General features: G+C 46.1%; 3 protein-coding genes and 1 non-coding gene across 5 annotated transcripts in view; 2 read left to right on the forward strand and 2 right to left on the reverse strand.

The window, feature by feature from the left end:
• The first annotated feature begins 28,970 nt into the window (after positions 1 to 28,970).
• LOC129869486 (mitochondrial import receptor subunit TOM70-like) lies at positions 28,971 to 88,556 on the forward strand. Of its 2 annotated transcripts, XM_055943944.1 has the most exons (13): positions 28,971 to 29,289; positions 35,545 to 35,718; positions 39,626 to 39,752; positions 40,100 to 40,209; positions 46,225 to 46,373; positions 46,900 to 46,915; positions 47,126 to 47,317; positions 53,462 to 53,596; positions 58,830 to 58,937; positions 72,647 to 72,763; positions 80,728 to 80,825; positions 83,730 to 83,852; positions 84,538 to 88,556. In XM_055943944.1, exons 1-13 carry the CDS (start codon positions 29,044 to 29,046, stop codon positions 84,689 to 84,691), a joined length of 1,749 nt encoding a protein of 582 aa, XP_055799919.1. In that variant the 5' UTR covers positions 28,971 to 29,043; the 3' UTR covers positions 84,692 to 88,556. The 2 variants fall into 2 exon arrangements, with proteins under 2 accessions (XP_055799919.1, XP_055799918.1); XM_055943943.1 differs by lacking the exon at positions 46,900 to 46,915 and having other exon boundaries at positions 47,110 to 47,317.
• trnai-gau (transfer RNA isoleucine (anticodon GAU)) lies at positions 29,888 to 29,961 on the reverse strand. The gene has a single exon. It is a non-coding gene; the product is annotated as a tRNA-Ile (tRNA).
• A 6,704-nt stretch (positions 88,557 to 95,260) lies between the features above and the next one.
• Positions 95,261 to 129,784, forward strand: gtpbp6 (GTP binding protein 6 (putative)). Its single transcript, XM_055943945.1, has 10 exons — positions 95,261 to 96,026; positions 96,595 to 96,732; positions 96,918 to 96,988; positions 97,105 to 97,235; positions 111,389 to 111,459; positions 118,054 to 118,212; positions 121,892 to 122,100; positions 122,943 to 123,091; positions 125,288 to 125,440; positions 129,453 to 129,784. Exons 1-10 carry the CDS (start codon positions 95,546 to 95,548, stop codon positions 129,577 to 129,579), a joined length of 1,689 nt encoding a protein of 562 aa, XP_055799920.1. The 5' UTR covers positions 95,261 to 95,545; the 3' UTR covers positions 129,580 to 129,784.
• Positions 129,785 to 131,010: 1,226 nt separating this feature from the next.
• si:dkey-66a8.7 (PI-PLC X domain-containing protein 1) overlaps positions 131,011 to 144,179 on the reverse strand; it is a 24,018-nt gene continuing 10,849 nt past the window's right edge. The window contains exon 6 of the mRNA XM_055943946.1: positions 131,011 to 134,235. Coding sequence (XP_055799921.1) covers positions 133,946 to 134,235 — 290 coding nt within the window. The 3' untranslated portion in view covers positions 131,011 to 133,945. The remainder of the gene's footprint in view (positions 134,236 to 144,179) is intronic.

Raw genomic sequence — 144,179 nt, forward strand, 5'->3', positions numbered from 1 at the left:
TATAGTAGATATAGTCAGGGTTATAGTAGATGTGGTCAGGGTTATAGTAGATGTGGTCAGGGTTATAGTAGATGTAGTCAGGGTTATAGTAGATGTGGTCAGGGTTATAGTAGATGTGGTCTATAGTAGATGTGGTCTATAGTAGATGTAGTCAGGGTTATAGTAGATGTAGTCAGGGTTATAGTAGATGTGGTCTATAGTAGATGTGGTCAGGGTTATAGTAGATGTGGTCAGGGTTATAGTAGATGTGGTCTATAGTAGATGTGGTCAGGGTTATAGTAGATGTGGTCAGGGTTATAGTAGATGTGGTCTATAGTAGATGTGGTCAGGGTTATAGTAGATGTGGTCAGGGTTATAGTAGATGTGGTCTATAGTAGATGTGGTCAGGGTTATAGTAGATGTAGTCAGGGTTATAGTAGATGTGGTCTATAGTAGATGTGGTCAGGGTTATAGTAGATGTAGTCAGGGTTATATTAGATGTGGTCAGGGTTATAGTAGATGTGGTCAGGGTTATAGTAGATGTAGTCAGGGTTATAGTAGATGTGGTCTATAGTAGATGTAGTCAGGGTTATAGTAGATGTGGTCAGGGTTATAGTAGATGTGGTCAGGGTTATAGTAGATGTAGTCAGGGTTATAGTAGATGTGGTCAGGGTTATAGTAGATGTGGTCTATAGTAGATGTGGTCTATAGTAGATGTAGTCAGGGTTATAGTAGATGTAGTCAGGGTTATAGTAGATGTGGTCTATAGTAGATGTGGTCAGGGTTATAGTAGATGTGGTCAGGGTTATAGTAGATGTGGTCTATAGTAGATGTAGTCAGGGTTATAGTAGATGTGGTCAGGGTTATAGTAGATGTAGTCAGGGTTATAGTAGATGTGGTCTATAGTAGATGTAGTCAGGGTTATAGTAGATGTGGTCAGGGTTATAGTAGATGTGGTCAGGGTTATAGTAGATGTAGTCAGGGTTATAGTAGATGTGGTCAGGGTTATAGTAGATGTGGTCTATAGTAGATGTGGTCTATAGTAGATGTAGTCAGGGTTATAGTAGATGTAGTCAGGGTTATAGTAGATGTGGTCTATAGTAGATGTGGTCAGGGTTATAGTAGATGTGGTCAGGGTTTTGGTAGATGTGGTCTATAGTAGATGTGGTCAGGGTTATAGTAGATGTGGTCAGGGTTATAGTAGATGTGGTCTATAGTAGATGTGGTCAGGGTTATAGTAGATGTGGTCAGGGTTATAGTAGATGTGGTCTATAGTAGATGTAGTCAGGGTTATAGTAGATGTGGTCAGGGTTATAGTAGATGTGGTCTATAGTAGATGTGGTCAGGGTTATAGTAGATATAGTCAGGGTTATAGTAGATGTAGTCTATAGTATATGTGGTCAGGGTTATAGTAGATGTGGTCAGGGTTATAGTAGATGTGGTCAGGGTTATAGTATATGTGGTCAGGGTTATAGTAGATGTGGTCAGGGTTATAGTAGATGTGGTAATGGTTATAGTAGATGTAGTCAGAGTTATAGTAGATGTGGTCTATAGTAGATGTGGTCTATAGTAGATGTAGTCAGGGTTATAGTAGATGTGGTCAGGGTTATAGTAGAAGTGGTCAGGGTTATAGTAGATGTGGCAGGGTTATAGTAGATGTGGTCTATAGTAGATGTGGTCAGGGTTATAGTAGATGTGGTCAGGGTTATAGTAGATGTGGTCAGGGTTATAGTAGATGTGGTCTATAGTAGATGTGGTCAGGGTTATAGTAGATGTGGTCAGGGTTATAGTAGATGTGGTCAGGGTTATAGTAGATGTAGTCAGGGTTATAGTAGATGTGGTCAGGGTTATAGTAGATGTGGTCTATAGTAGATGTGGTCAGGGTTATAGTAGATGTGGTCAGGGTTATAGTAGATGTGGTCTATAGTAGATGGGGTCAGGGTTATAGTAGATGTGGTCAGGGTTATAGTAGATGTTGTCAGGGTTATAGTAGATGTGGTCTATAGTAGATGGGGTCAGGGTTATAGTAGATGTGGTCAGGGTTATAGTAGATGTAGTCAGGGTTAGTAGATGTGGTCTATAGTAGATGTGGTCAGGGTTATAGTAGATGTAGTCAGGGTTATAGTAGATGTGGTCTATAGTAGATGTGGTCAGGGTTATAGTAGATGTGGTCAGGGTTATAGTAGATGTGGTCTATAGTAGATGTGGTCTATAGTAGATGTGGTCAGGGTTATAGTAGATGTGGTCAGGGTTATAGTACATGTAGTCAGGGTTATAGTAGATGTGGTCAGGGTTATTGTAGATGTAGTCAGGGCTATAGTAGATGTGGTCTATAGTTGATGTGGTCAGGGTTATAGTAGATGTAGTCAGGGTTATAGTAGATGTGGTCTATAGTAGATGTAGTCAGGGTTATAGTAGATGTGGTCAGGGTTATAGTAGATGTAGTCAGGGTTATAGTAGATGTGGTCTATAGTAGATGTAGTCAGGGTTATAGTAGATGTGGTCAGGGTTATAGTAGATGTGGTCAGGGTTATAGTAGATGTAGTCAGGGTTATAGTAGATGTGGTCAGGGTTATAGTAGATGTGGTCTATAGTAGATGTGGTCTATAGTAGATGTAGTCAGGGTTATAGTAGATGTAGTCAGGGTTATAGTAGATGTGGTCTATAGTAGATGTGGTCAGGGTTATAGTAGATGTGGTCAGGGTTATAGTAGATGTGGTCTATAGTAGATGTAGTCAGGGTTATAGTAGATGTGGTCAGGGTTATAGTAGATGTAGTCAGGGTTATAGTAGATGTGGTCTATAGTAGATGTGGTCTATAGTAGATGTAGTCAGGGTTATAGTAGATGTAGTCAGGGTTATAGTAGATGTGGTCTATAGTAGATGTAGTCAGGGTTATAGTAGATGTGGTCAGGGTTATAGTAGATGTGGTCAGGGTTATAGTAGATGTAGTCAGGGTTATAGTAGATGTGGTCAGGGTTATAGTAGATGTGGTCTATAGTAGATGTGGTCTATAGTAGATGTAGTCAGGGTTATAGTAGATGTAGTCAGGGTTATAGTAGATGTGGTCTATAGTAGATGTGGTCAGGGTTATAGTAGATGTGGTCAGGGTTTTGGTAGATGTGGTCTATAGTAGATGTGGTCAGGGTTATAGTAGATGTGGTCAGGGTTATAGTAGATGTGGTCTATAGTAGATGTGGTCAGGGTTATAGTAGATGTGGTCAGGGTTATAGTAGATGTGGTCTATAGTAGATGTGGTCAGGGTTATAGTAGATGTAGTCAGGGTTATAGTAGATGTGGTCTATAGTAGATGTGGTCAGGGTTATAGTAGATGTAGTCAGGGTTATAGTAGATGTGGTCAGGGTTATATTAGATGTGGTCAGGGTTATAGTAGATGTGGTCAGGGTTATAGTAGATGTGATCAGGGTTATAGTAGATGTGGTCAGGGTTATAGTAGATGTGGTCAGGGTTATAGTAGATGTGGTCTATAGTAGATGTAGTCAGGGTTATAGTAGATGTGGTCAGGGTTATAGTAGATGTGGTCTATAGTAGATGTGGTCAGGGTTATAGTAGATATAGTCAGGGTTATAGTAGATGTAGTCTATAGTATATGTGGTCAGGGTTATAGTAGATGTGGTCAGGGTTATAGTAGATGTTGTCTATAGTAGATGTGGTCTATAGTAGATGTAGTCAGGGTTATAGTAGATGTAGTCAGGGTTATAGTAGATGTGGTCTATAGTAGATGTGGTCAGGGTTATAGTAGATGTGGTCAGGGTTATAGTAGATGTGGTCTATAGTAGATGTAGTCAGGGTTATAGTAGATGTGGTCAGGGTTATAGTAGATGTAGTCAGGGTTATAGTAGATGTGGTCTATAGTAGATGTAGTCAGGGTTATAGTAGATGTGGTCAGGGTTATAGTAGATGTGGTCAGGGTTATAGTAGATGTAGTCAGGGTTATAGTAGATGTGGTCAGGGTTATAGTAGATGTGGTCTATAGTAGATGTGGTCTATAGTAGATGTAGTCAGGGTTATAGTAGATGTAGTCAGGGTTATAGTAGATGTGGTCTATAGTAGATGTGGTCAGGGTTATAGTAGATGTGGTCAGGGTTATAGTAGATGTGGTCTATAGTAGATGTGGTCAGGGTTATAGTAGATGTGGTCAGGGTTATAGTAGATGTGGTCTATAGTAGATGTGGTCAGGGTTATAGTAGATGTGGTCAGGGTTATAGTAGATGTGGTCTATAGTAGATGTGGTCAGGGTTATAGTAGATGTAGTCAGGGTTATAGTAGATGTGGTCTATAGTAGATGTGGTCAGGGTTATAGTAGATGTGGTCAGGGTTATATTAGATGTGGTCAGGGTTATATTAGATGTGGTCAGGGTTATAGTAGATGTGGTCAGGGTTATAGTAGATGTGATCAGGGTTATAGTAGATGTGGTCAGGGTTATAGTAGATGTGGTCAGGGTTATAGTAGATGTGGTCTATAGTAGATGTGGTCAGGGTTATAGTAGATGTGGTCAGGGTTATAGTAGATGTGGTCAGGGTTATAGTAGATGTGGTCTATAGTAGATGTGGTCAGGGTTATAGTAGATGTGGTCAGGGTTATAGTAGATGTGGTCAGGGTTATAGTAGATGTGGTCTATAGTAGATGTGGTCAGGGTTATAGTAGATGTGGTCAGGGTTATAGTAGATGTGGTCAGGGTTATAGTAGATGTGGTCTATAGTAGATGTGGTCAGGGTTATAGTAGATGTGGTCAGGGTTATAGTAGATGTGGTCAGGGTTATAGTAGATGTGGTCTATAGTAGATGTGGTCAGGGTTATAGTAGATGTGGTCAGGGTTATAGTAGATGTGGTCAGGGTTATAGTATATGTGGTCAGGGTTATAGTAGATGTGGTCAGGGTTATAGTAGATGTGGTCAGGGTTATAGTAGATGTAGTCAGGGTTATAGTAGATGTGGTCTATAGTAGATGTGGTCTATAGTAGATGTAGTCAGGGTTATAGTAGATGTGGTCAGGGTTATAGTAGAAGTGGTCAGTGTTATAGTAGATGTGGCAGGGTTATAGTAGATGTGGTCTATAGTAGATGTGGTCAGGGTTATAGTAGATGTAGTCAGGGTTATAGTAGATGTGGTCAGGGTTATAGTAGATGTGGTCTATAGTAGATGTGGTCAGGGTTATAGTAGATATAGTCAGGGTTATAGTAGATGTAGTCTATAGTATATGTGGTCAGGGTTATAGTAGATGTGGTCAGGGTTATAGTAGATGTGGTCAGGGTTATAGTAGATGTGGTCAGGGTTATAGTAGATGTGGTCAGGGTTATAGTAGATGTGGTCAGGGTTATAGTAGATGTAGTCAGGGTTATAGTAGATGTGGTCTATAGTAGATGTGGTCTATAGTAGATGTAGTCAGGGTTATAGTAGATGTGGTCAGGGTTATAGTAGAAGTGGTCAGGGTTATAGTAGATGTGGCAGGGTTATAGTAGATGTGGTCTATAGTAGATGTGGTCAGGGTTATAGTAGATGTGGTCAGGGTTATAGTAGATGTGGTCAGGGTTATAGTAGATGTGGTCTATAGTAGATGTGGTCAGGGTTATAGTAGATGTGGTCAGGGTTATAGTAGATGTGGTCAGGGTTATAGTAGATGTGGTCAGGGTTATAGTAGATGTGGTCTATAGTAGATGTGGTCAGGGTTATAGTAGATGTGGTCAGGGTTATAGTAGATGTGGTCTATAGTAGATGTAGTCAGGGTTATAGTAGATGTGGTCTGTAGTAGATGGGGTCAGGGTTATAGTAGATGTGGTGAGGGTTATAGTAGATGTGGTCAGGGTTATAGTAGATGTGGTCTATAGTAGATGGGGTCAGGGTTATAGTAGATGTGGTCAGGGTTATAGTAGATGTGGTCAGGGTTATAGTAGATGTGGTCTATAGTAGATATGGTCAGGGTTATAGTAGATGTGGTCAGGGTTATAGTAGATGTAGTCAGGGTTATAGTAGATGTGGTCAGGGTTATAGTAGATGTGGTCTATAGTAGATGTAGTCAGGGTTATAGTAGATGTGGTCAGGGTTATAGTAGATGTGGTCTATAGTAGATGTGGTCAGGGTTATAGTAGATATAGTCAGGGTTATAGTAGATGTAGTCTATAGTATATGTGGTCAGGGTTATAGTAGATGTGGTCAGGGTTATAGTAGATGTGGTCAGGGTTATAGTATATGTGGTCAGGGTTATAGTAGATGTGGTCAGGGTTATAGTAGATGTGGTCAGGGTTATAGTAGATGTAGTCAGGGTTATAGTAGATGTGGTCTATAGTAGATGTGGTCTATAGTAGATGTAGTCAGGGTTATAGTAGATGTGGTCAGGGTTATAGTAGAAGTGGTCAGGGTTATAGTAGATGTGGCAGGGTTATAGTAGATGTGGTCTATAGTAGATGTGGTCAGGGTTATAGTAGATGTGGTCAGGGTTATAGTAGATGTGGTCAGGGTTATAGTAGATGTGGTCTATAGTAGATGTGGTCAGGGTTATAGTAGATGTGGTCAGGGTTATAGTAGATGTGGTCAGGGTTATAGTAGATGTAGTCAGGGTTATAGTAGATGTGGTCAGGGTTATAGTAGATGTGGTCTATAGTAGATGTGGTCAGGGTTATAGTAGATGTGGTCAGGGTTATAGTAGATGTGGTCTATAGTAGATGGGGTCAGGGTTATAGTAGATGTGGTCAGGGTTATAGTAGATGTTGTCAGGGTTATAGTAGATGTGGTCTATAGTAGATGGGGTCAGGGTTATAGTAGATGTGGTCAGGGTTATAGTAGATGTAGTCAGGGTTAGTAGATGTGGTCTATAGTAGATGTGGTCAGGGTTATAGTAGATGTAGTCAGGGTTATAGTAGATGTGGTCTATAGTAGATGTGGTCTATAGTAGATGTGGTCAGGGTTATAGTAGATGTGGTCAGGGTTATAGTAGATGTAGTCAGGGTTATAGTAGATGTGGTCAGGGTTATTGTAGATGTAGTCAGGGCTATAGTAGATGTGGTCTATAGTTGATGTGGTCAGGGTTATAGTAGATGTAGTCAGGGTTATAGTAGATGTGGTCTATAGTAGATGTAGTCAGGGTTATAGTAGATGTGGTCAGGGTTATAGTAGATGTAGTCAGGGTTATAGTAGATGTGGTCTATAGTAGATGTAGTCAGGGTTATAGTAGATGTGGTCAGGGTTATAGTAGATGTGGTCAGGGTTATAGTAGATGTAGTCAGGGTTATAGTAGATGTGGTCAGGGTTATAGTAGATGTGGTCTATAGTAGATGTGGTCTAGAGTAGATGTAGTCAGGGTTATAGTAGATGTAGTCAGGGTTATAGTAGATGTGGTCTATAGTAGATGTGGTCAGGGTTATAGTAGATGTGGTCAGGGTTATAGTAGATGTGGTCTATAGTAGATGTAGTCAGGGTTATAGTAGATGTGGTCAGGGTTATAGTAGATGTAGTCAGGGTTATAGTAGATGTGGTCTATAGTAGATGTAGTCAGGGTTATAGTAGATGTGGTCAGGGTTATAGTAGATGTGGTCAGGGTTATAGTAGATGTAGTCAGGGTTATAGTAGATGTGGTCAGGGTTATAGTAGATGTGGTCTATAGTAGATGTGGTCTATAGTAGATGTAGTCAGGGTTATAGTAGATGTGGTCTATAGTAGATGTGGTCAGGGTTATAGTAGATATAGTCAGGGTTATAGTAGATGTAGTCTATAGTATATGTGGTCAGGGTTATAGTAGATGTGGTCAGGGTTATAGTAGATGTGGTCAGGGTTATAGTAGATGTGGTCAGGGTTATAGTAGATGTGGTCAGGGTTATAGTAGATGTGGTCTATAGTAGATGTGGTCAGGGTTATAGTAGATATAGTCAGGGTTATAGTAGATGTAGTCTATAGTATATGTGGTCAGGGTTATAGTAGATGTGGTCAGGGTTATAGTAGATGTGGTCAGGGTTATAGTAGATGTGGTCAGGGTTATAGTAGATGTGGTCAGGGTTATAGTAGATGTGGTCAGGGTTATAGTAGATGTAGTCAGGGTTATAGTAGATGTGGTCTATAGTAGATGTGGTCTATAGTAGATGTAGTCAGGGTTATAGTAGATGTGGTCAGGGTTATAGTAGAAGTGGTCAGGGTTATAGTAGATGTGGCAGGGTTATAGTAGATGTGGTCTATAGTAGATGTGGTCAGGGTTATAGTAGATGTGGTCAGGGTTATAGTAGATGTGGTCAGGGTTATAGTAGATGTGGTCTATAGTAGATGTGGTCAGGGTTATAGTAGATGTGGTCAGGGTTATAGTAGATGTGGTCAGGGTTATAGTAGATGTGGTCAGGGTTATAGTAGATGTGGTCTATAGTAGATGTGGTCAGGGTTATAGTAGATGTGGTCAGGGTTATAGTAGATGTGGTCTATAGTAGATGTAGTCAGGGTTATAGTAGATGTGGTCTGTAGTAGATGGGGTCAGGGTTATAGTAGATGTGGTGAGGGTTATAGTAGATGTGGTCAGGGTTATAGTAGATGTGGTCTATAGTAGATGGGGTCAGGGTTATAGTAGATGTGGTCAGGGTTATAGTAGATGTGGTCAGGGTTATAGTAGATGTGGTCTATAGTAGATATGGTCAGGGTTATAGTAGATGTGGTCAGGGTTATAGTAGATGTAGTCAGGGTTATAGTAGATGTGGTCAGGGTTATAGTAGATGTGGTCTATAGTAGATGTAGTCAGGGTTATAGTAGATGTGGTCAGGGTTATAGTAGATGTGGTCTATAGTAGATGTGGTCAGGGTTATAGTAGATATAGTCAGGGTTATAGTAGATGTAGTCTATAGTATATGTGGTCAGGGTTATAGTAGATGTGGTCAGGGTTATAGTAGATGTGGTCAGGGTTATAGTATATGTGGTCAGGGTTATAGTAGATGTGGTCAGGGTTATAGTAGATGTGGTCAGGGTTATAGTAGATGTAGTCAGGGTTATAGTAGATGTGGTCTATAGTAGATGTGGTCTATAGTAGATGTAGTCAGGGTTATAGTAGATGTGGTCAGGGTTATAGTAGAAGTGGTCAGGGTTATAGTAGATGTGGCAGGGTTATAGTAGATGTGGTCTATAGTAGATGTGGTCAGGGTTATAGTAGATGTGGTCAGGGTTATAGTAGATGTGGTCAGGGTTATAGTAGATGTGGTCTATAGTAGATGTGGTCAGGGTTATAGTAGATGTGGTCAGGGTTATAGTAGATGTGGTCAGGGTTATAGTAGATGTAGTCAGGGTTATAGTAGATGTGGTCAGGGTTATAGTAGATGTGGTCTATAGTAGATGTGGTCAGGGTTATAGTAGATGTGGTCAGGGTTATAGTAGATGTGGTCTATAGTAGATGGGGTCAGGGTTATAGTAGATGTGGTCAGGGTTATAGTAGATGTTGTCAGGGTTATAGTAGATGTGGTCTATAGTAGATGGGGTCAGGGTTATAGTAGATGTGGTCAGGGTTATAGTAGATGTAGTCAGGGTTAGTAGATGTGGTCTATAGTAGATGTGGTCAGGGTTATAGTAGATGTAGTCAGGGTTATAGTAGATGTGGTCTATAGTAGATGTGGTCTATAGTAGATGTGGTCAGGGTTATAGTAGATGTGGTCAGGGTTATAGTAGATGTAGTCAGGGTTATAGTAGATGTGGTCAGGGTTATTGTAGATGTAGTCAGGGCTATAGTAGATGTGGTCTATAGTTGATGTGGTCAGGGTTATAGTAGATGTAGTCAGGGTTATAGTAGATGTGGTCTATAGTAGATGTAGTCAGGGTTATAGTAGATGTGGTCAGGGTTATAGTAGATGTAGTCAGGGTTATAGTAGATGTGGTCTATAGTAGATGTAGTCAGGGTTATAGTAGATGTGGTCAGGGTTATAGTAGATGTGGTCAGGGTTATAGTAGATGTAGTCAGGGTTATAGTAGATGTGGTCAGGGTTATAGTAGATGTGGTCTATAGTAGATGTGGTCTAGAGTAGATGTAGTCAGGGTTATAGTAGATGTAGTCAGGGTTATAGTAGATGTGGTCTATAGTAGATGTGGTCAGGGTTATAGTAGATGTGGTCAGGGTTATAGTAGATGTGGTCTATAGTAGATGTAGTCAGGGTTATAGTAGATGTGGTCAGGGTTATAGTAGATGTAGTCAGGGTTATAGTAGATGTGGTCTATAGTAGATGTAGTCAGGGTTATAGTAGATGTGGTCAGGGTTATAGTAGATGTGGTCAGGGTTATAGTAGATGTAGTCAGGGTTATAGTAGATGTGGTCAGGGTTATAGTAGATGTGGTCTATAGTAGATGTGGTCTATAGTAGATGTAGTCAGGGTTATAGTAGATGTAGTCAGGGTTATAGTAGATGTGGTCTATAGTAGATGTGGTCAGGGTTATAGTAGATGTGGTCAGGGTTTTGGTAGATGTGGTCTATAGTAGATGTGGTCAGGGTTATAGTAGATGTGGTCAGGGTTTTGGTAGATGTGGTCTATAGTAGATGTGGTCAGGGTTATAGTAGATGTGGTCAGGGTTATAGTAGATGTGGTCTATAGTAGATGTGGTCAGGGTTATAGTAGATGTGGTCAGGGTTATAGTAGATGTGGTCTATAGTAGATGTGGTCAGGGTTATAGTAGATGTAGTCAGGGTTATAGTAGATGTGGTCTATAGTAGATGTGGTCAGGGTTATAGTAGATGTAGTCAGGGTTATAGTAGATGTGGTCAGGGTTATATTAGATGTGGTCAGGGTTATAGTAGATGTGGTCAGGGTTATAGTAGATGTGATCAGGGTTATAGTAGATGTGGTCAGGGTTATAGTAGATGTGGTCAGGGTTATAGTAGATGTGGTCTATAGTAGATGTAGTCAGGGTTATAGTAGATGTAGTCTATAATAGATGTAGTCAGGGTTATAGTAGATGTGGTCAGGGTTATAGTAGATGTGGTCTATAGTAGATGTGGTCAGGGTCATAGTAGATGTGGTCAGGGTTATAGTAGATGTGGTCAGGGTTATAGTAGATGTGGTCTATAGTAGATGTGGTCAGGGTTATAGTAGATGTGGTCAGGGTTATAGTAGATGTGGTCTATAGTAGATGTGGTCAGGGTTATAGTAGATGTGGTCAGGGTTATAGTAGATGTGGTCAGGGTTATAGTAGATGTGGTCAGGGTTATAGTAGATGTGGTCAGGGTTATAGTAGATGTGGTCTATAGTAGATGTGGTCAGGGTTATAGTAGATGTGGTCAGGGTTATAGTAGATGTGGTCAGGGTTATAGTAGATGTGGTCAGGGTTATAGTAGATGTGGTCTATAGTAGATGTGGTCAGGGTTATAGTAGATGTGGTCAGGGTTATAGTAGATGTGGTCTATAGTAGATGTAGTCAGGGTTATAGTAGATGTGGTCTATAGTAGATGTAGTCAGGGTTATAGTAGATGTGGTCAGGGTTATAGTAGAAGTGGTCAGGGTTATAGTAGATGTGGCAGGGTTATAGTAGATGTGGTCTATAGTAGATGTGGTCAGGGTTATAGTAGATGTGGTCAGGGTTATAGTAGATGTGGTCAGGGTTATAGTAGATGTGGTCTATAGTAGATGTGGTCAGGGTTATAGTAGATGTGGTCAGGGTTATAGTAGATGTGGTCAGGGTTATAGTAGATGTAGTCAGGGTTATAGTAGATGTGGTCAGGGTTATAGTAGATGTGGTCTATAGTAGATGTGGTCAGGGTTATAGTAGATGTGGTCAGGGTTATAGTAGATGTGGTCTATAGTAGATGGGGTCAGGGTTATAGTAGATGTGGTCAGGGTTATAGTAGATGTGGTCAGGGTTATAGTAGATGTGGTCTATAGTAGATGGGGTCAGGGTTATAGTAGATGTGGTCAGGGTTATAGTAGATGTAGTCAGGGTTATAGTAGATGTGGTCTATAGTAGATGTGGTCAGGGTTATAGTAGATGTAGTCAGGGTTATAGTAGATGTGGTCTATAGTAGATGTGGTCAGGGTTATAGTAGATGTGGTCAGGGTTATAGTAGATGTGGTCTATAGTAGATGTGGTCTATAGTAGATGTGGTCAGGGTTATAGTAGATGTGGTCAGGGTTATAGTAGATGTAGTCAGGGTTATAGTAGATGTGGTCAGGGTTATAGTAGATGTAGTCAGGGCTATAGTAGATGTGGTCTATAGTAGATGTGGTCAGGGTTATAGTAGATGTAGTCAGGGTTATAGTAGATGTGGTCTATAGTAGATGTAGTCAGGGTTATAGTAGATGTGGTCAGGGTTATAGTAGATGTAGTCAGGGTTATAGTAGATGTGGTCTATAGTAGATGTAGTCAGGGTTATAGTAGATGTGGTCAGGGTTATAGTAGATGTGGTCAGGGTTATAGTAGATGTAGTCAGGGTTATAGTAGATGTGGTCAGGGTTATAGTAGATGTGGTCTATAGTAGATGTAGTCAGGGTTATAGTAGATGTGGTCAGGGTTATAGTAGATGTAGTCAGGGTTATAGTAGATGTGGTCTATAGTAGATGTAGTCACGGTTATAGTAGATGTGGTCAGGGTTATAGTAGATGTGGTCAGGGTTATAGTAGATGTAGTCAGGGTTATAGTAGATGTGGTCAGGGTTATAGTAGATGTGGTCTATAGTAGATGTGGTCTATAGTAGATGTAGTCAGGGTTATAGTAGATGTAGTCAGGGTTATAGTAGATGTGGTCTATAGTAGATGTGGTCAGGGTTATAGTAGATGTGGTCAGGGTTATAGTAGATGTGGTCTATAGTAGATGTGGTCAGGGTTATAGTAGATGTGGTCAGGGTTATAGTAGATGTGGTCTATAGTAGATGTGGTCAGGGTTATAGTAGATGTGGTCAGGGTTATAGTAGATGTGGTCTATAGTAGATGTGGTCAGGGTTATAGTAGATGTAGTCAGGGTTATAGTAGATGTGGTCTATAGTAGATGTGGTCAGGGTTATAGTAGATGTAGTCAGGGTTATAGTAGATGTGGTCAGGGTTATATTAGATGTGGTCAGGGTTATAGTAGATGTGGTCAGGGTTATAGTAGATGTGGTCTATAGTAGATGTGGTCAGGGTTATAGTAGATGTGGTCAGGGTTATAGTAGAAGTGGTCTATAGTAGATGTAGTCAGGGTTATAGTAGATGTAGTCTATAATAGATGTAGTCAGGGTTATAGTAGATGTGGTCAGGGTTATAGTAGATGTGGTCTATAGTAGATGTGGTCAGGGTTATAGTAGATGTGGTCAGGGTTATAGTAGATGTGGTCAGGGTTATAGTAGATGTGGTCTATAGTAGATGTGGTCAGGGTTATAGTAGATGTGGTCAGGGTTATAGTAGATGTGGTCTATAGTAGATGTGGTCAGGGTTATAGTAGATGTGGTCAGGGTTATAGTAGATGTGGTCAGGGTTATAGTAGATGTGGTCAGGGTTATAGTAGATGTGGTCAGGGTTATAGTAGATGTGGTCTATAGTAGATGTGGTCAGGGTTATAGTAGATGTGGTCAGGGTTATAGTAGATGTGGTCAGGGTTATAGTAGATGTGGTCAGGGTTATAGTAGATGTGGTCTATAGTAGATGTGGTCAGGGTTATAGTAGATGTGGTCAGGGTTATAGTAGATGTGGTCTATAGTAGATGTAGTCAGGGTTATAGTAGATGTGGTCTATAGTAGATGGGGTCAGGGTTATAGTAGATGTGGTCAGGGTTATAGTAGATGTGGTCAGGGTTATAGTAGATGTGGTCTATAGTAGATGGGGTCAGGGTTATAGTAGATGTGGTCAGGGTTATAGTAGATGTGGTCAGGGTTATAGTAGATGTGGTCTATAGTAGATGTGGTCAGGGTTATAGTAGATGTGGTCAGGGTTATAGTAGATGTAGTCAGGGTTATAGTAGATGTGGTCAGGGTTATAGTAGATGTGGTCTATAGTAGATGTAGTCAGGGTTATAGTAGATGTGGTCAGGGTTATAGTAGATGTGGTCTATAGTAGATGTGGTCAGGGTTATAGTAGATATAGTCAGGGTTATAGTAGATGTAGTCTATAGTATATGTGGTCAGGGTTATAGTAGATGTGGTCAGGGTTATAGTAGATGTGGTCAGGGTTATAGTATATGTGGTCAGGGTTATAGTAGATGTGGTCAGGGTTATAGTAGATGTGGTCAGGGTTATAGTAGATGTAGTCAGGGTTATAGTAGATGTGGTCTATAGTAGATGTGGTCTATAGTAGATGTAGTCAGGGTTATAGTAGATGTGGTCAGGGTTATAGTAGATGTGATCAGGGTTATAGTAGATGTGGCAGGGTTATAGTAGATGTGGTCTATAGTAGATGTGGTCAGGGTTATAGTAGATGTGGTCTATAGTAGATGTGGTCAGGGTTATAGTAGATGTGGTCAGGGTTATAGTAGATGTGGTCTATAGTAGATGGGATCAGGGTTATAGTAGATGTGGTCAGGGTTATAGTAGATGTGGTCAGGGTTATAGTAGATGTGGTCTATAGTAGATGGGGTCAGGGTTATAGTAGATGTGGTCAGGGTTATAGTAGATGTGGTCAGGGTTATAGTAGATGTGGTCTATAGTAGATGTGGTCAGGGTTATAGTAGATGTGGTCAGGGTTATAGTAGATGTAGTCAGGGTTATAGTAGATGTGGTCAGGGTTATAGTAGATGTGGTCTATAGTAGATGTAGTCAGGGTTATAGTAGATGTGGTCAGGGTTATAGTAGATGTGGTCTATAGTAGATGTGGTCAGGGTTATAGTAGATATAGTCAGGGTTATAGTAGATGTAGTCTATAGTATATGTGGTCAGGGTTATAGTAGATGTGGTCAGGGTTATAGTAGATGTGGTCAGGGTTATAGTATATGTGGTCAGGGTTATAGTAGATGTGGTCAGGGTTATAGTAGATGTGGTCAGGGTTATAGTAGATGTGGTCAGGGTTATAGTAGATGTGGTCAGGGTTATAGTAGATGTGGTCAGGGTTATAGTAGATGTAGTCAGGGTTATAGTAGATGTGGTCTATAGTAGATGTGGTCTATAGTAGATGTAGTCAGGGTTATAGTAGATGTGGTCAGGGTTATAGTAGATGTGGTCAGGGTTATAGTAGATGTAGTCAGGGTTATAGTAGATGTGGTCAGGGTTATAGTAGATGTGGTCTATAGTAGATGTGGTCTACAGTAGATGTAGTCAGGGTTATAGTAGATGTAGTCAGGGTTATAGTAGATGTGGTCTATAGTAGATGTGGTCAGGGTTATAGTAGATGTGGTCAGGGTTATAGTAGATGTGGTCTATAGTAGATGTGGCCAGGGTTATAGTAGATCTGGTCAGGGTTATAGTAGATGTGGTCTATAGTAGATGTGGTCAGGGTTATAGTAGATGTGGTCAGGGTTATAGTAGATGTAGTCTATAGTAGATTTCTTCAGGGTTATAGTAGATGTGGTCTATAGTAGATGTGGTCAGGGTTATAGTAGATGTGGTCAGGGTTATAGTAGATGTAGTCAGGGTTATAGTAGATGTGGTCAGGGTTATAGTAGATGTAGTCAGGGCTATAGTAGATGTGGTCTATAGTAGATGTGGTCAGGGTTATAGTAGATGTAGTCAGGGTTATAGTAGATGTGGTCTATAGTAGATGTAGTCAGGGTTATAGTAGATGTGGTCAGGGTTATAGTAGATGTAGTCAGGGTTATAGTAGATGTGGTCTATAGTAGATGTAGTCAGGGTTATAGTAGATGTGGTCAGGGTTATAGTAGATGTGGTCAGGGTTATAGTAGATGTAGTCAGGGTTATAGTAGATGTGGTCAGGGTTATAGTAGATGTGGTCTATAGTAGATGTGGTCTATAGTAGATGTAGTCAGGGTTATAGTAGATGTAGTCAGGGTTATAGTAGATGTGGTCTATAGTAGATGTGGTCAGGGTTATAGTAGATGTGGTCAGGGTTATAGTAGATGTGGTCTATAGTAGATGTAGTCAGGGTTATAGTAGATGTGGTCAGGGTTATAGTAGATGTAGTCAGGGTTATAGTAGATGTGGTCTATAGTAGATGTAGTCACGGTTATAGTAGATGTGGTCAGGGTTATAGTAGATGTGGTCAGGGTTATAGTAGATGTAGTCAGGGTTATAGTAGATGTGGTCAGGGTTATAGTAGATGTGGTCTATAGTAGATGTGGTCTATAGTAGATGTAGTCAGGGTTATAGTAGATGTAGTCAGGGTTATAGTAGATGTGGTCTATAGTAGATGTGGTCAGGGTTATAGTAGATGTGGTCAGGGTTATAGTAGATGTGGTCTATAGTAGATGTGGTCAGGGTTATAGTAGATGTGGTCAGGGTTATAGTAGATGTGGTCTATAGTAGATGTGGTCAGGGTTATAGTAGATGTGGTCAGGGTTATAGTAGATGTGGTCTATAGTAGATGTGGTCAGGGTTATAGTAGATGTAGTCAGGGTTATAGTAGATGTGGTCTATAGTAGATGTGGTCAGGGTTATAGTAGATGTAGTCAGGGTTATAGTAGATGTGGTCAGGGTTATATTAGATGTGGTCAGGGTTATAGTAGATGTGGTCAGGGTTATAGTAGATGTGGTCTATAGTAGATGTGGTCAGGGTTATAGTAGATGTGGTCAGGGTTATAGTAGAAGTGGTCTATAGTAGATGTAGTCAGGGTTATAGTAGATGTAGTCTATAATAGATGTAGTCAGGGTTATAGTAGATGTGGTCAGGGTTATAGTAGATGTGGTCTATAGTAGATGTGGTCAGGGTTATAGTAGATGTGGTCAGGGTTATAGTAGATGTGGTCAGGGTTATAGTAGATGTGGTCTATAGTAGATGTGGTCAGGGTTATAGTAGATGTGGTCAGGGTTATAGTAGATGTGGTCTATAGTAGATGTGGTCAGGGTTATAGTAGATGTGGTCAGGGTTATAGTAGATGTGGTCAGGGTTATAGTAGATGTGGTCAGGGTTATAGTAGATGTGGTCAGGGTTATAGTAGATGTGGTCTATAGTAGATGTGGTCAGGGTTATAGTAGATGTGGTCAGGGTTATAGTAGATGTGGTCAGGGTTATAGTAGATGTGGTCAGGGTTATAGTAGATGTGGTCTATAGTAGATGTGGTCAGGGTTATAGTAGATGTGGTCAGGGTTATAGTAGATGTGGTCTATAGTAGATGTAGTCAGGGTTATAGTAGATGTGGTCTATAGTAGATGGGGTCAGGGTTATAGTAGATGTGGTCAGGGTTATAGTAGATGTGGTCAGGGTTATAGTAGATGTGGTCTATAGTAGATGGGGTCAGGGTTATAGTAGATGTGGTCAGGGTTATAGTAGATGTGGTCAGGGTTATAGTAGATGTGGTCTATAGTAGATGTGGTCAGGGTTATAGTAGATGTGGTCAGGGTTATAGTAGATGTAGTCAGGGTTATAGTAGATGTGGTCAGGGTTATAGTAGATGTGGTCTATAGTAGATGTAGTCAGGGTTATAGTAGATGTGGTCAGGGTTATAGTAGATGTGGTCTATAGTAGATGTGGTCAGGGTTATAGTAGATATAGTCAGGGTTATAGTAGATGTAGTCTATAGTATATGTGGTCAGGGTTATAGTAGATGTGGTCAGGGTTATAGTAGATGTGGTCAGGGTTATAGTATATGTGGTCAGGGTTATAGTAGATGTGGTCAGGGTTATAGTAGATGTGGTCAGGGTTATAGTAGATGTAGTCAGGGTTATAGTAGATGTGGTCTATAGTAGATGTGGTCTATAGTAGATGTAGTCAGGGTTATAGTAGATGTGGTCAGGGTTATAGTAGATGTGATCAGGGTTATAGTAGATGTGGCAGGGTTATAGTAGATGTGGTCTATAGTAGATGTGGTCAGGGTTATAGTAGATGTGGTCTATAGTAGATGTGGTCAGGGTTATAGTAGATGTGGTCAGGGTTATAGTAGATGTGGTCTATAGTAGATGGGATCAGGGTTATAGTAGATGTGGTCAGGGTTATAGTAGATGTGGTCAGGGTTATAGTAGATGTGGTCTATAGTAGATGGGGTCAGGGTTATAGTAGATGTGGTCAGGGTTATAGTAGATGTGGTCAGGGTTATAGTAGATGTGGTCTATAGTAGATGTGGTCAGGGTTATAGTAGATGTGGTCAGGGTTATAGTAGATGTAGTCAGGGTTATAGTAGATGTGGTCAGGGTTATAGTAGATGTGGTCTATAGTAGATGTAGTCAGGGTTATAGTAGATGTGGTCAGGGTTATAGTAGATGTGGTCTATAGTAGATGTGGTCAGGGTTATAGTAGATATAGTCAGGGTTATAGTAGATGTAGTCTATAGTATATGTGGTCAGGGTTATAGTAGATGTGGTCAGGGTTATAGTAGATGTGGTCAGGGTTATAGTATATGTGGTCAGGGTTATAGTAGATGTGGTCAGGGTTATAGTAGATGTGGTCAGGGTTATAGTAGATGTGGTCAGGGTTATAGTAGATGTGGTCAGGGTTATAGTAGATGTGGTCAGGGTTATAGTAGATGTAGTCAGGGTTATAGTAGATGTGGTCTATAGTAGATGTGGTCTATAGTAGATGTAGTCAGGGTTATAGTAGATGTGGTCAGGGTTATAGTAGATGTGGTCAGGGTTATAGTAGATGTAGTCAGGGTTATAGTAGATGTGGTCAGGGTTATAGTAGATGTGGTCTATAGTAGATGTGGTCTACAGTAGATGTAGTCAGGGTTATAGTAGATGTAGTCAGGGTTATAGTAGATGTGGTCTATAGTAGATGTGGTCAGGGTTATAGTAGATGTGGTCAGGGTTATAGTAGATGTGGTCTATAGTAGATGTGGCCAGGGTTATAGTAGATCTGGTCAGGGTTATAGTAGATGTGGTCTATAGTAGATGTGGTCAGGGTTATAGTAGATGTGGTCAGGGTTATAGTAGATGTAGTCTATAGTAGATTTCTTCAGGGTTATAGTAGATGTGGTCAGGGTTATAGTAGATGTGGTCAGGGTTATAGTAGATGTGGTCTATAGTAGATGTGGTCTATAGTAGATGTGGTCAGGGTTATAGTAGATGTGGTCTATAGTAGATGTGGTCAGGGTTATAGTAGATATAGTCAGGGTTATAGTAGATGTAGTCTATAGTATATGTGGTCAGGGTTATAGTAGATGTAGTCAGGGTTATAGTAGATGTGGTCTATAGTAGATGTGGTCTATAGTAGATGTAGTCAGGGTTATAGTAGATGTGGTCAGGGTTATAGTAGATGTGGTCAGGGTTATAGTAGATGTGGCAGGGTTATAGTAGATGTAGTCAGGGTTATAGTAGATGTGGTCTATAGTAGATGTGGTCAGGGTTATAGTAGATGTAGTCAGGGTTATAGTAGATGTGGTCTATAGTAGATGTGGTCAGGGTTATAGTAGATGTAGTCAGGGTTATAGTAGATGTGGTCTATAGTAGATGTGGTCAGGGTTATAGTAGATGTGGTCAGGGTTATAGTAGATGTGGTCTATAGTAGATGTGGTCTATAGTAGATGTGGTCAGGGTTATAGTAGATGTGGTCAGGGTTATAGTAGATGTGGTCAGGGTTATAGTAGATGTAGTCAGGGCTATAGTAGATGTGGTCTATAGTAGATGTGGTCAGGGTTATAGTAGATGTAGTCAGGGTTATAGTAGATGTGGTCTATAGTAGATGTAGTCAGGGTTATAGTAGATGTGGTCAGGGTTATAGTAGATGTAGTCAGGGTTATAGTAGATGTGGTCTATAGTAGATGTAGTCAGGGTTATAGTAGATGTGGTCAGGGTTATAGTAGATGTGGTCTATAGTATATGTGGTCAGGGTTATAGTAGATGTGGTCAGGGTTATAGTAGATGTGGTCTATAGTAGATGGGGTCAGGGTTATAGTAGATGTGGTCAGGGTTATAGTAGATGTAGTCAGGGTTATAGTAGATGTGGTCTATAGTAGATGTAGTCAGGGTTATAGTAGATGTGGTCAGGGTTATAGTAGATGTGGTCTATAGTAGATGTGGTCAGGGTTATAGTAGATGTGGTCAGGGTTATAGTAGATGTGGTCTATAGTAGATGGGGCCAGGGTTATAGTAGATGTGGTCAGGGTTATAGTAGATGTGGTCAGGGTTATAGTAGATGTGGTCTATAGTAGATGGGGTCAGGGTTATAGTAGATGTGGTCAGGGTTATAGTAGATGTAGTCAGGGTTATAGTAGATGTGGTCTATAGTAGATGTGGTCAGGGTTATAGTAGATGTAGTCAGGGTTATAGTAGATGTGGTCTATAGTAGATGTGGTCAGGGTTATAGTAGATGTGGTCAGGGTTATAGTAGATGTGGTCTATAGTAGATGTGGTCTATAGTAGATGTGGTCAGGGTTATAGTAGATGTGGTCAGGGTTATAGTAGATGTAGTCAGGGTTATAGTAGATGTGGTCAGGGTTATAGTAGATGTAGTCAGGGCTATAGTAGATGTGGTCTATAGTAGATGTGGTCAGGGTTATAGTAGATGTAGTCAGGGTTATAGTAGATGTGGTCTATAGTAGATGTAGTCAGGGTTATAGTAGATATGGTCAGGGTTATAGTAGATGTAGTCAGGGTTATAGTAGATGTGGTCTATAGTAGATGTAGTCAGGGTTATAGTAGATGTGGTCAGGGTTATAGTAGATGTGGTCAGGGTTATAGTAGATGTAGTCAGGGTTATAGTAGATGTGGTCAGGGTTATAGTAGATGTGGTCTATAGTAGATGTGGTCTATAGTAGATGTAGTCAGGGTTATAGTAGATGTAGTCAGGGTTATAGTAGATGTGGTCTATAGTAGATGTGGTCAGGGTTATAGTAGATGTGGTCAGGGTTATAGTAGATGTGGTCTATAGTAGATGTAGTCAGGGTTATAGTAGATGTGGTCAGGGTTATAGTAGATGTAGTCAGGGTTATAGTAGATGTGGTCTATAGTAGATGTAGTCAGGGTTATAGTAGATGTGGTCAGGGTTATAGTAGATGTGGTCAGGGTTATAGTAGATGTAGTCAGGGTTATAGTAGATGTGGTCAGGGTTATAGTAGATGTGGTCTATAGTAGATGTGGTCTATAGTAGATGTAGTCAGGGTTATAGTAGATGTAGTCAGGGTTATAGTAGATGTGGTCTATAGTAGATGTGGTCAGGGTTATAGTAGATGTGGTCAGGGTTATAGTAGATGTGGTCTATAGTAGATGTGGTCAGGGTTATAGTAGATGTGGTCAGGGTTATAGTAGATGTGGTCTATAGTAGATGTGGTCAGGGTTATAGTAGATGTGGTCAGGGTTATAGTAGATGTGGTCTATAGTAGATGTGGTCAGGGTTATAGTAGATGTAGTCAGGGTTATAGTAGATGTGGTCTATAGTAGATGTGGTCAGGGTTATAGTAGATGTAGTCAGGGTTATAGTAGATGTGGTCAGGGTTATATTAGATGTGGTCAGGGTTATAGTAGATGTGGTCAGGGTTATAGTAGATGTGGTCTATAGTAGATGTGGTCAGGGTTATAGTAGATGTGGTCAGGGTTATAGTAGAAGTGGTCTATAGTAGATGTAGTCAGGGTTATAGTAGATGTAGTCTATAATAGATGTAGTCAGGGTTATAGTAGATGTGGTCAGGGTTATAGTAGATGTGGTCTATAGTAGATGTGGTCAGGGTTATAGTAGATGTGGTCAGGGTTATAGTAGATGTGGTCAGGGTTATAGTAGATGTGGTCTATAGTAGATGTGGTCAGGGTTATAGTAGATGTGGTCAGGGTTATAGTAGATGTGGTCTATAGTAGATGTGGTCAGGGTTATAGTAGATGTGGTCAGGGTTATAGTAGATGTGGTCAGGGTTATAGTAGATGTGGTCAGGGTTATAGTAGATGTGGTCAGGGTTATAGTAGATGTGGTCTATAGTAGATGTGGTCAGGGTTATAGTAGATGTGGTCAGGGTTATAGTAAATGTGGTCAGGGTTATAGTAGATGTGGTCAGGGTTATAGTAGATGTGGTCTATAGTAGATGTGGTCAGGGTTATAGTAGATGTGGTCAGGGTTATAGTAGATGTGGTCTATAGTAGATGTAGTCAGGGTTATAGTAGATGTGGTCTATAGTAGATGGGGTCAGGGTTATAGTAGATGTGGTCAGGGTTATAGTAGATGTGGTCAGGGTTATAGTAGATGTGGTCTATAGTAGATGGGGTCAGGGTTATAGTAGATGTGGTCAGGGTTATAGTAGATGTGGTCAGGGTTATAGTAGATGTGGTCTATAGTAGATGTGGTCAGGGTTATAGTAGATGTGGTCAGGGTTATAGTAGATGTAGTCAGGGTTATAGTAGATGTGGTCAGGGTTATAGTAGATGTGGTCTATAGTAGATGTAGTCAGGGTTATAGTAGATGTGGTCAGGGTTATAGTAGATGTGGTCTATAGTAGATGTGGTCAGGGTTATAGTAGATATAGTCAGGGTTATAGTAGATGTAGTCTATAGTATATGTGGTCAGGGTTATAGTAGATGTGGTCAGGGTTATAGTAGATGTGGTCAGGGTTATAGTATATGTGGTCAGGGTTATAGTAGATGTGGTCAGGGTTATAGTAGATGTGGTCAGGGTTATAGTAGATGTAGTCAGGGTTATAGTAGATGTGGTCTATAGTAGATGTGGTCTATAGTAGATGTAGTCAGGGTTATAGTAGATGTGGTCAGGGTTATAGTAGAAGTGGTCAGGGTTATAGTAGATGTGGCAGGGTTATAGTAGATGTGGTCTATAGTAGATGTGGTCAGGGTTATAGTAGATGTGGTCAGGGTTATAGTAGATGTGGTCTATAGTAGATGTAGTCAGGGTTATAGTAGATGTGGTCAGGGTTATAGTAGATGTAGTCAGGGTTATAGTAGATGTGGTCTATAGTAGATGTGGTCAGGGTTATAGTAGATGTGGTCAGGGTTATAGTAGATGTGGTCTATAGTAGATGTGGTCAGGGTTATAGTAGATGTGGTCAGGGTTATAGTAGATGTGGTCAGGGTTATAGTAGATGTGGTCAGGGTTATAGTAGATGTGGTCAGGGTTATAGTAGATGTGGTCTATAGTAGATGTGGTCAGGGTTATAGTAGATGTGGTCAGGGTTATAGTAAATGTGGTCAGGGTTATAGTAGATGTGGTCAGGGTTATAGTAGATGTGGTCTATAGTAGATGTGGTCAGGGTTATAGTAGATGTGGTCAGGGTTATAGTAGATGTGGTCAGGGTTATAGTAGATGTGGTCAGGGTTATAGTAGATGTGGTCTATAGTAGATGTGGTCAGGGTTATAGTAGATGTGGTCAGGGTTATAGTAGATGTAGTCAGGGTTATAGTAGATGTGGTCTATAGTAGATGTGGTCAGGGTTATAGTAGATGTGGTCAGGGTTATAGTAGATGTGGTCAGGGTTATAGTAGATGTGGTCTATAGTAGATGTAGTCAGGGTTATAGTAGATGTGGTCAGGGTTATAGTAGATGTGGTCAGGGTTATAGTAGATGTAGTCAGGGTTATAGTAGATGTGGTCTATAGTAGATGTGGTCTATAGTAGATGTCGTCAGGGTTATAGTAGATGTGGTCAGGGTTATAGTAGATGTAGTCAGGGTTATAGTAGATGTAGTCTATAGTAGATGTGGTCTATAGTAGATGTGGTCAGGGTTATAGTAGATGTGGTCAGGGTTAAAGTAGATGTGGTCTATAGTAGATGTAGTCAGGGTTATAGTAGATGTGGTCAGGGTTATAGTAGATGTGGTCAGGGTTATAGTAGATGTGGTCAGGGTTAAAGTAGATGTGGTCTATAGTAGATGTGGTCAGGGTTATAGTAGATGCACTTAACCAACAATGTAGTTCAAGAAATAGAGTTATGAAAATATTTACTAAATAAACTAAAGTAAAAAATAAAAAGTAACACAATCAAATTACATAACAATAACAAGGTTATTTACGGGGGTACGGTACCGACTCAATGTGCGGGAGTACAGCCTAGCTGACACAGTGGATCTGGGCCGATTCCGGCTGAGTGTCGGGGCACTCTCCCAAGTCTGGGCCACCTTAGGCAGTATTACTGTAAGGTTCTGTATTTATTTTCTTAGTCAACCATGTGTTCTGTTTCGTTGTGTTCTGGAACGTATCCCTGTTTCGTTGTGTTCTGGAACGTAGCCCTGTTTCGTTGTGTTCTTGAACGTAGTCCTGTTTCGTTGTGTTCTTGAACGTAGTCCTGTTTCGTTGTGTTCTGGAACGTAGCCCTGTTTCGTTGTGTTCTTTAACGTAGCCCTGTTTCGTTGTGTTCTGGAACGTAGCCCTGTTTCGTTGTGTTCTGGAACGTAGCCCTGTTTCGTTGTGTTCTGGAACGTAGCCCTGTTTCGTTGTGTTCTGGAACGTAGTCCTGTTTCGTTGTGTTTTGGAACGTAGCCCTGTTTCGTTGTGTTCTGGAACGTAGCCCTGTTTCTTTGTGTTCTGGAACGTAGCCCTGTTTCGTTGTGTTCTGGAACGTAGCCCTGTTTCGTTGTGTTCTGGAACGTAGCCCTGTTTCGTTGTGTTCTGGAACGTAGCCCTGTTTCGTTGTGTTCTGGAACGTAGTCCTGTTTCGTTGTGTTTTGGAACGTAGCCCTGTTTCGTTGTGTTCTGGAACGTATCCCTGTTTCTTTGTGTTCTGGAACGTAGCCCTGTTTCGTTGTGTTCTGGAACGTAGCCCTGTTTCGTTGTGTTCTGGAACGTAGCCCTGTTTCGTTGTGTTCTGGAACGTAGCCCTGTTTCGTTGTGTTCTGGAACGTAGCCCTGTTTCGTTGTGTTCTGGAACGTAGCCCTGTTTCATTGTGTTCTGGAACGTAGCCCTGTTTCGTTGTGTTCTGGAACGTAGCCCTGTTTCGTTGTGTTCTTGAACGTAGTCCTGTTTCGTTGTGTTCTGGAACGTAGCCCTGTTTCTTTGTGTTCTGGAACGTAGCCCTGTTTCGTTGTGTTCTGGAACGTAGCCCTGTTTCTTTGTGTTCTGGAACGTAGCCCTGTTTCTTTGTGTTCTTGAACGTAGTCCTGTTTCGTTGTGTTCTGGAACGTAGCCCTGTTTCGTTGTGTTCTGGAACGTAGCCCTGTTTCTTTGTGTTCTTGAACGTAGCCCTGTTTCGTTGTGTTCTTGAACGTAGCCCTGTTTCGTTGTGTTCTTGAACGTAGCCCTGATTCGTTGTGTTCTGGAATGTAGCCCTGTTTCTTGGTGTTCTGGAACGTAGCCCTGTTTCGTTGTGTTCTGGAACGTAGCCCTGTTTCGTTGTGTTCTGGAACGTAGCCCTGTTTTTTGTGTTCTGGAACGTAGCCCTGTTTCTTTGTGTTCTGGAACGTAGCCCTGTTTCTTTGTGTTCTGGAACGTAGCCCTGTTTCGTTGTGTTCTGGAACGTAGCCCTGTTTCTTTGTGTTCTGGAACGTAGCCCTGTTTCGTTGTGTTCTGGAACGTAGCCCTGTTTCTTTGTGTTCTGGAACGTAGCCCTGTTTCTTTGTGTTCTGGAACGTAGCCCTGTTTCTTTGTGTTCTGGAACGTAGCCCTGTTTCTTTGTGTTCTGGAACGTAGCCCTGTTTCGTTGTGTTCTGGAACGTAGCCCTGTTTCTTTGTGTTCTGGAACGTAGCCCTGTTTCGTTGTGTTCTGGAACGTAGCCCTGTTTCTTTGTGTTCTGGAACGTAGCCCTGTTTCGTTGTGTTCTGGAACGTAGTCCTGTTTCTTTGTGTTCTGGAACGTAGTCCTGTCTTTCATTTTTGTTCATTGATTTCACCTGTGTTAGTTACTCACCTGGTCTCATCAGCTCCTTATTTAGTTCAGTTCATTCTGTTTGTGCCTTTGTGAGGTGTTGTTCGTTTTGACTCTACTAAGCCTGTTCCCAGCTTGTTTGTGAGAACCAGTTATAGCCTTCAGTCCTAGTTTTGATTCACCTGCCTGTTTGCCTACCTGTGTATAACCATTGCCTGCCTGAGACCACGATTCCTGCCTTCTGCGAAGGCAAAATAAACACCTGCCGCGCTCTGCGTGTGAATCTACACATTATTCTCCATGAGTATTCATTACAGTTACTTATGGCTAGGATGCGGGGAATGAGCTCGGGCCAATTCCAGTGTTGAGTTATCTGGCCCAAATGTATTGCTTGGGGCTCGGGCAGATTGGGGCTACTCTCTGGCAGACGATTACACGGACCGCTTTATATAACATTTCATGATTTATTTATTTTTCCATATTTTCTCATTGTTTCTGTGATGAAAAAATACAATTAACATTTAAATTAAATCCTTTAAGAGTCCTGTTTAAGTAGTATTTTAGTATTTTGAAACTTTGTGCAAGGCAACTGATAGGCATTAAACACTTTGTGGATGGAGCCTCCCGAGTGGCGCATCGGTCTATAAGACATTGCACCGCAGTTTGTTGCTACAGATGCTAGATCGATACCCATGCCGGCAACGACCGGGATACCCATGAGGAGACGCACAATTGGCCCAGCGTCGTCCGAGTTAAGGGAGGGTTTGACCGGTCAGGATGTCCTTGTCCCATCGCGCTGTAGCGACTCCTGTGACGGGCCAGGTGCATGCACGGTCACCAGGTGTATGGTGTTTCCTCCGACATAACATTTATTTTTTGGTGGATGGGTATAATTTGTATGCATTAAAAGTATAATCGTAAAATGACTAAATCGGGTAATTTTGTATACATTTATTTGGTGTCAGATGGGCGTGGCTTCACAGCGGTTTCATATTTGAAGAAAATGGCGGAAAATATGCAGCCGAAGTCTGACGATAGCGGATACAAATTCATTGCTTTAACTAATTATGATAAATGTTGAGAAAATGTTGACCAAAGTAATAAAGTAATGACTTTTCAAATAAATTATCTTACACGTTATGTTGGCTGACAATTTGTTAGCTACGCTTTCCTTATGAACCACATAGCAAATCATTACAGCAGTATGTACGTTACCTAACGTTAGTTGGCTACTTATACATCAAACTTGTGTGAGGGTTGAAAATATGCTTGGCCTATAATAGGGGTGTCTGTGTGTGTGTGTGCTGGAAGTAACATTTTGCTTAGCCTCTACTTTGACAGGACAGCTCGGAAGCAGGAACTAACTCTGTCTTAGTATATAAGAAGAACTCTGTATGAATAAGTTAGTTCTCTGCTTTACCCTGCGTGGTGATACAGTGAACCCGTATATACGAAAATTGCATTTACCATTTATCGCTTGAGTTGAATAAAAATACTTAAAAGTATATTCGGTGACTCTGAATCACATTTTATCCTGATACCAGAGTTGATTGACGCAACCCTTATCACTTGCCAGTATATTAACTACAGGCTAACTAACTACCCAACGTTTATTGACTTGATTAGTCCCGTCATTCTTAGCTTCGCTAAATGGTATCGTTGTTGTGCGTTCTCAATGGACATTCGAGTGCTTTCGTAAATTCTCTCTGGCTATCTACTCCGACGTTACCAGAGCACAGAATAACTGTGAATTTACAAGCGCTCAACACCAGTTGAATATGGCCGGTGTCAGTAAACTTAGCAAAAAAGCGTAATAAAATTGTTGCCAGCAGTACAGTTACAGTCACCAACGCTTGGGTTAACAAGAAAACTGCCTAACCAGCTCTGCTAGGGGGAGTCAAATGGTCAGTGGTCTCATTTGTGTCTGGAAGTAGCTAGCAAGCTAGCCAACGTTAGCTCGGGTGCTTGACTGCCGTTGTAAGGTCAGAACGCTCAAATCAACCCTACTCCTGTCCAGTGTGCGCTCCGAGAGCGAAACTCTGAATTTACAAACACAATCTGACAATGCTCTGAATTTAAGAGCGCACTCTGGTACTCCAGATTTAAATTTAAGAACACACCCGAAGTTGTAAAATGTATAACTAGTCATTTGTTTTGCTAACTAGCTTGCAAGAGGTTGCACAGCAACAGTATCAACTTCCAGTAGACAGGCGAAGAGCTATACGCTCAACTGAAAGGATACCATTCGTTGACAGCATACTAAAATGAAAAAAATAGTATATAGTGTATACTCATTAAGTATGTAGTATACAGTATGTTAGTATGGGTATTTGGACGCAGCTTTGGTCTCAATATGACACCTTGTTAAAATGTCCCCCCTTATCTCAGCTCGCTGGTGACCATAGCAGCACCTACCTGTAGCACGTGCTCCAGCAGGTATATCTCTCTGGTCACCCCCAAAACCAATTCCTCCTTTGGCTGCCTCTCCTTCCAGTTCTCTGCTGCCAATGACTGGAACGAACTACAAAAATCCCTGAAACTGGAAACACTTATCTCCCTCACTAGCTTTAAGCACCAACTGTCAGAGCAGCTCATAGATTACTGCACCTGTACATAGCCCATCTATAATTTAGCCCAAACAAGTACCTCTTTCCCTACTGTATTTATTTCTTTATTTTGCTCCTTTGCACCCCATTATTTCTATTTCTACTTTGCACATTATTCCACTGCAAATCAACCATTCCAGTGTTTTACTTGCTATATTGTATTTACTTTGCCACCATGGCCTTATCTCACCTCACTTGCTCACATTGTATATAGACTTATTTTTCTACTGTATTATTGACTGTATGTTTGTTTTACTCCATGTGTAACTATGTGTTGTTGTATGTGTCGAACTGCTTTGCTTTATCTTGGCCAGGTCGCAATTGTAAATTAGAACTTGTTCTCAACTTGTCTACTTGGTTAAATAAAGGTGAAATAAATGTAAAAAATAAAATGTTTTTAAAATAAAGGTTAATAACATGAACAGTTTATGTGAGTGTTAAATAATGACCATCTTTATCAGTGGTAAAGCACAACAAATAAAGACATACTGTCTCATAGTCAAGGTAGGTCTGTTGATATGAATTTGTTGCAGCCTCCATTACATACAACGTACACTAGATGGGGCCGTTGCACTGCATGTCATTTTGTAGTGGTGAGTTTGTTGTTGTTGTCCTGTGTAGTCCGGAAGTACAGAGTACCCCGCCCCGGTTGCAGTTGCACAGCGCCCGCCAGTATCCCAAGATTCCACTGTTCCTGCTATGACCTCGCCGATAACGGAGTCGGTAGTGTAAGCAGTGTTGTGTGCTCTCCTTGCGTGGTGGATGATGGCCGCTTCAAAGCCCGTTGAGCCGCAGTCCGGGAGCAGTCTCCCCCGCTGGCAGCTGGCCCTCCTGATCGGAACCCCCATAGTCCTGGGTGTAGGAGCTGTTTACCTGTGGAACCGCAGCAAGACGAAGGACTCACCGGGGAAACGGAATGGGGAACGGACAACTCCAGAAGGCAGCGCGAGCCCCGTCCAGGGCCAAGACGGCGCAGCTAACCGAGCTAGTCGCGAGCTGGAGGACATGGTATGAATCTCTGTCTCTCCTAGATATTACTCTGCTTTACTTCACTTCTCCTGCCCAGACGGCTACTAGCTATAACACTAAATCCTTGTTCCTTGAGCATAATTTGTTCAGTACCGAAATACATTCAAGGACAGACTGTCAATGAATCCCACCAACATTTAGCAGATGGCCGCTAACTAGCTAGGTAGCTAACTAGAATGGTAAAAAGCACGCTAACTAACGTTAACTGTGTGCCTAAATAACAATTTCAATTTAGTAAACTAAGGGGATAATACTAAGTCATATTTAACGTGGTATGACCAAAATATGTAGCTAACTAGTTAGTTGGGTGAACTGCGAGCCAAGCACATGTTTTACTAATGCTATAGAGCCATCAAGAAGTATTCATACCCCTGGACTTTTTTAATTTAACATTTAACTAGGCAAGTCAGTTAAGAACAAATAATTATTTACATTGACAGCCTAGGAACAGTGGGTCAACTGTCTTGTTCAGGTGCAGAACAACAGATTTGTACCTTGTCAGCTCGGGGATTCGATCTCGCAACCTTTCGGTCCAACTCTCTAACCACTAGGCTACCTGCCGCCCCAAAATAGATCTGGGCTAATACGGGTATCAAACCCGCGAGCTTCGCGTTATCAGCACAATGCTCTAACCAACTGAGCTAACCGGCCTTTTTATTTCATCTTTATTTAACCAGGTAGGCCAGTTGAGAACAAGTTCTCATTCACAACTGCAAAACGTTAATTACTTTGCCAAATCTTTTACAGTATTGATTTAGTGCCTTGTTGCAAACAGGGTACATGTTTTGGAATATTTTTTATTCTGTACAGGCTTCCTTCTTTTCACTCTGTCATTTAGGTGTAGTATTGTGGAGTATCTACAATACTGTTGATCCATCCTCAGTTTTCTCCTATCACAGCCATTAAACTCTGTAACTGTTTTAAAGTCACCATTGGCCACATAGTGAAATCCCTGAGCGGTTTCCTTCCTCTCCGGCAACTGAGTTAGGAAGGACGCCTGTATCTTTGTAGTAACTGGGTATATTGATACACCAGCCAAAATGTAATTAATAACTTCATCATGCTCAAAGGGATATTCAATGTCTGCTTTTTATTTGATTTTACCATCTACCAATAGGTGCCTTTCTTTGCGAGACATTGTAAAACATCCCTGGTCTTTGTGGTTGAATCTGTGATTGAAATTCACTGCTGGACTGAGGGACCTTACAGATGTAGTCATTCAAAATCCTGTTAAACACTATTATTACACACAGAGTGAGTCCATGCAACTTATTACGTGACTTGTTAAGCACATTTTTACTCCTGAACTTATTCAGCGGTTGAATACTTATTGACTCAAGACATATATATTTTTCATTTTTTTATTAATTTGTAACAATTTCAAAAAAACATAATTCACTTTGACATTATGGGGTATTGTGTGTGTAGGTCAGTGACCAAAGCAATCTCAATTATATCCCTTTTTTAAATTCAGGCTGTGTAACAACAAAATGTGGGAAAAAGTCAAGGGGTGTGAATATGTTCTGAAGGCATTGAGTCACCTTGCTTTTCCTTTCGTTTACTCGTTAGCTAACAAGTCAATCACCACACACTACGGCTGGGCAGAACTCCTGGTCATTGTAGCTCGTTGATTGGTCTCTGTGATTGCCCTTGTTCCCATAGTTGGTAAGGGAGGGACAGATCTTAATTGGTTTCAGACAGGGAAGGGTTTGCCAGTCGAACAAAAAGTCTGATCCTGAATCTGCATTTAAGGGTAGCTACATAGTTGTGTCGTCTTGTTGTGTTACGTGCTTGTACACATTCACATAACCCACTCAATGTGACAAGTCCACAGTCAGTGTTGTATGGAAACCCTTCCAATGCACTGCCTCACTCCATGTTGAGGTCATTTGTAACCTGCTAGCCACACCCAACATGAGTCCACAGTTCAAAGTCTCTCCTCATTTGAATGAATTCTGTGATGAGCTTGACGTCTCGCTATCCAGGTGAGCTGCCAATGAGTAAGTCTCACAATCATACCATTATTGTGGATTGTCATATTAATATAATAGTTTGATTAAAACATTTGCGTGGTTTGCAAGAACGATTTCCATAATAATCCTGTTTACATGGACTGAAATCAGGCTACCTGTCGGGACTTCGTCAATCAAAATAAACGTTCTACCACAGCGACCATGTTCTTTTTGGGAAGCTTATTTGATTTGATAAAATGTGTATGTTTACTAAAATGCATACTCACCTCACTCGCCCTGAACAGGGAGGCCCACTCGCCCTAAAGAGGGAGGCTGCCTTCTCTCTGTTAACGTGCTTGTACACAGGAGTGTCTGGGGCAGTACAGGCGGTGTCTGGGGCAGTACAGGCGGTGTCTGGGGCAGTACAGGCGGTGTCTGGGGCAGTACAGGCGGTGTCTGGGGCAGTACAGGCGGTGTCTGGGGCAGTACAGGCGGTGTCTGGGGCAGTACAGGCGGTGTCTGGGGCAGTACAGGCGGTGTCTGGGGCAGTACAGGCGGTGTCTGGGGCAGTACAGGCGGTGTCTGGGGCAGTACAGGCGGTGTCTGGGGCAGTACAGGCGGTGTCTGGGGCAGTACAGGCGGTGTCTGGGGCAGTAAGCCAAAACACTGGTGGATGATGCTCGGGAGAGACGGCGGTGGGTGATGCTCGGGAGAGACGGCGGTGGGTGATGCTCGGGAGAGACGGCGGTGGGTGATGCTCGGGAGAGACGGCGGTGGGTGATGCTCGGGAGAGACGGCGGTGGGTGATGCTCGGGAGAGACGGCGGTGGGTGATGCTCGGGAGAGACGGCGGTGGGTGATGCTCGGGAGAGACGGCGGTGGGTGATGCTCGGGAGAGACGGCGGTGGGTGATGCTCGGGAGAGACGGCGGTGGGTGATGCTCGGGAGAGACGGCGGTGGGTGATGCTCGGGAGAGACGGCGGTGGGTGATGCTCGGGAGAGACGGCGGTGGGTGATGCTCGGGAGAGACGGCGGTGGGTGATGCTCGGGAGAGACGGCGGTGGGTGATGCTCGGGAGAGACGGTGGTGGGTGATGCTCGGGAGAGACGGTGGTAGGAGCATCCAGAGGGGGGGGGGGGGGGGGGGGGGGTAGGTATCCTATGGAAAGGAGAAGGGCCACAGTCTGGTTTCAGTTGGCTTGGGATTTTGAAATACTTGCTACACCAGACGTTAATGGTTATATGTAGGTGGGATCAATTTAAGGTTGGATATGAGCCAGCGCCAGGGAAAGGCAATGGCATGGCTGCCGGCACTGATAAGGTTGGAGAGCTGTGGATTAGTGAGGAATCGAGGGCCGAGGTCAGGGCACATTAAAGGAGAAGGAACAGTTTATTACCTACATCACTTAACTTCCTGCCTAGCAATACAGATGTTATGTTTAGTGAGGAGGAGGAGACTCTGCCTAAAGGGGATGTTTATATATTTGGGAACGTGTCTTTGTCTGTTCAGCTGTCTGACACATTGGGCTACTAACTCTGTCTCTCTCCCTTCCATCCTGTAGAGTCCTCTGGACCGGGCCCAGGGTGTTACTAACTCTGTCTCTCTCCCTTCCATCCTGTAGAGTCCTCTGGACCGGGCCCAGGGTGCTACTAACTCTGTCTCTCTCCCTTCCATCCTGTAGCGTCCTCTGGACCGGGCCCAGGGTGCTACTAACTCTGTCTCTCATTTCCATCCTGTAGAGTCCTCTGGACCGGGCCCAGGGTGCTACTAACTCTGTCTTTCTCCCTTCCATCCTGTAGAGTCCTCTGGACCGGGCCCAGGGTGCTACTAACTCTGTCTCTCATTTCCATCCTGTAGAGTCCTCTGGACCGGGCCCAGGGTGCTACTAACTCTGTCTCTCTCCCTTCCATCCTGTAGAGTCCTCTGGACCGGGCCCAGGGTACTACTAACTCTGTCTCTCCCTTCCATCCTGTAGCGTCCTCTGGACCGGGCCCAGGGTGCTACTAACTCTGTCTCTCTCCCTTCCATCCTGTAGAGTCCTCTGGACCGGGCCCAGGGTGCTACTAACTCTGTCTCTCCCTTCCATCCTGTAGAGTCCTCTGGACCGGGCCCAGGGTGTTACTAACTCTGTCTCTCCCTTCCATCCTGTAGAGTCCTCTGGACCGGGCCCAGGGTGCTACTAACTCTGTCTCTCCCTTCCATCCTGTAGCGTCCTCTGGACCGGGCCCAGGGTGCTACTAACTCTGTCTCTCTCCCTTCCATCCTGTAGAGTCCTCTGGACCGGGCCCAGGGTGCTACTAACTCTGTCTCTCCCTTCCATCCTGTAGCGTCCTCTGGACCGGGCCCAGGGTGCTACTAACTCTGTCTCTCTCCCTTCCATCCTGTAGCGTCCTCTGGACCGGGCCCAGGGTGCTACTAACTCTGTCTCTCTCCCTTCCATCCTGTAGAGTCCTCTGGACCGGGCCCAGGGTGCTACTAACTCTGTCTCTCTCCCTTCCATCCTGTAGAGTCCTCTGGACCGGGCCCAGGGTGATACTAACTCTGTCTCTCTCCCTTCCATCCTGTAGAGTCCTCTGGACCGGGCCCAGGGTGCTACTAACTCTGTCTCTCTCACTTCCATCCTGTAGAGTCCTCTGGACCGGGCCCAGGGTGTTACTAACTCTGTCTCTCCTTTCCATCCTGTAGAGTCCTCTGGACCGGGCCCAGGGTGCTACTAACTCTGTCTCTCCCTTCCATCCTGTAGAGTCCTCTGGACCGGGCCCAGGGTGTTACTAACTCTGTCTCTCCCTTCCATCCTGTAGAGTCCTCTGGACCGGGCCCAGGGTGCTACTAACTCTGTCTCTCCCTTCCATCCTGTAGCGTCCTCTGGACCGGGCCCAGGGTGCTACTAACTCTGTCTCTCTCCCTTCCATCCTGTAGAGTCCTCTGGACCGGGCCCAGGGTGCTACTAACTCTGTCTCTCCCTTCCATCCTGTAGAGTCCTCTGGACCGGGCCCAGGGTGTTACTAACTCTGTCTCTCCCTTCCATCCTGTAGCGTCCTCTGGACCGGGCCCAGGGTACTACTAACTCTGTCTCTCCCTTCCATCCTGTAGCGTCCTCTGGACCGGGCCCAGGGTGCTACTAACTCTGTCTCTCTCCCTTCCATCCTGTAGAGTCCTCTGGACCGGGCCCAGGGTGCTACTAACTCTGTCTCTCTCCCTTCCATCCTGTAGAGTCCTCTGGACCGGGCCCAGGGTGCTACTAACTCTGTCTCTCCCTTCCATCCTGTAGAGTCCTCTGGACCGGGCCCAGGGTGATACTAACTCTGTCTCTCTCCCTTCCATCCTGTAGAGTCCTCTGGACCGGGCCCAGGGTACTACTAACTCTGTCTTTCTCCCTTCCATCCTGTAGAGTCCTCTGGACCGGGCCCAGGGTGCTACTAACTCTGTCTCTCTCCCTTCCATCCTGTAGAGTCCTCTGGACCGGGCCCAGGGTGCTACTAACTCTGTCTCTCTCCCTTCCATCCTGTAGAGTCCTCTGGACCGGGCCCAGGGTGATACTAACTCTGTCTCTCTCCCTTCCATCCTGTAGAGTCCTCTGGACCGGGCCCAGGGTGCTACTAACTCTGTCTCTCCCTTCCATCCTGTAGAGTCCTCTGGACCGGGCCCAGGGTGATACTAACTCTGTCTCTCTCCCTTCCATCCTGTAGAGTCCTCTGGACCGGGCCCAGGGTGCTACTAACTCTGTCTCTCTCCCTTCCATCCTGTAGAGTCCTCTGGACCGGGCCCAGGGTGTTACTAACTCTGTCTCTCTCCCTTCCATCCTGTAGAGTCCTCTGGACCGGGCCCAGGGTGTTACTAACTCTGTCTCTCCCTTCCATCCTGTAGAGTCCTCTGGACCGGGCCCAGGGTGCTACTAACTCTGTCTCTCTCCCTTCCATCCTGTAGAGTCCTCTGGACCGGGCCCAGGGTACTACTAACTCTCTCTCTCTCCCTTCCATCCTGTAGAGTCCTCTGGACCGGGCCCAGGGTGCTACTAACTCTGTCTCTCTCCCTTCCATCCTGTAGAGTCCTCTGGACCGGGCCCAGGGTGATACTAACTCTGTCTCTCTCCCTTCCATCCTGTAGAGTCCTCTGGACCGGGCCCAGGGTGCTACTAACTCTGTCTCTCATTTCCATCCTGTAGAGTCCTCTGGACCGGGCCCAGGGTGCTACTAACTCTGTCTCTCCCTTCCATCCTGTAGAGTCCTCTGGACCGGGCCCAGGGTGCTACTAACTCTGTCTCTCTCCCTTCCATCCTGTAGAGTCCTCTGGACCGGGCCCAGGGTGCTAAGAACAAGGGCAACAAGTACTTCAAGGCTGGGAAGTATGAGCAGGCCATCCAGTGTTACACAGAGGCCATTGGTCTGTGTCCTAGAGAGAACCAGACAGACCTGTCCACCTTCTACCAGAACAGAGCTGCTGCCTACGAACAGCAGGTTAGTGGCAACTGTCACCATGGCAACCATTCATTATGATGCTCTGTATGTGTTCCTGTGGGTTTATAGCAGAGGAGGCTGGTGAGGGGAGGATAGCTCATAATAGCTGGAATGGAATGCTGTTTCATTCCAGACCAGCCATTACAATGAGCACGTCTTCTGATCGAAGGTGTCATCAGACAACACTGGTTTACACTGGACAACTAGTGTCCCTGTTAACATTAACAACACTGGTTTACACTGGACAACTAGTGTCCCTGTGTTAACATTAACAACACTGGTTTACACTGGACAACTAGTGTCCCTGTGTTAACATTAACAACACTGGTTTACACTGGACAACTAGTGTCCCTGTGTTAACATTAACAACACTGGTTTACACTGGACACCTAGTGTCCCTGTTAACATTAACAACACTGGTTTACACTGGACAACTAGTGTCCCTGTTAACATTAACAACACTGGTTTACACTGGACAACTAGTGTCCCTGTTAACATTAACAACACTGGTTTACACTGGACAACTAGTGTCCCTGTTAACATTAACAACACTGGTTTACACTGGACAACTAGTGTCCCTGTGTTAACATTAACAACACTGGTTTACACTGGACAACTAGTGTCCCTGTGTTAACATTAACAACACTGGTTTACACTGGACAACTAGTGTCCCTGTGTTAACATTAACAACACTGGTTTACACTGGACAACTAGTGTCCCTGTGTTAACATTAACAACACTGGTTTACACTGGACAACTAGTGTCCCTGTTAACATTAACAACACTGGTTTACACTGGACAACTAGTGTCCCTGTGTTAACATTAACAACACTGGTTTACACTGGACAACTAGTGTCCCTGTTAACATTAACAACACTGGTTTACACTGGACAACTAGTGTCCCTGTTAACATTAACAACACTGGTTTACACTGGACAACTAGTGTCCCTGTTAACATTAACAACACTGGTTTACACTGGACAACTAGTGTCCCTGTGTTAACATTAACAACACTGGTTTACACTGGACACCTAGTGTCCCTGTGTTAGCATTAACAACACTGGTTTACACTGGACAACTAGTGTCCCTGTGTTAACATTAACAACACTGGTTTACACTGGACAACTAGTGTCCCTGTTAGCATTAACAACACTGGTTTACACTGGACAACTAGTGTCCCTGTGTTAACATTAACAACACTGGTTTACACTGGACAACTAGTGTCCCTGTTAACATTAACAACACTGGTTTACACTGGACAACTAGTGTCCCTGTGTTAACATTAACAACACTGGTTTACACTGGACAACTAGTGTCCCTGTTAACATTAACAACACTGGTTTACACTGGACACCTAGTGTCCCTGTTAACATTAACAACACTGGTTTACACTGGACAACTAGTGTCCCTGTTAACATTAACAACACTGGTTTACACTGGACAACTAGTGTCCCTGTTAACATTAACAACACTGGTTTACACTGGACAACTAGTGTCCCTGTGTTAACATTAACAACACTGGTTTACACTGGACAACTAGTGTCCCTGTTAACATTAACAACACTGGTTTACACTGGACAACTAGTGTCCCTGTTAGCATTAACAACACTGGTTTACACTGGACAACTAGTGTCCCTGTTAGCATTAACAACACTGGTTTACACTGGACAACTAGTGTCCCTGTGTTAACATTAACAACACTGGTTTACACTGGACAACTAGTGTCCCTGTTAACATTAACAACACTGGTTTACACTGGACAACTAGTGTGTCCCTGTGTTAACATTAACAACACTGGTTTACACTGGACAACTAGTGTCCCTGTGTTAGCATTAACAACACTGGTTTACACTGGACAACTAGTGTCCCTGTGTTAACATTAACAACACTGGTTTACACTGGACAACTAGTGTCCCTGTGTTAACATTAACAACACTGGTTTACACTGGACAACTAGTGTCCCTGTTAACATTAACAACACTGGTTTACACTGGACAACTAGTGTCCCTGTGTTAACATTAACAACACTGGTTTACACTGGACAACTAGTGTCCCTGTGTTAACATTAACAACACTGGTTTACACTGGACAACTAGTGTCCCTGTTAACATTAACAACACTGGTTTACACTGGACAACTAGTGTCCCTGTGTTAACATTAACAACACTGGTTTACACTGGACAACTAGTGTCCCTGTTAACATTAACAACACTGGTTTACACTGGACAACTAGTGTCCCTGTTAACATTAACAACACTGGTTTACACTGGACAACTAGTGTCCCTGTTAACATTAACAACACTGGTTTACACTGGACAACTAGTGTCCCTGTGTTAACATTAACAACACTGGTTTACACTGGACACCTAGTGTCCCTGTTAACATTAACAACACTGGTTTACACTGGACACCTAGTGTCCCTGTGTTAACATTAACAACACTGGTTTACACTGGACAACTAGTGTCCCTGTGTTAACATTAACAACACTGGTTTACACTGGACAACTAGTGTCCCTGTTAACATTAACAACACTGGTTTACACTGGACAACTAGTGTCCCTGTTAGCATTAACAACACTGGTTTACACTGGACAACTAGTGTCCCTGTTAACATTAACAACACTGGTTTACACTGGACAACTAGTGTCCCTGTGTTAACATTAACAACACTGGTTTACACTGGACAACTAGTGTCCCTGTGTTAACATTAACAACACTGGTTTACACTGGACAACTAGTGTCCCTGTTAACATTAACAACACTGGTTTACACTGGACAACTAGTGTCCCTGTTAGCATTAACAACACTGGTTTACACTGGACAACTAGTGTCCCTGTTAACATTAACAACACTGGTTTACACTGGACAACTAGTGTCCCTGTTAACATTAACAACACTGGTTTACACTGGACAACTAGTGTCCCTGTGTTAACATTAACAACACTGGTTTACACTGGACAACTAGTGTCCCTGTTAACATTAACAACACTGGTTTACACTGGACATGTGGTGCTGTACCCAGGGTTTGGGTTACATGTGGTGCTGTACCCAGGGTTACATGTGGTGCTGTACCCAGGGTTACATGTGGTGCTGTACCCAGGGTTTGGGTTACATGTGGTGCTGTACCCAGGGTTACATGTGGTGCTGTACCCAGGGTTACATGTGGTGCTGTACCCAGGGTTACATGTGGTGCTGTACCCAGGGTTACATGTGGTGCTGTACCCAGGGTTACATGTGGTGCTGTACCCAGGGTTACATGTGGTGCTGTACCCAGGGTTACATGTGGTGCTGTACCCAGGGTTACATGTGGTGCTGTACCCAGGGTTACATGTGGTGCTGTACCCAGGGTTACATGTGGTGCTGTACCCAGGGTTACATGTGGTGCTGTACCCAGGGTTACATGTGGTGCTGTACCCAGGGTTACATGTGGTGCTGTACCCAGGGTTACATGTGGTGCTGTACCCAGGGTTACATGTGGTGCTGTACCCAGGGTTACATGTGGTGCTGTACCCAGGGTTACATGTGGTGCTGTACCCAGGGTTACATGTGGTGCTGTACCCAGGGTTACATGTGGTGCTGTACCCAGGGTTACATGTGGTGCTGTACCCAGGGTTACATGTGGTGCTGTACCCAGGGTTACATGTGGTGCTGTACCCAGGGTTACATGTGGTGCTGTACCCAGGGTTACATGTGGTGCTGTACCCAGGGTTTGGGTTACATGTGGTGCTGTACCCAGGGTTACATGTGGTGCTGTACCCAGGGTTTGGGTTACATGTGGTGCTGTACCCAGGGTTACATGTGGTGCTGTACCCAGGGTTACATGTGGTGCTGTACCCAGGGTTTCATGTGGTGCTGTACCCAGGGTTTCATGTGGTGCTGTGTTAACATCAACTGTCTGTGTTTCCAGATGATGTGGACAGAGGTGGTGCAGGACTGTACCCAGGCTATAGAGATGAACCCACGCTACATCAAGGCTCTGTTCAGGAGGGCAAAGGCCCTGGAGAGACTGGACAACAAGAAGGAATGCCTGGAGGGTACACACACACACACACACACACACACACACACACACACACACACACACACACACACACTGGACAACAAGAACTACATGGAAGGTAGACACACACACACACACACACACACACACACACACACACACACACACACACACACACTGGATAACAAGAACTACATGGAAGGTAGACACACACACTGGACAACAAGGAGTGCCTGGAAGGTACACACACACACACACACACACACACTGGACAACAAGAAGGAAGGTCTTGAGGACAGGGCTCAGAGGTCATTTTAAAGGCATGATACCACAACAAGGATAATAGAAGTGACTAAGGAACTGTTCTGTTTGTTCCTGTAGATGTGACGGCGGTGTGTATCCTGGAGGCCTTCCAGAACCAGCAGAGTATGCTGCTAGCAGACAAAGTCCTCAAACTGCTGGGGAAGGAGAAGGCCAAAGACAAATACAAGGTGAGAGGATGTCCCAGCTCTCCTGCTGCTCCTTACTGAACTTAGATGCTGAGTTTAGTTGTAATCAAACAGCAAAAAAAGAAACGTCCTCTCATTGTCAACTGCGTTTTATTTTCAGCAAACTTAACATGTGTAAATATTTGTATGAACATAACAAGATTCAACAACTGAGACATAAACTGAACAAGTTCCACAGACATGTGACTAACAGAAATGGAATAATGTGTCCCTGAACAAAGGGGGGGTCAAAATCAAAAGTAACAGTCAGTATCTGGTGTGGCCACCAGCTGCATTAAGTACTGCAGTGCATCTCCTCCTCATGGACTGTACCAGATTTGCCAGTTCTTGCTGTGAGATGTTACCCCACTCTTCCACCAAGGCACCTGCAAGTTCCCGGACATTTCTGGGGGGAATGGCCCTAGCCCTCACCCTCCGATCCAACAGGTCCCAGACGTGCTCAATGGGATTGAGATCCGGGCTCTTCGCTGGCCATGGCAGAACACTGACATTCCTGTCTTGCAGGAAATTACGCACAGAACGAGCAGTATGGCTGGTGGCATTGTCATGCTGGAGGGTCATGTCAGGATGAGCCTGCAGGAAGGGTACCACATGAGGGAGGAGGATGTCTTCCCTGTAACGCACAGCGTTGAGATTGTCTGCAATGACAACAAGCTCAGTCCGATGATGCTGTGACACACCGCCCCAGACCATGACGGACCCTCCACCTCCAAATCGATCCAGAGTACAGGCCTCGGTGTAACGCCCATTCCCTCGACAATAAACGCGAATCCGAGCATCACCCCTGATGAGACAAAACCGCGGCACGTCGGTGAAGAGCACTTTTTGCCAGTCCTGTCTGGTCCAGCGACAGTGGGTTTGTGCCCATAGTCTACGTTGTTGCTGGTGATGTCTGGTGAGGACCTGCCGTACAACAGGCCTACAAGCCCTCAGTCCAGCCTCTCTCAGCCTATTGCGGACAGTCTGAGCACTGATGAAGGGATTGTGCATCCTGGTGTAACTCGGGCAGTTGTTGTTGACATCCTGTACCTGTCCTGCAGGTGTGATGTTCGGATGTACTGATCCTGTGCAGGTGTTACACGTGTTCTGCGACTGCGAGGATGATCAGCTGTCCGCCCTGTCTCCCTGTTGCGCTGTCTTAGGCGTCTCACAGTACGGACATTGAAATTTATTGCCCTGGCCACATCTGCAGTCCTCATGCCTCCTTGCAGCATGCCAAAGGCACGTTCACTCAGATGAGCAGGGACCCTGGGCATCTTTCTTTTGGTGTTTTTCAGAGTCAGTAGAAAGGCCTCTTTAGTGTCCTAAGTTTCATAACTGTGACCTTAATTGCCTACCGTCTGTAAGCTGTTAGTGTCTGAACGACCGTTCTAGAGGTGCATGTTCATTAATTGTTTATGGTTCATTGAACAAGCATGGGAAACAGTGTTTAAACCCTTTACAATGAAGATCTGTGAAGTTATTTGGATTTTTACGAATTATCTTTGAAAGATGGGGTCCTGAAAAAGGGACATTTCTTTTTTTGCTGAATTTAATTGAATGTTGGTGCATTACCACTGTCAGGCTTAGTGGTAATGCACCATACCAAACACAAAGCCTGACAGTGGTAATGCACCATACCAAACACAAAGCCTGACAGTGGTCATGCACCATACCAAACACAAAGCCTGACAGTGGTAATGCACCATACCAAACGCAAAGCCTGACAGTGGTAATGCACCATACCAAACGCAAAGCCTGACAGTGGTAATGCACCATACCAAACGCAAAGCCTGACAGTAGTAATGCACCATACCAAACGCAAAGCCTGACAGTGGTAATGCACCATACCAAACACAAAGCCTGACAGTGGTAATGCACCATACCAAACGCAAAGCCTGACAGTGGTAATGCACCATACCAAACGCAAAGCCTGACAGTGGTCATGCACCATACCAAACGCAAAGCCTGACAGTGGTAATGCACCATACCAAACACAAAGCCTGACAGTGGTAATGCATCATACCAAACACAAAGCCTGACAGTGGTAATGCACCATACCAAACGCAAAGCCTGACAGTGGTCATGCACCATACCAAACGCAAAGCCTGACAGTGGTCATGCACCATACCAAACGCAAAGCCTGACAGTGGTCATGCACCATACCAAACACAAAGCCTGACAGTGGTAATGCACCATACCAAACACAAAGCCTGACAGTGGTAATGCACCATACCAAACACAAAGCCTGACAGTGGTAATGCACCATACCAAACACATAGCCTGACAGTGGTAATGCACCATACCAAACACAAAGCCTGACAGTGGTAATGCACCATACCAAACACAAAGCCTGACAGTGGTAATGCACCATACCAAACACAAAGCCTGGCAGTGGTAATGCACCATACCAAACACAAAGCCTGACAGTGGTAATGCACCATACCAAACACAAAGCCTGACAGTGGTAATGCACCATACCAAACACAGTCAGGCTCAGGGAAGCTGCGTGCTCGTCATCCTCACTAGTCTTGATCTGACTGCAGTTTGATGTCGTAACTGACTTCAGTGGACAAATGCTCACCTTCGATGGCTACTGGCACACTGGAGAAGTGTGCTCTTCACCAATGAATCACAGGTTCAACTGTACTGAGTAGATGGCAGACAGCGTAGTGTTTATGGTGTCCCAGTTCTTCCATGGCCTGCATACTCACCAGACATGTCACCGATTTGAGCATGTTTGGGATGCTCTGGATCGACATGTCTAGTTGGCTCATTCATTAGCCCTGATCAGAACATTCTGCCAGCATGTTGTGTAGTTTATCAAATGGATTATGTTGCCCTTCACTCGCAGTAGCCTACTCCCTACCGGTCACTTAGTAGCCTAGGCCTACTCCCTACCGGTCACTTAGTAGACTAGACCTACTCCCTATCGGTCACTTAGTAGCCTAGGCCTACTCCCTACCGGTCACTTAGTAGCCTAGGCCTACTCCCTACCGGTCACTTAGTAGCCTAGGCCTACTCCCAACCGGTCACTTAGTAGCCTAGGCCTACTCCCAACCGGTCACTTAGTAGCCTAGGCCTACTCCCTACCGGTCACTTAGTAGCCTAGACCTACTCCCTACCGGTCACTTAGTAGCCTAGGCCTACTCCCTACCGGTCACTTAGTAGCCTAGGCCTACTCCCTACCGGTCACTTAGTAGCCTTGGCCTACTCCCTACCGGTCACTTAGTAGCCTTGGCCTACTCCCCACCGGTCACTTAGTAGCCTTGGCCTACTCCCCACCGGTCACTTAGTAGCCTAGGCCTACTCCCCACCGGTCACTTAGTAGCCTAGGCCTACTCCCTACCGGTCACTTAGTAGCCTAGGTCTACTCCCTACCGGTCACTTAGTAGCCTAGGCCTACTCCCTACCGGTCACTTAGTAGCCTAGGTCTACTCCCTACCGGTCACTTAGTAGCCTAGGCCTACTCCCCGCCGGTCACTTAGTAGCCTAGGCCTACTCCCCACCGGTCACTTAGTAGCCTAGGCCTACTCCCAACCGGTCACTTAGTAGCCTGGGCCTACTCCCAACCGGTCACTTAGTAGCCTAGGTCTACTCCCTACCGGTCACTTAGTAGCCTAGGCCTACTCCCTACCGGTCAGTTAGTAGCCTCGGCCTACTCCCAACCGGTCACTTAGTAGCCTAGGCCTACTCCCTACCAGTCACTTAGTAGCCTAGGCCTACTCCCTACCGGTCACTTAGTAGCCTAGGTCTACTCCCTGCCGGTCACTTAGTAGCCTAGGTCTACTCCCTACCGGTCACTTAGTAGCCTAGGTCTACTCCCTACCGGTCACTTAGTAGCCTAGGCCTACTCCCAACCGGTCACTTAGTAGCCTAGGTCTACTCCCTAGCAGTCGCTTAGTAGCCTAGGCCTACTCCCTACCGGTCACTTAGTAGCCTAGGTCTACTCCCTACCGGTCACTTAGTAGCCTAGGTCTACTCCCTACCGGTCACTTAGTAGCCTAGGCCTACTCCCTGCCGGTCACTTAGTAGCCTAGGTCTACTCCCTAGCAGTCGCTTAGTAGCCTAGGCCTACTCCCTACCGGTCACTTAGTAGCCTAGGCCTACTCCCTACCGGTCACTTAGTAGCCTAGGACTACTCCCTACCGGTCACTTAGTAGCCTAGGCCTACTCCCTAGCTGTCGCTTAGTAGCCTAGGCTTACTCCCAACCAAAAGCCTCTGACTTGTCTTAATCTATGTGATTTTGCTTCACTGAATCTCTGTCTAGGCCATTTGGTTCATTGGTTTCTGTCTGGGCAAATAAGTTTAGGTGGAATAGCTGATCTAGTACTGATCAGAAACATTTAGGATGATAGAATGTCGCCCAAAATCAAGTGTAGGCCGATTATTTTGCTAGATCGCGTTAAGGCAACTCCAAAAACCCACAGAGGTTGTGAAATATGAACGAGACATGCTTTTGAAAATAGGATTAATATTTTCTGTTTATCATGATGAAGGTAAGACCCTACACATGTTCCCTAACACAGCAGAGTGGGGGTAGGAAAGAGATGAAACGGGGATAACAGCAGAGTGGGGGTAGGAAAGAGATGAAACGGGGATAACACAGCAGAGTGGAGGTAGGAAAGAGATGAAACGGGGATAACACAGCAGAGTGGAGGTAGGAAAGAGATGAAACGGGGATAACACAGCAGAGTGGAGGTAGGAAAGAGATGAAACGGGGATAACACAGCAGAGTGGAGGTAGGAAAGAGATGAAACGGGGATAACACAGCAGAGTGGGGGTAGGAAAGAGATGAAACGGGGATAACACAGCAGAGTGGGGGTAGGAAAGAGATGAAACGGGGATAACAGCAGAGTGGGGGTAGGAAAGAGATGAAACGGGGATAACACAGCAGAGTGGAGGTAGGAAAGAGATGAAACGGGGATAACAGCAGAGTGGGGGTAGGAAAGAGATGAAACGGGGATAACACAGCAGAGTGGAGGTAGGAAAGAGATGAAACGGGGATAACACAGCAGAGTGGGGGTAGGAAAGAGATGAAACGGGGATAACACAGCAGAGTGGGGGTAGGAAAGAGATGAAACGGGGATAACACAGCAGAGTGGGGGTAGGAAAGAGATGAAACGGGGATAACACAGCAGAGTGGAGGTAGGAAAGAGATGAAACGGGGATAACACAGCAGAGTGGGGTAGGAAAGAGATGAAACGGGGATAACACAGCAGAGTGGAGGTAGGAAAGAGATGAAACGGGGATAACACAGCAGAGTGGGGGTAGGAAAGAGATGAAACGGGGATAACACAGCAGAGTGGGGGTAGGAAAGAGATGAAACGGGGATAACACAGCAGAGTGGGGGTAGGAAAGAGATGAAACGGGGATAACACAGCAGAGTGGGGTAGGAAAGAGATGAAACGGGGATAACACAGCAGAGTGGGGGTAGGAAAGAGATGAAACGGGGATAACACAGCAGAGTGGGGTAGGAAAGAGATGAAACGGGGATAACACAGCAGAGTGGAGGTAGGAAAGAGATGAAACGGGGATAACAAAGCAGAGTGGGGGTAGGAAAGAGATGAAACGGGGATAACACAGCAGAGTGGGGGTAGGAAAGAGATGAAACGGGGATAACACAGCAGAGTGGGGGTAGGAAAGAGATGAAACGGGGATAACACAGCAGAGTGGGGGTAGGAAAGAGATGAAACGGGGATAACACAGCAGAGTGGAGGTAGGAAAGAGATGAAACGGGGATAACACAGCAGAGTGGAGGTAGGAAAGAGATGAAACGGGGATAACAAAGCAGAGTGGGGGTAGGAAAGAGATGAAACGGGGATAACAAAGCAGAGTGGGGTAGGAAAGAGATGAAACGGGGATAACACAGCATGGGCTTGGGCTCTGTTTCTAAATATCACCTTTTTTTTTTATATGACAGCAGTTGTGTGGAAAGAATATTTGATGTATGTAAAAATACCGTAAATACTTTGAAGTACAAGTCTCCCTGTTTCCATCTCTCTCTCTCTCTCCAGAACCGTGACCCCTTGATGCCTTCTCCTCAGTTCATCAAGTCCTACTTCAGCTCCTTCACCGATGACATTATCAGCCAGCCGCTTCAGAAGGGCGAGAAGAAGGACGAGGACAAGGACAACGAGGGCGAGGCCGCAGAAGTCACAGAAAGGTCAGAGGTCACTGTGTGATGTCACTTCCTGTATGTTGGCTCTGGATAAAAAGGCCTGCCTAAGGCCTACTAGGGATCAATCTCAATTCGCACGATTCATCCTATCTCCTCGGCTGCTTGTCAACCGTATTGGAGGAGAAGGTCCACAGTCCCTCCCCTCAGGCCTTCTTGCCCAATGGGGTTTGACAAGTTGAGGACCGAGGATAGATAGGAATTGAGGAAAGATACATTTTGAAAGATCTTAATATGTCACCCCTGTCCCCCTATCCCTCTTTCCCCATGTTCTACTGTCCCCCTGTCCTCCCTCTGTCCATAGCCCTGGTTACCTGAAGGCCAAGCAGTACATTAACCCTGTCCTTAACCTCTGACCTCTGTCCTGTCCATAGCCCTGGTTACCTGAAGGTCAAGCAGTACATTAACCCTGTCCTTAACCTCTGACCTCTGTCCTGTCCATAGTTCTGGTTATCTGAAGGCCAAGCAGTACATTAACCCTGTCCTTAACCTCTGACCTCTGTCCTGTCCATAGTTCTGGTTACCTGAAGGTCAAGCAGTACATTAACCCTGTCCTTAACCTCTGACTTCTGTCCTGTCCATAGCCCTGGTTACCTGAAGGTCAAGCAGTACATTAACCCTGTCCTTAACCTCTGACCTCTGTCCTGTCCATAGCCCTGGTTACCTGAAGGTCAAGCAGTACATTAACCCTGTCCTTAACCTCTGACCTCTGTCCTGTCCATAGTTCTGGTTATCTGAAGGCCAAGCAGTACATGGAGGAGGAGAACTATGATAAGATCATCAGTGAGTGCACTAAGGAGGTGGAGTCTGGGGGCCGGTACACTGCTGAGGCCCTGTTGCTACGGGCAACCTTCTATCTCCTGATCGGCAACGCCACCGGCGCCCAGCCCGACCTGGACCGGGTCATTAACATGGAGGACGCCAGCATCAAGGTAGTGTTTTTCAAGTTTTATTTGTCACATGCACAAGTACAGTGAAATACTAATGGGTAATCTGGATTACATCATCGCCACACCGGAGCGCAGGGGGGGGGGGCCTGGCTGTGTCATGTCAACATGTTGAAACCGTACTTCACCTGCTACGATCGGGGTGGAAACCGGTAGTGATGTTCTGCCTGTAGCCACTACTGTCACCGTTGACTATAGTCTTCCTCAGGAGCACGAGGAAGGTCCAATGTGCTTGTTGGACCTGTGCTTGTTGGACGGTTCAGTAGCTCAGAGATTCTAGAAACACTTTGATGTCATTCTGTCTGACTTGTCTCCGGAGGAATAAGGCAACATTATTGCAATGCTTTTATAATTTTCAGGGTTTATTCTCAGATGTGCCAACTCAGACAAATGTACTCTGCCCCAATCAAACAACATGCGTTTCGAGTGAATCCTGAAAAGAGAGAGAAACTCCACAGTGAGGTGTCGTTCATGCTTGAACACGGCATTGCACAGCATGGCAACAGTCCGTGGAGTTCGCCCTGTATATTAGTAACTAAAGCGGATGGGTCTCCGCGGTTTTGATTCAGATTTTCGGGAGCTCAATGCCGTTACTAAGTAGGATCCCATACCCTTTGCCGAGGGTCGACGATCGTGTGGACCGTGTTGGCGTTTGCCAAGTACATTAGCAAGTTCAATCTGCTGGAAGGATATTGGCAGGTCCTTCTGAGCGCGCCAAAGAGTTGTCTGCTTTTGTCACTCCTGATGCCTTGTTTTCCGTTCGGGCTACGAAACGCTGGCGCCACGTTTCAAAGGTTCACATCAGCCTGGAAAATACGGAGGCATGTTTAGATGTGGTCGCGTTTAGCACCACCTGACCACAACACCTTCAGGATATTAGGATAATTGGGCCCATTTGTATAATTAGTTGGCTGAAGCATAAATACCTTTCATAGTATTTCCCCTGAGGTTATTAGCCTCCTCGTCCTCTCGTGTTGCTTCGTCCCTTCCTCTCTTTAAAACAGTTACATTAGTTTTGTTGTCCTTCGCTTCATCATTCTAATGACATGCTCAAATAATATAGGACTAGAATTAGATACAGAAGGCTTTCACTTGTCTAAACAAAGATTGAATGGTTATGGGTCTGAATTAATAACTGTTATAGTCTACCACCATCTGAATGGTTATGGGTCTGAATTAATAACTGTTATAGTCTACCACCATCTGAATAGTTATGGGTCTGAATTAATAACTGCTATAGCCTACCACCATCTGAATGATTATGGGTCTGAATTAATAACTGTTATAGTCTACCACCATCTGAATGGGTCTGAATTAATAACTGCTATAGTCTACCACCATCTGAATGGTTATGGGTCTGAATTAATAACTGCTATAGTCTACCACCATCTGAATGGGTCTGAATTAATAACTGCTATAGTCTACCACCATCTGAATGGGTCTGAATTAATAACTGATATAGTCTACCACCATCTGAATGGGTCTGAATTAATAACTGTTATAGTCTACCACCATCTGAATGGGTCTGAATTAATAACTGCTATAGTCTACCACCATCTGAATGGGTCTGAATTAATAACTGCTATAGTCTACCACCATCTGAATGGGTCTGAATTAATAACTGTTATAGTCTACCCCCATCTGAATGGGTCTGAATTAATAACTGCTATAGTCTACCACCATCTGAATGGGTCTGAATTAATAACTGCTATAGTCTACCACCATCTGAATGGGTCTGAATTAATAACTGTTATAGTCTACCACCATCTGAATGGTTATGGGTCTGAATTAATAACTGTTATAGTCTACCACCATCTGAATGGTTATGGGTCTGAATTAATAACTGTTATAGTCTACCCCCATCTGAATGGGTCTGAATTAATAACTGCTATAGTCTACCACCATCTGAATGGTTATGTGTCTGAATTAATAACTGTTATAGTCTACCACCATCTGAATGGGTCTGAATTAATAACTGTTATAGTCTACCACCATCTGAATGGGTCTGAATTAATAACTGTTATAGTCTACCACCATCTGAATGGTTATGGGTCTGAATTAATAACTGTTATAGTCTACCACCATCTGAATGGGTCTGAATTAATAACTGTTATAGTCTACCACCATCTGAATGGGACTGAATTAATAACTGCTATAGTCTAGCACCATCTGAATGGGTCTGAATTTATAACTCCTATAGTCTACCACCATCTGAATGGTTATGGGTCTGAATTAATAACTGTTATAGTCTACCACCATCTGAATGGTTATGGGTCTGAATTAATAACTGTTATAGTCTACCACCATCTGAATGGTTATGGGTCTGAATTAATAACTACTATAGTCTACCACCATCTGAATGATTATGGGTCTGAATTAATAACTGCTATAGTCTACCACCATCTGAATGGTTATGGGTCTGAATTAATAACTGCTATAGTCTACCACCATCTGAATGGGTCTGAATTAATAACTGCTATAGCCTACCACCATCTGAATGGTTATGGGTCTGAATTAATAACTGTTATAGTCTACCACCATCTGAATGGGTCTGAATTAATAACTGTTATAGTCTACCACCATCTGAATGGTTATGGGTCTAACTGCTATAGTCTACCACCATCTGAATGGTTATGGGTCTGAATTAATAACTGTTATAGTCTACCACCATCTGAATGGGTCTGAATTAATAACTGTTATAGTCTACCACCATCTGAATGGTTATGGGTCTGAATTAATAACTGTTATAGTCTACCACCATCTGAATGGGTCTGAATTAATAACTGTTATAGTCTACCACCATCTGAATGGTTATGGGTCTGAATTAATAACTGCTATAGTCTACCACCATCTGAATGGGTCTGAATTAATAACTGTTATAGTCTACCACCATCTGAATGGGTCTGAATTAATAACTGTTATAGTCTACCACCATCTGAATGGTTATGGGTCTGAATTAATAACTGCTATAGTCTACCACCATCTGAATGGGTCTGAATTAATAACTGCTATAGTCTACCACCATCTGAATGGGTCTGAATTAATAACTGCTATAGTCTACCACCATCTGAATGGTTATGGGTCTGAATTAATAACTGTTATAGTCTACCACCATCTGAATGGGTCTGAATTAATAACTGCTATAGTCTACCACCATCTGAATGGGTCTGAATTAATAACTGCTATAGTCTACCACCATCTGAATGGGTATGAATTAATAACTGTTATAGTCTACCACCATCTGAATGGTTATGGGTCTGAATTAATAACTGTTATAGTCTACCACCATCTGAATGGTTATGGGTCTGAATTAATAACTGTTATAGTCTACCACCATCTGAATGGTTATGGGTCTGAATTAATAACTGCTATAGTCTACCACCATCTGAATGGGTCTGAATTAATAACTGTTATAGTCTACCACCATCTGAATGGTTATGGGTCTGAATTAATAACTGCTATAGTCTACCACCATCTGAATGGTTATGGGTCTGAATTAATAACTGCTATAGCCTACCACCATCTGAATGGGTCTGAATGAATAACTGCTATAGTCTACCACCATCTGAATGGTTATGGGTCTGAATTAATAACTGTTATAGTCTACCACCATCTGAATGGGTCTGAATTAATAACTGCTATAGTCTACCACCATCTGAATGGGTCTGAATTAATAACTGTTATAGTCTACCACCATCTGAATGGGTCTGAATTAATAACTGCTATAGTCTACCACCATCTGAATGGGTCTGAATTAATAACTGTTATAGTCTACCACCATCTGAATGGGTCTGAATTAATAACTGTTATAGTCTACCACCATCTGAATGGGTCTGAATTAATAACTGCTATAGTCTACCACCATCTGAATGGTTATGGGTCTGAATTAATAACTGCTATAGTCTACCACCATCTGAATGGGTCTGAATTAATAACTGCTATAGTCTACCACCATCTGAATGGGTCTGAATTAATAACTGTTACAGTCTACCACCATCTGAATGGTTATGGGTCTGAATTAATAACTGCTATAGTCTACCACCATCTGAATGGTTATGGGTCTGAATTAATAACTGCTATAGTCTACCACCATCTGAATGGGTCTGAATTAATAACTGTTATAGTCTACCACCATCTGAATGGTTATGGGTCTGAATTAATAACTGCTATAGTCTACCACCATCTGAATGGGTCTGAATTAATAACTGCTATAGTCTACCACCATCTGAATGGGTCTGAATTAATAACTGCTATAGTCTACCACCATCTGAATGGGTCTGAATTAATAACTGTTATAGTCTACCACCATCTGAATGGGTCTGAATTAATAACTGTTATAGTATACCACCATCTGAATGGTTATGGGTCTGAATTAATAACTGCTATAGTCTACCACCATCTGAATGGGTCTGAATTAATAACTGCTATAGTCTACCACCATCTGAATGGTTATGGGTCTGAATTAATAACTGCTATAGTCTACCACCATCTGAATGGGTCTGAATTAATAACTGTTATAGTCTACCACCATCTGAATGGTTATGGGTCTGAATTAATAACTGTTATAGTCTACCACCATCTGAATGGTTATGGGTCTGAATTAATAACTGCTATAGTCTACCACCATCTGAATGGGTCTGAATTAATAACTGCTATAGTCTACCACCATCTGAATGGGTCTGAATTAATAACTGCTATAGTCTACCACCATCTGAATGGGTCTGAATTAATAACTGCTATAGTCTACCACCATCTGAATGGGTCTGAATTAATAACTGCTATAGTCTACCACCATCTGAATGGTTATGGGTCTGAATTAATAACTGCTATAGTCTACCACCATCTGAATGGGTCTGAATTAATAACTGCTATAGTCTACCACCATCTGAATGGGTCTGAATTAATAACTGCTATAGTCTACCACCATCTGAATGGTTATGGGTCTGAATTAATAACTGCTATAGTCTACCACCATCTGAATGGGTCTGAATTAATAACTGCTATAGTCTACCACCATCTGAATGGGTCTGAATTAATAACTGCTATAGTCTACCACCATCTGAATGGTTATGGGTCTGAATTAATAACTGCTATAGTCTACCACCATCTGAATGGGTCTGAATTAATAACTGCTATAGTCTACCACCATCTGAATGGGTCTGAATTAATAACTGCTATAGTCTACCACCATCTGAATGGGTCTGAATTAATAACTGCTATAGTCTACCACCATCTGAATGGTTATGGGTCTGAATTAATAACTGCTATAGCCTACCACCATCTGAATGGTTATGGGTCTGAATTAATAACTGCTATAGTCTACCACCATCTGAATGGTTATGGGTCTGAATTAATAACTGTTATAGTCTACCACCATCTGAATGGGTCTGAATTAATAACTGCTATAGTCTACCACCATCTGAATGGGTCTGAATTAATAACTGCTATAGTCTACCACCATCTGAATGGGTCTGAATTAATAACTGTTATAGTCTACCACCATCTGAATGGGTCTGAATTAATAACTGCTATAGTCTACCACCATCATGGTCGGTCTGTCCCGAGATGGTCGGTCTGTCCCGAGATGGCCGGTCTGTCCCGAGATGGCCGGTCTGTCCCGAGATGGCCGGTCTGTCCCGAGATGGTCGGTCTGTCCCGAGATGGTCGGTCTGTCCCGAGATGGTCGGTCTGTCCCGAGATGGTCGGTCTGTCCCGAGATGGTCGGTCTGTCCCGAGATGGTCGGTCTGTCCCGAGATGGTCGGTCTGTCCCGAGATGGTCGGTCTGTCCCTACCTACCCTGAGTGTTGACTCATCATGCAGAGGCCGCAGAGAAGCCAGATATAGACATCGCATATAATTTAACAGTTCCATTTCACGCCATGTTGTTCATATAAATAATGTATTATAATTTACCGGTTTCTCTAAGTTATTTATCCCGGGAAAAGTGAGTGGTTTTGGGTGGTAAATCTGTAACCGGGTTCCTGCCATTCAACCCTAAACATCCTAGAAATACACACACAGCTCTGACTGAACCCCTGTCTTGTCCTGTCTCTGTCCGGGTACTGCAGCTCAGGGCCAATGGTCTGACTGATCCCTGTCTTTGTCCTGTCTCTGTCCTGGTACTGCAGCTCAGGGCCAATGCTCTGATCAAGCGTGGCAGTATGTACATGCAGCAGCAGCAGCCTATGATGTCAACACAGGACTTCAACATGGCCGCTGAGATCGACACGCGCAACGCAGACGTCTACCACCACCGGGGACAGGTAGGGCTGTCTCTATCACTATCCCACCACCGGGGACAGGTAGGGCTGTCTCTATCACTATCCCACCACCGGGGACAGGTAGGGCTGTCTCTATCACTATCCCACCACCTGGGACAGGTAGGGCTGTCTCTATCACTATCCCACCACCGGGGACAGGTAGGGCTGTCTATCACTATCCCACCACCGGGGACAGGTATGGCTGTCTCTATCACTATCCCACCACCGGGGACAGGTAGGGCTGTCTCTATCACTATCCCACCACCGGGGACGGGTAGGGCTGTCTCTATCACTATCCCACCACCGGGGACAGGTAGGGCTGTCTCTATCACTATCCCACCACCGGGGACAGGTAGGGCTGTCTCTATCACTATCCCACCACCGGGGACAGGTAGGGCTGTCTCTATCACTATCCCACCACCGGGGACAGGTAGGGCTGTCTCTATCACTATCCCACCACCGGGGACAGGTAGGGCTGTCTCTATCACTATCCCACCACCGGGGACAGGTAGGGCTGTCTCTATCACTATCCCACCACCGGGGACGGGTAGGGCTGTCTCTATCACTATCCCACCACCGGGGACAGGTAGGGCTGTCTCTATCACTATCCCACCACCGGGGACAGGTAGGGCTGTCTCTATCACTATCCCACCACCGGGGACAGGTAGGGCTGTCTCTATCACTATCCCACCACCGGGGACAGGTAGGGCTGTCTCTATCACTATCCCACCACCGGGGACGGGTAGGGCTGTCTATCACTATCCCACCACCGGGGACAGGTAGGGCTGTCTATCACTATCCCACCACCGGGGACAGGTAGGGCTGTCTCTATCACTATCCCACCACCGGGGACAGGTAGGGCTGTCTCTATCACTATCCCACCACCGGGGACAGGTAGGGCTGTCTCTATCACTATCCCACCACCGGGGACAGGTAGGGCTGTCTCTATCACTATCCCACCACCGGGGACAGGTAGGGCTGTCTCTATCACTATCCCACCACCGGGGACAGGTAGGGCTGTCTCTATCACTATCCCACCACCGGGGACAGGTAGGGCTGTCTCTATCACTATCCCACCACCGGGGACAGGTAGGGCTGTCTCTATCACTATCCCACCACCGGGGACAGGTAGGGCTGTCTCTATCACTATCCCACCACCGGGGACAGGTAGGGCTGTCTCTATCACTATCCCACCACCGGGGACAGGTAGGGCTGTCTCTATCACTATCCCACCACCGGGGACAGGTAGGGCTGTCTCTATCACTATCCCACCACCGGGGACAGGTAGGGCTGTCTCTCACTATCCCACCACCGGGGACAGGTAGGGCTGTCTCTATCACTATCCCACCACCGGGAACAGGTAGGGCTGTCTCTATCACTATCCCACCACCGGGGACAGGTAGGGCTGTCTCTATCACTATCCCACCACCGGGGACAGGTAGGGCTGTCTCTATCACTATCCCACCACCGGGGACAGGTAGGGCTGTCTCTATCACTATCCCACCACCGGGGACAGGTAGGGCTGTCTCTATCACTATCCCACCACCGGGGACAGGTAGGGCTGTCTCTATCACTATCCCACCACCGGGGACAGGTAGGGCTGTCTCTATCACTATCCCACCACCGGGGACAGGTAGGGCTGTCTCTATCACTATCCCACCACCGGGGACAGGTAGGGCTGTCTCTAACACTATCCCACCACCGGGGACAGGTAGGGCTGTCTCTAACACTATCCCACCACCGGGGACAGGTAGGGCTGTCTCTATCACTATCCCACCACCGGGGACAGGTAGGGCTGTCTCTATCACTATCCCACCACCGGGGACGGGTAGGGCTGTCTCTATCACTATCCCACCACCGGGGACAGGTAGGGCTGTCTCTATCACTATCCCACCACCGGGGACGGGTAGGGCTGTCTCTATCACTATCCCACCACCGGGGACAGGTAGGGCTGTCTCTATCACTATCCCACCACCGGGGACAGGTAGGGCTGTCTCTATCACTATCCCACCACCGGGGACAGGTAGGGCTGTCTCTATCACTATCCCACCACCGGGGACAGGTAGGGCTGTCTCTATCACTATCCCACCACCGGGGACAGGTAGGGCTGTCTCTAACACTATCCCACCACCGGGGACAGGTAGGGCTGTCTCTATCACTATCCCACCACCGGGGACAGGTAGGGCTGTCTCTATCACTATCCCACCACCGGGGACGGGTAGGGCTGTCTCTATCACTATCCCACCACCGGGGACAGGTAGGGCTGTCTCTATCACTATCCCACCACCGGGGACAGGTAGGGCTGTCTATCACTATCCCACCACCGGGGACAGGTAGGGCTGTCTCTATCACTATCCCACCACCGGGGACAGGTAGGGCTGTCTCTATCACTATCCCACCACCGGGGACAGGTAGGGCTGTCTCTATCACTATCCCACCACCGGGGACAGGTAGGGCTGTCTCTATCACTATCCCACCACCGGGGACGGGTAGGGCTGTCTCTATCACTATCCCACCACCGGGGACGGGTAGGGCTGTCTCTATCACTATCCCACCACCGGGGACAGGTAGGGCTGTCTCTCACTATCCCACCACCGGGGACAGGTAGGGCTGTCTATCACTATCCCACCACCGGGGACGGGTAGGGCTGTCTCTATCACTATCCCACCACCGGGGACGGGTAGGGCTGTCTCTATCACTATCCCACCACCGGGGACAGGTAGGGCTGTCTCTATCACTATCCCACCACCGGGGACGGGTAGGGCTGTCTCTATCACTATCCCACCACCGGGGACGGGTAGGGCTGTCTCTATCACTATCCCACCACCGGGGACGGGTAGGGCTGTCTCTATCACTATCCCACCACCGGGGACAGGTAGGGCTGTCTCTATCACTATCCCACCACCGGGGACAGGTAGGGCTGTCTCTATCACTATCCCACCACCGGGGACAGGTAGGGCTGTCTCTATCACTATCCCACCACCGGGGACGGGTAGGGCTGTCTCTATCACTATCCCACCACCGGGGACAGGTAGGGCTGTCTCTATCACTATCCCACCACCGGGGACAGGTAGGGCTGTCTCTATCACTATCCCACCACCGGGGACAGGTAGGGCTGTCTCTATCACTATCCCACCACCGGGGACAGGTAGGGCTGTCTCTATCACTATCCCACCACCGGGGACGGGTAGGGCTGTCTCTATCACTATCCCACCACCGGGGACAGGTAGGGCTGTCTCTATCACTATCCCACCACCGGGGACAGGTAGGGCTGTCTCTATCACTATCCCACCACCGGGGACAGGTAGGGCTGTCTCTATCACTATCCCACCACCGGGGACAGGTAGGGCTGTCTATCACTATCCCACCACCGGGGACAGGTAGGGCTGTCTCTATCACTATCCCACCACCGGGGACGGGTAGGGCTGTCTCTATCACTATCCCACCACCGGGGACAGGTAGGGCTGTCTCTATCACTATCCCACCACCGGGGACAGGTAGGGCTGTCTATCACTATCCCACCACCGGGGACAGGTAGGGCTGTCTCTATCACTATCCCACCACCGGGGACAGGTAGGGCTGTCTCTATCACTATCCCACCACCGGGGACAGGTAGGGCTGTCTCTATCACTATCCCACCACCGGGGACAGGTAGGGCTGTCTCTATCACTATCCCACCACCGGGGACAGGTAGGGCTGTCTCTATCACTATCCCACCACCGGGGACGGGTAGGGCTGTCTCTATCACTATCCCACCACCGGGGACAGGTAGGGCTGTCTCTATCACTATCCCACCACCGGGGACAGGTAGGGCTGTCTCTATCACTATCCCACCACCGGGGACAGGTAGGGCTGTCTCTATCACTATCCCACCACCGGGGACAGGTAGGGCTGTCTCTATCACTATCCCACCACCGGGGACAGGTATGGCTGTCTCTATCACTATCCCACCACCGGGGACAGGTAGGGCTGTCTCTATCACTATCCCACCACCGGGGACAGGTAGGGCTGTCTCTATCACTATCCCACCACCGGGGACAGGTAGGGCTGTCTCTATCACTATCCCACCACCGGGGACGGGTAGGGCTGTCTCTATCACTATCCCACCACCGGGGACAGGTAGGGCTGTCTCTATCACTATCCCACCACCGGGGACAGGTAGGGCTGTCTATCACTATCCCACCACCGGGGACAGGTAGGGCTGTCTCTATCACTATCCCACCACCGGGGACAGGTAGGGCTGTCTCTATCACTATCCCACCACCGGGGACAGGTAGGGCTGTCTCTATCACTATCCCACCACCGGGGACAGGTAGGGCTGTCTCTATCACTATCCCACCACCGGGGACAGGTAGGGCTGTCTATCACTATCCCACCACCGGGGACAGGTAGGGCTGTCTCTATCACTATCCCACCACCGGGGACAGGTAGGGCTGTCTCTATCAGGGCTCTGGTCAAAAGTAGTGCACTACCCATAGGGCTCTGGTCAAAAGTAGTGCACTACCCATAGGGCTCTGGTCTAAAGTAGTGCACTACCCATAGGGCTCTGGTCTAAAGTAGTGCACTACCCATAGGGCTCTGGTCTAAAGTAGTGCACTACCCATAGGGCTCTGGTCTAAAGTAGTGCACTACCCATAGGGCTCTGGTCTAAAGTAGTGCACTACCCATAGGGCTCTGGTCTAAAGTAGTGCACTACCCATAGGGCTCTGGTCTAAAGTAGTGCACTACCCATAGGGCTCTGGTCAAAAGTAGTGCACTACCCATAGGGCTCTGGTCAAAAGTAGTGCACTACCCATAGGGCTCTGGTCAAAAGTAGTGCACTACCCATAGGGCTCTGGTCAAAAGTAGTGCACTACCCATAGGGCTCTGGTCTAAAGTAGTGCACTACCCATAGGGCTCTGGTCTAAAGTAGTGCACTACCCATAGGGCTCTGGTCAAAAGTAGTGCACTACCCATAGGGCTCTGGTCAAAAGTAGTGCACTACCCATAGGGCTCTGGTCAAAAGTAGTGCACTACCCATAGGGCTCTGGTCAAAAGTAGTGCACTACCCATAGGGCTCTGGTCTAAAGTAGTGCACTACCCATAGGGCTCTGGTCAAAAGTAGTGCACTAAATGGAGAGAAGGGTTCCATTTGGGACTATATCTATGTTGCAATCAGAAAGTTACATTAAGTCACATCATGCTTGTTGTGATTGCCATTGGTTTACCCTAACAGACTGAAATGTTTCCCCTTCAGTTGAAGATCCTTCTGGACCAGGTAGAGGAGGCCGTCGGAGACTTTGATGAGTGCATCCTGCTCAGACCCGACTCTGCTCTGGCACAGGCTCAGAAATGCTTCGCCCTGGTGAGTGGACTCCACCACTGTACATGGAATACACACCGTACAGTACACTCTATTAGGACAATACACAGTGTTAGGACACCATCTGCCCTCTAGGGTGAGGCTACTATCTGCCCTCTAGGGTGAGGCTACTATCTGCCCTCTAGGGTGAGGCTACTATCTGCCCTCTAGGGTGAGGCTACTATCTGCCCTCTAGGGTGAGGCTACTATCTGCCCTCTAGGGTGAGGCTACTATCTGCCCTCTAGGGTGAGGGCACTATCTGCCCTCTAGGGTGGGGGCACTATCTGCCCTCTAGGGTGGGGGCACTATCTGCCCTCTAGGGTGGGGGCACTATCTGCCCTCTAGGGTGGGGGCACTATCTGCCCTCTAGGGTGGGGGCACTATCTGCCCTCTAGGGTGGGGGCACTATCTGCCCTCTAGGGTGGGGGCACTATCTGCCCTCTAGGGTGGGGGCACTATCTGCCCTCTAGGGTGGGGGCACTATCTGCCCTCTAGGGTGGGGGCACTATCTGCCCTCTAGGGTGGGGGCACTATCTGCCCTCTAGGGTGGGGGCACTATCTGCCCTCTAGGGTGGGGGCACTATCTGCCCTCTAGGGTGGGGTCACTATCTGCCCTCTAGGGTGGGGTCACTATCTGCCCTCTAGGGTGGGGTCACTATCTGCCCTCTAGGGTGGGGTCACTATCTGCCCTCTAGGGTGGGGTCACTATCTGCCCTCTAGGGTGGGGTCACTATCTGCCCTCTAGGGTGGGGTCACTATCTGCCCTCTAGGGTGGGGTCACTATCTGCCCTCTAGGGTGGGGTCACTATCTGCCCTCTAGGGTGGGGTCACTATCTGCCCTCTAGGGTGGGGTCACTATCTGCCCTCTAGGGTGGGGTCACTATCTGCCCTCTAGGGTGGGGTCACTATCTGCCCTCTAGGGTGGGGGCACTATCTGCCCTCTAGGGTGGGGGCACTATCTGCCCTCTAGGGTGGGGGCACTATCTGCCCTCTAGGGTGAGGCTACTATCTGCCCTCTAGGGTGAGGGCACTATTAGGATGTGTGATTGTTGTTAAGGTTAAACCTAGAGTGTCCCTTGTGTCCTCAGTACAGACAGTCTGTTTGTGTCATGTTCTCAGTACTACATTGAAATACGCAAATATAGGTTTCTAATTGGCACATTGTGGTTTTTGACTCAAACGTCTGGTTGGAGCTGAGCCAATCAGAGAACTTGGGCTAGGTGTAAAAAAAATCTCCGCTCCGGCCCGCCCCCTATTGATGGGGCAAGGAAACGTGCAGTGTTGCGGTAGTTGAGTGAACGTCACTGCTTGGGTGGAAACAGACATGGCAGAGGGCAGCTCCTCCAATCCCGTCCTTCATAGAGAGTTCTATCAGACTGTTAGAGATTAGCAGAACCTATATGTTAATAATCCGTTGTGGATCTGTCCTCTTCACATAGTGGGAGGTCAACAGTAGGCTGCTAATGATGTCATACTAGTCAGGTCACCAATGACGAGGCATGTTGAATGAATGGTAGTCTAGTAGTCAGGCCTGGTGGATGAGGTCTGGCCTGGTGGATGAGGTCTGGCCTGGTGGATGAGGTCTGGCCTGGTGGATGAGGTCTGGCCTGGTGGATGAGGTCTGGCCTGGTGGATGAGGTCTGGCCTGGTGGATGAGGTCTGGCCTGGTGGATCTGGTGGATGAGGTCAGGCCTGGTGGATGAGGTCAGGCCTGGTGGATGAGGTCTGGCCTGGTGGATGAGGTCTGGCCTGGTGGATGAGGTCTGGCCTGGTGGATGAGGTCTGGCCTGGTGGATGAGGTCTGGCCTGGTGGATGAGGTCTGGCCTGGTGGATGAGGTCTGGCCAGGTGGATGAGGTCTGGCCAGGTGGATGAGGTCTGGCCAGGTGGATGAGGTCAGGCCTGGTGGATGAGGTCATGGATCGACATCTGCAACAAGCTCATATAGGCCTAGTTCAGTTGTTTCATATTCCAAATATCCGACAGTAAACTAGACTACCGTTCAAAAGTTGGAACTTTGTTTCTGGCCATTTTGAGCCTGTAATCGAACCCACAAATGCTGATGCTCTAGATACTCAACTAGTCTAAAGAAGACCAGTTGTGTTGCTTCTTTAATCAGGACAACAGTTTTCAGCTGTGCTAACATAACCTTAGACCTACGTCAGGACCCCCTCCGGACCTTCTCCTACCCAACCTTAGACCTACATCAGCACCCCCTCCGGACCTTCTCCTACCCAACCTTAGACCTACATCAGCACCCCCTCCAAACCTTCTCCTACATCAGCACCCCCTCCGGACCTTCTCCTACCCAACCTTAGACCTGCATCAGCACCCCCTCCAAACCTTCTCCTACATCAGCACCCCCTCCAGACCTTCTCCTACATCAGGACCCACTCCAGACCTTCTCCTACATCAGGACCCCCTCCAGACCTTCTCCTACCCAACCTTAGACCTACGTCAGGACCCCCTCCAGACCTTCTCCTACCCAACCTTAGACCTACATCAGGACCCCCCTCCGGACCTTCTCCTACATCAGCACCCCCTCCAGACCTTCTCCTACATCAGGACCCCCTCCAGACCTTCTCCTACATCAGCACCCCCTCCAGACCTTCTCCTACATCAGGACCCACTCCAGACCTTCTCCTACATCAGGACCCCCTCCAGACCTTCTCCTACCCAACCTTAGACCTAAATCAGCACCCCCTCCTGACCTCCTCCTACCCAACCTTAGACCTACATCAGGACCCCCTCCAGACCTTCTCCTACCCAACCTTAGACCTACGTCAGGACCCCCCTCCAGACCTTCTCCTACATCAGCACCCCCTCCAGACCTTCTCCTACCCAACCTTAGACCTACATCAGCACCCCCTCCAAACCTTCTCCTACATCAGCACCCCCTCCAGACCTTCTCCTACATCAGGACCCCCTCCAAACCTTCTCCTACATCAGGACCCCCTCCAGACCTTCTTCTACGTCAGGACCCCCTCCAGACCTTCTCCTTCTCCTACCCAACCTTAGACCTACATCAGCACCCCCTCCAGACCTTTTCCTACATCGGCACCCCCTCCAGACCTTCTCCTACATCAGGACCCCCTCCAGACCTTCTCCTACATCAGGACCCCCTCCGGACCTCCTACATCAGGACCCCCTCCAGACCTTCTCCTACATCAGCACCCCCTCCAGACCTTCTCCTACCCAACCTTAGACCTACATCAGCACCCCCTCTAGACCTTCTCCTACCCAACCTTAGACCTACATCAGGACCCCCTCCGGACCTTCTCCTACATCAGGACCCCCTCCAGACCTTCTTCTACATCAGCACCCCCTCCAGACCTTCTCCTACATCAGCACCCCCTCCAGACCTTCTCCTACCCAACCTTAGACCTACATCAGCACCCCCTCCGGACCTTCTCCTACCCAACCTTAGACCTACATCAGCACCCCCTCCAAACCTTCTCCTTCATCAGCACCCCCTCCGGACCTTCTCCTACCCAACCTTAGACCTGCATCAGCACCCCCTCCAAACCTTCTCCTACATCAGCACCCCCTCCAGACCTTCTCCTACATCAGGACCCACTCCAGACCTTCTCCTACATCAGGACCCCCTCCAGACCTTCTCCTACCCAACCTCAGACCTACGTCAGGACCCCCTCCTGACCTTCTCCTACCCAACCTTAGACCTACATCAGGACCCCCCTCCGGACCTTCTCCTACATCAGCACCCCCTCCAGACCTTCTCCTACATCAGGACCCCCTCCAGACCTTCTCCTACATCAGGACCCACTCCAGACCTTCTCCTACATCAGGACCCCCTCCAGACCTTCTCCTACATCAGGACCCCCTCCAGACCTTCTTCTACGTCAGGACCCCCTCCAGACCTTCTCCTTCTCCTACCCAACCTTAGACCTACATCAGCACCCCCTCCAGACCTTCTCCTACATCAGCACCCCCTCCAGACCTTCTCCTACATCAGCACCCCCTCCAGACCTTCTCCTTCTCCTACCCAACCTTAGACCTACATCAGCACCCCCTCCAGACCTTCTCCTACCCAACCTTAGACCTACATCAGCACCCCCTCTAGACCTTCTCCTACCCAACCTTAGACCTACATCAGGACCCCCTCCAGACCTTCTCCTACATCAGGACCCCCTCCAGACCTTCTTCTACATCAGCACCCCCTCCAGACCTTCTCCTACATCAGGACCCCCTCCAGACCTTCTTCTACATCAGCACCCCCTCCAGACCTTCTCCTACATCAGGACCCCCTCCGGACCTTCTCCTACATCAGCACCCCCTCCAGACCTTCTCCTTCTCCTACCCAACCTTAGACCTACATCAGCACCCCCTCCAGACCTTCTCCTACCCAACCTTAGACCTACATCAGCACCCCCTCTAGACCTTCTCCTACCCAACCTTAGACCTACATCAGGACCCCCTCCAGACCTTCTCCTACATCAGGACCCCCTCCAGACCTTCTTCTACATCAGCACACCCTCCAGACCTTCTTCTACATCAGCACCCCCTCCAGACCTTCTCCTACATCAGCACCCCCTCCAGACCTTCTCCTACCCAACCTTAGACCTACATCAGCACCCCCTCCAGACCTTCTCCTTCTCCAACCCAACCTTGACCTACATCAGGACCCCCTCCAGACCTTCTTCTACATCAGCACCCCCCCAGACCTTCTCCTACATCAGGACCCCCTCCAGACCTTCTCCTACATAAGCACCCCCTCCAGACCTTCTCCCACCCAACCTTAGACCTACATCAGCACCCCCCCCCCGACCTTCTCCTACCCAACCTTAGACCTACATCAGCACCCCCTCCAGACCTTCTCCTACATCAGCACCCCCTCCAGACCTTCTCCTACCCAACCTTAGACCTACATCAGGACCCCCTCCAGACCTTCTTCTACATCAGGACCCCCTCCAGACCTTCTCCTACCCAACCTTAGACCTACATCAGGACCCCCCTCCAGACCTTCTCCTACCCAACCTTAGACATACATCAGGACCCCCTCCAGACCTTCTTCTACATCAGGACCCCCTCCAGACCTTCTCCTACATCAGCACCCCCTCCAGACCTTCTCCTACCCAACCTTAGACCTACATCAGGACCCCCTCCAGACCTTCTCCTACATCAGGACCCCCTCCAGACCTTCTACATCAGCACCCCCTCCAGACCTTCTCCCACCCAACCTTAGACCTACATCAGCACCCCCCCCCGACCTTCTCCTACCCAACCTTAGACCTACATCAGCACCCCCTCCAGACCTTCTCCTACATCAGCACCCCCTCCAGACCTTCTCCTACCCAACCTTAGACCTACATCAGGACCCCCTCCAGACCTTCTTCTACATCAGGACCCCCTCCAGACCTTCTCCTACCCAACCTTAGACCTACATCAGGACCCCCCTCCAGACCTTCTCCTACCCAACCTTAGACATACATCAGGACCCCCTCCAGACCTTCTTCTACATCAGGACCCCCTCCAGACCTTCTCCTACATCAGCACCCCCTCCAGACCTTCTCCTACCCAACCTTAGACCTACATCAGCACCCCCTCCAGACCTTCTCCCACCCAACCTTAGACCTACATCAGCACCCCCCCCCCACCTTCTCCTACCCAACCTTAGACCTACATCAGCAACCCCTCCAGACCTTCTCCTACATCAGCACCCCCTCCAGACCTTCTCCTACCCAACCTTAGACCTACATCAGGACCCCCTCCAGACCTTCTTCTACATCAGGACCCCCTCCAGACCTTCTCCTACCCAACCTTAGACCTACATCAGGACCCCCCTCCAGACCTTCTCCTACCCAACCTTAGACATACATCAGGACCCCCTCCAGACCTTCTTCTACATCAGGACCCCCTCCAGACCTTCTCCTACATCAGCACCCCCTCCAGACCTTCTCCTACATCAGCACCCCCTCCAGACCTTCTCCTACCCAACCTTAGACCTACATCAGGACCCCCTCCAGACCTTCTCCTACATCAGCACCCCCTCCAGACCTTCTCCTACCCAACCTTAGACCTACATCAGCACCCCCTCCAAACCTTCTCCTACATCAGCACCCCCTCCAGACCTTCTCCTACATCAGGACCCCCTCCAGACCTTCTCCTACATCAGGACCCCCTCCAGACCTTCTTCTACATCAGCACCCCCTCCAGACCTTCTCCTTCTCCAACCCAACCTTAGACCTACGTCAGGACCCCCTCCAGACCTTCTCCTTCTCCTACCCAACCTTAGACCTACATCAGCACCCCCTCCAGTCCTTCTCCTACCCAACCTTAGACCTACATCAGCACCCCCTCCAGACCTTCTCCTACCCAACCTTAGACCTACATCAGGACCCCCTCCAGACCTTCTCCTACATCAGCACCCCCTCCAGACCTTCTCCTACATCAGGACCCCCTCCAGACCTTCTCCTACCCAACCTTAGACCTACATCAGCACCCCCTCCAGACCTTCTCCTTCTCCAACCCAACCTTAGACCTACATCAGGACCCCCTCCAGACCTTCTTCTACATCAGCACCCCCCCCAGACCTTCTCCTACATCAGGACCCCCTCCAGACCTTCTCCTACATCAGCACCCCCTCCAGACCTTCTCCTACATCAGGACCCCCTCCAGACCTTCTCCTACATCAGCACCCCCTCCAGACCTTCTCCTACCCAACCTTAGACCTACATCAGCACCCCCTCCAGACCTTCTCCTTCTCCAACCCAACCTTGACCTACATCAGGAACCCCTCGAAGACCTTCTTCTACATCAGCACCCCCCCAGACCTTCTCCTACATCAGGACCCCCTCCAGACCTTCTCCTACATAAGCACCCCCTCCAGACCTTCTCCCACCCAACCTTAGACCTACATCAGCACCCCCCCCCGACCTTCTCCTACCCAACCTTAGACCTACATCAGCACCCCCTCCAGACCTTCTCCTACATCAGCACCCCCTCCAGACCTTCTCCTACCCAACCTTAGACCTACATCAGGACCCCCTCCAGACCTTCTTCTACATCAGGACCCCCTCCAGACCTTCTCCTACCCAACCTTAGACCTACATCAGGACCCCCCTCCAGACCTTCTCCTACCCAACCTTAGACATACATCAGGACCCCCTCCAGACCTTCTTCTACATCAGGACCCCCTCCAGACCTTCTCCTACATCAGCACCCCCTCCAGACCTTCTCCTACCCAACCTTAGACCTACATCAGGACCCCCTCCAGACCTTCTCCTACATCAGCACCCCCTCCAGACCTTCTCCCACCCAACCTTAGACCTACATCAGCACCCCCCCCCCCGACCTTCTCCTACCCAACCTTAGACCTACATCAGCACCCCCTCCAGACCTTCTCCTACATCAGCACCCCCTCCAGACCTTCTCCTACCCAACCTTAGACCTACATCAGGACCCCCTCCAGACCTTCTTCTACATCAGGACCCCCTCCAGACCTTCTCCTACATCAGCACCCCCTCCAGACCTTCTCCTACCCAACCTTAGACCTACATCAGGACCCCCTCCAGACCTTCTCCTACATCAGCACCCCCTCCAGACCTTCTCCCACCCAACCTTAGACCTACATCAGCACCCCCCCCCCCGACCTTCTCCTACCCAACCTTAGACCTACATCAGCACCCCCTCCAGACCTTCTCCTACATCAGCACCCCCTCCAGACCTTCTCCTACCCAACCTTAGACCTACATCAGGACCCCCTCCAGACCTTCTTCTACATCAGGACCCCCTCCAGACCTTCTCCTACCCAACCTTAGACCTACATCAGGACCCCCCTCCAGACCTTCTCCTACATCAGCACCCCCTCCAGACCTTCTCCTACATCAGCACCCCCTCCAGACCTTCTCCTACCCAACCTTAGACCTACATCAGGACCCCCTCCAGACCTTCTCCTACATCAGCACCCCCTCCAGACCTTCTCCTACCCAACCTTAGACCTACGTCAGGACCCCCCTCCAGACCTTCTCCTACATCAGCACCCCCTCCAGACCTTCTCCTACCCAACCTTAGACCTACATCAGCACCCCCTCCAAACCTTCTCCTACATCAGCACCCCCTCCAGACCTTCTCCTACATCAGGACCCCCTCCAGACCTTCTCCTACATCAGGACCCCCTCCAGACCTTCTTCTACATCAGCACCCCCTCCAGACCTTCTCCTTCTCCAACCCAACCTTAGACCTACGTCAGGACCCCCTCCAGACCTTCTCCTTCTCCTACCCAACCTTAGACCTGCATCAGCACCCCCTCCAGTCCTTCTCCTACCCAACCTTAGACCTACATCAGCACCCCCTCCAGACCTTCTCCTACCCAACCTTAGACCTACATCAGGACCCCCTCCAGACCTTCTCCTACATCAGCACCCCCTCCAGACCTTCTCCTACATCAGGACCCCCTCCAGACCTTCTCCTACCCAACCTTAGACCTACATCAGCACCCCCTCCAGACCTTCTTCTACATCAGCACCCCCCCAGACCTTCTCCTACATCAGGACCCCCTCCAGACCTTCTCCTACATCAGCACCCCCTTCAGACCTTCTCCTGCCCAACCTTAGACCTACATCAGCACCCCCCCCGACCTTCTCCTACCCAACCTTAGACCTACATCAGCACCCCCTCCAGACCTTCTCCTACACCAGCACCCCCTCCAGACCTTCTCCTACCCAACCTTAGACCTACATCAGGACCCCTCCAGACCTTCTCCTACATCAGCACCCCCTCCAGACCTTCTCCTACATCAGGACCCCCTCCAGACCTTCTCCTACATCAGCACCCCCTCCAGACCTTCTCCTACCCAACCTTAGACCTACATCAGGACCCCCTCCAGACCTTCTTCTACATCAGGACCCCCTCCAGACCTTCTCCTACCCAACCTTAGACCTACATCAGGACCCCCCTCCAGACCTTCTCCTACCCAACCTTAGACATACATCAGGACCCCCTCCAGACCTTCTTCTACATCAGGACCCCCTCCAGACCTTCTCCTACATCAGCACCCCCTCCAGACCTTCTCCTACATCAGCACCCCCTCCAGACCTTCTCCTACATCAGCACCCCCTCCAGACCTTCTCCTACATCAGCACCCCCTCCAGACCTTCTCCTACCCAACCTTAGACCTACGTCAGGACCCCCCTCCAGACCTTCTCCTACATCAGCACCCCCTCCAGACCTTCTCCTACCCAACCTTAGACCTACATCAGCACCCCCTCCAAACCTTCTCCTACATCAGCACCCCCTCCAGACCTTCTCCTACATCAGGACCCCCTCCAGACCTTCTCCTACATCAGGACCCCCTCCAGACCTTCTTCTACATCAGCACCCCCTCCAGACCTTCTCCTTCTCCAACCCAACCTTAGACCTACGTCAGGACCCCCTCCAGACCTTCTCCTACCCAACCTTGACCTACATCAGCACCCCCTCCAGACCTTCTCCTACCCAACCTTAGACCTACATCAGCACCCCCTCCAGACCTTCTCCTACCCAACCTTAGACCTACATCAGGACCCCCTCCAGACCTTCTCCTACATCAGCACCCCCTCCAGACCTTCTCCTACATCAGGACCCCCTCCAGACCTTCTCCTACCCAACCTTAGACCTACATCAGCACCCCCTCCAGACCTTCTCCAACCCAACCTTAGACCTACATCAGGACCCCCTCCAGACCTTCTTCTACATCAGCACCCCCCCCCCAGACCTTCTCCTACATCAGGACCCCCTCCAGACCTTCTCCTACATCAGCACCCCCTCCAGACCTTCTCCTACCCAACCTTAGACCTACATCAGCACCCCCCCCGACCTTCTCCTACCCAACCTTAGACCTACATCAGCACCCCCTCCAGACCTTCTCCTACATCAGCACCCCCTCCAGACCTTCTCCTACCCAACCTTAGACCTACATCAGGACCCCCTCCAGACCTTCTCCTACATCAGCACCCCCTCCAGACCTTCTCCTACCCAACCTTAGACCTACATCAGCACCCCCTCCAGACCTTCTCCTACCCAACCTTAGACCTACATCAGCACCCCCTCCAGACCTTCTCCTTCTCCAACCCAACCTTAGACCTACATCAGGACCCCCTCCAGACCTTCTTCTACATCAGCACCCCCCCCAGACCTTCTCCTACATCAGGACCCCCTCCAGACCTTCTCCTACATCAGCACCCCCTCCAGACCTTCTCGTACCCAACCTTAGACCTACATCAGCACCCCCCCCGACCTTCTCCTACCCAACCTTAGACCTACATCAGCACCCCCTCCAGACCTTCTCCTACATCACCACCCCCTCCAGACCTTCTCCTACCCAACCTTAGACCTACATCAGGACCCCCTCCAGACCTTCTTCTACATCAGGACCCCCTCCAGACCTTCTCCTACCCAACCTTAGACCTACATCAGGACCCCCCTCCAGACCTTCTCCTACCCAACCTTAGACCTACATCAGCACCCCCTCCAGACCTTCTCCTACATCAGCACCCCCTCCAGACCTTCTCCTACCCAACCTTAGACCTACATCAGGACCCCCTCCAGACCTTCTTCTACATCAGGACCCCCTCCAGACCTTCTCCTACCCAACCTTAGACATACATCAGGACCCCCTCCAGACCTTCTTCTACATCAGGACCCCCTCCAGACCTTCTCCTACATCAGCACCCCCTCCACCCCCTCTAGACCTTCTCCTACCCAACCTTAGACCTACATCAGCACCCCCTCCAGACCTTCTCCTACATCAGCACCCCTTCCACCCCCTCCAGACCTTCTCCTACCCAACCTTAGACCTACATCAGCACCCCCCCCGACCTTCTCCTACATCAGCACCCCCCCCCCCCCGACCTTCTCCGACATCAGGACCCCCTCCAGACCTTCTCCTACATCAGGACCCCCTCCAGACCTTCTCCTATCCAACCTTCTCCTACATCAGCACCCCCTCCGGACCTTCTCCTACCCAACCTTAGTTCTACATCAGGACCCCCTCCTGACCTTCTCCTACATCAGCACCATCTTGTTAAAGTCCCAGGGAGTGCCCTGATTTTGTACATTTAAACGTGTTTCTAGTTCGTTACTGAAGAGCAGCCAATTACCCAGAAGTCTTTAGCCTACCGTTCTTCTACCAACATCAGGCTTAAAAAGGTGCATTTGCCTATGAGCCGTGTGGGTGTCGCGCAGGCACCATCGTGGGGCCGGGAGTGTCCAGCCACCGTGCTGAAGTGGTACTCATAAACAAGGTTAAAGGTCAGCACAGTGTAGCTTAGACTAGAGATCACCAATGTGTTTATGACCTGGGAGAAACATGCGTCTTTCAGTCTTGTCCGTTAGTCAACCCCCTAAGCTCTCAAAGCGTGGTGCAGTATGGAGTATAGCTCTCAAAGCGTGGTGCAGTATGGAGTATAGCTCTAAGGTTGGTGCAGTATGGAGTATAGCTCTAAGGTTGGTGCAGTATGGAGTATAGCTCTAAGGTTGGTGGAGTATGGCTCTAAGGTTGGTGCAGTATGGAGTATAGCTCTAAGGTTGGTGCAGTATGGAGTATAGCTCTAAGGTTGGTGCAGTATGGAGTATAGCTCTAAGGTTGGTGCAGTATGGAGTATAGCTCTAAGGTTGGTGCAGTATGGAGTATAGCTCTAAGGTTGGTGCAGTATGGAGTATAGCTCTAAGGTTGGTGCAGTATGGAGTATAGCTCTAAGGTTAGTGCAGTATGGAGTATAGCTCTCTAAGGTTGGTGCAGTATGGAGTATAGCGCTACGGTTGGTGCAGTATGGAGTATAGCGCTAAGGTTGGTGCTGTATGGAGTATAGCTCTCTAAGGTTGGTGCAGTATGGAGTATAGCTCTAAGGTTGGTGCAGTATGGAGTATAGCTCTAAGGTTGGTGCTGTATGGAGTATAGCTCTCTAAGGTTGGTGCAGTATGGAGTATAGCTCTAAGGTTGGTGCAGTATGGAGTATAGCGCTCTAAGGTTGGTGCAGTATGGAGTATAGCTCTAAGTTTGGTGCAGTATGGAGTATAGCTCTAAGGTTGGTGCAGTATGGAGTATTTGCTAAGGTTGGTGCAGTATGGAGTATAGCTCTCTAAGGGTGGTGCAGTATGGAGTATAGCGCTAAGTTTGGTGCAGTATGGAGTATAGCTCTAAGCTTGGTGCAGTATGGAGTATAGCGCTCTAAGGTTGGTGCAGTATGGAGTATAGCACTCTAAGGTTGGTGCAGTATGGAGTATAGCTCTAAGCTTGGTGCAGTATGGAGTATAGAGCTAAGTTTGGTGCAGTATGGAGTATAGCTCTAAGCTTGGTGCAGTATGGAGTATAGCGCTAAGTTTGGTGCAGTATAGCTCTAAGGTTGGTGCAGTATGGAGTATAGCGCTAAGGTTGGTGCTGTATGGAGTATAGCTCTCTAAGGTTGGTGCAGTATGGAGTATAGCTCTAAGGTTGGTGCAGTATGGAGTATAGCTCTAAGGTTGGTGCAGTATGGAGTATAGCGCTAAGGTTGGTGCAGTATGGAGTATAGCTCTAAGGTTGGTGCAGTATGGAGTATAGCTCTAAGGTTGGTGCAGTATGGAGTATAGCGCTAAGTTTGGTGCAGTATAGCTCTAAGGTTGGTGTAGTATGGAGTATAGCTCTAAGGTTGGTGCAGTATGGAGTATAGCGCTAAGTTTGGTGCAGTATAGCTCTAAGGTTAGTGCAGTATGGAGTATAGCTCTAAGGTTGGTGCAGTATGGAGTATAGCGCTAAGTTTGGTGCAGTATAGCTCTAAGGTTGGTGTAGTATGGAGTATAGCTCTCTAAGGTTGGTGCAGTATGGAGTATAGCGCTAAGGTTGGTGCAGTATGGAGTATAGCGCTAAGGTTGGTGCAGTATGGAGTATAGCTCTCTAAGGTTGGTGCAGTATGGAGTATAGCTCTCTAAGGTTGGTGCAGTATGGAGTATAGCGCTAAGGTTGGTGCAGTATGGAGTATAGCGCTAAGGTTGGTGCAGTATGGAGTGTAGCTCTAAGGTTGGTGCAGTATGGAGTATAGCTCTAAGGTTGGTGCAGTATGGAGTATAGCTCTAAGGTTGGTGCAGTATGGAGTATAGCTCTAAGGTTGGTGCAGTATGGAGTATAGCTCTAAGGTTGGTGCAGTATGGAGTATAGCTCTCTAAGGTTGGTGCAGTATGGAGTATAGCGCTAAGTTTGGTGCAGTATGGAGTATAGCGCTAAGGTTGGTGCAGTATGGAGTATTTGCTAAGGTTGGTGCAGTATGGAGTATTTGCTAAGGTTGGTGCAGTATGGAGTATTTGCTAAGGTTGGTGCAGTATGGAGTATTTGCTAAGGTTGGTGCAGTATGGAGTATTTGCTAAGGTTGGTGCAGTATGGAGTATTTGCTAAGGTTGGTGCAGTATGGAGTATTTGCTAAGGTTGGTGCAGTATGGAGTATTTGCTAAGGTTGGTGCAGTATGGAGTATTTGCTAAGGTTGGTGCAGTATGGAGTATTTGCTAAGGTTGGTGCAGTATGGAGTATTTGCTAAGGTTGGTGCAGTATGGAGTATTTGCTAAGGTTGGTGCAGTATGGAGTATTTGCTAAGGTTGGTGCAGTATGGAGTATAGCTCTCTAAGTTTGGTGCAGTATGGAGTATAGCTCTCTAAGTTTGGTGCAGTATGGAGTATATTAAATGTGTGTTGATTATAGTTTAACCAGCTGGTCTGTGAGTCTCTTGTGCTAATTTCCCTCCAGTACAGACAGGCGTACACTGGCAACAGCCAGTCCCAGGTGCAGACGGCCATGGACGGCTTTGAGGACGTCATCAGGAGATTCCCTAAGTGTGCCGAGGGATACGCTCTGTACGCTCAGGTAAACATCACGTCTCACACACATACTGCAAGTCTCGCCTGTCTGGCACACTATCGTAACCTGACGTCTCACCTGTCTCACCTGTCTGGCACACTATCGTAACCTGAGGTCTCACGTGTCTGGCACACTATCGTAACCTGCCGTCTCACGTCTCACCTGTCTGGCACACTATCGTAACCTGCCGTCTCACGTCTCACCTGTCTGGCACACTATCGTAACCTGCCGTCTCACGTCTCACCTGTCTGGCACACTATCGTAACCTGAGGTCTCACCTGTCTGGCACACTATCGTAACCTGACGTCTCACCTGTCTGGCACACTATCGTAACCTGCCGTCTCACGTCTCACCTGTCTGGCACACTATCGTAACCTGCCGTCTCACGTGTCTGGCACACTATCGTAACCTGACATCTCACCTGTCTGGCACACTATCGTAACCTGACGTCTCACCTGTCTGGCACACTATCGTAACCTGAGGTCTCACCTGTCTGGCACACTATCGTAACCTGAGGTCTCACCTGTCTGGCACACTATCGTAACCTGAGGTCTCACCTGTCTGGCACACTATCGTACCTGAGGTCTCACCTGTCTGGCACACTATCGTAACCTGAGGTCTCACCTGTCTGGCACACTATCGTAACCTGACGTCTCACCTGTCTGGCACACTATCGTAACCTGACGTCTCACCTGTCTGGCACACTATCGTAACCTGACGTCTCACCTGTCTGGCACACTATCGTAACCTGACGTCTCACCTGTCTGGCACACTATCGTAACCTGAGGTCTCACCTGTCTGGCACACTATCGTAACCTGACGTCTCACCTGTCTGGCACACTATCGTAACCTGACGTCTCACCTGTCTGGCACACTATCGTAACCTGACGTCTCACCTGTTTGGCACACTATCGTAACCTGACGTCTCACCTGTCTGGCACACTATCGTAACCTGACGTCTCACCTGTCTGGCACACTATCGTAACCTGCCGTCTCACGTCTCACCTGTCTGGCACACTATCGTAACCTGCCGTCTCACGTCTCACCTGTCTGGCACACTATCGTAACCTACCGTCTCACGTCTCACCTGTCTGAAACACTATCGTAACCTGCCGTCTCACCTGTCTGGCACACTATCGTAACCTGACGTCTCACGTCTCACCTGTCTGGCACACTATCGTAACCTGAGGTCTCACCTGTCTGGCACACTATCGTAACCTGAGGTCTCACCTGTCTGGCACACTATCGTAACCTGACGTCTCACCTGTCTGGCACACTATCGTAACCTGCCGTCTCACGTCTCACCTGTCTGGCACACTATCGTAACCTGAGGTCTCACGTCTCACCTGTCTGGCACACTATCGTAACCTGCCGTCTCACGTCTCACCTGTCTGGCACACTATCGTAACCTGCCGTCTCACCTGTCTGGCACACTATCGTAACCTGACGTCTCACCTGTCTGGCACACTATCGTAACCTGACGTCTCACCTGTCTGGCACATTATCGTAACCTGCCGTCTCACCTGTCTGGCACACTATCGTAACCTGAGGTCTCACCTGTCTGGCACACTATCGTAACCTGAGGTCTCACCTGTCTGGCACACTATCGTAACCTGAGGTCTCACCTGTCTGGCACACTATCGTAACCTCACGTCTCACCTGTCTGGCACACTATCGTAACCTGAGGTCTCACCTGTCTGGCACACTATCGTAACCTGACGTCTCACCTGTCTGGCACATTATCGTAACCTGACGTCTCACCTGTCTGGCACACTATCGTAACCTCACGTCTCACCTGTCTGGCACACTATCGTAACCTGCCGTCTCACCTGTCTGGCACACTATCGTAACCTGCCGTCTCACCTGTCTGGCACACTATCGTAACCTGAGGTCTCACCTGTCTGGCACACTATCGTAACCTCACGTCTCACCTGTCTGGCACACTATCGTAACCTGCCGTCTCACCTGTCTGGCACACTATCGTAACCTGCCGTCTCACCTGTCTGGCACACTATCGTAACCTGACGTCTCACGTGTCTGGCACACTATCGTAACCTGACGTCTCACCTGTCTGGCACACTATCGTAACCTGAGGTCTCACCTGTCTGGCACACTATCGTAACCTGACATCTCACGTCTCAGCTGTCTGGCACACTATCGTAACCTGACGTCTCACCTATCTGGCACACTATCGTAACCTCACGTTTCACCTGTCTGGCACACTATCGTAACCTGACGTCTCACCTGTCTGGCACACTATCGTAACCTGACGTCTCGCCTGTCTGGCACACTATCGTAACCTCACGTCTCACCTGTCTGGCACACTATCGTAACCTCACGTCTCACCTGTCTGGCACACTATCGTAACCTGCCGTCTCACGTCTCACCTGTCTGGCACACTATCGTAACCTGAGGTCTCACGTCTCACCTGTCTGGCACACTATCGTAACCTGCCGTCTCACGTCTCACCTGTCTGGCACACTATCGTAACCTGCCGTCTCACGTCTCACCTGTCTGGCACACTATCGTAACCTCACGTCTCACCTGTCTGGCACACTATCGTAACCTGACGTCTCACCTGTCTGGCACACTATCGTAACCTGACGTCTCACCTGTCTGGCACACTATCGTAACCTCACGTCTCACCTGTCTGGCACACTATCGTAACCTGACGTCTCACCTGTCTGGCACACTATCGTAACCTGAGGTCTCACCTGTCTGGCACACTATCGTAACCTGACATCTCACGTCTCACCTGTCTGGCACACTATCGTAACCTGACGTCTCACCTGTCTGGCACACTATCGTAACCTCACGTTTCACCTGTCTGGCACACTATCGTAACCTGACGTCTCACCTGTCTGGCACACTATCGTAACCTGACGTCTCGCCTGTCTGGCACACTATCGTAACCTCACGTCTCACCTGTCTGGCACACTATCGTAACCTCACGTCTCACCTGTCTGGCACACTATCGTAACCTGCCGTCTCACGTCTCACCTGTCTGGCACACTATCGTAACCTGAGGTCTCACGTCTCACCTGTCTGGCACACTATCGTAACCTGCCGTCTCACCTGTCTGGCACACTATCGTAACCTCACGTTTCACCTGTCTGGCACACTATCGTAACCTCACGTCTCACCTGTCTGGCACACTATCGTAACCTGACGTCTCACCTGTCTGGCACACTATCGTAACCTGCCGTCTCACGTCTCACCTGTCTGGCACACTATCGTAACCTGAGGTCTCACGTCTCACCTGTCTGGCACACTATCGTAACCTGCCGTCTCACGTCTCACCTGTCTGGCACACTATCGTAACCTGCCGTCTCACGTCTCACCTGTCTGGCACACTATCGTAACCTCACGTCTCACCTGTCTGGCACACTATCGTAACCTGACGTCTCACCTGTCTGGCACACTATCGTAACCTGACGTCTCACCTGTCTGGCACACTATCGTAACCTCACGTCTCACCTGTCTGGCACACTATCGTAACCTGACGTCTCACCTGTCTGGCACACTATCGTAACCTGAGGTCTCACCTGTCTGGCACACTATCGTAACCTGACATCTCACGTCTCACCTGTCTGGCACACTATCGTAACCTGACGTCTCACCTGTCTGGCACACTATCGTAACCTCACGTTTTACCTGTCTGGCACACTATCGTAACCTGACGTCTCACCTGTCTGGCACACTATCGTAACCTGACGTCTCGCCTGTCTGGCACACTATCGTAACCTCACGTCTCACCTGTCTGGCACACTATCGTAACCTCACGTCTCACCTGTCTGGCACACTATCGTAACCTGCCGTCTCACGTCTCACCTGTCTGGCACACTATCGTAACCTGAGGTCTCACGTCTCACCTGTCTGGCACACTATCGTAACCTGCCGTCTCACGTCTCACCTGTCTGGCACACTATCGTAACCTGCCGTCTCACGTCTCACCTGTCTGGCACACTATCGTAACCTCACGTCTCACCTGTCTGGCACACTATCGTAACCTGACTTCTCACCTGTCTGGCACACTATCGTAACCTGACGTCTCACCTGTCTGGCACACTATCGTAACCTGAGGTCTCACCTGTCTGGCACACTATCGTAACCTGAGGTCTCACCTGTCTGGCACACTATCGTAACCTCACGTCTCACCTGTCTGGCACACTATCGTAACCTCACGTCTCACCTGTCTGGCACACTATCGTAACCTCACGTCTCACCTGTCTGGCACACTATCGTAACCTCACGTCTCACCTGTCTGGCACACTATCGTAACCTCACGTCTCACCTGTCTGGCACACTATCGTAACCTGCCGTCTCACCTGTCTGGCACACTATCGTAACCTCACGTCTCACCTGTCTGGCACACTATCGTAACCTCACGTCTCACCTGTCTGGCACACTATCGTAACCTGACGTCTCACCTGTCTGGCACACTATCGTAACCTGAGGTCTCACCTGTCTGGCACACTATCGTAGCCTGAGGTCTCACCTGTCTGGCACACTATCGTAACCTGAGGTCTCACCTGTCTGGCACACTATCGTAACCTGAGGTCTCACCTGTCTGGCACACTATCGTAACCTGACGTCTCACCTGTCTGGCACACTATCGTAACCTGACGTCTCACCTGTCTGGCACACTATCGTAACCTGACGTCTCACCTGTCTGGCACACTATCGTAACCTCACGTCTCACCTGTCTGGCACACTATCGTAACCTGCCGTCTCACGTCTCACCTGTCTGGCACACTATCGTAACCTGAGGTCTCACGTCTCACCTGTCTGGCACACTATCGTAACCTGCCGTCTCACGTCTCACCTGTCTGGCACACTATCGTAACCTGCCGTCTCACGTCTCACCTGTCTGGCACACTATCGTAACCTGCCGTCTCACGTCTCACCTGTCTGGCACACTATCGTAACCTCACGTCTCACCTGTCTGGCACACTATCGTAACCTGACGTCTCACCTGTCTGGCACACTATCGTAACCTGACGTCTCACCTGTCTGGCACACTATCGTAACCTGAGGTCTCACCTGTCTGGCACACTATCGTAACCTGAGGTCTCACCTGTCTGGCACACTATCGTAACCTGAGGTCTCACCTGTCTGGCACACTATCGTAACCTCACGTCTCACCTGTCTGGCACACTATCGTAACCTGACGTCTCACCTGTCTGGCACACTATCGTAACCTGACGTCTCACCTGTCTGGCACACTATCGTAACCTGACGTCTCACCTGTCTGGCACACTATCGTAACCTGACGTCTCACGTCTCACCTGTCTGGCACACTATCGTAACCTCACGTCTCACCTGTCTGGCACACTATCGTAACCTGACGTCTCACCTGTCTGGCACACTATCGTAACCTCACGTTTCACCTGTCTGGCACACTATCGTAACCTGACGTCTCACCTGTCTGGCACACTATCGTAACCTCACGTCTCACCTGTCTGGCACACTATCGTAACCTGACGTCTCACCTGTCTGGCACACTATCGTAACCTCACGTTTCACCTGTCTGGCACACTATCGTAACCTGACGTCTCACCTGTCTGGCACACTATCGTAACCTCACGTCTCACCTGTCTGGCACACTATCGTAACCTCACGTCTCACCTGTCTGGCACACTATCGTAACCTCACGTCTCACCTGTCTGGCACACTATCGTAACCTGACGTCTCACCTGTCTGGCACACTATCGTAACCTCACGTTTCACCTGTCTGGCACACTATCGTAACCTGACGTCTCACCTGTCTGGCACACTATCGTAACCTGAGGTCTCACCTGTCTGGCACACTATCGTAACCTGCCGTCTCACCTGTCTGGCACACTATCGTAACCTGACGTCTCACCTGTCTGGCACACTATCGTAACCTGACGTCTCACCTGTCTGGCACACTATCGTAACCTGACGTCTCACCTGTCTGGCACACTATCGTAACCTGAGGTCTCACCTGTCTGGCACACTATCGTAACCTCACGTCTCACCTGTCTGGCACACTATCGTAACCTGACGTCTCACCTGTCTGGCAAACTATCGTAACCTGACGTCTCACCTGTCTGGCACACTATCGTAACCTGACGTCTCACCTGTCTGGCACACTATCGTAACCTGCCGTCTCACCTGTCTGGCACACTATCGTAACCTCACGTCTCACCTGTCTGGCACACTATCGTAACCTCACGTCTCACCTGTCTGGCACACTATCGTAACCTGACGTCTCACCTGTCTGGCACACTATCGTAACCTGAGGTCTCACCTGTCTGGCACACTATCGTAACCTGAGGTCTCACCTGTCTGGCACACTATCGTAACCTGAGGTCTCACCTGTCTGGCACACTATCGTAACCTGAGGTCTCACCTGTCTGGCACACTATCGTAACCTGACGTCTCACCTGTCTGGCACACTATCGTAACCTGACGTCTCACCTGTCTGGCACACTATCGTAACCTCACGTCTCACCTGTCTGGCACACTATCGTAACCTGCCGTCTCACGTCTCACCTGTCTGGCACACTATCGTAACCTGAGGTCTCACGTCTCACCTGTCTGGCACACTATCGTAACCTGCCGTCTCACGTCTCACCTGTCTGGCACACTATCGTAACCTGCCGTCTCACGTCTCACCTGTCTGGCACACTATCGTAACCTGCCGTCTCACGTCTCACCTGTCTGGCACACTATCGTAACCTCACGTCTCACCTGTCTGGCACACTATCGTAACCTGACGTCTCACCTGTCTGGCACACTATCGTAACCTGAGGTCTCACCTGTCTGGCACACTATCGTAACCTGAGGTCTCACCTGTCTGGCACACTATCGTAACCTGAGGTCTCACCTGTCTGGCACACTATCGTAACCTGACGTCTCACCTGTCTGGCACACTATCGTAACCTGAGGTCTCACCTGTCTGGCACACTATCGTAACCTGAGGTCTCACCTGTCTGGCACACTATCGTAACCTGAGGTCTCACCTGTCTGGCACACTATCGTAACCTGAGGTCTCACCTGTCTGGCACACTATCGTAACCTGACGTCTCACCTGTCTGGCACACTATCGTAACCTGACGTCTCACGTCTCGCCTGTCTGGCACACTATCGTAACCTGACGTCTCACCTGTCTGGCACACTATCGTAACCTGAGGTCTCACCTGTCTGGCACACTATCGTAACCTGAGGTCTCACCTGTCTGGCACACTATCGTAACCTGAGGTCTCACCTGTCTGGCACACTATCGTAACCTACGTCTCACCTGTCTGGCACACTATCGTAACCTCACGTCTCACCTGTCTGGCACACTATCGTAACCTGACGTCTCACCTGTCTGGCACACTATCGTAACCTGACGTCTCACCTGTCTGGCACACTATCGTAACCTGAGGTCTCACCTGTCTGGCACACTATCGTAACCTGAGGTCTCACCTGTCTGGCACACTATCGTAACCTCACGTCTCACCTGTCTGGCACACTATCGTAACCTCACGTCTCACCTGTCTGGCACACTATCGTAACCTCACGTCTCACCTGTCTGGCACACTATCGTAACCTCACGTCTCACCTGTCTGGCACACTATCGTAACCTCACGTCTCACCTGTCTGGCACACTATCGTAACCTCACGTCTCACCTGTCTGGCACACTATCGTAACCTCACGTCTCACCTACTATCGTAACCTGAGGTCTCACCTGTCTGGCACACTATCGTAACCTCACGTCTCACCTACTATCGTAACCTGACGTCGCACCTGCAGTACATTGTGTCTGGTTGTGAATCATCCTGAATCATTTCTCCTGTGTCTGGTTGTGAATCACCCTGAATCATTTCTCCTGTGTCTGGTTGTGAATCACCCTGAATCATTTCTCCTGTGTCTGGTTGTGAATCACCCTGAATCATTTCTCCTGTGTCTGGTTGTGAATCACCCTGAACCGTTTCTCCTGTGTCTCTTTGTTGTTCAGGCGTTGACTGACCAGCAACAGTTTAGCAAGGCAGATCAGATGTACAACAAGTGTATTGACCTGGAGCCGGACAACGCTACAACATACGTCCACAAGGGGTGAGTTAGTCGGACTCAGCTACAACATACGTCCACAAGGGGTGAGTTAGTCAGACAACATACGTCCACAAGGGGTGAGTTAGTCGGACAACGCTACAACATACGTCCACAAGGGGTGAGTTAGTCGGACAACGCTACAACATACGTCCACGAGGGGTGAGTTAGTCGGACAACGCTACAACATACGTCCACAAGGGGTGAGTTAGTCGGACAACGCTACAACATACGTCCACAAGGGGTGAGTTATTCGGACAACGCTACAACATACGTCCACAAGGGGTGAGTTAGTCAGACAACGCTACAACATACGTCCACAAGGGGTGAGTTAGTCGGACAACGCTACAACATACGTCCACAAGGGGTGAGTTAGTCAGACAACATACGTCCACAAGGGGTGAGTTAGTCGGACAACGCTACAACATACGTCCACAAGGGGTGAGTTAGTCGGACAACGCTACAACATACGTCCACAAGGGGTGAGTTAGTCGGACAACGCTACAACATACGTCCACAAGGGGTGAGTTAGTCGGACAACATACGTCCACAAGGGGTGAGTTAGTCGGACAACATACGTCCACAAGGGGTGAGTTAGTCGGACAACATACGTCAACAAGGGGTGAGTTAGTCAGACAACATACGTCCACAAGGGGTGAGTTAGTCAGACAACATACGTCCACAAGGGGTGAGTTAGTCAGACAACGCTACAACATACGTCAACAAGGGGTGAGTTAGTCAGACAACGCTACAACATACGTCCACAAGGGGTGAGTTAGTCAGACAACATACGTCCACAAGGGGTGAGTTAGTCAGACAACGCTACAACATACGTCAACAAGGGGTGAGTTAGTCAGACAACATACGTCCACAAGGGGTGAGTTAGTCAGACAACGCTACAACATACGTTCACAAGGGGTGAGTTAGTTGGACAACATACGTCCACGAGGGGTGAGTTAGTCGGACAACGCTACAACATACGTTCACAAGGGGTGAGTTAGTTGGACAACATACGTCCACAAGGGGTGAGTTAGTCAGACAACATACGTCCACAAGGGGTGAGTTAGTCAGACAACGCTACAACATACGTCCACAAGGGGTGAGTTAGTCAGACAACGCTACAACATACGTCCACAAGGGGTGAGTTAGTTGGACAACGCTACAACATACGTCCACAAGGGGTGAGTTAGTCGGACAACGCTACAACATACGTCCACAAGGGGTGAGTTAGTCAGACAACGCTACAACATACGTCCACAAGGGGTGAGTTAGTCAGACAACGCTACAACATACGTCCACAAGGGGTGAGTTAGTCAGACAACGCTACAACATACGTCCACTAGGGGTGAGTTAGTCAGACAACATACGTCCACAAGGGGTGAGTTAGTCGGACAACGCTACAACATACGTCCACTAGGGGTGAGTTAGTCAGACAACATACGTCCACAAGGGGTGAGTTAGTCAGACAACGCTACAACATACGTCCACAAGGGGTGAGTTAGTCGGACAACATACGTCCACTAGGGGTGAGTTAGTCGGACAACGCTACAACATACGTCCACAAGGGGTGAGTTAGTCAGACAACATACGTCCACAAGGGGTGAGTTAGTCAGACAACGCTACAACATACGTCCACAAGGGGTGAGTTAGTCAGACAACATACGTCCACTAGGGGTGAGTTAGTCAGACAACGCTACAACATACGTCCACAAGGGGTGAGTTAGTCAGACAACATACGTCCACAAGGGGTGAGTTAGCCGGACAACATACGTCCACAAGGGGTGAGTTAGTCAGACAACATACGTCCACAAGGGGTGAGTTAGTCGGACAACGCTACAACATACGTCCACAAGGGGTGAGTTAGTCGGACAACGCTACAACATACGTCCACAAGGGGTGAGTTAGTCAGACAACGCTACAACATACGTCCACAAGGGGTGAGTTAGTCAGACAACGCTACAACATACGTCCACTAGGGGTGAGTTAGTCAGACAACATACGTCCACAAGGGGTGAGTTAGTCGGACAACGCTACAACATATGTCCACTAGGGGTGAGTTAGTCAGACAACATACGTCCACAAGGGGTGAGTTAGTCAGACAACGCTACAACATACGTCCACAAGGGGTGAGTTAGTCGGACAACATACGTCCACTAGGGGTGAGTTAGTCGGACAACGCTACAACATACGTCCACAAGGGGTGAGTTAGTCAGACAACATACGTCCACAAGGGGTGAGTTAGTCAGACAACGCTACAACATACGTCCACAAGGGGTGAGTTAGTCAGACAACATACGTCCACTAGGGGTGAGTTAGTCAGACAACGCTACAACATACGTCCACAAGGGGTGAGTTAGTCAGACAACATACGTCCACAAGGGGTGAGTTAGCCGGACAACATACGTCCACAAGGGGTGAGTTAGTCAGACAACATACGTCCACAAGGGGTGAGTTAGTCGGACAACGCTACAACATACGTCCACAAGGGGTGAGTTAGTCGGACAACGCTACAACATACGTCCACAAGGGGTGAGTTAGTCAGACAACGCTACAACATACGTCCACAAGGGGTGAGTTAGTCGGACAACGCTACAACATACGTCCACAAGGGGTGAGTTAGTCAGACAACGCTACAACACACGTCCACAAGGGGTGAGTTAGTCGGACAACATACGTCCACAAGGGGTGAGTTAGTCAGACAACGCTACAACATACGTCCACAAGGGGTGAGTTAGTCAGACAACATACGTCCACAAGGGGTGAGTTAGTCGGACAACGCTACAACATACGTCAACAAGGGGTGAGTTAGTCAGACAACATACGTCCACAAGGGGTAAGTTAGTCAGACAACGCTACAACATACGTTCTGCGTGTGCCCAGCCAGTTGCCAATCCCTCTCTGTGTATTCAGGTTGTTGCAGCTCCAGTGGAAGCAGGACTTGGACCTGGGCCTGGACCTCATCAGCAAGGCCATCGAGATCGACAATAAATGTGACTTTGCCTACGAAACCATGGGAACTATCGAAGTTCAAAGGTTAGCTGAATACTTTTAAAATATTGGCCAGTAATAAATAATTAACACACACTTTGGAGTTTGGTTTAAAAGGCATGAAATAACTGATGTCTAGGTTTATATACTGGCACACATCACATGTGATGTCATATAATATACACTGGGGGAACAAAACATCAGACTGACCTGGTGAATCCAGGTGAAAGCTATGGACCCATATTGATGGCACTTGTTAAATCCACTTCAATCGGTGTAGATGAAGAGGGGGAGACTGGTTAAAGAAGGATGTTTAAGTTTTGAGACATGGATTGTGTATGTGTGCCATTCAGAGGGTGAATGGACAAGACGAAACTGCCTTTGAAGGGGGGGGTATGGTCGTAGGTGCCATGCGCACCGGTTTGTGTGAAGAACTGCAATGCTGCTGGGTTTTTCACGCTCAACAGTTTCCTGTGTGTATCAAGAATGGTCCACCACCCAGAGGACATCCAGCCAACTTGACACAACTGTGGGGAAGCATTGGAGTCAACATGTTCCCAGCATCCCTGTGGAACGCTTTCAACACCTTGTAGAGTCCATGCCCCGACGAATGGAGGCTGTTCTGAGGGCAGAAGGGGGTGCAACTCAATACTAGGAAGGTGTTCTTAATGTTTTGATCACAGTGTATAAAACACGTTAAAATAATAATTTATTAACATCTCTCTCCCAGGGGCAACCTGGACAAGGCAATAGACATGTTCAACAAGGCCATCAACCTGGCCAAGTCCGAGATGGAGATGGCCCACCTCTACTCACTGTGTGACGCAGCCTACGCCCAGACTGAGGTAGCCAGGAAGTACGGGCTGAAGCCACCCACACTGTAACTACCCTGTCACATGACCCACCCGACCCCAAGACTCTCTCCACTGCTAAACCTGATTGTATTATAACTGCAGATGTTTCAGTCATTTGGTTTTGTAGACATGCTGGATAAATAAAAAAGAGAAACTGATCTGTGACCATACATCAGCGTTCCCCCAAACTCTGTCCTGCCACCCCCCCCCCCCCCCCCCCCCAGGACAGAGTTTGGGGGAAACGCTGCATTACCTGATCATGTTTACGTCACGTTGAATCGAGCTGTAACGAAGGAGAGGCTTTACTGTTCACAACCAAGGCTAGAACCCAAGCATCTGGTAATTAATGGTCTTAACCCACACATCCCTCTTCCTCAAGGCACTTAGTTTGACCCACACACCCCTCTGTTTCTTGGTACTTAGTTTAACCCAGACCACCAATCCTTATGATCCTTCCTGTATCTCAATGCCCTGGTCTGTTATCAGAAGCATGTGAATGGTCATGTGAAAACCAGGTATAATTAAACCTTCTAAAATCAAAAAGGGAGATTCTTTCAATAGACTTCTCATTGACTAATCCATATTAGGAAGTATTTAAGATAATTAACGTTGTATGTTGCCTGCTCACTGAGAACGGATTTCCAATGGACTGTTCATTTGTTTCTGTACTCCGGACACTTCCATTTCCTCAACATGGATGTAACCTTATCATTGAATGGCAAATTAAAATGAAGGATTAAAATGTTAGTCAAATGTGTATGTATAATGATGGATGTCTGTGTTTGGTGTAATGCTGGAGTTGACTATGTGTGGGATAAGGGTGATGTTAGGGTCCTATAGTAGTGGGATAAGGGTGATGTTAGGGTCCTATAGTAGTGGGATAAGGGTGATGTTAGGGTCCTATAGTAGTGGGATAAGGGTGATGTTAGGGTCCTATAGTAGTGGGATAAGGGTGATGTTAGGGTCCTATAGTAGTGGGATAAGGGTGATGTTAGGGTCCTAAAGTAGTGTGGGATAAGGGTGATGTTAGGGTCCTAAAGTAGTGTGGGATAAGGGTGATGTTAGGGTCCTAAAGTAGTGTGGGATAAGGGTGATGTTAGGGTCCTAAAGTAGTGTGGGATAAGGGTGATGTTAGGGTCCTATAGTAGTGTGGGATAAGGGTGACGTTAGGGTCCTAAAGTAGTGTGGGATAAGGGTGACGTTAGGGTCCTAAAGTAGTGTGGGATAAGGGTGATGTTAGGGTCCTAAAGTAGTGTGGGATAAGGGTGACGTTAGGGTCCTAAAGTAGTGTGGGATAAGGGTGACGTTAGGGTCCTAAAGTAGTGTGGGATAAGGGTGATGTTGGGGTCCTAAAGTAGTGTGGGATAAGGGTGATGTTGGGGTCCTAAAGTAGTGTGGGATAAGGGTGATGTTAGGGTCCTAAAGTAGTGTGGGATAAGGGTGATGTTGGGGTCCTATAGTAGTGGGATAAGGGTGATGTTGGGGTCCTATAGTAGTGGGATAAGGGTGATGTTGGGGTCCTATAGTAGTGTGGGATAAGGGTGACGTTAGGGTCCTAAAGTAGTGTGGGATAAGGGTGATGTTAGGGTCCTAAAGTAGTGTGGGATAAGGGTGATGTTAGGGTCCTAAAGTAGTGTGGGATAAGGGTGATGTTGGGGTCCTAAAGTAGTGTGGGATAAGGGTGATGTTGGGGTCCTATAGTAGTGGGATAAGCGAGAAGTTTAGGGTCCTATAGTAGTGGGATAAGGGTGATGTTAGGGTCCTATAGTAGTGGGATAAGGGTGATGTTAGGGTCCTATAGTAGTGGGATAAGGGTGATGTTAGGGTCCTAAAGTAGTGTGGGATAAGGGTGATGTTAGGGTCCTAAAGTAGTGTGGGATAAGGGTGATGTTAGGGTCCTATAGTAGTGTGGGATAAGGGTGATGTTAGGGTCCTAAAGTAGTGTGGGATAAGGGTGATGTTAGGGTCCTATAGTAGTGTGGGATAAGGGTGATGTTAGGGTCCTAAAGTAGTGTGGGATAAGGGTGACGTTAGGGTCCTAAAGTAGTGTGGGATAAGGGTGACGTTAGGGTCCTAAAGTAGTGTGGGATAAGGGTGATGTTAGGGTCCTAAAGTAGTGTGGGATAAGGGTGACGTTAGGGTCCTAAAGTAGTGTGGGATAAGGGTGACGTTAGGGTCCTAAAGTAGTGTGGGATAAGGGTGATGTTAGGGTCCTAAAGTAGTGTGGGATAAGGGTGATGTTGGGGTCCTAAAGTAGTGTGGGATAAGGGTGATGTTGGGGTCCTAAAGTAGTGTGGGATAAGGGTGATGTTAGGGTCCTAAAGTAGTGTGGGATAAGGGTGATGTTGGGGTCCTATAGTAGTGTGGGATAAGGGTGACGTTAGGGTCCTAAAGTAGTGTGGGATAAGGGTGATGTTAGGGTCCTAAAGTAGTGTGGGATAAGGGTGATGTTAGGGTCCTAAAGTAGTGTGGGATAAGGGTGATGTTAGGGTCCTAAAGTAGTGTGGGATAAGGGTGATGTTGGGGTCCTAAAGTAGTGTGGGATAAGGGTGATGTTGGGGTCCTAAAGTAGTGTGGGATAAGGGTGATGTTGGGGTCCTAAAGTAGTGTGGGATAAGGGTGATGTTAGGGTCCTAAAGTAGTGTGGGATAAGGGTGATGTTGGGGTCCTATAGTAGTGGGATAAGGGTGATGTTGGGGTCCTATAGTAGTGGGATAAGGGTGATGTTGGGGTCCTATAGTAGTGGGATAAGGGTGATGTTGGGGTCCTATAGTAGTGGGATAAGGGTGATGTTGGGGTCCTATAGTAGTGGGATAAGGGTGATGTTGGGGTCCTATAGTAGTGGGATAAGGGTGATGTTGGGGTCCTATAGTAGTGGGATAAGGGTGATGTTGGGGTCCTATAGTAGTGTGGGATAAGGGTGATGTTGGGGTCCTATAGTAGTGGGATAAGGGTGATGTTGGGGTCCTATAGTAGTGGGATAAGGGTGATGTTGGGGTCCTATAGTAGTGGGATAAGGGTGGTGTTGGGGTCCTATAGTAGTGGGATAAGGGTGATGTTGGGGTCCTATAGTAGTGGGATAAGGGTGATGTTGGGGTCCTATAGTAGTGGGATAAGGGTGATGTTGGGGTCCTATAGTAGTGGGATAAGGGTGATGTTGGGGTCCTATAGTAGTGGGATAAGGGTGGTGTTGGGGTCCTATAGTAGTGGGATAAGGGTGATGTTAGGGTCCTATAGTAGTGGGATAAGGGTGGTGTTGGGGTCCTATAGTAGTGGGATAAGGGTGATGTTAGGGTCCTATAGTAGTGGGATAAGGGTGATGTTAGGGTCCTATAGTAGTGGGATAAGGGTGATGTTAGGGTCCTATAGTAGTGTAGTAGTTTTTCTTTATATTCAGTACAGCATGTGATATTTCTCTAAGTAAATGTTAATGCAATGCTGACGTCTGAAGTTATCTGGCCGTGTTAGAAATGCTGACGTGAACAGTTAGACCTCAAATTATTCATGGCCTAATTCAGAATAATTCTCCATGTACCCCTTTTTATTTTTAATGTGGTTGTTTCCCCAACTTGTAGATTCAGAAAATGTCAATTATTTTAAATATTTTTTTCATGCTGTCATCTTTTATTTTGCAGAGGGCAGGTAATGCCATCCTATGTAGTGGATCTGTGGATGTTTAGAGGCAGCGCTACAGAATAAAACATGTGACTATGTTGGGAAGCAACACTGACCTTCTTCCCACACAGAGATGTGTCATGACCAAAGTCGCAGAGAGGACATGGAAAATAAAGCTGTAACTGACACGTTATTCGAAACCTTGGTAACATATCATTGTCTTTATATAGTTGTTTGTTTTCTTTTTCCCATTTTTGAATAAAGGGTGAATTAAAATATTTCTACCGGAACAATGTGAATATTTTCACTGGGTGAACAAAACATTAAGAACACCTGCTCTTTCCATGATACAGACTGACCAGGTGAATCCAGGTGAAAGATATGATCCCTTATTGACGTCACTTGTTAAATCCACTTCAATCAGTGTAGATGAAGGGGAGGAGACGGGTTAAAGAAGGATTTTTAAGCCTTGAGACGATTGAGATATGAGTTACCTTAACGCTAACCGTTTCCCTTAATTTAACCGCTTAAATGTTCAACTTCCATGGGGTGACATCAGAGTTAGGATGTCACAGGGATCCCGTTGAGACTTTTACCTGAGAACACGCCCCTTTTGGGTTTCAAATTAAATGCATTACTGATTTTCCCTCTGTGCTCCTGCCCTAACCCTACCTGCTGTCCTGAGGAACACTTACTTAACTCATCTTAGCAGGGGGGGTCGACTTGGTACAGCTCAAAGGAGAAGTTCCCCTTCTGTTGCGCATCAGCAGACACTATTGTTATTGTACGGCCAGTTCTATGTTTCTACGGTCCCCTTTCCCCACACTGACCCAGAAGAGGAGCTATTGGAGGACGGGCTTATTGTAATGGCTGGAATGAAATTCAAACGTGGTTTCCATGTGTTTGATTACGTTCCATTTCAGCCATTACAATGAGCCCGTCCTCCTAAAGCTCCTCCAACCAGCCTCCACTGTCCCGCCGCCATTTAATGGAAACATTCAGTGAGGTCAGGTCTGTTGTTCCATCATACATTCGGGGTAGCTGGGTATACACTCTTAGAAAAAAGTGTTTGAAAATAGTTATTTGGCTGTACCCATAGGAGAACCCTTTTTGGGTCCAAATAGAACCCTTTTTTGGTTGCAGGTAGAAAAGGGAACACCATTCTCATACTAGAGTGGATAAATGGTAGTCCCGGATGTTGCGTATTGTGTTCAGCCAATCAGGTTGCACAAGGCTGTTGTTTACCCTTGATCTGAACGCTGTACCCAATGTCAGGAAGTAGCATTAGCCACCATAGCATGGTGGTGGAGAATGGCGTTTCGTAAAGAAAGTACGCATATTTTCACAGTTTTCATTTCTTCTGCCTTCTCGCCATTAAATCGAGTTAAGGAGGATAGCAAAACCTTTGCAGCCTGAATGGAGAATGTTTTATGTATGAACCGGTCCACGGGGTTTAGGAGTGCATAACCGGTTCCATTCATTGCCTTTGGACGGTAAGAAAAAATGACTGAATATCGCCATCTGCCAGCCTTTAGGCGATGTGCGGCCGTGACACCCAACGCCAAATCAAATTGTATTGGTCACATACACATATTTAACAGACGTTATTGCAGGTGTAGCAAAATGCTAGTAAAGGAACTAACTGTCAGGCAGGGATCATGTTCCAACTTGTCTGACTTCCATCTTGTAAATGCAGATTTATTTGTGCAACTTTATTCAAATGAACGACACTAGCTATATTTCCATCCATTTGGTGACAGATTTTCATGTGAATATTCAAAAATCCTCATTAAGTGGTGTTCCCACCAAACAGACTTGTTGCAGATATAAACCAGTGTGTGATGATGTAGTGCACACAAAATAGACTTTTTCGCTTCAGTTTTCATGTACCGAATAAGAATCTAAAAGTCAATGTGTTTCCGTCCATTTTCAACTCCACCGCTGCGTTAAATAGAAAACGTTCCGACTCTGGTCTTGGTACGTGCGTTCTAGCCAACAGCTCCCAGATACAGTGTGGACAGGCTAGTAGTCTACATGATGACATTATTATGGATAAGAGCATGGATCATCATGTCACCAGAATCAGAACCTCAATATTTATTGGAAAAGAGCATCAAGATCAACGTGCTCTTTCACCACCTTGTGAAGTTCATCACTAGTTTCATGTGTAGCCTAATAAACGCCATAGTTCCCTGAGTTGTAGTGAGAGGACCGTTTTATGAGCTGAATTAAAAGATCCCAGAAATGTTACAAATACACAAAAAGCTTTTTTCTCACAAATGTATTTATTTACGTCCCTGTTAGTGAGACTTTTCTCCTTTGCCAAGATCATCCATCCACCTGACAGGTGTAGCATATCAAGAAGCTGAATAAACAGCATGATCATCACACAGGTGCACCTTGTGCTGGGGACAATAAATAAAATATGCCGATTTGTTGCACAACACAATGCCACAGATGTCTCAGGGGTTAAGGGAGCGTGCAATTGGCATGCTGACTGCAGCAATGTCCACCAGATATGTTACCAGAAAATGTTAATTTTTCTACCACAAACCGCCTCCAACAACGTTTTAGAGAATTTGGCAGTACGTCCAACCGGCCTCACAACCACAGACCACGTGTAACCACGCCAACCCAGGACATCCACATCCAGCTTCTTCACTTGCGGGATCGTCTGAGACCAGCCATCCGGACAGCTGATGAAACTGAGGAGTATTTCTGTCTGTAATAAAGCCCTTTTGTGGGGGGAAACTAATTCTGATTGGTTCCAGTGGGACTAATGACTGATTTCATTATACGAACTGTAACTCATTGTAATCGTTGCCATTGTTGCATGTTGCGTTTATACTTGCGTTCAAAATGGGGGGGTTAGGGTTAGGTCAAAATGGGGGGGTTAGGGTTAGGTCAAAATGGGGGGGTTAGGGTTAGGTCAAAATGGGGGGGTTAGGGTTAGGTCAAAATGGGGGGGTTAGGGTTAGGTCAAAATGGGGGGATTAGGGTTAGGTCAAAATGGGGGGGTTAGGGTTAGGTCAAAATGGGGGGGTTAGGGTTAGGTCAAAATGGGGGGGTTAGGGTTAGGTCAAAATGGGGGGTTAGGGTTAGGTCAAAATGGGGGGGGTTAGGGTTAGGTCAAAATGGGGGGGTTAGGGTTAGGTCAAAATGGGGGGGTTAGGTCAAAATGGGGGGGTTAGGGTTAGGTCAAAATGGGGGGGTTAGGGTTAGGTCAAAATGGGGGGGTTAGGGTTAGGTCAAAATGGGGGGGTTAGGGTTAGGTCAAAATGGGGGGGTTTGGGTTAGGTCAAAATGGGGGGGTTTGGGTTAGGTCAAAATGGGGGGGTTAGGGTTAGGTCAAAATGGGGGGGTTAGGGTTAGGGTTAGGGTTAGGGTTTAGGGTTAGGGTTAGGTCAAAATGGGGGGGTTAGGGTTAGGTCAAAATGGGGGGGTTAGGGTTAGGTCAAAATGGGGGGGTTTAGGGTTAGGTCAAAATGGGGGGGTTAGGGTTAGGTCAAAATGGGGGGGTTAGGGTTAGGTCAAAATGGGGGGGTTAGGGTTAGGTCAAAATGGGGTGGTTTAGGGTTAGGTCAAAATGGGGGGGTTAGGGTTAGGTCAAAATGGGGGGGTTTAGTGTTAGGTCAAAATGGGGGGGTTAGGGTTAGGTCAAAATGGGGGGGTTAGGGTTAGGTCAAAATGGGGGGGTTAGGGTTAGGTCAAGATGGGGGGGTTAGGGTTAGGTCAAAATGGGGGGGTTAGGGTTAGGTCAAAATGGGGGGGTTAGGGTTAGGTCAAAATGGGGGGTTTAGGGTTAGGTCAAAATGGGGGGGTTAGGGTTAGGTCAAAATGGGGGGGTTAGGGTTAGGTCAAAATGGGGGGGTTAGGGTTAGGTCAAAATGGGGGGGTTAGGGTTAGGTCAAAATGGGGGGGTTAGGGTTAGGTCAAAATGGGGGGGTTTAGGGTTAGGTCAAAATGGGGGGGTTGATGCTTACATTTTTTTATTGCCTGCGCTACAGACGGCTATATCGGCCTGCTAATACAGGACTAGGAAAGGCCCAGTACACTACTTTAATACAGGACTAGTAAAGGCCCAGTACACTACTTTAATACAGGACTAGTAAAGACCAAGTGCACTACTTTAATACAGGACTAGTAAAGACCCAGTACACTACTTTAATACAGGACTCGTAAAGGCCCAGTACACTACTTTAATACAGGACTAGTAAAGACCCAGTACACTAATACAGGACTAGTAAAGACCCAGTACACTACTTTAATACAGGACTAGTAAAGGCCCAGTACACTACTTTAATACAGGACTAGTAAAGGCCCAGTACACTACTTTAATACAGGACTAGTAAAGACCCAGTACACTACTTTAATACAGGACTAGTAAAGACCCAGTACACTACTTTAATACAGGACTAGTAAAGGCCCAGTACACTACTTTAATACAGGACTAGTAAAGACCCAGTACACTACTTTAATACAGGACTAGTAAAGACCCAGTACACTACTTTAATACAGGACTAGTAAAGACCCAGTACACTACTTTAATACAGGACTAGTAAAGACTCAGTACACTACTTTAATACAGGACTAGTAAAGACCCAGTACACTACTTTAATACAGGACTAGGAAAGGCCCAGTACACTACTTTAATACAGGACTAGTAAAGGCCCAGTACACTACTTTAATACAGGACTAGTAAAGGCCCAGTACACTACTTTAATACATGACTAGTAAAGACCCAGTACACTACTTTAATACAGGACTAGTAAAGACCCAGTACACTACTTTAATACAGGACTAGTGAAGGCCCAGTACACTAATACAGGACTAGTAAAGGCCCAGTGCACTACTTTAATACAGGACTAGTAAAGGCCCAGTACACTAATACAGGACTAGTAAAGGCCCAGTACACTACTTTAATACAGGACTAGTAAAGACCCAGTACACTACTTTAATACAGGACTAGTAAAGGCCCAGTACACTACTTTAATACAGGACTAGTAAAGACCCAGTACACTACTTTAATACAGGACTAGGAAAGGCCCAGTACACTACTTTAATACAGGACTAGTAAAGGCCCAGTACACTACTTTAATACAGGACTAGTAAAGACCCAGTACACTACTTTAATACAGGACTAGTAAAGGCCCAGTACACTACTTTAATACAGGACTAGGAAAGGCCCAGTACACTACTTTAATACAGGACTAGTAAAGGCCCAGTACACTACTTTAATACAGGACTAGTAAAGGCCCAGTACACTACTTTAATACAGGACTAGTAAAGACCCAGTACACTACTTTAATACAGGACTAGTAAAGGCCCAGTACACTACTTTAATACAGGACTAGTAAAGACCCAGTACACTACTTTAATACAGGACTAGTAAAGACCCAGTACACTACTTTAATACAGGACTAGTAAAGACCCAGTACACTACTTTAATACAGGACTAGTAAAGGCCCAGTACACTACTTTAATACAGGACTAGTAAAGGCCCAGTACACTACTTTAATACAGGACTAGTAAAGACCCAGTACACTACTTTAATACAGGACTAGTAAAGACCCAGTACACTACTTTAATACAGGACTAGTAAAGACCCAGTACACTACTTTAATACAGGACTAGGAAAGGCCCAGTACACTACTTTAATACAGGACTAGGAAAGGCCCAGTACACTACTTTAATACAGGACTAGTAAAGGCCCAGTGCACTAATACAGGACTAGTAAAGACCCAGTACACTACTTTAATACAGGACTAGTAAAGGCCCAGTACACTAATACAGGACTAGTAAAGACCCAGTACACTACTTTAATACAGGACTAGTAAAGACCCAGTACACTACTTTAATACAGGACTAGTAAAGACCCAGTACACTACTTTAATACAGGACTAGTAAAGACCCAGTACACTACTTTAATACAGGACTAGTAAAGACCCAGTACACTACTTTAATACAGGACTAGTAAAGGCCCAGTACACTACTTTAATACAGGACTAGTAAAGGCCCAGTACACTACTTTAATACAGGACTAGTAAAGGCCCAGTACACTACTTTAATACAGGACTAGTAAAGGCCCAGTACACTACTTTAATACAGGACTAGTAAAGGCCCAGTACACTACTTTAATACAGGACTAGTAAAGGCCCAGTACACTAATACAGGAATAGTAAAGGCCCAGTACACTAATACAGGAATAGTAAAGGCCCAGTACACTACTTTAATACAGGACTAGTAAAGACCCAGTACACTACTTTAATACAGGACTAGTAAAGACCCAGTACACTACTTTAATACAGGACTAGTAAAGGCCCAGTACACTACTTTAATACAGGACTAGTAAAGGCCCAGTACACTACTTTAATACAGGACTAGTAAAGGCCCAGTACACTACTTTAATACAGGACTAGTAAAGACCCAGTGCACTAATACAGGACTAGTAAAGGCCCAGTACACTACTTTAATACAGGACTAGTAAAGGCCCAGTGCACTACTTTAATACAGGACTAGTAAAGACCCAGTGCACTACTTTAATACAGGACTAGTAAAGGCCCAGTGCACTACTTTACTGAAGACATATATCATTAAATATTAATATCTGATTTTTCAGTGGGTGCTGCTGCACCCTCAGCACCCATACTTCCTGCGGCTATGATCACATCTGTCATGATCCTTTTTAATATTGGATGACTTTACTCACATAAAAACTGTGGATGGAAACGTGGTTTGTGACAATCTGGAGTGGCCTACATAGGAATGAAATAATCATGGAAGCTTCTTTTATTAGAACGACTGCTTTTTACCATTATACCAGGAAGCTGTGTCAGTATGCACATCAGTCGGTGTGATGCAAATAACATGGCGAACACCCTGGTTTTAATGTCTATGGTTGGCTGAGGTATTGCGCCTTCTCTGCCACACTATGTCCACCAGGAGGTGCTGTCTGCTTTCAGAAACATAAATAAAACATGTGATACCGGAAGTGTCTAGTCGACACGTGCAGCTTCAAAACAACACCAGCACATTATTTTAGACCTTTTCCATAAGTCGCTTCTGTCATCAAAATTGATTGCATTTCACCACTGATTCAATATTGCGAAAAGGTTTTGTAGCTAATTTCCTAGAACTGTAGTTATAATGCGTTATTTTGGTCTCTCTCACTTCCCAGTTACAAGGTTAGTGGCAAAGTTGGCTGGCTAACGGTAGCTAGCTAGTTCGCTACATAGCTAGGCTACTAGCTAACGTTAGGAAACCGTTATCATGTCAACCATAAAGTATTGTATGTTAGGTAACAATATAGTTACACGTTTTTTCCCAATAAGGACATATTCGTGGTGTGTACAGTTGAGGCATCAGCAGCTTTACTGCGCAGAGAACTGGCTTAAGGTACCAACAAGTTATAAATGCCATAAGAGATCACATCATGTCAATCAATCATCATATCAGCATATCGCACAATATGGGCTTCAACGTCACAGAGTTACAACAGTGTCATGGCAGACATCTATCCCTTTACAACACAGAGGCTTTTCACTGTCAACATACCAGCAGACAATTAGGGATGACGACGATACCCCAGGACATGAAAGCCTGGGCAGGGAGGAGGACGGTTATATAGATGACAGTGAGATAGATGAGCTGTTTCAGCACCAGGTCCCTATGGTCGGAGAGGGAGACCACCGCGTCTTCATCGTCCATCCTGATGTGAAATGGGGAAGCAGGAAGCAGTACCTGACCACAGGTGAGTGGAAACTCCGGAGCTGGCTTTTAAACCATGCCAGGCAGTTATGGCATTAGGGTGGGTATCATTTGTGGAATGTTCCAAATGGAATCTGTTCCAAAAAACCTTTGTAAAGTACAAGGTTGCCAACAAACAACGCATACAAAGTGGCACGATCAATTGAACTAGTTGACGAATGGGCATCAACTCACCACGTAGCTTATTCTTAATGTTTGTCCATCGGCTACCAGAGTAAGGACAGATATTTTCCGGAATAAACGCGTGAATGAGTGAAAAACTTAATGAAATAACCCACTCCCTACCTGGTATCTTATTCTGCCGCTATACAACTTTGTATACGTTGTTTGTTGACAACCTTGGTATTTACGAAGTTTTTGGAACAGATTCCTGTTGGAACGTTCCACAAATTATACCCACCCATGTCATTATGAGTTCCATATGACACCCTGTTCCCCAGTGGCCTATGGACCTGGGGAACACTATATAGAACACTACATAGAACATAGAACACTATACAGGGATCCCATTTGGGACCAAGCAGTTCTTTAATCATGTGTCTCTTTCACAGCTAATCTGATGATGGCGGAGGCAGTGGGTTTGGTCAACACTCTACAGAACTGGAGTGTCATCGACAAGATCATCCTCTCCACCAAGACACCAGAGAAGAAGATGATCTTCGGCAAAGGCAACTTCCAGACGCTCACAGGTCTGCAGGTCTCCCCCCCGCCTGTTTTAACCGCATAACTTACCCTCGCCCTAACCCTGTTTAATGAAGTCTGTTCTTTCTCCCTGACACCATTTGACAGGCAATGTTTGGTGATATGTAATGTGAGTCACTATTTAGCATTACTGTACTGAGTCCAGAATCCTATTGTGTTTTTTTTTTCTCAGAGAGAATCAGAAGAACTCCAGGAGTAACTGCTGTGTTTGTCAACGTGGAGCGTCTGTCCCCTGCATCAGAGGTGAGAGTGGGAGACGAGAGCTTTACCCATGCGCCACAGTCTTTATTGTCCCATAGACCTGTCACAATATGGCATATGGCTGCATAGACTTGACTGATCGTATATTTTCCTTTCAGAAAGAGTTTGAGGAGGCTTGGGGGGTGAAGGTGTTTGACAGATACTCTGTGGTTCTCCATATCTTCCGCTGTAATGCCAGAACCAAGGAGGCCAAGCTACAGGTCTCCCTGGCTGAGATTCCACTGCTCAGGTAGCATCCTAGTATTTTACCTTCATATTCACCCAAGTATTCATACTAATGTAATACAATGTAGAAAGGTAGAGGCAAAGCGAGAGGGATAATTGAGCCCAAAATCTGTTTTATCCAGCAGGTGGTGTTTTCGCACACCAATCAAGGAGATTTTGTATGGATGTCAATGAATTTCGAATTTGGTTAACAGAAATTGGAATGGCTTATTTGCTACGTGAGGCTTATTTGATCTAATAGAAGTTTCGTAATGATTAGGTTGTTACGAGTGTACTGATATAAGTAGGACACGTAACATCCTGGTAGGGCTGTCCCCGACACAAAAAATCTTGGTTGACCGAAAGTCGTCTATTCTTTCGACCAATCCATTGCTCAACATTTTTAAACATGTATTTTACCATATATAGACACAGCCAATGTGTTTTAATACGATCAACTATGTTCATTGAGCTTGTCTGATGCTTTAAGCTTACGTTTCGATGCCTCGAGGGCGCCAGAGTTCTAGATACCCAGAAGAAAAAAAACTTAACCTGACCCAACTATTCTCCCGCTGGCTCTCTCAGATTCTGCCGTTACTCTCTTGAAGTTGACGGTAATAGTCTACACGAGGAGTCGGCAACCTTTCTCATGTGGAATGACAATTTATCTGACCATTTCTACTGATCTGCCTGCCAGTTATGGTTTTCATATGCACATTTTTGTGAAACAGTTTAATTTATAAAACACTTCTGTATCTTAAAACAAACCTAAAAAGTAACTTGTATTTTTTAATTCACCTTTATTTAACCAGGTGGGCCAGTTGAGAACAAGTTCTCATTTACACCTGAGATCTGGCCAAGATAAAGCAAAGCAGTGCGACACAAACAACAACACAGAGTTACACAAGGAATAAACAAACATACAGTCAATAATACAGTAGAAAAGTCTATATACAGTGAGTGCAAATAAGGTAAGATAAGGGAGTTAAGGCAATAAATAGGCCGTAGTGGCGAAATAATTACAATTTAGCAATTAAACACTGGAGTGATAGATGTGCAGAAGATGAATGTGCAAGTAGAGATACTGGGGTGCAAAGGAGAAAAATAAATAAATAAATACAGTATGGGGATGATGAGGTAGTTGGATGGGCTATTTACAGATGGGCTATGTACAGGTGCAGTGATCTGTGAGCTGCTCTGACAGCTGGTGCTTAAAGTTAGTGAGGGAGATTTGAGTCCCCAGCTTCAGTGATTTTTGCAGTTCCTTCCAGTCATTGGCGTCAAGAGAACTGGAAGGAAAGGCGGCCAAAGAGAAATTGGCTTTGGGGGTGACCAGTGAGATATACCTGCTGGAGCATGTGCTACGGGTGGGTGCTGCTATGGTGACCAGTAAGCTGAGATAAGGCGGGGCTTTACCTAGCAGAGATGTATAGATGACCTGGAGGCAGTGGGTTTGGCGACGAATATGTAGCGAGGGCCAGCCAATGAGAGCATACAGGTTGCAGTGGTGGGTAGTATATGGGGCTTTGGTGACAAAACGGATGGCACTGTGATAGACTACATATCTGCAACGAACTTGAAACATTGTATCAACTATTAAGTTGAGTCTGGCCTTTGAAACATTGTATCAACTATTAAGTTGAGTCCCGCCTTTGAAACATTGTATCAACTATTAAGTTGAGTCCCGCCTTTGAAACATTGTATCAACTATTAAGTTGAGTCCCGCCTTTGAAACATTGTATCAACTATTAAGTTGAGTCCCGCCTTTGAAACATTGTATCAACTATTAAGTTGAGTCCCGCCTTTGAAACATTGTATCAACTATTAAGTTGAGTCCCGCCTTTGAAACATTGTATCAACTATTAAGTTGAGTCCCGCCTTTGAAACATTGTATCAACTATTAAGTTGAGTCTGGCCTTGAAACATTGTATCAACTATTAAGTTGAGTCCCGCCTTTGAAACATTGTATCAACTATTAAGTTGAGTCTGGCCTTGAAACATTGTATCAACTATGAAGTTGAGTCCACGTGAAGCTTGCCCTAGCGAACTTGCAACATTGTATAAAATCTTCTGGGCCCTTAGTTTCCCCCGCCATTGTGCTCGGGACAGACTATTTGCGCAAGGGATAAGAAGCAGTGCTTGACTTGGGCAGGAGCCGAGTAAAGGCACCTCACATTTCTACTGCTTGAGCTCCTGTTCCTCTTATAGAATTTTTGCTCAAAAGTATTGTGGAGCTCCTGCACCTAAATATAAACAGTAGCAGCACTCAAAATGTGTACCAGAACTTATTTCAGTCCAAGTCAAGCACTGATAAGAAGCCTATTGTGGATCGCAGCATGCCATGTTCCCCTTTCACGCTGAGTGGTTATCGAAGGGGAGAGAGATTTTTCATACACATTGAGGAACTACTGTAATTCTCAGTGCTTGATTTCTCAATGGAGAATAGTTGATACAATGTTTCAAAGGCGGGACTCAACTTAAAAGTTGATACAATGTTTCAAAGGCCAGACTCAACTTAATAGTTGATACAATGTTTCAAGGTTGGACTCAACTTAATAGTTGATACAATGTTTCAAAGGCGGGACTCAACTTAATAGTTGATACAATGTTTCAAGGCCTGACTCAACTTAATAGTTGATACAATGTTTCAAGGCCAGACTCAACTTAATAGTTGATACAATGTTTCAAGGCCTGACTCAACTTAATAGTTGATACAATGTTTCAAGGCCAGACTCAACTTAATAGTTGATACAATGTTTCAAGGTTGGACTCAACTTAATAGTTGATACAATGTTTCAAGGCCTGACTCAACTTAATAGTTGATACAATGTTTCAAGGCCAGACTCAACTTAATAGTTGATACAATGTTTCAAGGTTGGACTCAACTTAATAGTTTATACAATGTTTCAAGGCCAGACTCAACTTAATAGTTGATACAAAGTTTCAAGGCCTGACTCAACTTAATAGTTGATACAATGTTTCAAGGCCAGACTCAACTTAATAGTTGATACAATGTTTCAAGGCCAGACTCAACTTAATAGTTGATACAATGTTTCAAGGTTGGACTCAACTTAATAGTTGATACAATGTTTCAAGGCCAGACTCAACTTAATAGTTGATACAATGTTTCAAGGCCAGACTCAACTTAATAGTTGATACAATGTTTCAAGGCCAGACTCAACTTAATAGTTGATACAATGTTTCAAGGCCAGACTCAACTTAATAGTTGATACAATGTTTCAAGGCCAGACTCAACTTAATAGTTGATACAATGTTTCAAGGCCAGACTCAACTTAATAGTTGATACAATGTTTCAAGGCCAGACTCGACTTAATAATTGATACAATGTTTCAAGTTCGTTGCAGACAGGCCATGTGTAGCCACTGTGTAAAGGCTGTCGCTTTCCTCATCCTCAGATGAGGTGAGGAGAGAAGGATCTTCAGACCAAAACGCAGCTTGTGGGAAATAAGCCATCTTTATTACAAACACGATGGCAACACGAAACGAAACAAAACAATTTCAAAACTACAAAACAAGAAAACGACGTTGACGAAACCTGAACATAAACTTACATAACTAAACATAAACTTACGTACAGGAAACAGACGACATCGAAACGAAACAAACAAACGCTACAGTCCCATGTGGTACGAACATACATACGGACACAGGAGACAATCACCCACAAACAAACAGTGAGAATGCCCTACCTAAATATGACTCTTGATTAGAGGAAAACGCAAACCACCTGCCTCTAATCAAGAGCCATACCAGGCAAACCAAAACCAACATAGAAACAGAAAACATAGAATGCCCACCCAACCTCACGTCCTGACCAACTAACACACATAACAACTAACATAAATAGGTCAGGAACGTGACACACTGTGATTTATAGGATAGTTATTTTTATCGGGATATTTTCTACCTGCATGCTGCAATGTTTTTATTTGTTGGCTTTATGTAGGCTATTTTTCCATAGTTGGCAATGGCAATATGCAGTCTATCACAGTGCCATCCGTTTTGTCACCAGAACCCCATATACTACCCACCACTGCGACCTGTATGCTGTCGTTGGCTGGCCCTCGCTCCTTATTCGTCGCCAAACCCACTGCCTCCAGGTCATCTATAAGCGTTAAGCCAATCAGAAATACTATCAGTTCCCCAAATGGGCACATTGATATGCATACATTTGCGTGCATGCCAGGTAGCCTATAGGACTACTTCTATGTGTAATCAGGCCAGGTAGCCTATAGGACTACTTCTATGTGTAACTCAGGCCAGGTAGCCTATAGGACTACTTCTATGTGTAACTCAGGCCAGGTAGCCTATAGACCTACTTCTATGTGTAACTCAGGCCAGGTAGCCTATAGGACTACTTCTATGTATAATCAGGCCAGGTAGCCTATAGGCCTACTTCTATGTGTAACTCAGGCCAGGTAGCCTATAGGACTACTTCTATGTGTAACTCAGGCCAGGTAGCCTATAGGACTACTTCTATGTGTAACTCAGGCCAGGTAGCCTATAGGCCTACTTCTATGTGTAACTCAGGCCAGGTAGCCTATAGGACTACTTCTATGTGTAATCAGGCCAGGTAGCCTATAGGACTACTTCTATGTGTAACTCAGGCCAGGTAGCCTATAGACCTACTTCTATGTGTAACTCAGGCCAGGTAGCCTATAGACCTACTTCTATGTGTAACTCAGGCCAGGTAGCCTATAGGCCTACTTCTATGTGTAACTCAGGCCAGGTAGCCTATAGACCTACTTCTATGTGTAACTCAGGCCAGGTAGCCTATAGGTCTACTTCTATGTGTAACTCAGGCCAGGTAGCCTATAGGACTACTTCTATGTATAATCAGGCCAGGTAGCCTATAGGACTACTTCTATGTATAATCAGGCCAGGTAGCCTATAGGACTACTTCTATGTGTAATCAGGGCCAGGTAGTCTATAGACCTACTTCTATGTGTAACTCAGGCCAGGTAGCCTATAGGACTACTTCTATGTGTAATCAGGCCAGGTAGCCTATAGGACTGCTTCTATGTGTAACTCAGGCCAGGTAGCCTATAGGACTACGTCTATGTGTAACTCAGGCCAGGTAGCCTATAGGACTACGTCTATGTGTAACTCAGGCCAGGTAGCCTATAGGACTGCTTCTAAACGTGTGCGTCCTTACTCAACATTGAGAGGGGCGCTTCAAACAAAACACAATGACTAAATTGACAGAACTCGTAAACGGAATTCAATAAACCAAAGAGCACTCTGAAAACAAATGTGTCCACTCCAACAATGAGAACAGGAAGACAGGAATAATAATATTGAATGAATTAAAATAAATGACCGTAACCAAAGTAACAAACATTGTAGATTATAAATTATAAGAATTAACGGTAAATGTACTACTGGTGATATATGTAATGGGGAATTGATATACACTAAGAATCAAAGAATCAAACACAGGGAGGGTTTGGCCGGTAGGGATATCCTTGTCTCATCGCGCTCCAGCGTCGGCGGGCCGGGCGCAGTGTGCGCTAACCGAGGGGGCCAGGTGCACGGTGTTTCCTCCGACACATTGGTGCGACTGGCTTCCGGGTTGGAGGCGCGCTGTGTTAAAGAAGCAGTGCGGCTTGGTTGGGTTGTGTCTCGGAGGACGCATGGCTTTCGACCTTCGTCTCTCCCGAGCCCGTACGGGAGTTGTAGCGATGAGACAAGATAGTAATTACTAGCGATTGGATACCACGAAAATTGGGGAGAAAAGAGGGTCAAATAAAATTAAAATTAAAAAAATTATCAAACACAAACAATTCACACAATGAAGTTATGAAACAATGAATGTGCACAAATTGGCTGGAGAGAACTCATTCTGGAGAGAGAAGTGCATCTGGGCGCATTGTCAGTCCCACGCCTGCATTAGACCTGCAGTATTCATGGTGATCCGGCCTCAGCAGAAGTCAGGGCCATTCACACTGCAGTATTTATGGTGATCCGGCCTCAGCAGAAGTCAGGGCCATTCACACTGCAGTATTCATGGTGATCCGGCCTCAGCAGAAGTCAGGGCCATTCACACTGCAGTGTTCATGGTGATCCGGCCTCAGCAGAAGTCAGGGCCATTCACACTGCAGTATTCATGGTGATCCGGCCTCAGCAGAAGTCAGGGCCATTCACACTGCAGTGTTCATGGTGATCCGGCCTCAGCAGAAGTCAGGGCCATTCACACTGCAGTGTTCATGGTGATCCGGCCTCAGCAGAAGTCAGGGCCATTCACACTGCAGTGTTCATGGTGATCCGGCCTCAGCAGAAGTCAGGGCCATTCACACTGCAGTATTTATGGTGATCCGGCCTCAGCAGAAGTCAGGGCCATTCACACTGCAGTATTTATGGTGATCCGGCCTCAGCAGAAGTCAGGGCCATTCACACTGCAGTGTTCATGGTGATCCAGCCTCAGCAGAAGTCAGGGCCATTCACACTGCAGTGTTTATGGTGATCCGGCCTCAGCAGAAGTCAGGGCCATTCACACTGCAGTATTTATGGTGATCCAGCCTCAGCAGAAGTCAGGGCCATTCACACTGCAGTGTTCATGGTGATCCGGCCTCAGCAGAAGTCAGGGCCATTCACACTGCAGTGTTCATGGTGATCCGGCCTCAGCAGAAGTCAGGGCCATTCACACTGCAGTGTTCATGGTGATCCGGCCTCAGCAGAAGTCAGGGCCATTCACACTGCAGTATTTATGGTGATCCGGCCTCAGCAGAAGTCAGGGCCATTCACACTGCAGTGTTCATGGTGATCCGGCCTCAGCAGAAGTCAGGGCCATTCACACTGCAGTGTTCATGGTGATCCGGCCTCAGCAGAAGTCAGGGCCATTCACACTGCAGTGTTCATGGTGATCCGGCCTCAGCAGAAGTCAGGGCCATTCACACTGCAGTGTTTATGGTGATCCGGCCTCAGCAGAAGTCAGGGCCATTCACACTGCAGTGTTCATGGTGATCCGGCCTCAGCAGAAGTCAGGGCCATTCACACTGCAGTATTCATGGTGATCCGGCCTCAGCAGAAGTCAGGGCCATTCACACTGCAGTGTTCATGGTGATCCGGCCTCAGCAGAAGTCAGGGCCATTCACACTGCAGTGTTCATGGTGATCCGGCCTCAGCAGAAGTCAGGGCCATTCACACTGCAGTGTTCATGGTGATCCGGCCTCAGCAGAAGTCAGGGCCATTCACACTGCAGTATTTATGGTGATCCGGCCTCAGCAGAAGTCAGGGCCATTCACACTGCAGTATTTATGGTGATCCGGCCTCAGCAGAAGTCAGGGCCATTCACACTGCAGTGTTCATGGTGATCCAGCCTCAGCAGAAGTCAGGGCCATTCACACTGCAGTGTTTATGGTGATCCGGCCTCAGCAGAAGTCAGGGCCATTCACACTGCAGTATTTATGGTGATCCAGCCTCAGCAGAAGTCAGGGCCATTCACACTGCAGTGTTCATGGTGATCCGGCCTCAGCAGAAGTCAGGGCCATTCACACTGCAGTGTTCATGGTGATCCGGCCTCAGCAGAAGTCAGGGCCATTCACACTGCAGTGTTCATGGTGATCCGGCCTCAGCAGAAGTCAGGGCCATTCACACTGCAGTATTTATGGTGATCCGGCCTCAGCAGAAGTCAGGGCCATTCACACTGCAGTGTTCATGGTGATCCGGCCTCAGCAGAAGTCAGGGCCATTCACACTGCAGTGTTCATGGTGATCCGGCCTCAGCAGAAGTCAGGGCCATTCACACTGCAGTGTTCATGGTGATCCGGCCTCAGCAGAAGTCAGGGCCATTCACACTGCAGTGTTTATGGTGATCCGGCCTCAGCAGAAGTCAGGGCCATTCACACTGCAGTGTTCATGGTGATCCGGCCTCAGCAGAAGTCAGGGCCATTCACACTGCAGTGTTCATGGTGATCCGGCCTCAGCAGAAGTCAGGGCCATTCACACTGCAGTGTTCATGGTGATCCGGCCTCAGCAGAAGTCAGGGCCATTCACACTGCAGTGTTCATGGTGATCCGGCCTCAGCAGAAGTCAGGGCCATTCACACTGCAGTGTTCATGGTGATCCGGCCTCAGCAGAAGTCAGGGCCATTCACACTGCAGTGTTCATGGTGATCCGGCCTCAGCAGAAGTCAGGGCCATTCACACTGCAGTGTTCATGGTGATCCGGCCTCAGCAGAAGTCAGGGCCATTCACACTGCAGTGTTCATGGTGATCCGGCCTCAGCAGAAGTCAGGGCCATTCACACTGCAGTGTTTATGGTGATCCGGCCTCAGCAGAAGTCAGGGCCATTCACACTGCAGTGTTCATGGTGATCCGGCCTCAGCAGAAGTCAGGGCCATTCACACTTCTTGCTTTTCGCAGAGCTGTTGTCAATGCGGAGCTACAGTGCATTCAGAAAGTATTCAGACCCCTTGACATTTTCCACATTTTCTTACATTACAGCCTTATTCTAGAATGATATTTTTTTTTTTATATATATAAAAAAAAATCCTCATCAATCTACAAACAATACCCCATAATGACAAATCGAAAACAGGTTTTTAGAAATACAGAAATACCTTATTTACAGTAATATTCAGACCCTTTGCTATGAGACTCAAAATTGAGCTCAGGTGCATCCTGTTTCCATTGATCATCCTTGAGATGTTTCTACAACTTGATTGGAGTTTGGAACCACCAAGGCTCTTCCTAGAGCTGGCTGCCTGGCCAAACTGAGCAATCGGGGGAGAAGGGCCTTGGTCAGGGAGGTGACCAACAACCCAATGGTCACTGACAGAGCTCCAGAGTTCCTCTGTGGAGATGGAGGAACCTTCCAGAAGGACAACCATCCCTGCAGAGCTTCATCAATCAGGCCTTTATGGTAGAGTGGCCAGAGGGAAGCCACTACTCAGTAAAAGGCACATGACAGCCCGCTTGGAGTTTGACAAAAGGCACCTAAAGACTCTCAGACCATGAGAAACAAGATTCTCTGGTCTGATGAAACCAGGATTGAACTATTTAGCCTGAATGCCAAGTGTCACGTCTGGAGGAAACCTGGCACCATCCCTACGGTGAAGCATGGTGGTGGCAGCATCATGCTGTGGGGAGGTTTTTCAGCGCAGGGACTGGGAGACTAGTCAGGATCGAGGGAAAGATGAGCGAAGCAAAGTACAGCGAGATCCTTGATGAAAACCTGCTCCAGAGCGCTCAGGACCTCAGACTGGGGCGAAGGTTCACCTTCCAATAGGACAACGACCCTAAGCACACAGGCACGAAAACACAGGAGTGGCTTCGCGATTAAGTCTCTGAATGTCCTTATGTGGCCCAGCCAGATCCCGGACTTGAACCCGATCTAACATCTCTGGAGAGAACAGAAAATAGCTGTGCAGCAACGCTCCCCAACCAACCTGACAGAGCTTGAGAGGATCTGCAGAGAAAAATGGGAGAAAATCCCCAAATACAGGTGTGCCAAGCTGGTAACGTCATACCCAAGAAGACTCCAGGCTGTAATCACTGCCAAAGGTGCTTCAACAAAGTACTGAGTAAAGGGTCTGAATACTTATGTAAATGTGATATTTCAGTTTACATTTTTTTATACATTTGCAAAAGATTCTAAAAAAACGTTTTTTTGCTTGTCATTATGGGGTATTGTGATGTCATTATGGGGTATTGTGATGTCATTATGGGGTATTGTGTGTAGATTGATGAGGAGGGAAAAATAAAGAATCCATTCTAGAAGAAGGCTGTAACGTAACAAAATGTGGAAAAAGTCAAAGGGTCTGAATACACTATATATTTGTTACTACTCGACTAAAACAATCTCAGTCGACCAACAGCCTAACGACCAAACAATCGACCAGTCGATTAATTGGAGTCAGCCCTACATCCTTGCAACTTTGATAAAAAACACTTTATATCGGAGTGGTCGTCGATAGTTACAACAGACACAAAGACATAAACCCCACCCATTTCTACAATTTATCTTCTTAAAATGTGATTTTAAACCTAACCACACTGCTAACCTTATGCTTAACCTCAACCACACATGCTAACCTTATGCCTAACCCTAACCTCAACCACACGAGAACAAAGCTCACCACAGCAACAGCTCTAATCTTGATACTAATCTAAACCAGTCAGGGAAACATGGCTCACTTCAGTAACCCCCGTCTGGGTCTGGCTCAGAAGATTTCCCCCCCATACAGAGGTCTTCTAGTCACTTATACAATTGTCAGATCAACTGGCAGAGAGACAGCAGGCACTTATCAGGCAGACAAATGAAATTATCAAACGATACTGTATGGCGCTGACTGGGGTGCATGAGCGTAATTTAAGGGCGGAATCTCGTGATCTGGTCCATTGGACTGCAGATCAGATGATCAGAGTCATTTACATTAGGAGAGTCAGAGAGGGGTTTAGTCTCTGACATTTACATTAGGAGAGTCGGAGAGGGGTTTAGTCTCTGACATTTACATTAGGAGAGTCAGAGAGGGGTTTAGTCTCTGACATTTACATTAGGAGAGTCAGAGAGGGGTTTGGTCTCTGACATTTACATTAGGAGAGTCAGAGAGGGGTTTAGTCTCTGACATTTACATTAGGAGAGTCAGAGAGGGGTTTAGTCTCTGACATTTACATTAGGAGAGTCAGAGAGGGGTTTAGTCTCTGACATTTACATTAGGAGAGTCAGAGAGGGGTTTAGTCTCTGACATTTACATTAGGAGAGTCAGAGAGGGGTTTGGTCTCTGACATTTACATTAGGAGAGTCAGAGAGGGGTTTAGTCTCTGACATTTACATTAGGAGAGTTGGAGAGGGGTTTGGTCTCTGACATTTACATTAGGAGAGTCGGAGAGGGGTTTGGTCTCTGACATTTACATTAGGAGAGTCAGAGAGGGGTTTAGTCTCTGACATTTACATTAGGAGAGTCGGAGAGGGGTTTGGTCTCTGACATTTACATTAGGAGAGTCAGAGAGGGGTTTAGTCTCTGACATTTACATTAGGAGAGTCAGAGAGGGGTTTAGTCTCTGACATTTACATTAGGAGAGTCAGAGAGGGGTTTGGTCTCTGACATTTACATTAGGAGAGTCAGAGAGGGGTTTAGTCTCTGACATTTACATTAGGAGAGTCAGAGAGGGGTTTGGTCTCTGACATTTACATTAGGAGAGTCAGAGAGGGGTTTGGTCTCTGACATTTACATTAGGAGAGTCAGAGAGGGGTTTAGTCTCTGACATTTACATTAGGAGAGTCGGAGAGGGGTTTAGTCTCTGACATTTACATTAGGAGAGTCAGAGAGGGGTTTAGTCTCTGACATTTACATTAGGAGAGTCAGAGAGGGGTTTATTCTCTGACATTTACATTAGGAGAGTCAGAGAGGGGTTTAGTCTCTGACATTTACATTAGGAGAGTCAGAGAGGGGTTTAGTCTCTGACATTTACATTAGGAGAGTCAGAGAGGGGTTTGGTCTCTGACATTTACATTAGGAGAGTCAGAGAGGGGTTTGGTCTCTGACATTTACATTAGGAGAGTCAGAGAGGGGTTTAGTCTCTGACATTTACATTAGGAGAGTCAGAGAGGGGTTTAGTCTCTGACATTTACATTAGGAGAGTCAGAGAGGGGTTTAGTCTCTGACATTTACATTAGGAGAGTCAGAGAGGGGTTTGATTGAGAGGGGACTCACTTTTAATCCTACACCTTCAGCGACGGACACGGAGGCTCTGAGAAGGGACCTGCATTCATATCACAGACGTATGAAAATGTCGGATCATTATGATTATACTACAGATTATACTACGTGCTTCTACACCTGCATTCTAGCTGTTTGGGGTTTTAGGCTGGGTTTCTGTACAGCACTTCGAGATATTATCTGATGTACGAAGGGCTATATAAAATAAAATTGATTGATTGATGATTGATTGAGATTCAACACCGATACCGTTTAATAGAAAGATCAAAATGGGAACCCGATTTGGACTCTATTTCACTGCCGATACAAAGGCTCATTGAGCAGGACATAGAAGCCTGTTCTGGTATCTCAGATAGAACAGTGGATAAGGACAATCTGACTGCAGAAGAACGGATAGCGTTAAAGAATTTAAGGAAAAAGCAGGACATAGTAATAAAATCAGCGGATAAGGGTTCAAAAATAGTTATTTTGGATAAAACACAATATTTAATAGAGGCAAACAGACAATTTAACTATGTTCAGCACTATATATTACTACCGTATTCCTTACTGCTTGAAACTCAGAGGAAGATTAGAGAAATTATAAAAGATCTACAGAAAGATAAATATATTTCATTGAAACAAACGCATGGTCCTGACAGGCCTAGAGCTTGAAAGTTTTACCGACTGTTCAAAATACATAAGGACCAGGTTTATGGACGGTTCCCTCCCAGATACCCCCCGTCCCATTGGTTAAAATACATCAGGACCAGGTTTATGGACGGTTCCCTCCCAGATACCCCCCGTCCCATTGGTTAAAATACACAAGGACCAGGTTCATGGACGGTTCCCTCCCAGATATCCCCTGGCCGTCCCATTGGTTAAAATACATAAGGACCAGGTTCATGGACGGTTCCCTCCCAGATACCCCCCGTCCCATTGGTTAAAATACATAAGGACCAGGTTCATGGACGGTTCCCTCCCAGATACCCCCCGGCCGTCCCATTGGTTAAAATACATAAGGACCAGGTTCATGGACGGTTCCCTCCCAGATACCCCCCGGCCGTCCCATTGGTTAAAATACATAAGGACCAGGTTTATGGACGGTTCCCTCCCAGATACCCCCTGTCCCATTGTTTCAGATTGTGGGAGTGAATCATCTAATGTGGCAGACTATATTCACTCCTTTCTCAACCCTTTATCTCAGGAGCATCCCATCTATGTAAAGGTTACTATGAATGTGTCAATAAGGAGCATCCCATCTATGTAAAGGATACTATGAATGTGTCAATAAGGAGCATCCCATCTATGTGAAGGATACTATGAATGTGTCAATAAGAAGCATCCCATCTATGTAAAGGATATGATGAATGTGTCAATAAGAAGCATCCCATCTATGTAAAGGATACTATGAATGTGTCAATAAGAAGCATCCCATCTATGGAAAGGATACTATGAATGTGTCAATAAGAAGCATCCCATCTATGTAAAGGATACTATGAATGTGTCAATAAGGAGCATCCCATCTATGTGAAGGATACTATGAATGTGTCAATAAGGAGCATCCCATCTATGTAAAGGATTCTATGAATGTGTCAATAAGGAGCATCCCATCTATGTAAAGGATGCTATGAATGTGTCAATAAGGAGCATCCCATCTATGTGAAGGATACTATGAATGTGTCAATAAGGAGCATCCCATCTATGTAAAGGATGCTATGAATGTGTCAATAAGGAGCATCCCATCTATGTAAAGGATGCTATAAATGTGTCAATAAGGAGCATCCCATCTATGTAAAGGATGCTATGAATGTGTCAATAAGGAGCATCCCATCTATTTAAAGGATACTATGAATGTGTCAATAAGGAGCATCCCATCTATGTAAAGGATGCTATGAATGTGTCAATAAGGAGCATCCCATCTATTTAAAGGATACTATGAATGTGTCAATAAGGAGCATCCCATCTATGTGAAGGATACTATGAATGTGTCAATGAGGAGCATCCCAGTTACAGGGGACTGCCCTTTATTCAGCTTCCTGGGACCACCTCACCTATTGGTAAAAATGGTATCTTGGTTTTAACTAGAGCGTCATAAAATGAGTGGGCTAATTGTCTATGTGCCCACTCTGTACTCCTTGTGGGTAACAGCTTATTTTCCCCTTACCTAACCTCAACCCTAACCTTAAATTAAGACCAAAAAGCAAATGTTAATGAATGTGAATTTGGACTTTGTAGCTGTGGTAACTAGTGAAAACCGTTGTGCCTGTTCACACGCGTAGCATGGTTTTGCCTGATCTTGCCTCCTCCCAAGACATTTATTTTCATTGTTAAAGCGGCCGTTAGAGTATCTGGTCAATATAATGGATAATCTGTGGTAAAGTGTATTTTTCCAGTATGTGATCCACAGCACCAACTAGTGTAATTTTAATGCACCTCCATTGAATCTGTTCTGAACACTGAAATACCATTGAACATGATGTTTTCCAACATGTACACAATGTGTTCTTCTGACAGATCCCGGTTGAGAAATGAAGTGGCCAACTTGGACCAGCAGGGGGGAGGCTCCAGGTACATTATGGGTTCAGGTAAGCCTACAGTAATATGAGTTCAGGTAAGCCTACAGTAATATGAGTTCAGGTAAGGGTTCAGGTAAGCCTACAGTAATATTTTTTGAACATCTTGGCATAGTTCTGTTATAATCTCCACCCGGCACAGCCAGAAGAGGACTGGCCACCCCTCATAGCCTGGTTCCTCTCTAGGTTTCTTCCTAGGTTTTGGCCTTTCTAGGGAGTTTTTCCTAGCCACCGTGCTTCTACACCTGCATTACTAGCTGTTTGGGGTTTTAGGCTGGGTTTCTGTACAGCACTTCGAGATATTAGCTGATGTACGAAGGGCTATATAAAATAAAATTGATTGATTGATTGATATGAGTTCAGGTAAGCCTACAGTAATATGAGTTCAGGTAAGCCTACAGTAATATGGGTTCAGGTAAGCCTACAGTAATATGGGTTCAGGTATGAGTTCAGGTAAGCCTACAGTAATATGAGTTCAGCTAAGCCTACAGTAATATGAGTTCAGGTAAGCCTACAGTAATATGAGTTCAGGTAAGCCTACAGTAATATGAGTTCAGGTATGAGTTCAGGTAAGCCTACAGTAATATGAGTTCAGGTAAGCCTACAGTAATATGAGTTCAGGTAAGCCTACAGTAATATGAGTTCAGGTAAGCCTACAGTAATATGAGTTCAGGTATGAGTTCAGGTAAGCCTACAGTAATATGAGTTCAGGTAAGCCTACAGTAATATGAGTTCAGGTAAGCCTACAGTAATATGAGTTCAGGTAAGCCTACAGTAATATGAGTTCAGGTAAGCCTACAGTAATATGAGTTCAGGTAAGCCTACAGTAATATGAGTTCAGGTAAGCCTACAGTAATATGAGTTCAGGTAAGCCTACAGTAATATGGGTTCAGGTAAGCCTACAGTAATATGGGTTCAGGTAAGCCTACAGTAATATGAGTTCAGGTAAGCCTACAGTAATATGAGTTCAGGTAAGCCTACAGTAATATGAGTTCAGGTAAGCCTACAGTAATATGAGTTCAGGTAAGCCTACAGTAATATGGGTTCAGGTAAGCCTACAGTAATATGGGTTCAGGTAAGCCTACAGTAATATGGGTTCAGGTATGGGTTCAGGTAAGCCTACAGTAATATGGGTTCAGGTAAGCCTACAGTAATATGAGTTCAGGTAAGCCTACAGTAATATGAGTTCAGGTACGCCTACAGTAATATGAGTTCAGGTAAGCCTACAGTAATATGAGTTCAGGTAAGCCTACAGTAATATGAGTTCAGGTAAGCCTACAGTAATATGAGTTCAGGTATGAGTTCAGGTAAGCCTACAGTAATATGAGTTCAGGTAAGCCTACAGTAATATGAGTTCAGGTAAGCCTACAGTAATATGAGTTCAGGTAAGCCTACAGTAATATGAGTTCAGGTAAGCCTACAGTAATATGAGTTCAGGTAAGCCTACAGTAATATGAGTTCAGGTAAGCCTACAGTAATATGGGTTCAGGTAAGCCTACAGTAATATGAGTTCAGGTAAGCCTACAGTAATATGAGTTCAGGTAAGCCTACAGTAATATGAGTTCAGGTAAGCCTACATTAATATGAGTTCAGGTAAGCCTACATTAATATGAGTTCAGGTAAGCCTACAGTAATATGAGTTCAGGTAAGCCTACAGTAATATGAGTTCAGGTAAGCCTACAGTAATATGAGTTCAGGTAAGCCTACAGTAATATGAGTTCAGGTAAGCCTACAGTAATATGAGTTCAGGTAAGCCTACAGTAATATGAGTTCAGGTAAGCCTACAGTAATATGAGTTCAGGTAAGCCTACAGTAATATGAGTTCAGGTAAGCCTACAGTAATATGAGTTCAGGTAAGCCTACAGTAATATGAGTTCAGGTAAGCCTACAGTAATATGAGTTCAGGTAAGCCTACAGTAATATGAGTTCAGGTAAGCCTACAGTAATATGGGTTCAGGTAAGCCTACAGTAATATGGGTTCAGGTAAGCCTACAGTAATATGGGTTCAGGTAAGCCTACAGTAATATGGGTTCAGGTAAGCCTACAGTAATATGAGTTCAGGTAAGCCTACAGTAATATGAGTTCAGGTAAGCCTACAGTAATATGGGTTCAGGTAAGCCTACAGTAATATGGGTTCAGGTAAGCCTACAGTAATATGAGTTCAGGTAAGCCTACAGTAATATGGGTTCAGGTAAGCCTACAGTAATATGAGTTCAGGTAAGCCTACAGTAATATGAGTTCAGGTAAGCCTACAGTAATATGAGTTCAGGTAAGCCTACAGTAATATGAGTTCAGGTAAGCCTACAGTAATATGGGTTCAGGTAAGTCTACAGTAATATGAGTTCAGGTAAGGGTTCAGGTAAGCCTACAGTAATATGAGTTCAGGTAAGCCTACATTAATATGAGTTCAGGTAAGTCTACAGTAATATGAGTTCAGGTAAGGGTTCAGGTAAGCCTACAGTAATATTTTTTGAACATCTTGGCATAGTTCTGTTATAATCTCCACCCGGCACAGCCAGAAGAGGACTGGCCACCCCTCATAGCCTGGTTCCTCTCTAGGTTTCTTCCTAGGTTTTGGCCTTTCTAGGGAGTTTTTCCTAGCCACCGTGCTTCTACACCTGCATTACTAGCTGTTTGGGGTTTTAGGCTGGGTTTCTGTACAGCACTTCGAGATATTAGCTGATGTACGAAGGGCTATATAAAATAAAATTGATTGATTGATTGATATGAGTTCAGGTAAGCCTACAGTAATATGGGTTCAGGTAAGCCTACAGTAATATGGGTTCAGGTATGGGTTCAGGTAAGCCTACAGTAATATGAGTTCAGGTAAGCCTACAGTAATATGAGTTCAGGTAAGCCTACAGTAATATGAGTTCAGGTAAGCCTACAGTAATATGAGTTCAGGTAAGCCTACAGTAATATGAGTTCAGGTAAGCCTACAGTAATATGAGTTCAGGTATGAGTTCAGGTAAGCCTACAGTAATATGAGTTCAGGTAAGCCTACAGTAATATGAGTTCAGGTAAGCCTACAGTAATATGAGTTCAGGTAAGCCTACAGTAATATGAGTTCAGGTAAGCCTACAGTAATATGAGTTCAGGTATGAGTTCAGGTAAGCCTACAGTAATATGAGTTCAGGTAAGCCTACAGTAATATGAGTTCAGGTAAGCCTACAGTAATATGAGTTCAGGTAAGCCTACAGTAATATGAGTTCAGGTATGAGTTCAGGTAAGCCTACAGTAATATGAGTTCAGGTAAGCCTACAGTAATATGAGTTCAGGTAAGCCTACAGTAATATGAGTTCAGGTAAGCCTACAGTAATATGAGTTCAGGGAAGCCTACAGTAATATGAGTTCAGGTAAGCCTACAGTAATATGAGTTCAGGTAAGCCTACAGTAATATGAGTTCAGGTAAGACCACAGTAATATGGGTTCAGGTAAGCCTACAGTAATATGAGTTCAGGTAAGCCTACAGTAATATGAGTTCAGGTAAGCCTACAGTAATATGAGTTCAGGTAAGCCTACAGTAATATGAGTTCAGGTAAGCCTACAGTAATATGAGTTCAGGTAAGCCTACAGTAATATGAGTTCAGGTAAGCCTACAGTAATATGAGTTCAGGTAAGCCTACAGTAATATGAGTTCAGGTAAGCCTACAGTAATATGAGTTCAGGTAAGCCTACAGTAATATGAGTTCAGGTAAGCCTACAGTAATATGAGTTCAGGTAAGCCTACAGTAATATGAGTTCAGGTAAGCCTACAGTAATATGAGTTCAGGTAAGCCTACAGTAATATGGGTTCAGGTAAGCCTACAGTAATATGGGTTCAGGTAAGCCTACAGTAATATGGGTTCAGGTAAGCCTACAGTAATATGAGTTCAGGTAAGCCTACAGTAATATGGGTTCAGGTAAGCCTACAGTAATATGAGTTCAGGTAAGCCTACAGTAATATGAGTTCAGGTAAGCCTACAGTAATATGAGTTCAGGTAAGCCTACAGTAATATGAGTTCAGGTAAGCCTACAGTAATATGAGTTCAGGTAAGCCTACAGTAATATGGGTTCAGGTAAGCCTACAGTAATGTGAGTTCAGGTAAGCCTACAGTAATGTGAGTTCAGGTAAGCCTACAGTAATATGAGTTCAGGTAAGCCTACAGTAATATGAGTTCAGGTAAGCCTACAGTAATATGGGTTCAGGTAAGCCTACAGTAATGTGAGTTCAGGTAAGCCTACAGTAATGTGAGTTCAGGTAAGCCTACAGTAATATGAGTTCAGGTAAGCCTACAGTAATATGAGTTCAGGTAAGCCTACAGTAATATGGGTTCAGGTAAGCCTACAGTAATATGGGTTCAGGTAAGCCTACAGTAATATGGGTTCAGGTAAGCCTACAGTAATATGAGTTCAGGTAAGCCTACAGTAATATGAGTTCAGGTAAGCCTACAGTAATATGAGTTCAGGTAAGCCTACAGTAATATGGGTTCAGGTAAGCCTACAGTAATATGGGTTCAGGTAAGCCTACAGTAATATGGGTTCAGGTAAGCCTACAGTAATATGAGTTCAGGTAAGCCTACAGTAATATGAGTTCAGGTAAGCCTACAGTAATATGGGTTCAGGTAAGCCTACAGTAATATGAGTTCAGGTAAGCCTACAGTAATATGAGTTCAGGTAAGCCTACAGTAATATGAGTTCAGGTAAGCCTACAGTAATATGAGTTCAGGTAAGCCTACAGTAATATGAGTTCAGGTAAGCCTACAGTAATATGAGTTCAGGTAAGCCTACAGTAATATGGGTTCAGGTAAGCCTACAGTAATGTGAGTTCAGGTAAGCCTACAGTAATATGAGTTCAGGTAAGCCTACAGTAATATGAGTTCAGGTAAGCCTACAGTAATATGGGTTCAGGTAAGCCTACAGTAATGTGAGTTCAGGTAAGCCTACAGTAATGTGAGTTCAGGTAAGCCTACAGTAATGTGAGTTCAGGTAAGCCTACAGTAATGTGAGTTCAGGTAAGCCTACAGTAATGTGAGTTCAGGTAAGCCTACAGTAATATGGGTTCAGGTAAGCCTACAGTAATATGGGTTCAGGTAAGCCTACAGTAATGTGGGTTCAGGTAAGCCTACAGTAATGTGAGTTCAGGTAAGCCTACAGTAATGTGAGTTCAGGTAAGCCTACAGTAATGTGAGTTCAGGTAAGCCTACAGTAATGAACCGTTGGATGTCTCTGCTTCCTCACCTCACTTACTGTACTGGAAGTGGGTCTGGTGCACCTGTTAAATGTCATTTGTCTAGGTGACTAACCCCTCCCTCCTTGTTGTCAAGGTGACTAACCCCTCCCTCCTTGTTGTCAAGGTGACTAACCCCTCCCTCCTTGTTGTCAAGGTGACTAATCCCTCCTTCCCTGTTGTCTAGGTGACTAACCCCTCCCTCCTTGTTGTCAAGGTGACTAACCCCTCCCTCCTTGTTGTCAAGGTGACTAATCCCTCCTTCACTGTTGTCTAGGTGACTAACCCCTCCCTCCTTGTTGTCAAGGTGACTAACCCCTCCCTCCTTGTTGTCAAGGTGACTAATCCCTCCTTCCCTGTTGTCTAGGTGACTAACCCCTCCCTCCTTGTTGTCTAGGTGACTAACCCCTCCCTCCTTGTTGTCTAGGTGACTAACCCCTCTCTCCTTGTTGTCAAGGTGACTAACCCCTCCCTCCTTGTTGTCTAGGTGACTAACCCCTCCTTCCCCGTTGTCTAGGTGACTAACCCATCCCTCCTTGTTGTCAAGGTGACTAACCCCTCCCTCCTTGTTGTCTAGGTGACTAACCCCTCCTTCCCTGTTGTCTAGGTGACCAACCCCTCCCTGTTGTCTAGGTGACCAACCCCTCCCTCCCTGTTGTCTAGGTGACCAACCCCTCCCTCCCTGTTGTCTAGGTGACCAACCCCTCCCTCCCTGTTGTCTAGGTGACCAACCCCTCCCTCCCTGTTGTCTAGGTGACCAACCCCTCCCTCCCTGTTGTCTAGGTGACCAACCCCTCCCTCCTTGTTGTCTAGGTGACTAACCCCTCCCTCCCTGTTGTCTAGGTGACTAACCCCTCCTTCCCTGTTGTCTAGGTGACCAACCCCACCCTCCCTGTTGTCTAGGTGACCAACCCCTCCCTCCCTGTTGTCTAGGTGACCAACCCCTCCCTCCCTGTCTCTAGGTGAACAACCCCTCTCTCCCTGTCTCTAGGTGACTAACCCCTCCCTCCCTGTTGTCTAGGTGACTAACCCCTCCCTCCCTGTTGTCTAGGTGACCAACCCCTCCCTCCCTGTCTCTAGGTGACTAACCCCTCCCTTCCTGTTGTCTAGGTGACTAACCCCTCCCTCCCTGTTGTCTAGGTGACCAACCCCTCCCTCCCTGTTGTCTAGGTGACCAACCCCTCCCTCCCTGTCTCTAGGTGACTAACCCCTCCCTCCCTGTTGTCTAGGTGACCAACCCCTGTCTCTAGGTGACTAACCCCTCCCTCCCTGTTGTCTAGGTGACCAACCCCTCCCTCCCTGTCTCTAGGTGACTAACCCCTCCCTCCTTGTTGTCTAGGTGACTAACCCCTCCCTCCCTGTCTCTAGGTAACTAACCCCTCCCTCCCTGTCTCTAGGTGAGACGCTGATGGAGGTACAGCAGAGAGTGTTGCAGGAGAGACAGCTGAAGATCTGCTCTGCTCTGGAACATCTGAGGAGGAAGAGACACCTGCTCCGCTCCCAACGCAAACACAGAGACTTCCCCATCATCTCTGTTATGGGCTATACCAACTGTGGTGAGAGACGGGGTGATGGGCTATACCAACTGTGGTGAGAGACAGGGGTTTATGGGCTATGCCAACTGTGGTGAGAGACAGGGGTTTATGGGCTATATCAACTGTGGTGAGAGACAGGGGTTTATGGGCTATACCAACTGTGGTGAGAGACGGGGTGATGGGCTATACCAACTGTGGTGAGAGACAGGGTGATGGGCTATACCAACTGTGGTGAGAGACGGGGTGATGGGCTATACCAACTGTGTTGAGAGACGGGGTGATGGGCTATACCAACTGTGGTGAGAGACGGGGTGATGGGCTATACCAACTGTGGTGAGAGACGGGGTGATGGGCTATACCAACTGTGGTGAGAGACGGGGTGATGGGCTATACCAACTGTGTTGAGAGACGGGGTGATGGGCTATACCAACTGTGGTGAGAGACGGGGTGATGGGCTATACCAACTGTGGTGAGAGACGGGGTGATGGGCTATACCAACTGTGGTGAGAGACGAGGTGATGGGCTATACCAACTGTGGTGAGAGACGGGGTGATGGGCTATACCAACTGTGGTGAGAGACAGGGTGATGGGCTATACCAACTGTGGTGAGAGACGAGGTGATGGGCACAGGAGGTTGGGGGCACCTTCATTAGAGAGAACAGGCTTGTGGTAATGGCTGGAGCGGAATCAATGGAATGGTATCAAACATTTATTATGGATCCCCATTAGTTCCTGCCAAGGCAGCAGCTACTCTTCCTGGGGTTTATTATGGATCCCCATTAGTTCCTGCCAAGGCAGCAGCTACTCTTCCTGGGGTTTATTATGGATCCCCATTAGTTCCTGCCAAGGCAGCAGCTACTCTTCCTGGGGTTTATTATGGATCCCCATTAGTTCCTGCCAAGGCAGCAGCTACTCTTCCTGGGGTTTATTATGGATCCCCATTAGTTCCTGCCAAGGCAGCGGCTACTCTTCCTGGGGTTTATTATGGATCCCCATTAGTTCCTGCCAAGGCAGCAGCTACTCTTCCTGGGGTTTATTATGGATCCCCATTAGTTCCTGCCAAGGCAGCAGCTACTCTTCCTGGGGTTTATTATGGTTCCCCATTAGTTCCTGCCAAGGCAGCAGCTACTCTTCCTGGGGTTTATTATGGATCCCCATTAGTTCCTGCCGAGGCAGCGGCTACTCTTCCTGGGGTTTATTATGGATCCCCAGTAGTTCCTGCCAAGGCAGCAGCTACTCTTCCTGGGGTTTATTATGGATCCCCATTAGTTCCTGCCAAGGCAGCAGCTACTCTTCCTGGGGTTTATTATGGATCCCCATTAGTTCCTGCCAAGGCAGCAGCTACTCTTCCTGGGGTTTATTAGGGATCCCCATTAGTTCCTGCCAAGGCAGCAGCTACTCTTCCTGGGGTTTATTATGGATCCCCATTAGTTCCTGCCAAGGCAGCAGCTACTCTTCCTGGGGTTTATTATGGATCCCCATTAGTTCCTGCCAAGGCAGCAGCTACTCTTCCTGGGGTTTATTAGGGATCCCCATTAGTTCCTGCCAAGGCAGCAGCTACTCTTCCTGGGGTTTATTATGGATCCCCATTAGTTCCTGCCAAGGCAGCAGCTACTCTTCCTGGGGTTTATTAGGGATCCCCATTAGTTCCTGCCAAGGCAGCAGCTACTCTTCCTGGGGTTTATTATGGATCCCCATTAGTTCCTGCCAAGGCAGCAGCTACTCTTCCTGGGGTTTATTATGGATCCCCATTAGTTCCTGCCAAGGCAGCAGCTACTCTTCCTGGGGTTTATTAGGGATCCCCATTAGTTCCTGCCAAGGCAGCAGCTACTCTTCCTGGGGTTTATTATGGATCCCCATTAGTTCCTGCCAAGGCAGCAGCTACTCTTCCTGGCGGCCAGCAACATTAAATTATACATAAAAAAAATGTTTAACATTACAATACATTTCACAACAGATTTCACAATACATTAAGTGTGTTACCTCAGACCACTACTCTACTACCACATATCTACAGTCGTGGCCAAAAGTTTTGAGAATGACAAATATTAATTTCCACAAAGTTTGCTGCTTCAGTGTCTTTAGATATTTTTGTCAGATGTTACTATGGAATACTGAAGTATAATTACAAGCATTTTATAAGTGTCAAAGGCTTTTATTGACAATTACATGAAGTTGATGCAAAGAGACAATATTTTCAGCGTTGACCCTTCTTTTTCAAGACCTCTGCAGTCCGCCCTGGCATGCTGTCAATTAACTTCTGGGCCACATCCTGACTGATGGCAGCCCATTCTTGCATAATCAATGCTTGGAGTTTGTCTGAATTTGTGGGTTTTTGTTTGTCCACCCGCCTCTTGAGGATTGACCACAAGTTCTCAATAGGATTAAGGTCTGGGGAGTTTCCTGGCCATGGACCCAAAATGTCGATGTTTTGTTCCCCGAGCCACTTAGTTATCACTTTTGCCTTATAGCAAGGTGCTCCATCATGCTGGAAAAGGCATTGTTTGTCACCGAACTGTTCCTGGATGGTTGGGAGAAGTTGCTCTCGGAGGATGTGTTGGTACCATTCTTTATTCATGGCTGTGTTCTTAGGCAAATTGTGAGTGAGCCCACTCCCTTGGCTGAGAAGCATACCCACACATGAATGGGCTCAGGATGCTTTACTGTTGGCATGACACAGGACTGATGGTAGCGCTCACCTTGTCTTCCCCGGACAAACTTTTTTCCAGATTCCCCAAACAATCGGAAAGGGGATTCATCAGAGAAGCCTTCTTCACAATAATTGAACCGCTCTCCTTGAAGTTCTTGATGATCCGATAAATGGTTGATTTAGGTGCAATTTTACTAGCAACAATATCCTTGCCTGTGAAGCCCTTTTTGTGCAAAACAATGATGACGGCACGTGTTTCCTTACAGGTAACCATGGTTGACAGAGGAAGAACAATGATTCCAAGCACCACCCTCCTTTTAAAGCTTCCAGTCTGTTATTCAAACTCAATCAGCATGACAGAGTGATCTCCAGCCTTGTCCTTGTCAACACTCACACCTGTGTTAACGAGAGAATCACTGACATGATGTCAGCTGGTCCTTTTGTGGCAGGGCTGAAATGCAGTGGAAATGTTTTTGGGGGATTCAGTTCATTTGTATGGCAAAGAGGGACTTTGCAATTATTTGCAATTCATCTGATCACTCTTCCTAACATTCTGGAGTATATGCAAACTAAGGCAGCAGACTTTGTGAAAATTAATATTTGTGTCATTCTCAAAACTTTTGGCCACGACTGTATGCGTCTGTGTCTGTGTTTGTGTTGCTTCACAGTCCCCGTTGTTCCATAAGGTGTATTTTTACCTGGTATTTAAATCTGATTCTACTGCTTGCATCAGTTACCTGATGTGGAATAGAGTTCCATATAGTCATGGCTCTATGCAGTACTGTGCTCCTCCCATAGTCTGTTTCCATGGTTTCCAGGCCATTCCATTTGCTCCGTTCCGGACATTATTATGAGCCGTTTTTAATTTAGCCTGTTTACACACCTGTTGTTGCTAAATGTGATATAAATTGCTTCATTCATCGAACGGTGATCAGCATTTACCCACTTATTTACTGACTATTACACCTCCAGAAGCACTTATTTAATATCTAATTAAAATATTGTCTCTTCTGCCTGTTCATTGCTGTTAAACTCCGTCCTCTCCACCAGGTAAGACAACTCTGATCAAGGCGTTGACGGGTGACGCTGCGCTGCAGCCTAGAGATCAGCTGTTTGCCACGCTGGACGTCACGGTGCACGCCGGGACGCTGCCTAGTCACATGACTGTGCTTTATGTGGATACCATCGGCTTCCTGTCCCAGCTTCCCCACCAACTCATAGACTCCTTCTCCGCTACGCTGGAGGACGTCATTCACTCTGTATGTTACAACAGTTTTTCATTTCAAAATGTTTCCAATTCATCCCAAAGGTGTTCGATTAGCGTTACATTGTCCCTTCACTGGAACTAAGAGGCCTAACCCGAACCATGAAAAACATCCCTAACCCGAACCATGAAAAACATCCCCAGACCATTATTCCTCCTCCACTATGGGGCAGGTAGTGTTCTCCTGGCATCCGCCAAACCCAGATTAATTAACCGGACTGCCAGGTGGTGAAGTGATTAATTACTCCAGAGAACGTGTTTCCACTGCTCCAGAGTCCAATGGCGGCGAGCTTTACACCACTCCAGCGGACGCTTCGTATAGCGCATGGTGATCTTAGGCTTGTGTGCGGCTGCTCGGCCATGGAAACCCATTTCATGAAGCTCCAGACAGAACAGTTCTTGTGCTGACGTTGCTTCCAGGGACAGTTTGGAACCCGGTAGTGAGTGTTGCAACCGAGGACAGACGATTCGGAAGTCCTGTTCCGTGAGCTTGTGTGGTCTACCACTTTGCGGCTGAGCCGTTGTTGCTCCTAGACGTTTCCACTTCACAATAACAGCACTTACAGTTGACCGAGTCAGCTCTAGCAGGGCAGAAATTTGACGAACTGACTTGTTGGAAAAGTGACATCCTGTGACGATGCCACATTAAACGCCACTGAGCTTTTCAGTTAGGCCGTTCTACTGCCAATGTTTGTCTAAGGAGATCGCATGGCTGTGTGCTCGATTTTACACACCAGTCAGCAACAGGTGTGGCTGAAATAGCTGAATCCACTAATTTGAAGGGGTGTCCACATACTGCTATATAGATAGTGTTCTTTCTCCTCGTTCTGTCCCCAGGACCTGATAGTCCATGTGAGAGACATCAGCCACCCAGAGACTGTGAACCAGAAGGAGAATGTGTTGAATGTCCTGAGGAACCTTCAGATCCCAGACAGACTGATGAGCTCCATCGTAGAAGTCCACAATAAGATAGATCTGGTGGACAGGTGAGGAGATTAACATTCACACACAGTCTTGTACAGCTAACCTTGTGGAGACACACAATTCAGTCCCATTCAAAATCCTATTTTCCCTAAACATAAACCGTATCCTAACCCGTACCCAAATCCGAACCTTAACCTAAAACTACCCTAGCTCCTAAACCCTAAACGAAACCCTAGCTCCTAACCCTAAAACTACCCTAGCTCCTAACCCTAAAACTACCCTAGCTCCTAAACCTAAACCCAACCCTAGCTCCTAATCCTGAACTTAATTCTAATTCTAATCTTAACGCTAAACCCCCTAGATATAGCATTTGAACTTGTGGGGACCAACAAAATGTCCCCAGTTGGTCAAATGTTTGTTCGTTTACTATTCTTGTGGGGACTTTTGGTCCACAAGTAGTTAAACACGTACACACGTACACACGTACACACACACACACACACGTACACACACACACACACGTACACACACACACGTACACACACACACGTACACACACACACACACGTACACACACACGTACACACACACACGTACACACACACACGTACACACACACACACACACACGTACACACACATACACACACACACGTACACACACGTACACACACACACGTACACACACACACGTACACACACACACACACACACATACACACACACACACGTACACACACACACACACACACACGTACACACACGTACACACACACACACACACACGTACACACACACACGTACACACACACACGTACACACACACGTACACACACACGTACACACACACAGTTAGAACAGCACACTCAAACACTTCGGTGAGATGCAAATTAGTCTGTTGAGGGGAGGAACTAAAGTCTGTTGAGGGGAGGAACTAAAGTCTGTTGAGGGGAGGAACTAAAGTCTGTTGAGGGGAGGAACTAAAGTCTGTTGAGGGAGGAACTAAAGTCTGTTGAGGGGAGGAACTAAAGTCTGTTGAGGGGAGGAACTAAAGTCTGTTGAGGGGAGGAACTAAAGTCTGTTGAGGGGAGGAACTAAAGTCTGTTGAGGGAGGAACTAAAGTCTGTTGAGGGAGGAACTAAAGTCTGTTGAGGGGAGGAACTAAAGTCTGTTGAGGGGAGGAACTAAAGTCTGTTGAGGGGGGGAACTAAAGTCTGTTGAGGGGAGGAACTAAAGTCTGTTGAGGGGAGGAACTAAAGTCTGTTGAGGGGAGGGACTAAAGTCTGTTGAGGGGAGGAACTAAAGTCTGTTGAGGGGAGGAACTAAAGTCTGTTGAGGGGAGGAACTAAAGTCTGTTGAGGGGAGGAACTAAAGTCTGTTGAGGGGAGGAACTAAAGTCTGTTGAGGGGAGGAACTAAAGTCTGTTGAGGGGAGGAACTAAAGTCTGTTGAGGGGAGGAACTAAAGTCTGTTGAGGGGAGGAACTAAAGTCTGTTGAGGGGAGGAACTAAAGTCTGTTGAGGGGAAGAACTAAAGTCTGTTGAGGGGAGGAACTAAAGTCTGTTGAGGGGAGGCACTAAAGTCTGTTGAGGGGAGGGACTAAAGTCTGTTGAGGGGAGGAACTAAAGTCTGTTGAGGGGAGGCACTAAAGTCTGTTGAGGGGAGGAACTAAAGTCTGTTGAGGGGAGGAACTAAAGTCTGTTGAGGGAGGAACTAAAGTCTGTTGAGGGGAGGAACTAAAGTCTGTTGAGGGGAGGAACTAAAGTCTGTTGAGGGGAGGAACTAAAGTCTGTTGAGGGGAGGAACTAAAGTCTGTTGAGGGGAGGAACTAAAGTCTGTTGAGGGGAGGAACTAAAGTCTGTTGAGGGGAGGAACTAAAGTCTGTTGAGGGGAGGAACTAAAGTCTGTTGAGGGAGGAACTAAAGTCTGTTGAGGGAGGCACTAAAGTCTGTTGAGGGGAGGAACTAAAGTCTGTTGAGGGGAGGAACTAAAGTCTGTTGAGGGAGGAACTAAAGTCTGTTGAGGGGAGGAACTAAAGTCTGTTGAGGGGAGGAACTAAAGTCTGTTGAGGGGAGGAACTAAAGTCTGTTGAGGGGAGGAACTAAAGTCTGTTGAGGGAGGAACTAAAGTCTGTTGAGGGGAGGAACTAAAGTCTGTTGAGGGGAGGAACTAAAGTCTGCCAGATGTATATGTGACTGGTGTTTATCCATATATAAGTTCTTATTATTCATTATTATTAATATTATGTTGTCGTCCTCAGCTATGAGCCCTGTGAGCCCAACAGCTTGCCTATCTCTGCTCTGAGAGAACAGGGTCTGGAGGAGCTGAAGATAGTAGTAGAAGAAGCTATAGTGAGATCTACAGGGAAACAGGTCCTGACTCTCCCTGTGGACCTCAACAGCTCCCAGTTAAGGTAAGGTTAACTTAACATTGGCAGACCCCTAGCGTCAAGAGGTTAAAGGTAATGGAATCGAGCCACATGCTGTGCGTGACTGCTACAGTAATGACAGGAATATAGTAGCAGTCACTTTGAACAACCTCATTGATATGGCTTTACACGTCTACTTCTTCTTCTGCATGTTCTTCTTCTTCTCCTTCCTTCGGTGCATTCAGAAAGTATTCAGACCCCTTGACTTTTTCCACGTTACGTTACAGCCTTATTCTAATAGGGATTTTTTTTAAAGCAAAATCCTCATCAATCTACACACAGTACCCCATAATGATAAAGTTAAAACAGGTTTTTAGATTTTTTTTGCAAATGTATTCAAAATGTAAAACAGAAATACCTTATTTACATAAGTATACATAAGCCGAAGGAATTATCTGTAGAGCTCTGAGAGGCACAGATCGGGGGAAGGGTACCAAAACATTTCTGCAGCATTGAAGGTCCCCAAGAACACAGTGGCCTCCATCATTCTTAAATGGAAGAAGTTTAGAACCACGAAGACTCTTTCTACAAGAATCGGGGGAGAAGGGAGGTGACAAAGAACCCAATGGTCACTCTGATAGAGCTCCAGAGTTCCTCTGTGGAGGTGGGAGAACCTTCCAGAAGGACAACCATCTCTGCAGCACTCCACAAATCAGGCCTTTTATGGTAGAGTGGCCAGACGGAAGCCGCTCCTCAGTAAAAGGCACATGACAGCCTGCTTGGAGTCACCTAGAGGACTCTCAAACCATGAGAAACAAGATTCTCTGGTCCGATGGAACCAAGATTGAACTCATTGGCCTGGATGCCAAGTGTCACGTCTGGAGGAAACCTGGCACCAACCCGATCTAACATCTCTGGAGAGACCTGAAAATAGCTGTGCAGCGACACTCCCCATCCAACCTGTCAGAGCTTGAGAGGATCTGTAGAGAAGAAACTCCCCAAATACAGGTGTGCCAAGTTTGTAGCATCATACCCAAGAAGACTGAAGGCTGTAATCACTGCCAAAGGACTGAGTAAAGAGTCTGAATACTTATGTAAATGTCATATTTAAGTTTATATAATTTTATTACATTTGCAAAAAATTCTAATAACCAGTTTTTGCTTTGTCATTATGGGGTATTGTGATGTCATTATGGGGTATTGTGATGTCATTATGGGGTATTGTGATGTCATTATGGGGTATTGTGTGTCAATTGATGAGGGGGAAAAAACTATTTAATTAATTTGAGAATAAAGCTGTAACGTAACACAATGTGGAAAATGTCAAGGGGTCTGAATACTTTACAAATGCACTGTATGACTGGTTTCACATTTGTCTCCAGCTATTGTAAGGTCAAATATATCTAAAACAAGTGTCATTTATATTTACAATCCCCTTCTCCAAACGCATTACTCATATCAATAACTCTTATGAAGTTGTAAATTATAGTGCAATGAGAATGGTGTCTAATTTACATAGCTCTTATCAATCAATCAATCGAATGTATTTATGAAGCCCTTTTTACATCAACCAATGTCAAAGTGCTGTACAGAAACCCAGCCTAAAACCCCAAACAGCAAGCAATGCAGATGTAGAAGCACGGTGGCTAGGAAAAGAAGAAACCGAGAGAGGAACCAGGCTCTGAGGGGTGGGCCAGTCCTCTTCTGGCTGTGCCGGGTGGCGATAACAGTACATGGCCATCAATAGCTCTTATCAAGTTGTAAATAACGGTGCATGGAGAATGGTGTCTCATTTAATACGGTGTATCTGTAGACACACCTCCATTAATACAGTGTATCTGTAGACACACCTCCATTAATACAGTGTATCTGTAGACACACCTCCATTAATACAGTGTATCTGTAGACACACCTCCAGTAATACAGTGTATCTGTAGACACGCCTCCACCCCACCTCCATTAATACAGTGTACCTGTAGACACACCTCCATTAATACAGTGTATCTGTAGACACACCTCCATTAATACAGTGTATCTGTAGACACACCTCCATTAATACAGTGTATCTGTAGACACACCTCCATTAATACAGTGTATCTGTAGACACACCTCCATTAATACAGTGTATCTGTAGACACACCTCCTCCACACCTCCATTAATACAGTGTATCTGTAGACACGCCTCCATTAATACAGTGTATCTGTAGACACACCTCCATTAATACAGTGTATCTGTAGACACACCTCCATTAATACAGTGTATCTGTAGACACACCTCCTCCACACCTCCAGTAATACAGTGTACCTGTAGACACGCCTCCATTAATACAGTGTATCTGTAGACACACCTTCATTTATTTGATCTCCACCCCCAAATGAATAGCGGTTGAATAGTTGGTGAGTAGTGGGTGAATAGCAGGTGAATAGCAGGTGAATAGCAGGTGAATAACAGGTGAATAACAGGTGAATAACAGGTGAATAGCAGGTGAATAACAGGTGAATAACAGGTGAATAGCAGGTGAATAGCAGGTGAATAGCAGGTGAATAACAGGTGAATAACAGGTGAATAACAGGTGAAAAGGTGAATAACAGGTGAAAAGGTGAATAGCAGGTGAATAGCAGGTGAATAGCAGGTGAATAGCAGGTGAATAACAGGTGAATAACAGGTGAATAACAGGTGAATAACAGGTGAATAACAGGTGAATAGCAGGTGAATAGCAGGTGAATAACAGGTGAATAGCAGGTGAATAACAGGTGAATAGCAGGTGAATAACAGGTGAATAAAAGGTGAATAACAGGTGAAAAGGTGAATAGCAGGTGAATAACAGGTGAAAAGGTGAATAGCAGGTGAATAGCAGGTGAAAAGGTGAATAGCAGGTGAATAACAGGTGAAAAGGTGAATAGCAGGTGAATAGCATGCTATTCTCGTGCTTTAGTTCAACTTCAGAATACGCATAGAGAGAAACGTGCGTTCCATTTACGCTTAACTCAGGTCGGAATGAGGGCCTTTTAGAATAGATTTTAAAATTATAGTATTCATGTTTAAGGCTAGGCTTGGTTTATCCCCATTCTATATCTCTAACCATTCATCTCCCTATGAGCCAGGACACAGCCTGAGATGCTCTGGCAGGCCACTGTTAACCATTAATCTCCCAACGAGCCAGGACACAGCCTGAGATGCTCTGGCAGGCCACTGTTAACCATTCATCTCCCATCGAGCCAGGACACAGCCCGAGATGCTCTGGCAGGCCACTGTTGACCATTCATCTCCCTACGAGCCAGGACACAGCCTGAGATGCTCTGGCAGGCCACTGTTAACCATTCATCTCCCATCGAGCCAGGACACAGCCTGAGATGCTCTGGCAGGCCACTGTTAAACATTCATCTCCCATCGAGCCAGGACACAGCCTGAGATGCTCTGGCAGGCCACTGTTGACCATTCATCTCCCTACGAGCCAGGACACAGCCTGAGATGCTCTGGCAGGCCACTGTTGACCATTCATCTCCCTACGAGCCAGGACACAGCCTGAGATGCTCTGGCAGGCCACTGTTAACCATTCATCTCCCATCGAGCCAGGACACAGCCTGAGATGCTCTGGCAGGCCACTGTTAACCATTCATCTCCCTACGAGCCAGGACACAGCCTGAGATGCTCTGGCAGGCCACTGTTAACCATTCATCTCCCTACGAGCCAGGACACAGCCTGAGATGCTCTGGCAGGCCACTGTTAAACATTCCAAAGTCTAGGTTGAAAACTAAAGGCCAGACATTTTCCATAAGGACCCCTAGACTTTGGAATAGTCTGCCAGCGCAGATTAGTCTTGCAGATTCAGTGCCTCTTTTTAAATCCCTGCTGAGAAGAGACTTTTATATAGAAGATTTGAATGGCTGATTTTACCGTCTGATTTTAATTAGCTATCTGTTTCATTCTCCTTCCTCTTGCCTGTTTCTTTATTAGTACTTTTATTTTATGATGTGAATCACTTTGTTATTTTGTATCGAAAAGCGCTATATAAATAAAGTTATTATTATTAACTTCTTCTTCGTGTGTTTCCAGCTGGCTGTACAAGGAGGCAACCGTTCAGGAAGTGGACGTCAACCCTGATGAAGGTTCCGCTGTCGTCAAGGTGATCATCAGTGCTGCTGCGTACGGACGCTACAGGAAGACGTTCCAACTTAGTTAGTAACACTACAGGTCTACACCAATGATGTGTCTAACCCCTGGAGGATTGACAGGAGGCTTTTTGAAGCCACCGCCCAGCCATAGAAATGCCTTTATTAATGTCTACATTAGTTTTTGACACATTTATTATATTACAGACACCTTAATGCATCAAAAATGTTTGATGTTAGCTTAACATACAAAATAAAAACGTTTTCCTTAAAAAAGTCTTTATTTTTGAGTACTAATGTTACTGTCCCTTGTATAATGGCTACGGTGTCTCAAAATGGACAAACAGTACTACTGTATAGCCAATTATTTTCTTGTTTTTTCAAGCAAAGGTCTTTTTTTTTTTTTTTTTTACCTTTATTTAACGAGGCAAGTCAGTTAAGAACAAATTCTTATTTTCAATGACGGCCTACCGGGGAACAGGAGGTTAACTGCCTTGTTCAGGGGCAGAACGACAGATTTGTACCTTGCCAGCTCGGGGATTTGAACTTGCAACCTTCCGGTTACTAGTCCAACGCTCTAACCACTAGGGTACCCTGCCGCCCCAAGGGAGTATGGAGCACACTCGTTGGGTTCAGCGAGGCGAGTTCGGCCGGACTGGAGCCTTTACCCATAATCACTGTTACCGAGACTTCCTGTTATAACATCCTGGGAACGCGCAACAAATACTGTCAGCTGTTTCATCAGATAAACCAAACAACTCTTGTTGTATGAATGATACAATGCATTTAATGTAAATATGTAAACAGGAAAGTGACAAAGTATAACCGTATATTGATTCATTATTAACTGTCTATCATGTTTCACATCTCACCTGAGCTGGATCCGGTTGTTTCAGTGGAGAAACATTCACCTGAGCTGGTTGTTTCAGTGGAGAAACATTCACCTGATCTGGTTGTATCAGTGGAGAAACATTCACCTGATCTGGTTGTATCAGTGGAGAAACATTCACCTGATCTGGTTGTTTCAGTGGAGAAACATTCACCTGATCTGGTTGTATCAGTGGAGAAACATTCACCTGATCTGGTTGTATCAGTGGAGAAACATTCACCTGATCTGGTTGTATCAGTGGAGAAACATTCACCTGATCTGGTTGTATCAGTGGAGAAACATTCACCTGATCTGGTTGTATCAGTGGAGAAACATTCACCTGATCTGGTTGTATTAGTGGAGAAACATTCACCTGATCTGGTTGTATTAGTGGAGAAACATTCACCTGATCTGGTTGTATCAGTGGAGAAACATTCACCTGATCTGGTTGTATCAGTGGAGAAACATTCACCTGATCTGGTTGTATCAGTGGAGAAACATTCACCTGATCTGGTTGTATCAGTGGAGAAACATTCACCTGATCTGGTTGTATCAGTGGAGAAACATTCACCTGATCTGGTTGTATCAGTGGAGGAACATTCACCTGATCTGGTTGTATCAGTGGAGAAACATTCACCTGATCTGGTTGTATCAGTGGAGAAACATTCACCTGAGCTGGTTGTATCAGTGGAGAAACATTCACCTGATCTGGTTGTATCAGTGGAGAAACATTCACCTGATCTGGTTGTATCAGTGGAGAAACATTCACCTGAGCTGGTTGTATTAGTGGAGAAACATTCACCTGATCTGGTTGTATCAGTGGAGAAACATTCACCTGATCTGGTTGTATTAGTGGAGAAACACTGCATGTGTAACATTTGATCTCTTACATTGAATATCGTATCACTGTAAAAAGTAGAATATTCCTGTATTTTAAAATTCATTGAATAGAAAAAGGAAAAACGAATGTATAAGAGGTAGCCTATGTAGTGGTTATTTTGGAATGACTTTTTGTGGGCTTAATGACTCCCTAAAACAAAATATTGACCTGTACTGTAAGAGTCATGTAACAGTTTTTCTGTAGAAAAATCCATAGCATTGAAAGGCGGAATAAGGGGTGTAAGTATGAGGTACAGTGGCTTCAGGAAGTATTCATTCCCCGTGCCTTATTCCACGGTGTTACAGCTTGAATAAAACAGTTATTAATTGGTTTTATCCATCTACACACGATACCCCAGAACGACAAACTAAACACATGTTTTAAGAATATTTAGCAAATTTATTGAAAATGAAATACAGAAATATCTCATTTACATATGTATTCACACCCCTGACTCAATACATGTTCGAATCACCGTTGGCAGCGATTACATCTGTGAGTCTTTCTGGGTCAGTCTCTAAGAGCTGTGAGTCTTTCTGGGTCTCTAAGAGCTGTGAGTCTTTCTGGGTCAGTCTCTAATATCTGTGAGTCTTTCTGGGTAAGTCTCTAATAGCTGTGAGTCTTTCTGGGTAAGTCTCCAAGAGCTGTGAATCTTTCTGGGTAAGTCTCCAAGAGCTGTGAGTCTTTCTGGGTAAGTCTCTCAGAGTTGTGAGTCTTTCTGGGTGAGTCTAAGAGCTGTGAGTCTTTCTGGGTCTCTAAGAGCTGTGAATCTTTCTGGGTGAGTCTCTCAGAGCTGTGAGTATTTCTGGGCAAGTCTCTAAGAGCTGTGAGTCTTTCTGGGTAAGGCTCTAAGAGCTGTGAGTCTTTCTGGGTAAATCTCTAAGAACTGTGAGTCTTTCTGGGTCAGTATCTTAAGAGCTGTGAGTCTTTCTGGGTCAGTCTCTTAAGAGCTGTGAGTCTTTCTGGGTCTCTAAGAGCTGTGAGTGTTTCTGGGTCTCTAAGAGCTGTGAGTCTTTCTGGGTAAGTCTCTAAGAGCTGTGAGTCTTTCTGGGTCTCTAAGAGCTGTGAGTCTTTCTGGGTAAGTCTCTAAGAGCTGTGAGTCTTTCTGGGTAAGTCTCTAAGAGCTGTGTCTTTCTGGGTAAGTCTCCAAGAGCTGTGAGTCTTTCTGGGTAAGTCTCCAAGAGCTGTGAGTCTTTCTGGGTAAGTCTCTAAGAGTTGTGAGTCTTCCTGGGTAAGTCTCTAAGAGCTGTGAGTCTTTCTGGGTAAGTCTCTAAGAGCTGTGAGTCTTTCTGGGTCTCTAAGAGTTTTCCACATCTGGGTTGTACAATATTTGCACATGATTATTTTTTAAATTCTTCAAACTCTTGTCAAGTTGGTTGTTGATCATTGCTAGACAGCCATTTAAGTCTTGCCATAGATTTAAGACGATTTAAGTCCAAAATGTAACCAGGCCACTGATGAATATTCACCATCTTCTTGGTAAGCAATTCCAGTGTACATTTGGCCTTGTGTTTTAGGTTGTTGTCCTGCTGAAAGGTGAGTTCATCTCTCAGTGTATGTTGGAAACAGACAACCAGATATTTCCGCTAGGATTTTTCCTGTGCTTAGCTCTATTCCGTTTCTTTTCATCATAAAAACTCCCTAGTCCTTACCGATGGCAAGCACACCGATAACATGATGCAGCCACCACTATGCTTGACAATATGAAGTGGTACTCAGTGATGTGTTGGATTGGCCCAAAATATAACGCTTTGTATTCAGGACATAAAGATCATTTATTTTGCCAATTTTTTGGGGCAGTTTTACTTTCGTGCCTTCTTTCAAATAGGATGCATGTTTTGGTATATCATTTATTCTGTAGAGGCTTCCTTCTTTTCACTCTGTCATTTTGGTTAGTATTGTGGAGTAACTACAATGTTGTTGATCCATCCTCTGTTTTCTCATATCACAGCCATGTAACTGTTTTAAAGTCACCATTGGCCTCATGGTGAAATCCCTGAGCGGTTTCCTTCCTCTCCAGCAACTGAGTTATGAAGGACGCCTGTGTCTTTGTAGTGACTGGGTGTATTGATACACCACCCAAAGTGTAATTAATAACTTCACAATGCTCAAAAGGATATTCAGTCTGTTTTTTTATCTTTACCCATCTACCAATAGGTGTCGGCATTGGAAAACCTCCCTGGTCTTTGTGGTTGAATCTGTGTTTGAAATTCACTGCTCAACAGAGGGACCTTACAGATAATTTTATGTGTGGGGTACAGAGATGAGGTAGTCATTCAAAAATCATGTTAAACACCATTATTACACACAGAGTGAGTCTATGCAACTTGCTAAGCACGGTTACTCCTTACTCCACATTTTACTCCTGACATAAAAGGGTTGAATACTTATAGACTTAAGACATTTCAGCTTTTCATTTTTAATTAATTTCTAAAAACATAATACCCCATAATGTCAAAGTGGAATTATGTGTAAGCCAGTGACACAAAATCTCAAATTAATCCATTTTAAATTCAGGCTGTAACAAAATGTGTAAAAAGTCAAAGGGTGTGAATCATTTCTGAAGTATCTAGGGCTTCTATTGGAATGACTTTCTATGGTCAGTATGATTCCCAGTGAAACCAAATAATGACTGGTTGTCGTAACCTTGCTGACGTAGCAGTTTCCTGTTCTCTTTGAATCCTCTGCTTTAAGAGTCCTCTGATCTGTCCTCTGCTTTAAGAGTCCTCTGATCCTTCCTCTGCTGCCGTAACAGTTTTCTATTGAGGTTGATGACTAGAGGACAGAAGGGGACAGGTCCTATAAAGTCTCCTGCTATGATGTTGAGGTTGTTAGAGTGTGGTCCAGGGACCTGTTGCTCCAGCCACGACCTCAGCTCCTTCCAGTTAGCCAGGGTTAGGGTCTGCAGGGACTGCCGGGGGTGTAGCGCGATGTAGGAGCGGTCAGCCGTCAGGTTCAGACCGGACACAAAGAAACCATCTGAACAAGACAAAACGTGGATTAAAGTTTAAGGGCTCTATTCAATTCGTATCACGGAAGTTCAGCATTATACGTAAAGATAATGTTGTGTTAGTGGAGACACACCAGCGACACGGATTGAGCCCTGCAGTACATCGCTGAACACACTGACTTCACATCAAAATGGATTTTATAAAGCAGTTCACAACAGTATCACTAGACATTGTCATGGTCCTCTTGATATGTTGCTATTTGAAGAGTTATAACATACAGAGTCATGTGAAAGTCTACACACCCCTTGCGCCTAGATTCAATCAGATCAAGCATTAACCAGCGGTAGCAGACCAAAAGATATTCATCATTGGAAGCCATACCGTCCTACTCTTGTATAGAAGTTCAAAATGGAGAAAGTGTACGCGATATAGAAATAATCAGGCTCAAAATGTAAAAATGGTTTAAATAAGGATTTCTAGAATCCTAATCGAGGTGTAAATTACATCTTACATTCCAGTGTTCTAACTTGTAAACGAGGCTACATGGAATGTGCGCTTCAGGTATAATCAAATCGTATGTGTCACTGGCCGAATACAAAAGGTGTAGACCTTAGAGTGAAATGCTTACTTACAAGCCCTTAACCAACAATGCAGTTTTATGAAAAAGAAATGTTAAGTAAAAAATAGATAAGTAAAAAAAATAACAAATAAATAATTAAAGAGCAACAGTAAAATAACAAAAAATAACAGTACAGAGTCAGTGTGGAGGCTATATACAGGGTGTACCGGTACAGAGTCAATGTGGAGGCTATATACAGGGGGTACCGGTACAGAGTCAATGTGGAGGCTATAAACAGGGTATTACGGTACAGAGTCAATGTGGAGGCTATATACAGGGTATTACGGTACAGAGTCAATGTGGAGGCTATATACAGGGGGGGTACTGGTAGAGTCAATGTGGAGGCTATATACAGGGGGTACCGGTACAGAGTCAATGTGGAGGCTATATACAGGGGGTACTGGTACAGAGTCAATGTGGAGGCTATATACAGGGGGTACCGGTACAGAGTCAATGTGGAGGCTATATACAGGGGGTACCGGTACAGAGTCAATGTGGAGGCTATATACAGGGGGTACCAGTACCGAGTCAGTGTGGAGGCTATATACAGGGTATTACGGTACAGAGTCAATGTGGAGGCTATATACAGGGGGGGTACTGGTACAGAGTCAATGTGGAGGCTATATACAGGGTGTACCGGTACAGAGTCAATGCGGAGGCTATATACAAGGTGTTACGGTACAGAGTCAATGTGGAGACTATATACAGGGTGTTACGGTACAGAGTCAATGTGGAGGCTATATACAGGGTATTACGGTACAGAGTCAATGTGGAGGCTATATACAGGGGGGGGTACTGGTACAGAGTCAATGTGGAGGCTATATACAGGGTGTACCGGTACAGAGTCAATGTGGAGACTATATACAGGGTGTTACGGTACAGAGTCAATGTGGAGGCTATATACAGGGTATTACGGTACAGAGTCAATGTGGAGGCTATATACAGGGGGTACCGGTACAGAGTCAATGTGGAGGCTATATACAGGGGGGGTACTGGTACAGAGTCAATGTGGAGGCTATATACAGGGGGTACCGGTACAGAGTCAATGTGGAGGCTATATACAGGGGGTACCGGTACAGAGTCAATGTGGAGGCTATATACAGGGGGTACCAGTACCGAGTCAGTGTGGAGGCTATATACAGGGTATTACGGTACAGAGTCAATGTGGAGGCTATATACAGGGGGGGTACTGGTACAGAGTCAATGTGGAGGCTATATACAGGGTGTACCGGTACAGAGTCAATGCGGAGGTTATATACAGGGGGTACCGGTACATAGTCAATGTGGAGGCTATATACAGGGGGTACCGGTACAGAGTCAATGTGGAGGCTATATACAGGGGGTACCGGTACAGAGTTAATGTGGAGGCTATATACAGGGGGTACCGGTACAGAGTCAATGTGGAGGCTATATACAAGGTGTTACGGTACAGAGTCAATGTGGAGACTATATACAGGGTGTTACGGTACAGAGTCAATGTGGAGGCTATATACAGGGTATTACGGTACAGAGTCAATGTGGAGGCTATATACAGGGGGGGTACTGGTACAGAGTCAATGTGGAGGCTATATACAGGGGGTACCGGTACAGAGTCAATGTGGAGGCTATATACAGGGGGTACCGGTACAGAGTCAATGTGGAGGCTATATACAGGGGGTACCGGTACAGAGTCAATGTGGAGGCTATATACAGGGGGTACCGGTACAGGGTCAATGTGGAGGCTATATACAGGGGTTACTGGTACAGAGTCAATGTGGAGGCTATATACAGGGGGTACCGGTACAGAGTCAGTGTGGAGGCTATATACAGGGGGTACCGGTACAGAGTCAATGTGGAGGCTATATACAGGGTATTACGGTACAGAGTCAATGTGGAGGCTATATACAGGGTGCACCGGTACAGAGTCAATGTGGAGGCTATATACAGGAGGTACCGGTACAGAGTCAATGTGGAGGCTATATACAGGGTATTACGGTACAGAGTCAATGTGGAGGCTATATACAGGGTGCACCGGTACAGAGTCAATGTGGAGGCTATATACAGGAGGTACCGGTACAGAGTCAATGTGGAGGCTATATACAGGGTGTACCGGTACAGAGTCAATGTGGAGGCTATATACAGGGGGTACCGGTACAGAGTCAGTGTGGAGGCTATATACAGGGTGTACCGGTACAGAGTCAATGTGGAGACTATATACAGGGGGTACCGGTACAGAGTCAATGTGGAGGCTATATACAGGGTGTTACGGTACAGAGTCAATGTGGAGGCTATATACAGGGGGTACCGGTACAGAGTCAATGTGGAGGCTATATACAGGGGGTACCGGTACAGAGTCAATGTGGAGGCTATATACAGGGTGTACCGGTACAGAGTCAATGTGGAGGCTATATACAAGGTATTACGGTACAGAGTCAATGTGGAGGCTATATACAAGGTATTACGGTACAGAGTCAATGTGGAGGCTATATACAAGGTATTACGGTACAGAGTCAGTGTGGAGGCTATATACAGGGTATTACGGTACAGAGTCAATGTGGAGGCTATATACAGGGTGTTACGGTACAGAGTCAATGTGGAGGCTATATACAGGGTGTACCGGTACAGAGTCAATCTGGAGGCTATATACAGGGGGTACCGGTACAGAGTCAATGTGGAGGCTATATACAAGGTATTGCAGTACAGAGTCAATGTGGAGGCTATATACAGGGGGTACCGGTACAGAGTCAATGTGGAGACTATATACAGGGGGTACCTGTACAGAGTCAATGTGGAGGCTATATACAGGGGGTACCGGTACAGAGTCAATGTGGAGGCTATATACAGGGGGTACCGGTACAGAGTCAATGTGTGGGGGCACCGGTTAGTCAAGGTAATTGAGGTAATATGTACATGTAGGTAGATTTAAAGTGACTATGCATAGATGATAACAACAGAGAGTAGCAGCAGTGTAAAGTAGAGGGAAGGGGGGAGGCAATGCAAATAATCTGGGTAGCCATTTGATTAGCTGTTCAGGAGTCTTATGGCTTGGGGGTAGAAGCTGGTAAGACTTTTGGACCTAGACTTGGCGCTCTGGTACCGCTTGCCATGTGGTAGCAGAGAGAACATTCTATGACCTGGGTGGCTGGAGTCTTTGACAATTTTTAGGGCCTTCCTCTGACACCGCCTGGTATAGAGGTCCTGGATGGCAGTAATCTTGGCCCCAGTGATGTACTGGGCCGTACGCACTACACTGCCTTGCGGTCGGAGGACGAGCAGTTGCCGTACCAGGCAGTGATGCAACCAGTCAGGATGCTCTCGATGGTGCAGCTGTAGAACCTTTTGAGGATCTGAGGACCCATGCCAAATCTTTTCAGTCCCATGAGGGGTAATAGGTGTTGTCGTGCCCTCTTCACGACTGTCTTGGTGTGTTTGGACAATGTTAGTTTGTTGGTGATGTGGACACCAAGGACCTTGAAGCTCTCAACCTGCTCCACTGCAGCCCCTTCAATGAGAATGTGGGCGTGCTCGGTCCTCCTTTTCCTGTAGTCCACAATCATCTCCTTTGTCTTGATCACATTGAGGGAGAGGTTGTTGTCCTGGCACCACAATGCCAGTTCTCTGACCTCCTCCCTGTAGGCTGTCTCATCGTTGTTGGTGATCAGGCCTACCACTGTTGTGTTGTCTGCAAATTTAATGATGGTGTTGGAGTCGTGCCTGGACATGCAGTCATGGGTGAACAGGGAGTACAGGAGGGGACTGAGCACGCACCCCTGAGGGGCCCGTCAGGAAGTCCAGGATCCAGTTGCAGAGGGAGGTGTTTAGTCCCAGGGTCCTTAGCTTAGTGATGAGCTTTGAGGGCACTATGGTGTTGATCGATGAGCTGTAGTCAATGAATAGCATTCTCACATTGATCTTTCCCACCTTGACAAAAGGAACACCTGTGTGGAGTGCAATAGAGATTGCATCATCTGTGGATCTGTTGGGGCAGTATGCAAATTGGAGTGGGTCTAGGGTTTCCGGGATGGTGTTGATGTGAGCCATGACCAGCCTTTCAAAGCATTTCATGGCTACCTACGTGAGTGCTACGGGGCAGTAGTCATTTAAGCAGGTTTCTTGGGCACAGACTCGGTCAGGGAGAGGTTGAAAATATCAGTGAAAACACTTGGCCAGTTGGTCAGCGCATGCTCGGAGTACACGTCCTGGTAATCCGTCTGGCCCCGCGGCCTTCTGAATGTTGACCTGTTTAAAGGTCTTGCTCACATCGGCTATGGAGAACGTGATCGCACAGTTGTCCGGAACAGCTGGCGCTCTCATGAATGCTTCAGTATTGCTTGCCTCAAAGCGAGCACAAAAGGTTTGCGTCATTGGGAAGCTTGCGGCTGGGTTTCCCTTTGTAGTCCGTCAAAGCCCTGCCACATCCGACGAGCATCAGAGCCGGTGTAGTAGGATTCGATCTTAGTCCTGTATTGACGCTTTGCCTGTTTGATGTTTCGTCTGAGGGCATAGCAGGATTTCTTAAAAGCGTCCGGATTAGTGTCCTGCTCCTTCTGGCTAGAAAGAAGCTTGTTCAGGCCTCTATTCTCTCTGTAATTGATTATGGTTGTTGTATATGCATGTAACCTCCTCCGTCTTACAGAGACTGGACTATGTTTATCATGTAACCTCCTCTGCCTTACAGATACTGGACTATGTTTATCATGCAGTCTCCTCCGTCTTACAGAGACTGGACTCTGTTTATCATGCAGTCTCCTCCGTCTTACAGAGACTGGACTCTGTTTATCATGCAGCCTCCTCCGTCTTACAGAGACTGGACTATGTTTATCATGCAGCCTCCTCTGCCTTACAGATACTGGACTATGTTTATCATGCAGTCTCCTCTGACTTACAGAGACTGGACTCTGTTTATCATGCAGCCTCCTCTGTCTTACAGAGACTGGACTCTGTTTATCATGCAGCCTCCTCTGTCTTACAGAGACTGGACTCTGTTTATCATGCAGCCTCCTCTGTCTTACAGAGACTGGACTCTGTTTATCATGCAGCCTCCTCTGTCTTACAGAGACTGGACTCTGTTTATCATGCAGCCTCCTCTGTCTTACAGAGACTGGACTCTGTTTATCATGCAGCCTCCTCTGTCTTACAGAGACTGGACTCTGTTTATCATGCAGCCTCCTCCGTCTTACAGAGACTGGACTCTGTTTATCATGCAGCCTCCTCCGTCTTACAGAGACTGGACTCTGTTTATCATGCAGCCTCCTCTGTCTAACAGAGACTGGACTCTGTTTATCATGCAGCCTCCTCCGTCTTACAGAGACTGGACTCTGTTTATCATGCAGCCTCCTCTGTCTTACAGAGACTGGACTCTGTTTATCATGCAGCCTCCTCTGTCTTACAGAGACTGGACTCTGTTTATCATGCAGCCTCCTCCGTCTTACAGAGACTGGACTATGTTTATCATGCAGCCTCCTCCGTCTTACAGAGACTGGACTCTGTTTATCATGCAGCCTCCTCCGTCTTACAGAGACTGGACTCTGTTTATCATGCAGCCTCCTCCGTCTTACAGAGACTGGACTCTGTTTATCATGCAGCCTCCTCTGTCTTACAGAGACTGGACTCTGTTTATCATGCAGCCTCCTCTGTCTTACAGAGACTGGACTCTGTTTATCATGCAGCCTCCTCTGTCTTACAGAGACTGGACTCTGTTTATCATGCAGCCTCCTCCGTCTTACAGAGACTGGACTCTGTTTATCATGCAGCCTCCTCTGTCTTACAGAGACTGGACTCTGTTTATCATGCAGCCTCCTCTGTCTAACAGAGACTGGACTCTGTTTATCATGCAGCCTCCTCCGTCTTACAGAGACTGGACTATGTTTATCATGCAGCCTCCTCTGTCTTACAGAGACTGGACTATGTTTATCATGCAGCCTCCTCTGTCTTACAGAGACTGGACTCTGTTTATCATGCAGCCTCCTCCGTCTTACAGAGACTGGACTCTGTTTATCATGCAGCCTCCTCTGTCTTACAGAGACTGGACTATGTTTATCATGCAGCCTCCTCCGTCTTACAGAGACTGGACTCTGTTAATCATGCAACCTCCTCCGTCTTACAGAGACTGGACTCTGTTTATCATGCAGCCTCCTCTGCCTTACAGATACTGGACTATGTTTATCATGCAGCCTCCTCTGTCTTACAGAGACTGGACTCTGTTTATCATGCAGCCTCCTCCGTCTTACAGAGACTGGACTCTGTTTATCATGCAGCCTCCTCCGTCTTACAGAGACTGGACTCTGTTTATCATGCAGCCTCCTCTGTCTTACAGAGACTGGACTATGTTTATCATGCAGCCTCCTCCGTCTTACAGAGACTGGACTCTGTTAATCATGCAACCTCCTCCGTCTTACAGAGACTGGACTCTGTTTATCATGCAGCCTCCTCTGTCTTACAGATACTGGACTATGTTTATCATGCAGCCTCCTCTGTCTTACAGAGACTGGACTCTGTTAATTATGCATCCTTGCACTTTATTACAAATGCCAAGTCACTCACCCACCATTGCACCTTGTACCAAATGGTGGGTTGTCCTAAATGGAACCCTATTCCCTATATAGTGCACTACTTCAGACCAGGGCCCTATTCCCTATATAGTGCACTACTATAGACCAGGGCCCTATTCTCTATATAGTGCCCTACTATAGACCAGGGCCCTATTCCCGATATAGTGCACTACTTCAGACCAGGGCCCTATTCCCTATATAGTGCACTACTATAGACCAGGGCCCTATTCTCTATATAGTGCCCTACTATAGACCAGGGCCCTATTCCCTATATAGTGCACTACTATAGACCAGGGCCCTATTCCCTATATAGAACACTACTATAGACCAGGGCCCTATTCCCTATATAGTGCACTACTTCAGAACAGGGCCCTATTCCCTATATAGTGCACTACTTCAGACCCGGGCCCTATTCCCTATATAGTGCACTACTTTAGCCCAGGGTTCAGCCATGTTCTTCAGTTGGTAGTGTTATAACTAGAGAAACGTTTTAACCACCGATACGGGATATCTAATGGAAAAACATGTGACTTAACTTTAAACTTAATCTGAGGACTGATATTCATGTAATTAACTAACTGTTTAATTGTTACCCGATTAAATTCATCATGTAACATTATGATTTGGGGCACCACGAGAGCGGTTCTTTAAAGAGTTTCCATCTTCTGTATTAAACTCTAAAAAGGTCTTTACCTATCACATCTAAAAACAGACCATTTATTAATCATAACCTCGTATCATATTACCATTCTGAACAGTCGTAGCCTCATGCATCTGCAAAAACCCCAGCCTTACTTGATTCAGTACTACACAAATTGGTTGAATGATTTATTTACTAGCTAATGAAATGGGAACACAGGATAAACACACACACTGCACCGAAATTGACTGGAGACTTAATACGCTGAAAAAGGGTCCCTAGCGGAATGACAACAACATGGCTGCTTGTTAAAGAAGGGATGGAGAGGGAGATAGAGACACTTAACATTGCCACATTCAGAAACTACTCTCACCTACAGTAACCATATACTTTGCACATGAACCGCCGCCCGCTTTGAGCAAGAAATCATGTATGTGTTTACGTGAAATGCCTGGTTTGGCCGGAGACCTCTCGGTGAACAGGGCAGCCTTGGAAAAAGGGATTTGGGCCTTTTCGCGGCACGCTTGTAAGGTTCTGATTATCCGAAATGGTTCCAACAACTGTTGTCCTTCTTCGTAGTTGTCCGGTATCTGGTGACTTGTCGTGTAGTCTTGAACAGAACTACAGAGTCGAGAGTTTCCTTCCATTTTCTGGTCCAATGTGTTTTTTTCTAAACCCATCATTTATACCTTTTGCTCGAAAGGGGTGGTTCCGGCAGGCTGACACGCTCCCTAACCTCACTCAGGGCGGTGATTAGTCACTGTGCAAAGTTCTGGAAAACAATTCTCTTATAACTTCTCAAATCACATCCCTCTCTTAACAAAAACATTTTCATCATTGTTTCATATTACATGCACAACCCATAGTATGGAAACGTAATCTATGTAGTGGGTATACTTTCCAAGTTACAGTATTTCCTTTATAATTTTTTTTAATGACATCACAAAATAACAAACAAAATGACTGTGTTCTATTGATCGCCTCTGACCATTCCCCACGTTCTACATTACAAATGTTGTTCCAGTATTTCACTTTTGAGCGTGTTAAGAGTTTCAGCGGGAAAAAGGTCTGTTGAGACCAAAGCACATTCCTTTGGTGAATTTGGAGCGCACATGCCTTGATCTTCTCCATTGATTTACAACAGGACGTGAGTTGTTAATCCCCTCTAGTTCTTTCCTTCCCCCTCTACGGGTGAGAGGGGGGTCTGATTGAAGTTAGTCATTGCAAACCTGATCTGACCCATTTGGATTCTCGTGGACAGTCATGACACATGGGAAGTGTTTTTCTACCCTCAAAGTGTGCCAACCAATTCTAACATATGGGTTTGTGCTCTATGGAAGTGCCCATACTGTATTTGCTGTGCAAATGTCAGCTAAAGTGGATCTGATTGAATAGAGCCGTAAATGTAAAATAAAACCATACTGATCTACACGACCTAAAAAAATTAAAAATGAAGACGTTGTTTGCGTATGTCTTCACACCCAGAGCTAAGATTTTGATGGCAGCGTCTTTGTCAACCATCACAGATGTGAATCATTTTAAATAAGATTCTACCAACAACTCTTAGGGAAACATACTGTATATCCATAGTTTTTTATTCTCAGTCAATTTGTTCAGGAGTTATTGGTGGACAGCAATATTCAAACCATTCAGAAACACCTCTTGAATATCCATTCTGATGTCTTGGTCATACATTATTTTGTAATTGTCCTACTGAAAAATCCAACGCTATTCCGGGGTTAGGTTTACAGAAGAGTAGGGCAGGTTTTCATTTAAGTTTTTACCTGGGCTTTGCTCCTTCCATATTTATTCTAAATCGTGACAAACTCTCCAGTCCCCGCCAGTGAAAAGCACATAACATGATGCTGAAACCACAAAACTTGAGTTGGGCAAAGTTGGTAGAAACTTATTCAAAACAGGTTCACAGCTGTAATGGCTGCTAAAGGCGCTTTCACCAAGTATTATCTCTTTGGGCTGTGAAGACATACGCAATTAAGACATCCTCATTTTTTATCAATTTGGAAAATGTTCAAAATCGGAAATGTGGAGTAGGAAATCTGTAGGATTTTTTTTAAATTTAATAATTTTTTGGGATTAAATTCTAAAACGGAAAAATGTGAAGACTGTGCAAGGGGTGTGTAGACTAGGCACTGTAACATGTCTGAACCTCAAAGTAATTTATT

The sequence above is a fragment of the Salvelinus fontinalis genome, chromosome 14, assembly GCF_029448725.1.
Source record: "Salvelinus fontinalis isolate EN_2023a chromosome 14, ASM2944872v1, whole genome shotgun sequence".
Taxonomy (NCBI): Eukaryota; Metazoa; Chordata; class Actinopteri; order Salmoniformes; family Salmonidae; genus Salvelinus; species Salvelinus fontinalis.

Bases quoted from the DNA above. Each gene is read 5' to 3' on its own strand.
- LOC129869486 (XM_055943944.1), top strand. From the start codon at position 29,044: ATGATGGCCGCTTCAAAGCCCGTTGAGCCGCAGTCCGGGAGCAGTCTC. The intron at 35,719-39,625 runs GTTAGTGGCAAC...CTGTGTTTCCAG, and splicing joins CTGCTGCCTACGAACAGCAG to ATGATGTGGACAGAGGTGGT. The intron at 40,210-46,224 runs GTGAGAGGATGT...CTCTCTCTCCAG, and splicing joins AGGCCAAAGACAAATACAAG to AACCGTGACCCCTTGATGCC.
- gtpbp6 (XM_055943945.1), top strand. From the start codon at position 95,546: ATGTCAACCATAAAGTATTGTATGTTAGGTAACAATATAGTTACACGT. The intron at 123,092-125,287 runs GTGAGGAGATTA...TGTCGTCCTCAG, and splicing joins AAGATAGATCTGGTGGACAG to CTATGAGCCCTGTGAGCCCA. The intron at 125,441-129,452 runs GTAAGGTTAACT...GTGTGTTTCCAG, and splicing joins CTCAACAGCTCCCAGTTAAG to CTGGCTGTACAAGGAGGCAA.